This window comes from Dama dama, chromosome 29 (assembly GCF_033118175.1).
Source record: "Dama dama isolate Ldn47 chromosome 29, ASM3311817v1, whole genome shotgun sequence".
Classification (NCBI taxonomy): Eukaryota; Metazoa; Chordata; class Mammalia; order Artiodactyla; family Cervidae; genus Dama; species Dama dama.
In genome coordinates, this window is record NC_083709.1 from 66,950,638 (window position 1) to 67,094,816 (window position 144,179).

Consider the following 144,179-nt stretch of genomic DNA (forward strand, 5'->3'; position numbering starts at 1 on the left):
AACCAACAGGAAATTCTGTTCTTAAATGTTAGCCAGGGAAGCTATATATGATGTTCACAGAAACTAACTCTGCTTTTTACATATTTATGTATTGATATAGAAATAAATTACGTTCAACTATACAAACAGTAAAATATTTCTAATCATACTGTAGTGTATAAAGGCATGCAATGAAAAAATTGAGAGGTCTAGGGATATCAAAGGTAATGTTCCATTATCATTAGCCTGAAGCACACAGACCTGAGATACTTGGTAATAACCTGACTGCAAACATCCTTCAGAATTTTATCATGTGGTGCAAATCTGACCTTGTGATCTATTAAAAGTTAACTGTAGCCAGTGGTGTTTAACTGGTACACTTGAGGATTAGTATCATCAAAGTGTAGTTAGAATAAGACTAAACAGACTTAAGTCTTTTGAAAGGGGGGAATAAATTGGCAAAGACAAAATCCTGACAGAGTAGTCTAAGGGCCTCAGTTTACTGTTAACAGAAAGCCCATGGAGTCCAGTGGCTTTCTAGGACAGCTCTCTTCCAGGCAGTGACGCAGGACCCAGGGCTGCCATCACCACGGCAGGAGAGCGAGCGGCATGGCCTCCCCTTGTGGTCCCTTGGTCAGAACCAGCCGCGTGGGACTCGCTGCCTACAGTAGTAGGTAGGGAGGCGGGAGAGAATGCACAGGTACTGAATGAGCAGTAAATGACTCTCTAATGTAAGGCAGAACAAGTTTTGAGACATTCACAGTTCAAATGCAAACATTCTTTCAAGTATGGTGGGAAACAGGGACACAGTCAGGGACCCTGATTGGTCACTTTTCTGAATGTTTCTGTCACGGGAGTACTTAAGGCAAAGGGCTACTTCCTGCTAGGGGGAGAACTGAGTTCTATTACTTGGCCTTACTCAGTTTTTTTTGGCATTCTATTTCCACTTTCAGCATGTAATAATATACAAGCAGATGGCTTTCCTCTCCTCCTTTTTTAGTCAAAGGAAAGCAATTACACAAACATGTATGGAAAATGATGAGCTCCTCTTTCCACATTACGTGGACAAGTCAGACATAACGTACTATAGCTAATGTGAACAAATCTGCCCAACTATCTTTTGTATCTTATGGTTGACACAAATAGAAAGAACTCTAGATACCCACTCAATGTAACTTAACTGTTCAATGAAATTATACCATGCACACATGTGTCTACACTCAAGCTGTCTTCTTGGCCTTTTTAAAGATATAAATATGGACCACATGAGTTATAAAGCAAGTTGCTTTTGTGTTTCTAAGTTGTTCACACAGACACAGAAACAAAATCTGAATCACTGCCTCAAAGTCAAGTCTGGCTGCTCGGAGCTCAGGAGCTCTATCTTCCTGCTGGAAGTCCCCCACATCCCTCCCTCCAGACATGACGCCTACCCTTCCCTAACACAGTAACACCAAACACAACCCAATGTTTTAAGTGTACATCATACATTTATTACCAACAACCCTCTCAACTCCAAAATTGGGCACAGGGATTAAAAATAAAAATTCATTGCACTACTTAGTAAAGCATTACTAGTAACTTTCATAAAAAATGTACAAACTTTGTTAAAAATTTATCAAGCCTTCAAATGATTTGGTTACAGATATTTATAATACGTACATTTAAAACTATATGTTAACTGATACAATGGAGTATGATTTGAGGAAATGACTCAGCAAATGATTCCAAAATACACCCCTGTGAGCTTTCCATAATCTGAAACAAACAGCAAAATGAGGTAACCAAATGTACCAACAGGGGGAAAATAGCTTTCTAATAAAGGCCTAAAGATATCTGTGAAAAATATTCTCATGAATTGGTAGATCTCATTTAAAATATTATAAGAGGCCCAAATATAAGAATCTTAACAAATCACATTTCAGAGAGTGTATAAAATCTAAATAGGCTTTCACATTTTCTAGATTTTGCTCGAAAAAATTCAGGACAGAAAACCCTAATGAGATCTTGATACCTGGAGGCCTTGTTTTTCATTTTTTTCTTTTTGGGGAAGAGGGGGTGCTAAAAACAAACAAAGGTGGTATTTCATGCAAAGGAAAACAAAAAAACACAGCAGAGTTAAGGTGGTAAAGCCAATATTGTTTTAGGAGGAAAGGGGAAGAAGGCAAGAAACCATCTGCCTGCTATCTGGTGCATCACCTAAGGAGTCCACAGCTGGGTAAAAATCAACCGTTCTTTCTCTGCTGCTAGCCACATGGTTGCTAACTGTGGCTAGGCTGAGCTGGTTTGGAACACATGCATGTACGCTCCTAACACACACTAACTACTTAATAAGCAAATCTGCACACATCTCTAAGAGCCCCATGCGAAGAAGAGACATTCCCAAAGAGAGATCAGCCACAAGAGTGCAACAATTCTGGATTTTACCAAAATAGACCCTGCTGCCTCCTAAATTGCCAACGGCCTCTCAAAAATTTAATGGAAAAGGGGTAGTATGACAAGAATTCACCATCCCAGGGAGGGAAGAAAGAGCTACTTTTCCTAGTCATTAGTACAGTGTGCCTTGTTAATTAAGTATCTATATAAATTAGAAAAAGTGCTTTACTTGCATGCTTCAATAAAATGAATACTGAGTGTAGTAATGTTATGTTAGATCTGTACAGATATAAATTTTTTGCAGCTATATAAAAGAGTCTATGTATAAGATGGGCTTTTGCCATTTTAAACATGATTTTTTAATTAAAAAAAATAAAGATTAAACTATACGTGATTTGTAATGTAGTTGATTATTACGCCAATAATTTTGGTCTTTAACACACTTTATTCATTATGAACAGGTAGGGAATACTCTAATGATTTAAAAGTAACATGTGCATTTTACCACTGTTTAGATGTATTTCTGATGCACTGACAAATACAGGGGCAAACAAACTATGCAAAATCCTACTTGTAGGACGAGATAGAGGCAACAGTGTCTGGAAAAGGGCAAAATTGTGCTTCTGTGTGAATTGACTTTACTGAACTCTAAGCTGTGATGAGCTTATAGTCTTCAAGCGAAGGCAAGGAGCACGGCAGTAACAAGGAGTTAACACTGTCTGAGCAGAAAACGGACAGAGAGCCGACTGAACGCTGAGGCTGGCAGCAAGTCATCGCGGTCCTGACCGCAGACCTGCAGCTTGTGCTGCCGCAATGGAGCAAGGGGAGCAACGGCAGGAAGAGGCGGACAGCGGTGCAGACACTGGAGCAATGAGAGGGGGGTCCAAACACCGCTGGGAAAATGACTTTAAACCATCTGAACTACGCTCAAGGAACCTATCAAAAAGAAAGACCCACGCAGCTATGTATTCTTTTCAGAGCAACTAAATGCAGGTCAATTCCTGTTTGACAGCATTGTTTTTTACACAAAAATCAAATCTTCATTTATACTGCAAGTATTCTGGACACCTGTTATATTAATTTTTTTCTCATTCAACAAAAAAGAAAAGTGATAAAACATCAAAGCACACCAGGTCTAGGGAACTCGAGCCGTCACAGCACTTGATCCATCCTGGAAATGAGGATTTCGGTGAGAAGCACGTTTACTGAGGGGGGAAGAACTAGACAACTTTCAGAATTGGAGCTTGGCAGAACAGAAATATAGTCTTCTTCAAACAATTTAGTTGCCTATGGGAGTCTGAACAAATAACATATCAGAAGTCAAGCTGAGTTAACAGATTTTTTTCTGGTGGAAGCAGAGGAGGTGACACTTCATGGGACCAGTGGTATTCTTAGAAATATATTACTCAAATATCTTCAGAATAGACTACAAACCTAAACATTAAAAGAAAAAAAAAAAAAAAATCACAAGCACTTCCGGCTAAGAAGCTTACTGAAAATGTAAAGGAAAACCAAGAGAGTATCAACATTCAAATCACTGATTGAAATGCTAATATTGCTAACTGATGATATATGATATTGCACCTTCTTTTGGAAACAGCAAGTTGGAGATTTAAAAATTTCTTTTTCACGACAAAATCAAAATTTCAGGTTCATGGAGTGAGAATCTATTACACTTTTTCCTTAAGTGACCCAGTTGGGACCACCAACGAAGAGAAGGTGACAGCTGCCTGAAGCAAAGGAAGAAGGCTTTTCTCATTCCATTCACTGGGAGGGGAGGGGCTGGAGTATTCGATGCTTATAGTTGATGCACCTTAGCGATCAGTGTGCAACAGCAAACACAAGGGGAAAAACCAGTGTACAGTACTAGTGCTGTTTAAATAACACACCAGAGTATACATTGCAGCATAATTAAAACTACACACACATTCTTGGTACATGCTGGTATATAGGATCTCATACACACGTTAGCTACCATGCCCGCACACAAGTAGTTTCACACATTCTCTCTCTCACACGCACAGATACATTTACCATCAACAGTCACACGCTGCACTCATTTCCACTCACAGTTTCTGAAGGCTCTATATAAGGTAGATTGCTATATCATCTGGAGCTACCACTTTTTATGAAAGCACATGCTAAAAGATCACGTCCACTGTAATCTTGCAGCAACACTCGGAATGATCACACAAAAACCAGGGAATGTTAGTGCACACACAAAATTAAGCTAAAGAAAAAGTCTTTGGAGTTCCAATCACACGGTTAGTATAACAATCCCATAATTGTGAAGACTAATTGTAAGCTTTTATAGTTGATTAAGTCACACAGTGCAAAGAAAGGTCCATTGACCCTTTTGGTAAAGGGAGGCCGGGAGCCACACAGACTGAGTTCAATGGACAGTCCGTATATACATGTGATGAGGAACACCCAAACTGAATTTGTGCTCTTAGGCTGGTCATTCTGAATCCCGATGCACTTCTGAAGCATCAGCTCGGCAGATTGGGCAAGTACGATTTGCCTAAAACATAGAAAAGAGCACTTGTCTGAATTTTGACTTACATAGTGAAAAATATTAAAAGCAACAGAACTATTTTACTTTCCACATAGTTTTTACATTCTTTGTTCCGTTAACAAAGTACAATCATTTAATCTCTTAAAAATACTCCACAAATCTCTAAAACAATAATAGCCTATGAATAATTCTTTATTTGCTTTGTTTTAACACAGACAAGACTATCCATCACCACTTCAGACAAATGTAGTCACTGGCTTAAAATTAAAACTCCATCTCAACAAATGCCACTACCATTCGTTGTGCTGCTAAAGTCAGAAACAGAACCAACACCTGCTCTCTTACGTTCTACAAAGCATTTTTTATCAAATGCTCTCATTTCTACACCATGATAGCTCTCAAGTCAAGTACTCTTCTTTTCATCCAGCTTCTACTATTTGTTCTCCATCTGGCCCAGTACATCCTTATTTCATCAACCTCCTCTATTACCTTCTTCAAAGAGTGGCCGTGATCTTTCTAAAACATGCTTTCAGGATCCAGTCCAAACTCTTGCACACTTCACAGTGACTTCGCAAAAAGCTGACTCCTGGTTTTACCTCTGAATCCCCTTCTCTTGCTACTCTCCCCCACACTCTATCCATCAGCCACATGGAACCCATGTGTTTCTGGTCATCCTGTTCTCACATGTCAGGGCTATGCATATATAGTAAGTTCATTTTCGAAAAAGCTTAGACTCTTTACCTTTAGGATTCAGTTTGGACAAAACTGCGTACTCTTAATCTGTGCTCACATGGAAGACTGATTCTATTTTAACTCATGTGTCTTCCTCACCAACTGTCAAATTATCTAGGCCAGTATTATCATCTCCTACTCAGAATAATCTAAAACAAAGCAACCCTAAAGTTGACTTAAATTATTTTACTGTATCACATTTTTATCCTACTATTAAAAAAAAATTCTTTTGGCCACACCCGACGGCATGTGTGACTTTAGTTCTCCAACCAGGGACTGAACCTGCGCCCCCTGCATTGGAAGGCAGTCTTAACCCCAGACTGCCAGTGAAGTCCCTTTATCCTACTATTAAAAAAAGAAGAAGAAAAGAAGAAGTCCCTGAAATAATTTCACCGTGGCATACTATCAGAATTTGGGTCTTTGGAATTTACCCTCCCATATACACAAAGGAGAAAATGGTCAGAATTATGAAAGCTGTGTTTCAATTTAAGCACCCTCCACCAAACCATGGACGTACTCTACATGAAACTACGGTCAGTAAGAGAAAATTCAATGTCATTCTTTTCAGATGCCATCATTTTACCTTAAGCCATTTGTCGACACACTTGGCATGGAACTCATGGTTACAGGGTAAAACTCTAAGTAGCTGCCTTGACTCAAAATCACACATGCATACTACACACCTGAAATAAACCAGAAAGATTGTTTAACCATAAAACCAAGTAGTTTCTATTTTGTTACATCTATCGAAACCATAAAGCCACTTACTATCTCACATATCAAAATACCATCTAAATTTTAAGACTAAAATAATCTATCAAATACCTTAAGAAAAGCATGATGTTAAAACATTTAATAAGAGTGCTCTGTTTTGCTTAGTGAGAGATCATCAAGAAAATATCTGGTTTAACATCCAAGCTAGCCTTAATACTGAAGATACTATTATATTCAACAGTGTTGAAACAGCTGAATATTCATATGCAAAAGAATGCAGTTGGACTCCTACCTCACACAATATATGAAATTAACTAAAAAATGAAAAACCTAAATATAAGAGCTAAAAACTATTAAACTCTTAAAGAAAATACAAGTGTAGATCTTCACGACCTTGGAATAGGCAGTTCAGTTCAGTTCAGTCGCTCAGTCGTGTCCGACTCTCTGTGACCCCGTGGACTGCAGCACATCAGGTCCCCCTGTCCATCACCAACTCCTGGAGTTTACTCAAGCTTATGTCCATTGAGTCGGTGATGCCATCCAACTATCTCATCTTCTGTCGTCCCCATCTCCTCCTGCCTTCAATCTTTCCCAGTATCAGGGTCTTTTCAAATGAGTCAGTTCAGATCAGGTGGCCAAAGTATTGGAGTTTCAGCTTCAGCATCAGTTCTTCCAGTGAATATTCAGGACCGATCTCCTTTAGGATGGACTGGTTGGATCTCCTTGCAGTCCAAGGGACTCTCAAGAGTCTTCTCCAGCACCACAGTTCAAAAACATCAGTTCTTTGGCCCTCAGCTTTCTTTATGGTCCAACACTGACATCCGTACATGACTACTGGAAAAACCATAACCTTGACTAGACGGACCTTTGTTGGCAAAGTAATGTCTCTGCTTTTTAATAAGCTTTCTAGGTTGGTCATAACTTTCCTTCCAAGGAGCAAGCGTCTTTTAATTTCATGGCTGCAGTCACCATCTGCAGTGATTTTGGAGCCCCAAAAAATAAAGTCAGCCACTGTTTCCCCATCTACTTGCCATGGAGTGATGGGACCTGATGCCATGATCTTAGTTTGAGCTTTAAACCAACTTTTTCGCTCTCCTCTTTCATTTTCATCAAAAGGCTTTTTTTAGTTCCTCTTCACTTTCTGCCATAAGGGTGGTGTCATCTGCATATCTGAGGTGTCATCTGCAATCTTGATTCCGGCTTGTGCTTCATCCTGCCCAACATTTCTCATGGTGTACTCTGCATATAAGTTAAATAAGCAGGGTGACAATATACAGCCTTGATGTACTCCTCTCCCGATTTGGAATTGGTCTGTTGTTCCACGTCCAGTTCTAAGTGTTCCTTCCTGACCTGCACACAGATTTCTCAGGAGGCAGGTCAGGTGGTCTGGTATTCCCATCTCTTGAAGAATTTTCCACTTTGTTGTGATCCACACAGTCAAAGGCTTTCATGTAGTCAATAAAGCAGAAGTAAATGGTTTTCTGGAACTCTCTTGCTTTTTCAATGATCCTGAGGATGTTGGCAATTTGATCTCTGGTTCCTCTGCCTTTTCTAAATCCAGCTTGACCATCTGGAAGTTCACAGTTCATGTACTGTTGAAGCCTGGCTTGGAGAACTTTGAGCATTACTTTACTAGCGTGTGAGATGAGTGCAACTGTGAGGTAGTCTGAGCATTCTTTGGCATTGCCTTTCTTTGATATTGGAATGAAAATTGACCTTTTCCAGTCCTGTGGCCAATGCTGAGTTTTCCAAATTTGTTGGCATACTGAGTGCAGCACTTTCACAGTATGTTCTTTGAGGATTTGAAATAGCTCAGCTGGAATTCCATCACCTCCACTAGCTTTGTTCGTAGAGATGCTTCCTAAGACCCTCTTGACTTCACATTCCAAGATGTCTGGCTCTAGGCGAGTGATCACACCATTGTGATTATCTGGGTCGTGAAGATTGTTTTTGTATATTTTTCTGTGTATTCCTGCCACCTCTTCTTAATATCTTCTGCTTCTGGTAGGTCCCTACCATTTCTGTCCTTTATTGAGTCCATCTATGCATGAAATATTCCCTTGGTATCTCTAATTTTCTTGAAGAGATCTCTAGTCTTTCCCATTCTATTGTTTTCCTCTATTTCTTTACATTGGTCACTGAGGAAGGCTTTCTTATCTCTCCTTACTATTCTTTGGAACTCTGCATTTGAATAGGCAATGGTTTCTAAAACATGATATCAAAAGCGTTAAGAAACAACCACCAAAAAAGGCAGATAAATTACCTTTATCCTTTAAAATAAAGGGGGGTACTAAAGATGCTTTATAAATCTAAAGTGAAAAGACAACTAACTCACAGAATTAAAGATATTTTTGAAAATCATGTGTCTTACAAGGACCTATACATATAAAATATAAATAACTCCTACAACTCAATAAAGGCAATCCAATTAAAAAACAAAGAATGTGAATACACATTTCTCCAAAGAAGATACATAAACGGCCAGTAAGTATAGTAAGAGCTCAACATCACTAGCCCAGCTGGAAAATGAAAACCAAAACCTCAAGAGGTAACACTTCACTCCCACTAGGGCTGCTAGAATCAAAAGACAGACAATAACAAGCTTTGGTGAGGATGTGGAGAAAAGGAAACTTCTGTACGCTGCTGGTGGGAATGTAAAATGGTGTAGCCCATTAGGAATGAAATGATACAAGCTACAATATGGTGGTCCTTGAAAACATTATGCTAAATCAAAGAAGCCAGACCCAAAAGACCCCATGTTATATTGGTTCCATTTATATGAAATGTCCAGAACAGGCCAATCTATGGAGATAAAAGTAAATTAGTGGGGGGCTGAGTCAGGGCTTTAGAGGGTTGGGGAAAAATGGGGAGTGGCTATTAATTGATAAAGTATTTCTACTGGGGGTGATGAAAATGATATCAATTTGTGATGATGGTTGGAAAACTTATTAATATACTAAAAACCACTGGATTGTACACTTTAAATGTGAACTATATCTCAGTAGAGTTGCTATTAAGAAAGATGCTATAATAAGCAGAATCTTTAGGTAAACCTCTCAAATTTTACAGGTATGAGACTTTTCGATCTAATATAAAACATTCTAGAGTTAAAAACCGTGAAGATTTCTAGGCAACATAAAAGTCCAGAACAGCACTGTCTAGAACCTTCTCAGGTGATAGAAATGCCATACGCCTACATCGTCTGATACAGCGTCACTGGCGAGTACAACTAAAAATTTTAACTTTAACAGCTATCTTATTGGACAGCACAAGCCTAGACTATGAAAACTGTCCTTACTTACCTTCATCAAGTTATCTTTGACTTTCAAGCTTTTATTTCATGAAGGTGGAAAGGAAATTTAATACAGAAAGATGTCAGAAAAATGTACTTACAAAGTCTGTTCTGACTGGTGGTTGTTAGGATTGAACCGGTAAGAAGGAAGCTGTTCAATGTCTGCTTTAGTCAGTCCTCGAGGCTTGGCCTCTCCCAGTCGCTCTGCTAGGTTTAACAGGGCCTACAGAGGAAAAGAAAGACATATCTGCATATCCTTCTTTGAATTTTATATTCAGACACATTTATTTTTTTAAAACTAGCTTTATTATGGAAAAAATGTGAATATATACTGAAGTATAAAAATAGTATAAAGAAATTACTTCCATATGCCTATTACCCAGGATCAACAGGTCATGGCTAATTTTATTTCATTTTTCACTGTCCACTCCTACACCCACATTATTTTGAAAGAAATCTAAAACATGGTATTTCACCAGTAAGATAGTTCTGCTTTTATGTCTAAGGCAGTCCGTCAACCTCAGCATTTTGGACACTTGAGGCTTGGGTAAAGTTTTGTTGTGGGGGGTTGTCCTATGCACAGTCGGATGTTTAGCAGTGATCCAGGCCTCTACACTATCTGCAGTGGCTCAGCATTGAAGAATCTGCCTGCAATGCAGGAGCTGCAGCAGACCTGGGTTCGATCCCTGGGTCGGGAAGATCCCCTGGAGAAGGGAATGGCAACCCACTCCAGTATTCCTGCCTGGAGAACCCCATGGACAGAGGAGCCTGGTGGGGAGGATCGCCAAGAGTGAGATACGACTAAAGCAACTCAGCACACGTGCGCTGGTCTATACAAAAGGATCTCCAGACTTCGCTAAATATCTTTTTTTTTTTAAATTTGATTTAGTCTTTTTAATTTTTTTTCCCATTTATTTTAATTAGTTGGAGGCTAATTACTTTACAACATTGTGGTGGTTTTTGCCATACATTGACATGAATCAGCCATGGATTTACAATGTGTTCCCCATCCCGATCCCCCCTCCCGCCTCCCTCTCCATCCCATCCCTCTGGGTCTTCCCAGTGCACCAGCCCTGAGCACTTGTCTCATGCATCCAACCTGGGCTGGTGAAAAAATAGGGAACGCTTCACGAATTTGCATGTCATCCTTGCGCAGGGGCCATGCTAATCTTCTCTGTATCGTTCCAATTTTAGTATATGTGCTGCCGAAGCGAGCACTGGTAAATACCTTTTAAGGGATAAAATTGTCCCCAGGTTGAGAACCACCAGCACTTTAAAAACTAAAAGACTATTTAAAATATAACAACAGTAACATCATTATACTCTCCAAACTAGTAATTCCTTAATGTTAAGTATCTTTGATTGTTTCAATTATTTTCAGTACTCTTTGAAATAGTTTGTTCAAATTAGGATCCAAATAAACCTGTTACCATTGCCTGATGTCTCAAGTATGTATTTTTACTCTTATATTTGTTAAAGAAACCAGGTCAACGGCCTGTAGAAGTTCCCAGTCTGAGTTTTGCTGACTGAACCTCCCCACACCAATTCCTGTGGTTTAATACATTCCTTGTCCCCTCTACTTTCTATAATTTGGAAGGTTTTATTATTTCCATCCTACGGCTCAGCATGTCTTGTTTTTATGTTAGTTAGCACTGATGGAACACTGCCTAGGATCCATTAATTCATTAAAAATTGTAATATTCTATTACTCTTTCTTCATTTATTAGATAAAATGCTTCTTATATTGATCAACTGCCTCATATCAAACTATACTTAGTTGCATAATTTATATGAAATAGGAAGGATAAGACCAACGAATTTATTTTCTATTGTTTTTTTTTTGAAGAATCACTCATGAACTCATGGATTTTAACTCAGGTGGTAAGTTTCAACACATTATAACTATTATGTTAATTGATTTTACCCTAGTCTCTCCATTTTCCTGGTTTTCCATAGTTTTAACTGCTTCTTTGCTTTCTACAATCAGGCAGCCACGTACAGGTCGCTTGCCCCCCACCCCCTTTTTTAAGGCTACTACTGGCTAAGAGAATAGGTGACATGGTTAAGAGAACAGGTGACAAAGAAACAGTGATGGACAACGAGAGGAAGAAGTCTTAACTTTCCGCAGACTCAACAGTCAAAGCTGTGGCAACTGCTGCTCCTTCTGGTGCCACCTTGTTTGGAGAAGCGTGTCACCTACAGACCCTTTTCCCAGGCCCCACGCGTGCCCCTCAGTGTCCCTGAATGCTAAATAGATGGTAACTTGTTACATTTTATCGATGCTGACTACAATTAGCTATAAAATTTATGATACAGGTGATATATCTTTTATACCTCTATTTTATATTCTATAGGACACTTAGGTCAACTAATACAATTTATGACTACTACGTTAAGGCCTTATTGGATGGAGTAAAATGATACTGAGCCCTCAACAAATCTACATGATCAGAAGGCAAGACAACTGAAGGCAGGACATACTAATTATGCAAACTTTTATAACACCTATGAAGGCAAAAAGGAGAGAGAGACTCATACAGACCTGGGAATAGACCAGAAATGCCTTTCACAGAGGCAGCATTAGCTGGGTCTTGAAAGACAGTCATGTGCAAGGATCAGGCAAAGTTCTTAAGGAGAAGAATCAAGGGGAGTAAAGGCACTGAAGCAAGGATATAGAGGATAGACTCCAAACAATGAGTACTCGGGGACGGGGGGTGCGGGGGGAATGCACACCATCAAGTAAAGCCACAAACAGCAAGTACTTTCTTGACTGGGTTAAAGTACGACTTTGCAGAAGATTAAACACAGTCAAACCCAACTACAATTTAGAAAGAGACTCTAATGCCACACACAAAATATTTTTCTTTTACTGGGATGGTATCACTGTTTTTACCACTGATATGTACATGATCTGTTTTCTGTCTTGCTTTCAGCAATATGACTTATGATAATTTTAGTACAGAATGCCAAAAAGATAACCAACTCCTTTTCTTACTACTCTGTTCAAAACTAGCATGAACAGTGTAGAAACATAAAATTATTATAGCCCATTTCTCAAGAAATCTGAGAATGGAATCCAAATGACACTGCTGTGTGACTGTACATGCAGAAAATAACATAGCAGCATTTTAAAACGACAGAAGAATATAGCATTTGGCCTGACTTCTTCCACATGCACTAAAAAGGGGGGAGGGATGCTCTAAGACTATGTGTATGTGTCTTTCCTCTCTGTACCCAGATTCCATTTACCTAAAAACAAACAACAAAAAAATCTGTTCCAATACTCATATTGTATAGAGACTGAGTGAGGGTGGGGTAAGCAGCAGCTAGCCCACAGTACCAAAACAAAGTCACAGTCACTCACATTCAACATTTCCAAATCCAAATATGTCTTCCAACCCTTTTTGTCCATTCTACTCCAAACCTCAAATAATATAACAATGTCAACATCATCTAAATTAAGTGGTATTGTCTATCTGTCTTGGCATCGTGGAGTCAGCCCTCTTCACAAGCTATTGCAGTCCTTTTGGAGAGCATCTTCTCTTGCAACCCCCCCACTCACAATCCTGACACTACCATAAACCATTCAATGATCAAATCCTGTTGATTCTAGTGTTAAAATGTCTTTCGAAGTGTATTCTTTTCTACCTCAAGTTTTCAAAGTTCAGAACTTGCATGGTTTTATAATTTACTATCTGGTAAAAATTGGCCACCCCACCACCAACTCTGAACCACTTCATCTATTTTTTCATGCTACTAATTCTGACTCTTTAAGACAGCAATCTGATTGATAAACACCAAAATATTTAGTGTTTCCTTCCTCCCACAATATTCAAAATTATGTTCACTCTGTACAAGAGCAAGCACAGGGCACTCAAATACAACCAGTTGAGTTTTTCAATCAAATCTCCATTTTCTCCCCTCACTTTAGCTGGATATTATGTTCTTCCTCAAGAATATTCAGCATTTCCCTGCCTCAATCTTAGGCATGAAAAAGCTTTCCCATCCCTCAGGAACTGACTCTTCACACTTCTGCAGCTGCAAAATGTTTTCAGAACATCCAGTCATAATTCATCATTTTCTCACAGGAATTGTACGTAATTCTAATACAGAACACCAGTCTATCTTGTTATCGTAACTGTGTGGTACATGTTGAAATAATTTTTGACATATTTGTATCTTGAAATATACAATGGATTTACCTAGTGTTTAATTAGATGAATGAGCTGAGTAGTACAGTATTTTTATGCATAAAAACTCCCCAAATCAACTCACAGTTCAGCTACTAACCTCGTAATTTTCTACTTCTCCATCTTCCACATCCAATTCAAAGCTGAAAGTTGGGCCCACTGCAGGTGGCACTGGAAGCATTGATCTGCAGGGAAAATAATCAACACAAGCACTGATACATTAATGCTTTCTATCAATGGACAGGATGAGAAGAACAAGGCCAGTGCTACAGGGATAAAGAATGATCAGTGTTTATCAGTGACAACCCTTTAAAGAATCTGATTTTACTAGTAATAAACAATTGAAAACTTACATTAAAAGAATATCATTTGCAACAGAATAAAAAAAAACATGAAATATTACAGATGAATTTAACAAAACATGTGCAAGACCTATAAAATAAAAACTGTAAAAATACTGCTAGGATAAATTTGAAAAGGTAGTAAAGAGAGAAATATACCATATAAGTAGGTCAGAAGATTCAATAAAGATGTCAATTCTCTTCCAAAACTCATCTATAGATTTCACATAATCCCACCAAATTCCAGCTTTTTTAAAGTAGAAACTGATTTGCTGATTTTAAAATTTATATGGACATGCAAAAGACTTTAAATAAAATCAGTTTAAGAACAAAATTGGGAGATTTATAGTATTTGATTTTAAGATAATAAACCTACAATTTTCAAAACAGTATGATATAGGCACATGGCCCTCTGGTATAAAAACTACATTCCCTAGCCTTTCTAGAAGTACTTAGAGACGTGGGTCTAGATTCTAACCAACAGGATGTCGGCAGGAGTCATACATGCAACTTCTAGGAATTATTCTTGAGAGGAAGCAGGTAGGCAGAGAGATTCAGTTTCATTTTTGCTAGCTAGAATGTGGATCTGACGGCCAGAGCCTGAGAAGTCATCTTATATCATTCAGAGGAAGCCATAAAATTTTGAGGATGGTAGACCCATTCCTCAGAGTTACGGAGCTAACAAACCATGTCTGAATCACCTAATTCTAGACTTCACTGCACGAGAAAGATAAAAAGAACTATGATGCTTAACTCATGGGTGTTTCTGTTACAAACCCAGCCCTAGCAGAGTATTTCTAAGGCACAGATATAACCTCTCGTGCGTGTCCCTTGAGAGAAGTGGCAGCATCAGATGCTAGATAACCATGGAAAGGGCAGGTGATGCCTGCCGTGAAAGAGGTCAGCGACTTACACTTCTCTGCCTAACTTCTGCTGCACCCCGCCCACTGCTCCCCTGTCCTGCTCTTCTCTTTCAGCCTTAAATGGTCCCCCACCCCAACCTCTTAACATCAAATAAAAACAAGTATCTAACACGCATAAAATTGTTCATAAAGGGAAGAGTATCTCAAGGGTGTCAAAATGCAGAACTCATTAAAAAACAAGACAGAACTTACAACACATATGGTAGTAAGCTGGGATGGTAGGGGGGAGGTGGCATGGGCTGCTGGGACCGGTATCTGCTGCGTCCGGTGAGCCTCCGAGGCATAAATGGAGGGTAAGGCTGTAGGGAAAGGATGTTCAGACAATTTAAGGTCATTCCACACCCACAACTTTTTAAGGTGTTGAATAAAGTCTCTTCTTTTTTAAAAACCTAGAAAGTTATTTATTGCTCAAGGGTATTTAGTATTTCTTAAATGTTAACAAAGGTGCAACAACTAGTTTAAAACAAGAATACTCTTAGGTGTGCTTCTAAATACAATTTTCCAACTGACTGCAAGAATACATTTAAAATTCAAAACATGTAGAGTTACACTGAAGCAGAACTCAAGTTAGTTACCAAAGCAAGCAATAAATTAATAACAAATGAAAACTTACTACTCCATACGAAACCTCCTGATGCAAAGGATCATGTGTCAGGAACTGCAAAGGAGCCGATGGAGGTAATGTCGGGGGATGGGCAGATGGCGGGTAAGTAAAACCTCCCACAGGAAGATGTTCTCCTAAGAGTTCCACTTCGTTTTCTATCCTTTGCAGAGGCTGAAGGGCGGGGCGGGGGAAGCAAACTAATATAAGTGTTCAGATCGATAGACTGCGTCTTATAACAAAAATCAAAAAATGAAAATAAAAAAAGCCAAAGAATTCTTTCGGGTCATGCATTTTCTGATGTTCACATCAATCTAAATTCATACAAGTGGACATACAGCCTACAGTAAAATCTTACTGCCTTTAACTGAATTTCAATAAGAAAATCTCTCAAACATGTTGTTAAACATTTCCACTATTCACTAAAGGATACATTTCTTTCACTATTTGAACTTTCCCTTAAAAATGATACAGAGAAAGACAAAAAGTCACGTCATAAGCCAGTTACATGAAAGATGAAGTTACTGAAGTCATGGCAGAGTGAACGGCATCAACTGCAGACACAATCTTTAACAGACGAAACCCAAGACGGTGTATATACTGTGAATGAGAGCTCGGGCTAACCAGGACAGGACACTGCAGGCAGTTATTTTACAGCAGAAAGCTTACAGGCTTTGGCGTTAGACAAACTCAGGGCTGTAAATGATGAGCCCTGTGGCTATCATAGAAATTACTCGCTCTGAACCTCAATACGGTCACCTGCAGAGCTGACATGTTCACAGCCTATGTTGCCCCTCCACCCAATCTTTCTTTAAAAAATAGCCTGACATAAAATTCACATACTATAAAAGTCACCCTGCTAAGGGGTACAATTCAGTGGATTTCAGTATATTCACAAGAGGTGTACAATCATCACCACTATCTAATTTCCCTCAGTCCTTCCCAAGTTCTAGACAACTGCTAATGTACTTTATATTTCTATACATTTGCTTATTTTGGACATCTAATGTAAATATGGAATCACACAGGATGTGGCCCTTGTATCCGCTTCTTTCACTTAGCATGTTTTCAGGGTTCATCCATCTTGTAGTTTGTATATTAGTACTTTGTTCTTTTTAGAGTGGAATAATAATCTACTGGATAGATATACCATGCCTTGTTTATCCATTCATCAGTCAATGGACATCTGGAATGTTTCCACTTATGGCTATTAGGAATAATGTTGCTATGAACATCTGTGTACACATTTTGGGGCTGATGTTTTCAATCTGATCTCTTGGGAACATGTATTCTTAAATGTTAGTCTAACTTCTTCCCACAGTTAAGAGAACAGCAACACATTATTCAAATACAAGTAACTGCTAACAGTTACTCTGGAAGCTTATGTATGCTTGTATAATGGCTAAATTTAGTTTTAACCTTGAATTCTCAGGTACTGGAAGCTTCCTAAGGAACATCCTGGCATGAATCCTGTCCTGATTCTAATAAAAGATTTTCTTGTGGGAGTCGTTTCAACTTTTCAGATTAGCCAAACTTCTGTCATAATTGGCTTCTAGTTTTCAGGAAAGCAGCCACGTAAGCTCAAATCTCATCTCTTCCTGAGACCAAGCATGGTGTATAAATCCTGAGTAAAGCATGGTCAGGCTCTGTTAGGGTAAACCATCGAGCTCCATTCACAAGGCCGTTTCCACTCCAACCATTTCCATACGTTCTTTCCCTTATTCTCCTTTAATCATGGTTCAGATGTTCAACTTCGCCTGACTAGAAAACAATGGGGCCTTCTTCCAGTGTGTTTGCCCCCACTGATCCCTCCAGCCCCTGGAAATATTATGCCTCTCAGCTATATTCCAGCTCCAGGACAGAGTGAACTATGCTAACAGAGGATCTCATCTACTTTTCATCAGAACACAGTGTAAAACCAGCCTTTGGAAAAAAACAATTGAGGTTCAAAGGATTACTTACTTGCCTAAATGAATATAAATATTATTCTAACAAGTATAAACATTTTTATAGTATTTTCATTTTCCCATTTTAGAAATGTATCAAAGGAAAAACTAGAACTGTGGGTTTTTTTTTTTTTTCCAGATTCAATTTCCAAAGGATTGCAGATACAAAAGAATTTGATTAGACAAGTTTCATATAAAATAACTAGAAAAACTTAATAAACCAAGGTAACTGTAGGTACAATTATTGCTTATATATATTTCTATGTGTGGGGATTCTTAGTTCTTTTAAGAACCAGGAAAGTGTCAAAGTTACAATTTTTAAATGATAACAACTTAAACTTCTACTAAATTAATCTTTTAGTTCTAAATATTTTGTAAAAGTAACAGACATAAGAGAAGAGATACCTACCGATCGTGACTGCTGTGTTTGGAAAGGGACAAACTGGCTTGGAGGCGGCAAATGAGGAGGATGGTGAGGAGAAAGATGGGGAGGATGTAAGATAAACGGATCACTGGAAATAAGGGGTGGAAATGCAGCATACGGCACTGGTAAGTGCTGAACAGAACATGCCTGAAGCATCTGTAAGAGAAATCATTGTTTTTTGTTGAGAGTATCAGAATATATTAATTAAAAAAAAAAAACTATACAATCAGATTGAAATGTTACTGCCATAGTCCTCCCAGAATCATAAAAATGTCTTAATAACCTATAGTAACAATGAGATACGTGCACATTTTTGCATTTATTAGTAAAATAAATGGTAACTAGTAATTATTCTGGATTTTACATAGTTCTTATAAATCAGTCAAAACACCTATCTTTTACTTAAGCTTTTGTAACACATATGAAAATGAAGGGAAAGTGCCACAGAGAAGGAATCTCTTCCCGCTTGGCTTAAAATGTAGCAGACATTACTACTTTCCAAGAAGCTGTCCTTTTCAATCTTGTAGATTTTTTTATTTCTAAGAGCCCAATTCACAACTAAATGCTTTATGATCTCTCAATATTTTAGTTTGCTAATTTAGCACATTGGTTCTATAAGCTGTTAATGAGAAACCATGCATGGGTAAATTAATGTTAAATTGGTGTTAGTATTTGTACGTATGTGTTTGTTTTAATCTCAAATTCATACAGGATTATTAGGATTATATTAAGATTTAGCAAAGTGCTTTACTTTGAAGACTGTATTGACCTTAGACAAGTCATTTAAATTCTCTGGTTTTCAGCTACCCATTTTTCAAATAAGGGGGCTGAACTAGGGAGTGGTAAAGGATAAAGTATAAGCTTATAAGAGGCAGAAAGAAGTGAGTGTGAACTCCTGTTTTCTCATGCTAATTGCTTCTATTATATTAAGCAAACCATTTCCAATTTCATCATTTAGAAAATGAGGGTACTATTTTCATCACAGGCTTCCTATGGTATGGAGTAAGTAAGCCTAAGCAACTCAAAGTGCCTATTAAAAACCCAGCAAGTGCTGAGACTATTAATGTTGATCACCAAATTCTGAGACTTTATTACTAATCAGTTCAATATCCTATGTTAAAACCTGAAGGACAATCTTTATTAAGATTTAATTTTAAACAGTGCAGACATGTGAAGGAACATGATTTGACCTTCAAAGAATGTTAAAATATGTGTAAATTAATTAGTGTAAAAACATATCAAGTTTGAAAGCTAATTCTACTGAACTGTTACTGTACAGGTGCAACTGAGATTTCTGTTGCAATAAAACTGCATTTTTTACTCGAAGGTGAAAGCCCCCAGCCTCTCGGGTTTGGTTTAGAGCGTATTTAGCCGCTCCGCAGAAGACTGCGCACTCACGGGGGGAGGCACGCTGCAGACGGGGAGGTGCTGCCCGCTGAAGACCACGGAGCACCCCGGGACCTGCTGCGCGCTGCAGGCAGGGATGTGCTGGCCGGTGCAGAGCGGGATCCCGTGGGGCGCGACGGTCGTCACCGTGTAAGACACAGGGACGCTGCCCTGATGGAGCTGTCAGAAAAGAGACGGAACGCCAAGAAGGGAGGGTGAGTCTGGGTGAGCTCTTACAGTCGGGATAAAACATCAGTTATTAAAAATGAAAATCTGGGCATTTACTGATTCTACTCTTAGCTGCACAGACTGTTCACAATGTACTTCTGTGACAGTTTCAACCAAAATATTCTTGTTACTGTAGAGAAAAGCTGTTTCAGGAGCAGTATATGATATCCACTGAACTGGGCCTGACTCAAAAAAACTTGAAAAGTCCAGGAGAATAATAACTCTTCAAGCCTGCTCTATAGAGCAGAAAATTTTTCTAAGGAGGAAATCTGGAAAAAAGAAACATGTCTGCTAATAACCTGCTCACATTCAACAGGAGGGAAAAAACCATTTGTTTAATTGCAACTAGTGAAATATTAAGTATCATTTTTAAAAAGTTAAGTAATTCCCTTCTCCCCTGGTCAGTTTTATTCCCATCCTATCTATCTGGAAGCAAACAACGTTTAAAAATATGTCCTCCTGTATCATTCTCCACGAGCATATAAACATATGCATGAACTACTGTCAAGCTTGTTTTTGTTCTTAATAGAAACGAGATATTACCCTGCAACTTACTTTTTCCAATTAATATTGTAGATATCTCTTGAAGGAAATTAAAGCCAATTCATTCTTTTTGACACTAACAAGATATTTCAAATACACTCATCAGTTTAACACAATCCTATCATTCATATACTAAAGGACTTTAAGTTGTATTCACCTTTTTTACCAATACAAATAACAACCATAAAAAACATCACTGAACATATATCCTTACACATTAGTTTCATTTATTTCACAGGGATTACTGGGTGAATGTATTTTAAACTTTAGCAAGAGTCTGGATGGATTAAATCACAATCCCAACAGTAGTAACATGACTCTCAGCACCTACACTCAAGGCAGACGCACAATATTTGCATAACAAGCATGCTTGCTTGTTATACAAATACTACAATGGGGGAAGGGGGGAAACCAGTGTCTACCGGGCTTACTTTATTATTTTTTAAATATATTTATTTATTTGTTTTTCAGCTTGTCTATTTTATTTATTTTTTCACTTATTATTATTAGTTGGAGGCTAATTACTTTACAATATTGTATATTGTAGTGCTTTTTGCCATACATTGACATGAATCAGCCATGGATTTACATGTGTTCCCCATCCTGAAGCCCTCTCCCACCTCCCTCCCCATCCCATCCCTCTGGGTCATCCCAGTGCACCAGCCCCGAGCATTTGTCTCATGCATCCAACCTGGACTGGCGATCTGTTTCACACTTGATAATATGCATGTTTCAATGCTGTTCTCTCAGATCATCCCACCCTTGTCTTCTCCCAAGGAATCCAAAAGTCTGTTCTGTACATTTGTGTCTCTTTTTCTGTCTTGCATATAGGGTTATCGTTACCATCTTTCTAAATTCCATATATATGCTTTAGTATACTGTATTGGTGTTTATCTTTCTGGCTTACTTCACTCTGTATAATGGGCTCCAGTTTCATCCATCTCATTAGAACAGGTTCAAATGAATTCTTTTTAATGGCTGAGTAATATTCCATTGTGTATATGTACCACAGCTTCCTTATCCATTCGTCTGCTGATGGGCATCTAGGTTGCTTCCATGTCCTGGCTATTATAAACAGTGCTGCGATGAACCAGGCTTACTTTAAATTTGTATTTCTCAGATTAGAGAGGTTGAACATCTTTTAATATGTTTATTAATCATCTAGATTTCCTTTTATGTAAATAATCTATATCCTTTGTTCACTGCCCACTTTCTGTAAGGCTGTCCATTCATATTAACTTAGAGTTTGGCTTTTTACTTAGAGAGACATGTAATATTTTCTCAGTCTGTTATTTCTCTGTTGATAAATCTTTTATTTAATGGTAATTCAACATTCCCCTTTCCTCTAAACTGAACTACCTCTTTCTTTCTATTCAGTAACTCCCCAAACATACCTGGATCTATTTTGTGTCAAATTTGTATTGCCTCAATTATAGTCTCTTACTAGAAAAGTCAGTATCTAGTAAGACAAGTTCTTCTCATTACCATACTTTCTTCTCATTTTATTTTTGGGCCATTTTTATACATTTATTCTTACGTAAATAACCTCAAATAATTTTATTCAGTTTCAAAATCCACTGGAATCCTAATTTATATTAACTGTATTAAATGTTATTTTACAAAGAACAATTTTATATTAAGTCTTTTTGTTAGACTATCCTGTCACTACATGATCACTACTATAGTACTATACCTCCAAGAAATTAGGTTTCTTCATAAATAATTCCACTTACTAAATTTATTATTCAAAATTCTTTTGTGAAGTTTGGAGGCTTTGTTATATTGCTGATAGGTTATTTTTGTCTATTTCCATACCAAATGGTTAATTATTCTGGCAAAAATGCCTCATACAGCTTTATAATTAGTCCTAATAATTGGAAGAGCTATTCTCCCCAACTTGTTCTACTTCAGAATTATACACCAAAAGTTCTCTTAATTGGCTTAAAGCACATTGTTGGGTCCCACACCTGATAAGTCTGGTGTATAGTTTGAGAATCTGCATTTCTAATAAATGTCCAGGTCCTGCTGCTGCTGATCAGCTAATTCAAGACATATTTTGAGAACCACCTAGACTCAGAGACCCGAGACCAAAGTGCTAGTTGGCCAGCTATTTCATGGCGGGCCAGAAAAGTAAGTATTTTGAGTCTGTGGGCCACCCCGGCTCCTGCACAAAGCGCCCACAAGTGACAGATGAGCAGACAGCAAAGCTGTGTTCCGACAGAGCTCCACGGAAACAGTCGGCAGCAGTTTGCTTTTCCTGCTCCAGATAATCCCTGGCCCTTTAAAAGGCCGCAGAAATCATGGAATCAGTTTCTCAAGTAACACCAAAAACTTACTGGAAATTTACTTGGAATATACTAATTCTACGTATGTGAGTTCTGAAAGCAGACAGTTTTTACAAGTTTGGATCTTTCAAGCCAAATATCTATTTAGACAGTTTTGTAATAAAAAATGACTTGAACATCTTTTAAGACTCTTAACTTCCTTCATGCTATTCTGATTTCAGTTGTACTTTCTTATTTGCATATTTAATATAGAGAATTTCAAACATGCTCAATGTATATATAGTATAATGTACTATGCATATATACATATATACTATGCACATAGTATAATGTACAGTATAATGAACCCCTGTATCTATCACATAGCCTCCAAAACCACAAGACCACATATCCAATCCACTCCTATCAACTCCTCCCTTTGTATACTTTGTTCAATTCTATAAACCTATCGCTTCAAAAATATTTCAGTACTTATTTCTAAAAGACAACACTTAAAATAACCACCACAGCCAATATCAACATATCTTAACGAAAAGTTCCTTAAAAAAAAAAAGTCAGTGTTCAAAACTTCAATTGTATCATCAATGTTATAAATGATTTTTTTTAACTTTTTTTTTTCTGTTTCTCAATCAGTATCCAAGAATGGTTTACATACTGCAAACAAAAACAATGTCTTTTTAAATTTATAGTTGCCACTTTCATCTCTTCTCCTTTCCCTCAATGCCCCAGCTTCTATGTTGAAAAAACTGGGTTGTTTAGTATGTTTTTTTTTTAAATTATGCTGACTAGTATAAAGAAATACAACTGATTTGCTGTATTGTTGCTTTAATAATTTGGGATCTTCTACCTGTATGATGATCTCATCTGCATTACTTATGATGCTATTTGCTCTTCTCTTATTCTTACCCTCTTGTTCCTATCATCACTCCTGGCCTGTTGTTGTCTAGTCAGGTCTGACTCTTTCACAGCCCCATGGACTGTAGCCTGCCAGGCTCCTCTGACCATGGGATTTCCCAGGCAAGAGTACTGGGATGGGCTGCCATTCCCTTTCTCTAGGGGGTCTTCCTCACCCAGGGATCGAGCCCACGTCTCCTGCACTGCAGGCGGGTTCTTTACCACTGAGCCACCTGGGAAGCCCCCAGTCCTGGCTTAGCTCCCAGGACACTGAATAGATGCAGTGATAGTGATCACCCTGGCTTAGTCCAGGTATCAGCGAGAAAGCACTCAAGTTCTACCATTAATTATGTTGCTTGAAATGTTATGTGAACTCGCTGTGGGTCTATTCCTATTAGTTTTCATTTCTAGTCTTTCTTTCCTCGTGTATTTGGTAACTTTACTACTTACTGTCCTTGAAAATTTAGTTGAAATTCTTTGAAAACTAGAATGAAGATTTCATCCTCCAAAGAGAATATACATGTTTTCTAGGCCCTTGCAGCCCCAAATACTTTGACTAATTTTACAGTTGATGTGAATTTGACTGCAAATTACATTTGGTGCCAGTTATTCTTACTCTGCTGAAGCTTCAACACTTTGGCCACCTGATGTGAAGACCCAACCCACTGGAAAAGACCCTGATGCTGGGAAAGACTGAAGGCAGGAGAAGAAGGGGGTGACAGAGGATGAGATGGTTGGATGGCATCATCGACTCAATGGACATGAAACTGAGCAAACTCTGGGAGATGGTCCTCAATCAAGGGGAATGCTCTCAATAACCCTGACTGACAGCTCTAGAAAATAAAACTCCCTTTTTCCATTTTAAGATCTTTTACTGGATATGATGGCAAAATTTTATATTTTTGCATCTATTAACAAAATAAAACATTTTCCCTTTATACTGAAGATTTCCTAATGTCGAATTTACCCTGCACCATCAGGATAGACTATTTTACTATAACACTAGCTATCGTTTATTATTTAAAGCATCTGCATCTGTACTCAAGAGGGAAACTAGTTGAAAGGTTTCATTTGTTGTATTGTCTATGAGGTTTTATTATTAAGAAGCTTCATATAACATACTTGGAAAATTTCTATCTGTGGCTATGATCTAGGACAGTTTAAATTGGAACTTTCAGTTCTTTATAGAAATGAGAATTCAGATGTAGTCTATGAACAGGTTTTTAATTATGCCTTCAATTTCTTCCATAGCTGCTGGTCTGTTCAGGTTTTCTGTATCTTGCACTGTCCCAGTATTTACATATGCAATTGTTTCATTTCTCAATATGTAGACTCGGGCTTCCCGGGGGGCTCAGCATTCCATGTCTTGTTTGCATCAAGCTTTGTGGTACAGGTTATACACATGCGGGCTCAGACAGTGAAGAATCCACCTGCAATGCTGGAAACACAGGCTTGATCCCTGGGTCGAAGATCCCTTGGAGAATGGCATGGCAACCCACTCCAGTAGTCTTGTCAGGAAAATTCCATGGACAGAAAAGCCTGGTGGGCTATAGCCCACAGGGTCACAAAGAGCTGGACATGACTGACGCAACTGAACATATGTAGCCTCAAGTAATACAACATAAATGAGACACCTCTCCCGAAGACTTCACCTTTTCTTTGGTTCCACCTCTGCCTACCTTCTCTATCCCTACACTTTAGTAACCACCCCCCCACCCCCAAGCCTAGTGTATCTTTCTCCATATTTTTCCCTATGTTCAGAGTTCTATGTATACAAACATTTAATTGTCATGTTTTACAAAACTGAACATAACACTTAATTCAATTTTGCTTTTTCTTGCTCGGCAATAGTGTGTAGGTATTCCTGGCATAATTGTAAGTAATTCTTTCTAATAGTTACAGTCCATGGTATGAAGGTATCGTAGTTTATCCTATTATTCTACTAATGATAAGCAATCACTTCATTCTTTGTTTCTATGGATTTTCCTAGTTTAGACATTTCATATAAAAGAAATTATACAAACTGGGGCTTCCTGTGACCGGTTTCTTTTACACAGTATGTGTAAGATCATATTTTCTTTCAATTGTCACTATATGGTAGTTTCGTTGTTTTTTTATCTTCCAGTGCAGTAATTTCAAAAAAAAGAAAAACTGAATGCTAGTCTGAGTTTCTTTCCACTGTAATTTCTGTTGTCTATAAACTTGGAAGATTTTTTTTTTCCTAACCCTTAAAATCCAGGAACTTTGTAAGAATATGTCTAGATTTGTATCTCTGACCTCAGAAAATCATACAATTTTGGTCAATTCTTGGTCTGGCAAACCCTCTTCTCAGCTAGTTCCTCAGTTCCTGGCAGGAACAAAGGGAAAGAAAGCTCGGTACTTGTCATCTCAGTGGAGACCTAGGAAAACTTGTAAGCAAAGCTGCACCCAACTGTCCTGCCTACTGAACTACTCTAGAAGAAACTGGAAGGAAGCAGAAAACAGGAGTATATCCTCAAACCACCAGCTGACTGACTAACCTCACTATAAATCCTCTATCAGTCATTTCAAATCAACTATAACAATGAAGTCATTCTGAGCTTTTATAACCCTGATCTTAATTTTTTTAAAGTTCAACTTTCTTTTAAGGAAGCTGTGTAGAATTTAAACTTTAATCTTCAATGAAGAATGATGAATTTATCTAAAATGGATTCATTTTAGGTAAAACTGTTTTCTCTTAGGTAAAAGTAATCTACAACAAAAAACAATCAACCTAAATAAGCTGCTACCAACTTTGAGCATCTGTATTTCCTGGATATTCTGTTACTATACCTGATCATGTATGTCAACCATTACTGCATTCTGCTGGGGTGGATGAGCAGCAGGGTGTAACAGACGGGGAGATACATTCGGAGGGTGGAAGGCTCGAGGTTCTTCTATTGCTTGCTGCTGTGCATAAGGGAGATGGTGATAATTTTCATCTTGACTAATGGAATTATGTCGAGACTGACGATCCCGTCTTCCTCTCTGACGCCTGACAGGAGGACTGTAATACAGTAAAAATGTCAAAAAGGTTGTTATGATGTTTACTGCTGTGTTCCATCAGGGTTCTGTACTGTCTCTCTTTGTAATCCATTAGCAGTATAAGCTAACATAGGCTTGAGTATTAAAGAATTGTTGTGGTTCATCATCAGCTCTAAACACAAAATAGAATGCATGCTTTTTAAAAAAATAACGGAAGAGAGCAAAATCGATATTCGGCTCAGAGTATTTAGAAATCAATAGCCAATCACTGTCATTTTGGGGGTGGGGGTTTATTTGTATAAAATTGCCCTTTTTACAGACAAATATCAGTAAGTTCTTACGATTTAACTTACTATTCTGTCCCTTTTATTTTATAAACATTCTACAACAAATTTTAATCTGCATATATCTTGGCAGTGATCCTATTATGCCTAATGGGTATTTTATATTTGTCTGTCTGGCTAAGGCATATAGAAAATACATAGTTCCCACACACCCAAGATGACAATTTTAAAAAATGATTAATAACTAAAAAGCATTTAATCTATTTACAATTGCAAATAACTGAGTAACAATAAATACTGAGAATGAAAATGACTGTGAGATGGTGTCAGCATAAATACTCTAGCGATATACAGAATTTTTAGGTACAATTTGGCTACTGAAAGAAACCACTTTTACTCTCTATGCACTTGTCATCTACATAGTTAAACACAAATAACAGCTGTTATCCTAAGTAGACTTCTATTTTCCATGTCCCTTAACTCCACAATTCAGTTCCACTGCTTTTTACAAGGGCTCAGCATGGGTAACAATTCAAAACAACAGCAGGCCTCAATAAAAATGGACTCCACTTCAGGCACAAGAGGCAAACAGCCCCCTTGTGGACACAGCTGCACAAAGCCGCCTCAGCGGTCTTCACTGAGGACAGGTCACCTTTCCCTTCACTGTTGCACTCTGCACCTCTAAATCTGTTTCTTCTCTCAATTGCCCAGTCTTAAAAAGAACAAGGGACATTTTTTTGTGATATTAATTCCTCCATAGTGCTCTTAATACTAACCCGCAAGGCTCCTGCTCCATTCACTGCTTCCTCTATCTTTATGTTCAGCATAACTGTTTTGCATTTCTGCTTCAAAACCGACAAACTGTATTTCATTGATTTTCAGGTGCCATCTACCTTAGAACTTACTTTTATGTTTTATTTTGAGATACTTTTCGTACAGTCTTTGCATAACCCTTACCCAGCTCTCCCTCATGTTAGTATCTTCCATTAGAATACAAAAAATAATCAAAATTAAGAAATGAACCTTGGTATCATACTATTAGTTAAACAACACAATGTATTCCAATTTCACCCAGTTTTTCTACCAATGTTCCCTCACTGTTTCATAATCCAACACAAGGTCCCATTATTGCATAGTGGTCAAGCTTCCTTAGTCTTTGCCATTCCATGACAGCTCAGTCTTCCGTGACCTTGATCCCTCTGAAGACACACTTACTCGGCAGAATGAACCTTAACCCAGGTTTGTCTGACGCTTTCTCATGGTTTGCACGACGTTACATATTACTGGAAAGGATATCACGGAGTTGATAGGCCCTTTTCAGTGCACTGTATAAAGGGCCACGACACTGATATGCATCACTCACGCATATGTATGTATTACCAATCACTTGGCTAAACAGGTTTCTGCCAAGACCCTATTTTCTTACTGTCCATGGGGTTCTCCAGGAAAGAATATTGGAGTGGGTTGCCAGGAGAAATATCAACAACCTTAGATATGCAGATGATACCACTCTAATAGCAGAAAGTGAAGAGGAACTAAAGAGCCTCTTGATGAAGGTAAAAGAGGAAGAGTGAAATGGCTGGCTTGAACCTCAACAATAAAAAAACTAAGATCACGGCATCCAGTCCCATCACTTCACGGCAAACAAAGAGAAGGGGTAAATGGAAGCAGTGATAGATTTTGTTTTCTTGGGGAGATACACTGAATCATGCAAATATTCTGCTTTTGCTAAAAGTCTGCCAATAACTTTAGATTGCATGAATGGACCTTCAGCAATCACTCTATTCTGATATTCTAATGGTGATTTTCTACTCCCTTAGTATCCTCCATATATATCAACTGCAATTCTATAAAGAAGAGTTGCTCCTTCTCTCTCACTTGTTTAGTTATTTATGAGTAGGGGATAATGGATATTTATTTTATTCTTTAGGTGATAATCCACCACAGTCATTTTATTTTGTTGTTCAAATTATTTCAACTCTGTTCAATGGGAGCATTTTGGCTCCTGTGATCTTCTACTATTGTCCTTATCCTTTTGAGTACTTCCTTAATATAGGGACCACAATGTGCACTAGGCTCATCCAGTATTTTCCTACACAGACTCTGGAATTAACCAGTTCTCCAAAGGAGACTCCAGAGAGTCCTGCTTCCTTCAACTGCGGAATGGTATTTGAAAGCTAAGTGTGCTGACTGCTTCACTGTTTTGAGCCTAAGAGAAAAGAACAAGAAGATTTATCTATGTATATGCACATATCTGTATCTGTACAACTATTTTAAAGGACCATTTAATGTATCACTAAAAAGAGGGAGAAAGCTGCCAATCAGACTATGCTACAGGCGTCCCTGTGGCTCAGATGGTAAAGAATTTGCCTCCAATGTGGGAGACTTGGGTTCAGTCCTTGACTCAGGAAGATCCCCTGGAGAAGGGAATGGCAACCCACTCCAGTGTTCTTGCCTGGACAATTCCACAGACAGAGGAGTCTGGCGGGCCACCATCCACGGGGTTGAAAAGTCTTGGACACGACTGAGAGACTGACACTTCACTTTATACCATCAATATAGATATATTGTGATGTGAAAAAATGTGCACTTTAAAACCAAAATACAAAATATACACGCCCAGATCACGACCAGATCATCTCCCAAAAAACACTCATCCTGTTCACAAACCTAAGGGCCCCTTTTATTATTATTTGAATCCATTGTTGCTTCTTGCTCTTACTTCCCTAATCAAACATGATCTCAGAAACTCAAAACTCACACAAATTAAGACCCAAGTCCTCATGCTGAAATGCATATTCCTTGACAATTTTGATCCCTATCTTTCCTGAATTTCCTCTTATTAAATGTTATGTATATGACTTTGTGGTAGAACATTTAGAAAGCATAATTATTTGAAAAATCTAGAAATAAGAAACAGTGATAAAAGATGGACAAATATTTCTCAATTGACTTTTATATCAGTGATAGATACTACTTTATCACTTTGTTTTAGACATATAAATAGCACAAGGCTATTTCCCTCCTGGTTCACTTACGTACCTTTGTTGGATTGAGTTTTCTAGACTACTTGCTGTTTATCTGTTTCATTGTGTGGAAGCTATATATACCAGTTTTATTCTTCCAGTGACTACATTTAAGATTTTTAAACATATACTTACATTAAAAAAAAAAATCTGGATTGCACATTTTTATTTCTCTCTGCTCTGTCCTCATTTTATTTATGTTCAGATTTTTTAAAAAAAATTTTATCTTTTTTTAAAGAGACTTTTATTCAGACTTAGCAATGTCTTTTTTCCTTTCCTAACCAAATCGTATTAAATCCTCCTTTCTGCATTTATTCTTCTACTTCCTAGGTAGAATACAGTTTTTAATAATTCTTTCAAAAAGGTTTTGTGTTTTAATTAGAAGTATAGTTGCCATACAATATTATGTAAGTTAGAAATATACAACATAGTGACTCAGAATTTTTAAAAGCTACATTCCCTTTATAATCATTATAATATATTGGCTATGTTTCCCGGGTTGTATAATATATTCCTGGAGCTTATTTTATACTTAATAGTTTGTACCTCTTAATCCCCTATTCCTGTATTGGTCCTCACCTTTTTTCCCTCTCCCTATGAGTCTTTTTTTTTTTTTTTTGCTATATTCACTAGTTTGTTGTACCTTTTAGATTTCACACGTAAGTGATACCATACAGTATTTGTCTTTCTCTTGACTTATCTCACTTAGCATAATGCCAAGTCCATCCATTCTGCTGCAAATGGCAGAACTTCAGTCTTTTTCTGGCTGAGCAGTATTCTACTACATATTCTTTATCCATTCAATCTGTTGTTAGACACTTAGGCTGTTTCCATACCTCGGCAAGTGAAAACAGTGCTGCCATGAACACCGGAGTGTGTATCTTTCTGAGTTAGTTTTTTTCTTTTTTAGAAATATGTACCCAGGAGTGGAACTGCTGGATCATACGGTAGTTCTATTTTTCGTTTTGCTGAGAAACCTCTATACTATTTTCCACAGTGGGTGCGCGAATTTACACTCCCAGCAGCAGTGTGCAAGGGTTCTCTTTTTCCACAGCCTCTCTCACATTTGCTTTTCATGTTCTTTTTGATAATAGCTGTTCTAACAGGGCTGAGGGGATATCTCACTGTGGTTTTAACTTGCATTAACTTCATGATTAGTGATGCTGAGTATCTTTCCAGGCATCTGTTGGCCATCCACATTTCCTCTCTGGAAAAATGTCTATTCAGGTCTTCTGCCTATTTTTAAAATCAAATTGTTTTTCTGTTATGAGCTGTTTATATTCGTATGACAGTTAACTCCTTACCAGTTATATTATTTGCATATACCTTTTCCCATTCAGTATGCTGTCTTTTCATTTTGTTGTTGATGTCCTATGCTGTGCAAAAGCTTTTAAGGTCAACTAAGTCTCAATTGCTTATTTTTGCTTTTATTTTCTTTGCTTTAGGAGCCAGGTCCAAAAAAGTACTGTTTCAATTTATGTCAAAGAGTTTGCCCATGTTTTCCTCCATACTGAGTTTATTTCTTTACATGGTGTTAGGGAATGTTCTATTTTTTCCCATGTACCTGTCCAATTTTTCCAGCATCACTGAAGAGACTTTTTTCTGCACTGTATATTCTTGTCTCCTTTGTCATAAACTGACCGTAGTACGTGGGTGTATTTCTGGGTTTTCTATCCTGTCCCAGTATCTATGTTTCTCTTTTTATGCCAGTACCACGCTTTTCTGATGCTTGTAGCTTTGCAATATAGTCTGAAAGTTAGGGAGCAATTGATTCTTCCAGCCCTGTTGTTTCTTCTCAAGATTGTTTTGGCTATTTGGGTATTTTGTGTTTCCACAGAAATTTTAAAATTATTTGTTCTAGTTTTATTAAAAATGTCATTGGTATTTTTGATAGAGATCACACTGAATCTGTAGACTGCCTTGCACAGTTTGGTCCTTTTAACAATATTAATTCTTCCAGTCCAAGAACATGGTGTATCTTTCCATCTGTTTTTGTCACCTGCCATTGTTTCCAACAGTGTCTTTAGAGTTTTCCAGGTACAAGGTTTTCTGCCTCCTTAGGTAGCTTCATTCTTAGATATTTTATTGTTTTTGATGCAATGGTAAGTTAGATTATTTCCTGAATTTCTCTTTCTGATAGTTTGTTGCTCATGTGTAGAAATGCAACAGATTTCAGTATATTAAATCTGTATCCTGCAAGTTCACTGAACTCATTGATGAGCTCTAGTAGTTTTCTGGTGGCATCTTTAGGATTTTCTATGTATGGTATTATATCACCTGCAAACAGTGATGGTTTTATTTCTTCCTTTCCAATTTAGATCCTTTCTATTTCTTTTTTCCATCTAACTGCTTTGGATAGGATGTCTAAAACCATACTAAATAAAAGTGGCAAGAGTGGACATCTTTGTCTAATGCCTGATCTTGGAGGGAAGGCTTTCAGCTTTTCATTGTTGAGTGTGACGTTAGCTGTGGATTTGTCACATATGACCTTTATTATGTTGAGGGATGTTCCCTCTATGCCTACCTACTGAAAAGTTTTAAAATCATAAATGGTGTCAAATTTTATCAAAAGCTGTCTCTACATCTACTGAGGTGATTATATGGTTTTTATTCTTCAATTTGCTAATGTCGTGTATCACAGACTAAATTGCAAATATTGAACAAAAATCCTTGCAACCCTGGGATAAATCCCTCTTGATCAAGGTGTATGATTAAGGGAAGATCTCTTATTCCTCAACTTTCTCTCTGAATGTTTATGCACATTCTTGAATTTCACCAAGATCTTGCTCAACACCTGTTTTTTAATTCCTGAAAATGATTTTTATACTATTTCTATAAAAACTGTTCCCTTCTATTGTTTCCATCTGGAAATATGATTAGATGTATTTATAACTGATGACTCTGTCAATATTTAAATTTCTTGTCCCACACTTTCCATTTTTCCCTTTTCACATTACATTCTGGGAAAACTCTTTCACTTGATCTTCCAAGGACCAAGACGCTTTTTCTGCCCGTTCATTAATTTACCAACTAAGATTTCCAGTTGATTTTTAGGGATACAATCTCTTGTACTTCTCTCATGTTACACTTAATTGAAAACTATTCTTATTTCTTAACTGTTTTAGTTATTTTATTAACTGTTACTTCAAGTTCTTCCTTTGAGTTTCAGACACTCTTTCATGTTGTTGGCTTTCTTCAAACGTTTGGTAAATTCCCAGTGCGCTCATCTTTGCATCTGAAATTGTATCAGATTGTTGCTGAATGCTGCATCTGCTTATAAACCCTACTTCCAGCAGAAAAGCTGGCAGGTAAACTTACAGCTAGCCTGTAAGGACTAAGGAGAAGGACATGACAACCCGCTCCAGTATTCCTGCCTAGAGAGTCCTGTGGATGGAGGAGCCTGCTAGGCTGCTGTCCAAAGGGTAGCACAGAGTCGGACACGACTGAAGTGACTTAGCATGCATGCATGCATCGGAGAAGGAAATGGCAACCCACTCCAGTATTTTTGCCTGGAGAATCCCAGGGACGGAGGAGCCTGGTGGGCTGCCATCTATGGGGTCACACAGAGTCGGACACGACTGAAGCGACTTAGCAGCAGCAGCAGCAAAAGTATAGTACTCAAGTGAGAAGGAGGTAACAAATAACACACAGTGCTGGGCGTTAACAAATCTGTAGCTTGTTTTCTAGGGAAGTGCTCCCTATTTCTCCTTTGTGTTCGACGGACATGGAGACTGATGCTTCTTTTCAACCTGAACTGCCATCCAGCAACAGACACTGACATGCCCTTTCTGGTCCAAAACACATTTGATGACCTACAATTGTACTCCTAGGCTTTTATCTTAATGAAATGCTTACACATGCACACTAGGACTTGTGTACAGACAGGGTCCTAACAGAACTCTTTTTATTACCCAAACTGGGCATAACTATTACCCAACAGTAGGTGGGTACATAAATTATGGTACATTAATTCAATGGAAGATTATATCACAATAAATGATTGTGATATACTGCTACCCACATTAAAGAAGACTGTTTAGTAAACAATACACTTACATGAATTAAACAGAACGCAAAATTGTGTTTTCAGAGTGTATTTACAGGTATTAAAATGATGTACCAAGGGAGTTACGACAAATCACAGGAAAGGGTTTATCTTCCAGGAAGGAGGGATTCTGATGTTCTATCTTAACCTAAGTGTAGGGCACACTTGTGTGTTACCCTTCTTAAATGTACACTTGTTTTACAAGTTCTCCTGAATGTATGGCACATTTCACCATAAAACAATAGAAAATATTACAGCAGGTGCTCAGGCGTTATTTCCTCAAGTTATTATATTTAACAGCTATGAAATATTTTACCTGGTTGGCATAACATTATTTTACTTAAACATTCCCATATAATTGGGTAATAATGTATCAGATAATGTGAAAGTTTACTGGTCTCAACAGAATATACCTCAGGAACAGGTTTATCTTGTCTGATTTGGAACAACAAATGATGGGTTTTAAGATCCCTTCAGTATTAAGTTACCTGTGTGTTAGTCGCTCAGTTGTGTCCGACTCGTTCAACCCCACTGACTATAGCCCGTCAGACTCCTCTGTCCATGGAATTCTCCAGGCAAGAATATTGAAATGGGTAGCTATTCCCTACTCCAGGGGATCTTCACAATTTAGGGATCAAACCCAAGTCTCCTACATTACAGGCAGATTCTTTACCGTCTGAGCCAAAATTAAGTTCCCTAAAGGCTGCCCTAACAACATATCACAGACTGGCTTAAATAACAGAAATTTATTTTCTCAAGTTCTAGAGACTAAATGTCCAAGGTCAAGGTGCCAGCATGCTTGATTTCTGGTGAAAGCTCTCTCCCTGGAGTCTTGTAAGGACACTAATCCTCTTGGATCAGGGACCTGTCCTGATGATTTCATTTAGCCTTAATTACTTCCTTAGAGGCCCCATCTCCAAATTCATCCACACTGTGGGTTAAGGCATCAGCCTATGGAAACATATTCAGGAAACATATTCAGTCTGTAACACCTTACTACTTCGAGATCATCAATACTTCTTAGATTATCAACATCCTGGAAACATAAACAGTTATCTCACTTCAAGGATGCTCTATATCCTTGGAAAAGGAAAGGTATGACCTCAGGCCACTACTAAACAGGAAGCAGCTCAGGAAATGTATTCCCTGGAGAAAAAAAAGCAAGAGCCAAGTCCCACATAGAATAGAGGACTGAAAGTTGAACTAAACTTCAGTCACTCCTCATATCACAGGGTCCTCAATTTGAAAGGAAACTTAATTAAGCCACAGCTGCCTTAGAGAATACAGAAGGAATATTTGTGGAGAGAGGTTATTCATTTGTAAGAATGGGATGGATAATAATGGAGTGAAGAAGAGACTGCTCATTCCTAAGACTTCCACTGATGTTGTTCAGTTGCTCAAGTCGTGTCTGACTTTTTGTGACCCCATGAACTGCAGCGCACCAGGCTTCCCTATCCTTCAACATCTCCTGGAACTTGCTCAAACTCATGTCCATTGAGTCCGTGATGCCATCCAACCATCTCATTCTCTGTTGTCCCCTTCTCCTCCTGCCTTCTATATTTCCCAGCATCAGCGTCTTTTTCCAAAGCGTCGGCTCTTTGCATCAGGTGGTCAAAGTATTAGAGCTTCAGCATCTGTCCTTCCAATGAATATTCAGCACTCTTTTCCTTCAGGATTGACTGGTTTGGTCTCCTTGCAGTCCAAGGGTCTTACAATAGTCTTCTCCAGCAACACAGTTCAAAAGCATCAATTCTTCGGTGCTCAGCCTTCTTTATGGTCCAACTCTCACATCCATACATGACTACTGGAAAAACCACAGCCTTGACTAGACAGACTTGTTGACAAAATAATGTCTCTGCTTTTTACTACACTGTCTAGGTTTGTCATAGCTTTTCTTGCAAGGAGCAAGCATCTTTTAATTTCACGGCTGCAGTCATCATCTACAGGGATTTTAAAGTACCATTGTAAATTATAAAATGCATTTTTCGGTAATATGGATTGAAGGTTATTAGCCCACAAAAAGTCTTAAACCTTGAGGTAGTTGAATTCATATATAATGGTATGGATTGATTTTAAGTAAATCACTTGAGCCTCTTATACAATTTCTACATCTGTCAATCCCAAGCTAAACAAATTATCATGATGTAGTGTGGTAGTCTAAACAACTTGTAATGTTGTTTGTGTGTGAGTGTACAGAGATAAAGGTGTTGATATATTTATAAAATGCCTACAGAAAAAAATGGTTTCTGATGTTTAAAAACACTCTACCAGTGACCAAAGATTTAATAAGTAATAATAACCAACTAACCTCCTTCTGTTGCGTGCAGGCGTGTTGCATCGTTCCCCTGAGAAGTGATGCTGGCTTGGTCGAACTGAAGGGGGCTGCCTATTTGATGTCATCTCCCATGGTCGCATTGGTGGAGAGGGAGCTGGTGATGCTGACGTGTAATCGAAGACTGAGTGAGACAGGCGCTGTCTCTTGGGGCTCGGACTGTCTTCACTCTGCCAACAAAACCAACCAACAGGGTAAGACTCTGAAAGGGCTTTTGCATTACTATTTACATGCACAGATGTTTAAGTACGTTTACCTCCAAGCGTAAAGGAGGGAAAAGATACACTATCAACTCAAATTAATTATTTATAAAAGATGTGAGGGGTGGGGTAAGAAAGACAGATCAAATGCAAAGTTAACTCTTTCTTTAAAATCACCATAAAACTAATCAGGTAACAACATACATATATGATAGGGTAATAAGCAATTTGTATTGTACTTGACTGAGCATCCCAGGGGGCTCAGTGGTAAAGAATCCACCTGCCAACGCAGGAGATGCAGGTTCGTTTCCTGGGTTGAGAAGGTCCTCTGGAGAAGGAGATGGCAACTCACCCCAGTGTTCTTGCCTGGGAAATCCCACGGACAGAGGAACCTGGCGAGCCACAGTCCATGAGGTTGCAAAAGAGTTGGACAGAACTTAGTAACTAAACAACAAATGGCACCTGACCACCTCTTTGAAACTCCAATTTTAACTGAAATTCTACTATGCCTTCCCATAGTTACTAGTCACTCTTTTAGGCATTACTGTGCAGCTGAGAGATCCATTTAGGAGAGGGTATAATTTAAGTAGGCCTGTGATTTGATTCTAAACCACACTTGTCTACCTCTTTATTCCCATTGTTTTAAGGCAATTACATTTATTCTTTAAAGCAATTACGTGGACAAAGTAAGATTTACTTAAAACATTAAAAAACAGTCTATTTATTTCATCAGTTCTTAACTAAAATATCATCTAAAGATATCTTGGGGAAAGACATTTCAGGTAGATCATCAGAGTGGTGGATAATTCAAGCTTTCTTGCTCACTAGCTACAAAATTGGTACGGATAACTTATTTGAATTATTAACTCTCCAGGATTCCTCACACAAATCAATCTTCCAATTGAGTTTCACCAAAACTGTCAAAACTGTAAGTTAACAGTCTGATGAGGGCCATGTGTTTTCTAATAAGAGCCTCTCCTGTCTCCAGTTTACTCCTGCAAATTCTATTTGGGTATCAGAGCATTTTGGGGCAGGCAGCTGTGCCATGAGGATGTAGGATCGTAGTTCCCCGACCAGGGATCAAAACCACGCCTCCTGCATCAGACGCGAAGGGGCTTAACCAGGGACCACCAGGAAAGTCCCTAGAGCACTTCTGGTTGGCACCTGCTGTTAGAACAAAAATCATGTTAATATTAGCTAAAGAATACATGAGGCTACATACTACAACATTAGATTTTAAGATATAAAACATATAAAACAATTGACTAAACTGATAGGAATGAAGCAACTGCTTTGGATCATTCTAAATTATATTAAGGAACACTATAATTCAAATTTGCCATTATAGCAAAAATAGGAAGTAGTTTTCTGAACCATATACAAGTTTCTTGTAATTTTCCTCACCATACTAACTTTATTTATTCCTATAGTTTAGTGAAAGTGAAAGTCGCTCAGTCGTGTCCGACTCTTTGCGACCCCATGGACTATATGGAATTCTCCAGACCAGAATACTGGGTGGGTAGCCTTTCCCTTCTCCAAAGGATCTTCCCAATTCAGGGATAGAACCCAGGTGTCCCGCACTGCAGGCAGATTCTTTACCAGCTGAGACACAAACGAGCCTAAGAATACTGGAATGGGTAGCCTATCCCTTCTCCAGAGCATCTTCCCAACCCAGGAATCGAACCGGGGTCTCCTGCGTTCCAAGTGGATTCTTTACCAACTGAGCTATCAGGGAAACCCTATACTTAATGGTGCTATTAAAACTATACTTGTTACCCCTGATTTTAATAAGAAAATCAGCTATGTTTCGATAATCCTAAAAAAAGTGAAAAATAACCAACGAAATTTAGATATTCTGATTAAAACAAAACGACAGAACAACTAAGACTTCACAAACTCAAACATGAACTACACGTGTAAGTGATCGCCAAATTTCGTAAAACAGACTTCATTAATATTGACTTTTTAAAGTACAAAATACTAGTGATGCGTCATCACCAGCTTTCATATGTATAAAAGGTGAAAGCGTCAGCTGCTAAGTCGTGTCAAACTCTGTGTGACCCCATGGACTGTAGCCCCCGGGGCTCCTCTATCCGTGGAATTCTCCAGGCAAGAATACTGGAGTACGCTGCCACTCCCTTCTCCAGGAGATCTTCCCAACCCAGGGATTGAACCTGGGTCTTCTGCATTGCAGGCAGATTCTTTACCATCTGATCCTTCATATGTATAACCTGTACCTCAAAGCTTAATGCAAACCAAGACACGAAACTCTGAATTCTAAAAATCCACTGCCCAAATGGAGCAGAATGTTGTTCAGTTGCGTTCGACTCTTTGTGACCCTATGGACTGCTGCGTGTCAGGGTTCCCTATCCTTCACCATATCCTAGAACTCGCTCAAACTCATGTCCATTGAGTTGGTGATGCCATCCAACATCTCATCCTCTGTCATCCCCTTCTGCTCCTGCCTTCAATCTTTCCCAGCATCAGGGTTTTTCTCATGAGTTGGCTCTTTGCATCAGGTGGCCAGAGTACTGGAGTTTCAGCTTCAGCCATCAGTCCTTCCAATGAATATTCAGGACTGATCTCCTTTAGGATGGACTAGTTTGATCCCCTTGTTCTCCAAGGGACTCCTAAGAGTCTTCTCCAGCACCACAATTCAGTTCAGTTGCTGTTGTGTCCGACTCTTTGCGACCCCACGGACTGCAGCACACCAGGCCTCCCTGTCCATCACCAACTCCCGGAGTTTACTCAAACTCATGTCCATTGAGTCGGTGATGCCATCCAACCATCTCATCCTCTGTCGTCCCCTTCTCCTCCTGCCCTCAATCTTTCCCAGCATCAGGGTCTTTTCAAATGAGTCAGCTCCTCGCATCAGGTAGCCAAAGTATTGGAGTTTCAGCTTCAGCATCAGTCCTTCCAATGAACACCCAGGACTGATCTCCTTTAGGATGGACTGGTTGGATCTCCTTGCAGCCCAAGGGACTCTCAAGAGTCTTCTCCAACACCACAGTTCAAAAGCATCAATTCTTCACCACTCAGCTTTCTTTATAGTCCAACTCTCACATCCATACATGACTACTGGAAAAACCATAGCTCTGACTACATGGACCTCTGTTGGCAAAGTAATGTCTCTGCTTTTTAATATGGTGTCAGTTAGCATATTAGCAGTCAAGGTTAGTAATAGCTTTTCTTCCAAGGAGCAAAGGGTCTTTTAATTTCATGGCTGCAGTCACCATCTGCAGTGATTTTGGAGCCGATGACAACAAAGTTTCTTACTGTTTTCATTGTTTCTCTTATGTATTTACCATGAAGTGATGGGACTGGATGCCATGATCTTAGTTTTTTGAATGTTGAGTTTTAAGCCACCTTTTTCACTCTCCTCTTTCACTTCCATCAAGAGGCTCTTTAGTTCTTCTTTTTTTCCTGCCCTAAGGGTGGCGTCATCTGCATATCTGAGATTATTGATACTGAGGAGAATGGACAGATTCACAAAAATAACCTTAAAAACCTCAGGCTATCAGATTTTCAGTGATGTTCAGGTCGTGCATTAGCATATTCTTATTTTACAACAAAGCTATTACTTTTAAGAATGGAGATGACTGAGAAAATTTCCCATCCCTTCTCTTTCTGTTGTAAAAGGTTCTCAGGGTGTAAGAGACAAAGACTAGGCAATAACGTGGACGCGAGCGAGCTCATTCACTATGGTAATAAGCCTTGCTTTTCCAGTCAAAGTAATAGGAAACCACAAACTGATATTTAGGGACAGGGAATTATTAAAGAGTTTATTACATGCAATGTTGTTTCATATTCCTTATCAATTTGAGTACTCTATGAAACTCTAACTCAGTATTTAGCATCTAATAAAATGCGTAGAGGATTACATCTATCTAACCCCAAATCTCTATAACCAAACATTCTTATTAGAAGTAAAAAAACCCCATAAAAGTATTGCATGGTTTAAAAAAAAAAGCAAATCACAAATTGTTAAATGCTGAATGCCATGGGGGAAAAATACACACAAACACATGTGCATATGTACATATATAAACACACATAAAATATAAATATATATTTATATATCTCAACCAGGAAGTTTTGGAAGATAATGCAAACCTTCTGCAAAGCAGAACCAGGTTCCAAGTTCCAGATTTAAAATGGTGATTTAAATGGGCCTCCGACTTCAGCAACCACTAGTGAGCCCTGAGGACTTCCTTCTCAAAGGAACAAGGGGGCAACTAGAATCAAGAGGTAAAATTTCCAGAAACCTGGTCCCCTCTCCACCTGGACCTTATTTAGGACCACCACTCATCTCAGACTCACAAGTAAGTACAGAATGATTTATGAGTTTCCAGTCCTCTTTTAAACTTCCAGACTTTCTCTATTTGCCTTACATCTTTGACAAAAGACTAAATTTCTCATTCCACATGCAGTGCTAGTGTGAAGGACCCACCTGCCAATGCTTGAGACTCAAGAGACACGGGTTAGATCCCTGGGTGGGGAAGATCCCTGGGAGGAGGGCATGGCAACAACTCCAGTATTCCTGCCTAGAGAATCCCATGGACGGAGGAGACTGGCGGACTACTGTCCACGGGGTCACAAAGAGTCAGACAAGACTGAAGCGACTTGGCATGCAAGCATGCAGAGAAAACACTCAATGAATTCTATGAATTAAAAATAAAAGACATGACGACAGCCATCATTTAGAAGTCTATGAACAATAAATGCTGAAGAGGTTGTGGAGAAAGGGGAACCCTCTTGAACCGCTGGTGAGAATCTAAGTTGATACAGCCACTATGGAGTATACGGTATGGAGGTTCCTTAAAAAACTAAGAGACATGAAAGCGATCAGAAAACCGAAACGCTCACTCTACATAGAGCAACTGATAAAGAATAAACACAGACAGTTCCCTTTTTGTAAATAATAAGCAGGGGGAATGCTGGAAATTAACTTTATACTGGAACCACACAATGTAATTTACAAAATGATCTCTACACATTCTCTCACTTAATTCTCCACAAACAGAAGTCTTGACTTAAACTATATTCAAATTTATGTAAAAGGTGTTTCTATTAGTGAAGATGTACCAAAGACAATTCAGTGATATACTGCCTTTGAACTACACGAGGTATATACAGTCCTGTCTGACATAATTCACACAGAACTTTAATTTTCTAAAGTACAGCTTTGATAGTTCTCAGCTCAAAATGTTTCAGAACAAAATCGAACTTCATAACCACTCTAAAAGTACATCCTCCTGGAATGTTATTTTACTTAAAGATATGGGGGAGGGGGAGGCTTTTACTGTTCTGTTTTCAAAAGTTACTGCAGGAGACATTATAAAAAAAAAAAAAAAATCAAGACTTTGCTTTTGATATGGCCCAAGTTTGTGTGTTTTTTTTTCATAAAAGGCCAAAGAACAGAATGACAAAGAACAGAATGCAATGAGTGCTTACAAAGGGACTCTAGTGGTATAACTAATGCAGTCCCACCATAATGAAGAGGATAAATTACTGTGTGAAAATATTAAATTACTGTATCACTGGCATAACTACTAGGCCAGCAGTGGCTTCCTGAGTTTAGGGAGGCCTGTGTGGCTAACTTCTGAATAATTATTAACAACCTAAGTCCTAGATTTTTCTTAATTTTTAATTACACAAAACACCACTGGTTCACAAACTGATTTATCTTGATGCTGTAAATGTAGTGTGTTCGAATGCTGTATTTACTTCCACAGAAGCTATAAACAAGGATAAATAAAATAATCTGAGGCATAAATATGAAACCAACAAAAACAGAAAAGCTATTAAGAACAACCTGAAATCAAGGGATCTCTCTGAACTATGCACATGGAGTTGTGCAGACAACTGAAGCTCAAATTAGAAATGTTAATTCAGGAATTTTTGGTATACAGATGGATGGTATGTCAAAGAAGTTGCAGGCAGTGAGAAAATTGCTCAAAATATCAATGATTTATATAGTGAAAAAGAGGTCCAGTGCTAAATCCTAAGAAGCTCCAACATTTTTATGTTGAGTAGCTGATGAAAGGAGCATGGAGTGTGAAGGTGAAAGCCAATGGAATGGAGTTTCAAGGAGTCAACTATTAGGTTGATGCAAAAGTAATTGCAGTTTTGCAATGTTGCACTTTTCTGTTTGATATTGAGACACATTCTTAAATAAGTGTGGTTATGTTATACCTCATTTTAATGCATTATTTCTAATTTTTTTGCTAGTAACTTGTAACCTGCTGTTTATATTTATTTCAGACTAGGGAAATTATGTTAGACAAAAAGCAAATTGGAGCGATTTTCTTATTCAAGTTCAAAATGGGTCATAAAGCAGCAGAGACAATGCACAACATCAACACATTTGGCCCAGGAACTGCTAACAAACATCCAGTGCAGTGGTGGTTCAAGTTTTGCAAAGGAGATGCGAGACTTGACGATAACAAGCATAATGGAAGTTGGAAGTTGACAAGGACCAATTGAGAGGATCATTGAAGCTGATCCTCTCACAACTACATGAGAAGTTGCCAAAGAACTCAACATCGACCATTCTACAGTCGTTTGGCATTTGAAGCAAACTGGAAAGCTGAAAAGGCTTGGTAAGTGGGTGGTGCCCCAAGAGCTGATCGAAAAATCAAAAATATCATTTTGAATGCAACAACGAATCATTTCTCATCAGACTGTGATGTGTGACAGAAAGTGGATTTTATACGACCAGCTCAGTGGTTGGACCAAGAAGCTCCAAAGCACTTCCCAAAGCCAAACTTGCACCAAAAAAAGGTCATGGTCAATGTTTGGTGGTCTGCTGCCGCTCTGATCCACTACAGCTTTCTGAATCCTGGTGAAACTGTTACATTTGAGAAGTATGCTCGGCAAATCAGTGAGATGCACTGAAAACTGCAATGCCTACAGACAACACTGGTCAGCAGGACGGGCCCAACTCTTCTCCACAGCATCAGATCGTACATCTCACAAGTGATGCTGCGAAAGCTGAGTGAATCGGGCTGCGAAGCTTTGCCTCACCCACCATGTTCACCCGACTTCTCGGCAACTGACTGCCACTTCCTTCAACCATCTCAACATCTTCTTGCAGGGAAAATGCTTCCACAACCAGCAGGAGGCAGAAAATGCTTTCCAAGAGTCAGTCGAATCCCAAGGCACAAATTTTTATGCTATGGGAATAAACTAACTTATATCTCGTTGGCAAAAATCTGTTGATTGTAATGATTCCTATTTTCATCAATAAAGATGTGTTTGAGCCTAGTTACAATGGTTCAAAATTCATGGTCCGAAACCTCAATTATTTTTTCACCAACTTAATTGAGAGGTCATGTAGAAGGAGGGTTGAAAAACAGCCACTGGATTTAAACAACATGGAACTCAATAACATGGAACTATTTCTTTACAATATGATTTAGTATCATTGTGGCATATTTCCCTTTATGACAATTTTGGGAAAAGTTCCTGTGTTTCCTTTGTTAATTTTCCTTATGAATTTAAGGATAACTGTAAAGTTCTAAAATGAAATTTTTCCTTTATTTTTTGGCTGAAATTTTTATTATGTCTATGAACTTAAGAGAATACACATTTTTACAATAAGTAGTCTTCTCTTTCAGAAACAATGTATTTCTTTATTTGCATAAATTGACAAATTTCAATCACCTAACTGCAGTAAATGTATAGATTGAAGTTGCTATCTAGCTGTATTAAGATGCCTACCTGAGGAGGAAAGGGGACCTCTTACAATATTGGTGGGACTCAAAGTTGGTATAGCCACTATGGAAAACAGTATTGAGTTTCCTCTGAAAACTAAAATTACCATACAATCCAGCAATTCCACTCTGAAGCATACATATATCCAGACAAAATTCTTAATTCAAAATGATACATTCACCCCTATGTTCACAGGAACACTACAGACAATAGCCAAGACATGGAAACAATTTAAATGTCCACTGACAGATACATGAATCAGGAAGATGTGATTTATTTATATATATATATATAAAATTTATAAGTAAAATGGACTACTACTCAGATTAATGATAATAATGCCACTTGCAGTAACATGGGTGCAACTAGAGATTACCATAAAAAGTAAAGTCAGAGAAAGACAAATACCATATGATACCACTTATATGTGGAATCTAAAGTACGACACAAATGAACCTATCTATGAAACAGAAATAGACCCACAGGCATGGAGAACAGACCTGGGGTTGCCAGGGGGGAGCGGGCTGGAGGGTGAGATGGGAGGCTGGGGTTAGCTGATGCAAGCATTTATACACAGAATGGATAAACACGCTCCCACTGGAGAGCACAAAGAACTATATTCACTGTCCCATGATAAGCCGTAATGGAAAAGGATATTAAAAAGTATATGTATGTTAAACACACACACACACACACACACTCCTCAAATCAAGGGCTGTGCCACATCTGAAATTCAAGTTCTCCACAACGCAGCTGACTTTTGAATGAAAGCGTGCAGTCTCCACTCACAATCACCGAGCTGGCTGGGGGTACAGTGACTGCTCACTTCACGTCTGCTGGCTGGGACTGCTCTGCTACGCTGGAAGTGAGCCCGCTGTGTGTACACATACATCCCCTCCCTCTCGGACTTCCCTCCCACCCCCTTCCTCCCATCTCTCCAGGTCATCACAGAGCACAGAGTCGAGCTCCCTGTGCTATACGCAACTGCTAATTTTAAAACTGCAGGGGGCTGATGGCAAACAGATGTGACAGAATTTGGGGGGCGGGGGGGGGCGGTGTGCTACTGAAACTATCATATCTTGATCGTATCGGTTCCACATCTGTATGCTTCTGTCAAAACTCACAGAGCTGTACACAAAAAAGGTGAATTCCACTGTAATTATGCCTTAATTTTAAATTAAAAAATGATAAGCACCTTGATTCTAATTTTAAATACAGGCCTATTTTTACAGAGATGTAAATGTGCTTCTTAAACCTTTTTTGTAAAAAAAAATTCAAAGCAAGAAAAACAAAACCATCATTTTTATAGAAATGTTCAAAAATATTGGTAATAGTTGATTTCTTAAGCTACATGGTAGATTTTTGAATACATATATCTTCATACTTTACAACATGCATATGTGAAATATTTCATAATTTTAAAAATTAAAAAGCACACAAAATTTGAAATATTTTGACTAGAAAAATAAGCAAAAAAAGAGCAGAGTGAAAAAGCAATAAACAAGGATAGTGATGCAAACTCGGTTAAGTAGTGAAGACAAAAGGCAAAAAAGAGATCAAAAATAGGAGGAGCTTTTTGTTCAAAGACTGATGGTTAAAAACAAGGATCCAGGAGAGTGTCAACACTTGCCTTTATCTCTGTGACCATCCTACTTACTCGTCACATATCCAACTCCACGCTTGAAGCACGAAAAGCCAATCATTTCTTTACTCCTAGAGAAGGCTATAGGAGAAATGATGTCCTCACAAAAGAGAATAGTTTCAGCTAAAATATAAAGTACAGGGGGTGTTTTAGGGGAAAAAAATGGGAAGAGGTAAGGTGATTCTGTTTGGAATGGATGGAGTAAAAAGGGAAAGGAAAAGTAGAAAGAGTTGGGAGGGAAAGAACCTGGAGCAAAGCTGCGAGAAAACAATGCATCAAGGCAGTGACTTTCTGAGGAGCAGGATACGGCTGCCCGGGTTCTCCTTCTCATTTGGCAACTCAGTTTTATGATGATGAGAACCATAACTGGAACTAGGACATCATACTCAATTCTGGTATCAGAATTAGTTGAAAGTACCTGACAATATTTCAAAGGGGATGTGAGAAGGATTTACTTTGCTTCATGTGAACAGTGGTAGGGGTAGTAAGTGGACAAAGAAAATCTCCAGTCTCTCGTGGGAGCAAAGTACACTGAGGGCCTGATTTTTAAGTTAGAGCAAAGAAAGGTTTAAGTTAAATTAGGACTACAAAAAAAAAAAAACCTTTCACTTTTCTGCTAACACTCAAGTGGAACTGGCTAACTTTTTGGTTTTATTTTCAAAATATGGGTTTTAATCTACTGCATTTGGCAGCTACTCTTTGAGTTTAGTTAATGTTACCTTAATGCTTAAAGACTCAGAGGAAGTATAGAGAATATAGGAAGTGTCAAATAACTGCTTACTGGTGGCAGTAGTGAAGGTATGAAATCAATTTCTTCCTTAGTTACTACTAAAGATCAAGTTCTTGCAAGCTAATGCTGTATCCAAAACAGCAGTAAATATGTCATGCAATTCAATAAATGATGTCTTTTAACATGCAGTGAACTGTGTTTACAGAAATACCGGTAAGGTGGTATGACAGAGATAAGAAACAGCTGAAGTTGGATTTGAGTCTCTATTCTATCAATAACTAGATATGTAAATTGGGCATCTCAGTGAGATTCTCTGAGGCTATTTCTTCATCTAGAAAACCATCCAGATGAACTTTATTATGATGGCTAAAAACAAAAGGAGACAACACATGCCAAGCAGAGAACCTGACACACAGGATCCACAAGGAATAACAGACTGACAGCCCTGGATCACCTATACACGATCCTCCTCTACGTCAGCTTCTAAATCCTGCCTCTCCAACGCGGCATAAACATTCCCCTTTCAGAAGTGGTCTCAAGTCCCAGCCTACCACTCCCACATGAACAGAAGGCAAGCTGGCTCTATCCGAAAGTCCTAGCTTTGACTAGCAACTCTCACTACCTCAACATGTACAATTACATGTCTCGGCCCACAGCCCTAGTATCCAGAAGCAATTCTGTAACTTAGTCTCCTTTCTGGTAATGATGACTTCCATTACTAAATCTTGACTCTCGGGGAGTAATGGATTTTAAATACAGTAGTCAATGATTTCTGTGAGCACATCCTAGTAATCTTGTTAATAACCTAATGATAGTTTACATCCATTTATACCTTAATTTTTTTTCATTTCATATGTAATGAAATTTTAAATACATTTACCCATAGGTATCAAAAGTCATAGAAGGCAAGTTATCATATTTTCTCTCTGAAATGTGCATCACTATCAAACTCTGTAGTGTGCATTACTATCAAAGCAGTGATGGCTTTAAAAAATATCTTACATACTTCTATTTTTCTTTCTCTATACAATTTCACATATTCTGTAATATCTTCTACTTTTCTACAGAACTTGACCTATTAGGATGCGTGATTAAGACCAAAAGATTAAAAAACAAGAATATTAAGTGGTCAAATAGTAACAGCAGCTCAAGAGAAGACAAACATTCTTCAGAAAAGCTGGCTAATTAAGTTAAAGATGTCCTCTAAGAAGAATACTTATTCCCACAAACAATAGAAAACAAGAAGTAGGAAGATACTAAGAATGTTGGTTCAAGCCTTCCTAGAGACAACCTAGTATGTATCTTGTGACTTTCAGCCCTACGAAGGCAAAGGGTAAATATATAAGAACCTGGAAGAAAGCTTTGAAGTGAGCATCCTCTTGAACGGTAGTGTTCTGATCACTTGGGAGGAGAGGGAACAGGCTCTGAAGTCTCACCCTTTCACAAATCACCTTGTTAGGATGGCCAGGTAGAGGTGCTGAATTGGCCCCGGGAGATATCTGGGAAAAAGAGGGAGAAGAAAAGGATAGTTCATGGCTAGCTGCACCAATGTGGAGAATCATGCCTATGAAGGACAGTCTGGATTTTCTAGGTATTTGATGATTTTGTTAGCAGAGCAAAAGAAATAAAAAATTAATCTTAAACATCAAAACAAACATAAGGAAGACAAAGACTGCCTCTGGCAATGGATCTCTCTTATAAAAACTTTCTCTAAAGGCAAAACAGCACTGCTCAAAAACACAAAGTCCTTCCTATGCTTCCCATGTAGTACCTATCGATATCTTTCCTGCTGGCATTAATTCTGAAATCTTAAAAGACAGGTAAGATTTCATGTCAAGAAAACCAGAAGTAAAAAACACTTAAGTACAGAAAGATTAGTGTCTACCTGGCTATGATTAATTTTTCATTCTTTTTTTTTAGTTAAAACTTCCAAATTATCAGGCAAGGGAAGAGAGACTTTAGTTAACATCTATGGCCAAATTTCTATAGTGATCACAGGTATCAAAAACAAGATTTATATTGTGGAGACCTCAGCTCTATTCAACACAAGCCTAGAAACCTACTTAATGAATAAAGGACAAGATCATAAGCCTCAAAGTAAATGCCTGCATGTTTTAAATGCTTGACTAGACTGTGAGTTAATGCCCTAAACTCATATGTAAATATACTTAATCTGTAGCATTTCTGACCAGACATGATGAGTATCAATCACCATTCCACTGTGCTGTGGAGTGAACTGCCCTTTGGGATTGAGGGTTGTGGACCTGCTTGTCCCTAAAGACCATGTGCTTTAAGGCTGTCTTGTTTTTTCGTTTCATTGCTGCACTCATTCCCTTACATGTTAAGTGTCTATCCTGTAACACGCACTAAACAAAAACAGTCATGATTTTCTACCTTCAAGAAGTATATGCAATAAAAAGAAAAGCAGATCACCATACAGTATAGAAAAGCACCTTTCTGTGGTAATGGTCCATGCTGGTGCTATGGAGAGGTAATTGGTAAGAAACAGTGTTGTCAAGAAACTACAAAATGATCAGCATAACTGGTCAGTAAGGAAGTAGCCAGAGAGGAAGGAACAGACAGAGCATAAAGTGGCATGCTAATTACATGATTAATGCTGCTATAGTAAACTTCTTAGCCCCTCTAGAAATTTTTCTTTCTGGCTTTGCTATGAGCCTCATCAACAGATAACTAGGCCTGTTGCTAAGAAAGTAACTACTTCCAAAGACCTTCCTAGGACTGAAGGCAGTAATTTTAGAACTTATTAGTACTGCTCCACAAAAGGCTGTGGACATGAACTCAAGCTCACCTCTGTACTATAAACATGCATGTGTTAATGTCCTTTACCACTGTGATGAAGTAGGAATGAGTGAATCAAGGAATGTCTACTGACTGCCTCCTATAGGCAAAGAGTTACCTTAGAAAAGAAAACAAGATCCCATGCTCAAGGAGCTTATTCTTGTTAAAAAAAAAAAATAGAGGGAGGAGCCATGGCTTTATCTGAGGGCAGGAGGAAGAAAATAATTTCACAGGAAGAAGTATTTTTCACATTCCTGACTCCATTCAATCTAAGGAGTGTTTTTACCACTTTAAAGTAATTCTCAAAATGGCCTGTTCCTTTATGCAGGCTTCATGTTCTTTCTACAAGTTTATAATCTGCACAATAAGTACATCTGAAGAGTGTTTTAATAAGGTGACATACCATCAACTATCACACTTAAGCAGTCTTACACACCTGAAAAGTGTGAGCAGCACTCTTACAAACTGCTAGTACAAAAGCTGGCTGGGAAAAAATTTCAGTAATACATAAAAAACTGACAAACCCTGGTCCTTGCAGACATAGAGGGAGAGGGGTAAAGGGGACAGAAAAGGAGAGAGAAGGGAAGAGGGAATTCTAAGATGGCCTTCAAGATTCCCACCTCCGCTGTGTACCTCCACCCTGCGTGGTATGTGGGGAGCACTGTAAACATAGTCAATTTCATTCCCCTGATTGGGTTCAATCATGACCTAAGTTATACAAACCCATTCACAGACGTGAAAGGATTTTCAGATATAATTAAGATTTCCAGTGAATTTTAAGTTAATCAAAGGGGAGATTATCTTGGGTAGGCCTGATTTAATCAGAGAAAGCTCTAAAAAGAGAAGTTGAGCACTTCCTTAAGAGATTCTCCTGCCAACCGTACAGACGAAGTTGCTGTGTTCTGAGAAGGCACATGAATGGTAGGCCCCTGAGGGCAGCTAGAAGCTAAAAGCGGTCATCAGTTGATAGTTGATAGCTCGCGAAGATCAAGATCCCCTCAAAGAAAACGTGGGGCCTCAGTCCTATAATCACAAGAACCACATTATAACAACAACAATGAGCTTGGAAGAGGACATTAAGTCTCTAATAAAATCAGAGCCCAGCCAAATAAGACCTTGACAGAGGCTCTAGAGCTAACCCATACCAGGACTTTGATCCAGAAACTGTAAGGTAACAAGATTTGCTTTACGCTACTAAACTTGTGGTAATTTGTTACACAATAGAAAACTCGCACAACAAACATGTACCTAACAGAATAAAAATTGGGTACCATACTCAAGGAAAGTTTCTTCTCCAGAATTCTAGAGAAAAATTCTGTATTAATTTGATTATGAAAGACATAAAACTTTAAAAAAAAAAACCTAAGCAATACAGCAGTTTTTAAAACCTCAATTTGGTAATAGTAAATTTCATGCCAGGAATCAAACTGGCCTTTCTCATCTTTACATGCTACAAGTTAGGGTTAACCAGCTTGCTTGCTTAAAGTGAAACATAAATACCAGAGCCATAATTTGAAGCCAAGTGTATCTGGTTCTAAGATTCAGACTCAACCCACTAAACCACCTTTTAATTGCAGAATTTTAAAAGTAACATTCTTCTTTGTAATCTATCTAGTTGGATTAGTAACTAGCAACTATTCCACAATGCCTATTTACTTAAAACTATTTTAAGTACTTAAAAATAAATGTTTCCTTGGAAATTGTTTCTGACTTCTGCTACTTCCCTAACTCTCTCTCAGTTAAAATTAGTCAGGTTATACAGTATCTGAAAACCAATACAGCTCTATTTTCCCCTAACATACCAACTGCTGAGCATTACAAAGACATGGTACTTCTCTTGGGATGCAACTGTAGTTTAGAAGTCCTGCCATGAAACAACCCTGAGATGGGAGCCTGCAACTCCACACACTTCTCATTTTTAATGTTACATATAACAATATGACTAGTTCATCCAGCATAACTCTTTCCTGTTTATAAGACTGAAATTATAGAAAACACTTTAACCTTTTTAAGAAACAATACATTACTACTTTAAGGTCATCTCCTATTTAATGTGGCCTTTCCCCGGCCTGGTAGCCACACTACCAACAACTTAACCTCAGTGTTTGAGAGTGTGCTATTATTATCATCACTGTGGTAAACTGCAGTAGTTATTGTGTTAAAAATAACACAGGACTTAGGTCCACATAGTCCCAGAATCAGCTTCCTCCAAAATCACTAAAAAAAAAAGAAAAAAGAAAAAAAACACGCTACCATGGATGTTTATGTTGGTTGTGCTAGAAGCTTACTATGTATGACTCCTTTAAAACTAACAAAATCCTGTATGGCATTTTTTTAAAATTGGAGGATAACTGCTTTACAATATGTGTTGGCTTCTGCCCATACAACAATGTGAATCAGCCATAGGCAAAAATCACTTCCGATGACAGCTTCCTTCTTTGTTCATTTACATCTTTCTCATAAAAGTAGAGAATATACAAGTGTATGATAACCTCTAGGCCAGTATTAAATAATGTGTACCTTCCACAAAATAAATTGCTCAAAAGGCCAAACAGTCTTCTCCAAAATGGTAACAATACTCTCCAGGAAAGAAAAAAAAAAAAAAACTGTCCACTGTTACAAGTTGCATACCAACTGTTCTAAGGCAGTAAAATCACAGGCTAACAGGAAAAAGGAAAGAACAAAAGATGATGAGTTAGGTGCTTGGTTGTTGACTCCAACAAGTCCCTTACTCCCTTTGGTCAAAGTCTGGGTACCTAAAAAATGAAGAGGTCAGATCCAAATTATACAAAAATCCAAATATTCTCACTGCTTCCACGATGGCAAATGTTAATCTCCTGGAAAGTAATCAGGGAGATTTTATTAACAACAGTTCAAATCATTGATCTGTTATCTGATAAATTCTCAGGTTATATTTCAAAATACGAGAAAAGTCATGCATAAATATGTTCATCACATCAAAGCAACAATTTCAAAGGGAACTAGAAGTAACCTAAACATTTAACAAGTGTTTGTTAAGTCAGTTTATGGTATGTGTAATTATGCAGTTTTTAAACCATTTAAGAACTGGTACTACTTACCTGAGAAGGATCATTACTTTCCAGTACTGGGATACTTTAAAAAAAAAATAAATTATTATTCCCATTCATGAGTTAGAGCAACAACAAATTGGATCCATGTCTTTGGGGGAGCAGAGCAAAATCAGGGTTGGTGAAAATAGCTGAAAGGCTCCACCCTTTTCTCTCACCCCTTAGTCACACAAATTAATGGGGAGGGGTGACGAAGGTGCAACTAAGGGAGTCTCTAACCACTAAATGCACTGAACTGGTGAACATAAACGTTAGGAAAAATAAGAGTTACACATTCTACCGTTAAGTTTTTCTCTTGTTCACTTTCACAATCCAGGATCTGCCAGCATAAGGATTATTCTCTCCTTAAGGAAGTGCTTCTAAACCATTTTACTTAAGCTGCTAACCTCAAAGTTGTTGTTGCTTTGTAAATTGCTCTAAACCATCTCTTCAAGATTTATTTCTAAGAATTATATGGATTTGGAAAATACCTAAACCAGGAACACTCCCAATCAATAAAAAACTTACACACACAAACATTTGAAAAAATGAACTGTGACTGAGCTCTTCATAAATCTTACTAAATAAAAATAATAATTCAAATATTTATTGCCTATCTATCATATGCTAGATACTATGAAAACAAAAATAAATATTTCTTGCCCTCAAAGAGATTCAGTCTAGTGAGGGGCAAATTCAATAGAAATAAATGAGGGTAACAGGGTCCCCTAACTTAGAGAAGGAAAAGTGTTCAGATCCTTTAAAAAGGAACATGAAATGACATTAGAGCTGGAGGAAAGACAAGACTCTGTATATGGCCCCTCTGTCTACTTGCTCCAATTTCTTCCTTGTTTATCATTATAGAGTTCAAGCATTTGCCGGATCTCCAAATAGACAATATGATGTTAAGAATTTCACATTTGCTGAACAAATGAACTAGACTACAACTATAGAGTTCAAATGTGTGTTTACAATCCCTATACTCTGTCCAGAGAATAAATAAAGCAAGGTATGATTTAACCAAGACAACATGAAAATGGATGTCTGATATATGCGGTTAGTAGAAAAACAACTAGAAAACTAGTAAGTAGACCTAGACACTACACAACAATCACAGGCCTAATTAAGAGCTACCTTACCAGCAAAATGAATTACAAAATGGTGGTGGCTTAAACAAACCTGGGGCAGCATAGACAGAAAGAGATGGAACAGACTGGAAGTAGAAGGCAAAGATCAATCATCTTCCCATACTGATCAATGATATTTCAGAGACTTTTATCTGAGGATTTCTCACTCATACTTCTCACTCTCCTCCTCGCAGGGAAAAAGTAAAAAATGAGCACAAATAAAAACAGGCTAGTGATGTAACTAAAAGCCTCATCCAAAGCAGTTGGCAGAGACACAATAGGCCTACACTGCACATTATGATGCTAAGATATTCAAGTGTGTCTGACTCTGTCCATCCACTCTTCCTCAACAATCAGGTCACCTCAGTACAGAAAATCCTCAATGCTTATTCAAATTAATAACCTCCAACTTAGTTTAGCTATAAAAATAGGGTGAGTATATGAAATTCAAGAAGTATAGGAATTAATAACTTCCAACTTAGTTTAGCTATAAAAATAGGGTGAGTATATGAAATTCAACAAGTATAGGAACACACTACGTTTCAGAGTCACAGAAGGTATCAGAAGTGGAGGGACCACAGAGATCATTTAAATCCACCTCGTATTTTACAGATAAGAACCTGAGGCCCACACGGCTAATCTGCGGCAAAATTTATTCAGCTACAGCCTCTAAAGGCCACGAAGTCTTTCAGAAACAAGCCTTAAAGAAAACTATAGATATCAACTTAAAATTGAACCCCTATAATTAACAGATTCAAGGCTCAATAGGTCTTCAAAAAGTGAAATATATTACACGAATACTTTTAAGAGCGAGCAAGAGCTGGATACAATTTCTACTTAAAATTCCATTTAATCTTTTTATTACAAGTACATGCCTGCTGCAATGCAAATGATCTGATCCCTACATTTGGTCTTGTATTGTTACTTCTGTAGGAAGCCCCAAATTTCTTCCTAATGGAAGACAAAAACAATTTTAACTTGATCCCAACTGTCTCTAGATCGTCATTAAGTTTTGATTTCTTAAAAACTGAGGGAATGGATTAAAAAACAAAAGTTAAGCCTAGTTACCAAGGCTGGGAGCTATTTAAAGGAATTCTGCGGTAACTGTGTTAACAACAGTACCTGCAATCAAGGCCAAACAGGATCCAAAAAGTCTTGCAATTTTAAGGTAATAAACGATTGTGAATGAGTTGCATACACTTAAATCTTCGTGTGTTAAGTGCGCCTCGTAAGAAAACAGAAACGGCAATTAAAGATTACATTTTGTTTCTATTTACGGTGGAAGATTAACACACCCAACTTAATACATCATTTTCACAGCACAAATAAAAAAGCAAGGTCTTACAAGTCCTACACACGCAAATAAAAACTTTATTCTCTTTATCCATCAATAATTTGAAAAACTCTCGGCTCAAAACCAACCTCTTTCATTCTACAGCCCTGAATGGAAGACCTTCCATCCCCTAGAACAAAACACAGCCTGTTCAGAAACCCGCGGCTGCAGAAGGACGCGACGGAGGACCCTTCGGACCGGGTTCTGCGTTCTCCTGAGTGACATCATTTCACCTGCGCCTGGGCAAACAGGGAGGCAGCAAAAGAGCCAGGCCATCCACCAGACGGCGGCGGGCTGGCGCGCCCTCGGGCTGTGCCCGCACCTCCTCGTCGCGGCCGGGGGAACAAAGAGCGCCGGGCGGCCCGGCCGCGCCCCGCTGAACGCTAGGCAACCACATCTCTAGCGCGGCCCCTCAGGCTCCTAACCGCCCGCGGCTCGGTCCGTCCCGCCCTCTTGCGGGAACCAACGGCTGCGGCAGCCAGTACCTGCGAGGGGAGGCTCCGCCCTGCGGGGCTACTCCCGCAGCTCCTCGCTGGGCCGCCGCCTCCTATTGTGACCGCTCGCCCAGCCAGCGGCCAGCTCGCCAGATCTTCCGTTCCCGGGCCTTCTCAACCCTGGAACCCGAACTCCGACCCAGGCGCTGTCACGGCGCTTCCTTCCTCCCGGCACCATCACACGGGCCGCGCCACAAAACTACGGCTGCACGCCCAGACCTAACAGAGTCGGCTAACGCCTCGGGGGCTCCATCCTCTCCGCCCCCGCGCCCTAACCGCCCGGGCCGCCTCACGGCCCCGCACCGCTGCACGAGGGGCCCCGCCCCGCCGCGCCCCGCCCCGGTGCTCGAAGACAGGACTCGCCGCGCGCCGGCGCACTACGCTCCACTGCGCGCGCAGGCGACGCCCCCCGGCGCTAGGCCGCAAGATGCGCGAGCACGCGGCCCTCCCACTCTCGGCCCCGGGTCGCCCACCTGCCCACTCCGACCCCTCGCAGGAACGAACCTAGCGAGACCAGGGTGCAGGACCGCCAGACGCTCCGCCCCTCTCCCCCTCGGCTGGTCTCGGCGCGCGGAGACCCTTTTGTTTCCACCCGCGGGGAGGGGGCGGGGCGGGGCGGGCTGCGCGCGTCCCGGTGCGCGACTCGGACTAGTTCCGGCAACAGAGCCGTCGCGCAGCGCCCATGCGCAGCCCCGCCCCGTCCCGCCCCGTCCCGCCCTCCGCGCACAGAAAGGCCGCCGCCACGCGCGGCAGCGGGCGGGCCGAGCCTCCCAATTCGTACACATCTCTGCCAGTGTTGTTGCAAGTGCGTGCCTAGCGCCTCCAAAACTTAGCCATCAAACAGTACCTGACTTCATTCAGATTCCAAATACAGTATATGTATCCATGTGGCCTAAATGTTCAGAATTTTTATTGATGTAGAGGCAGGTGATTTGTCCGAGTGTCTTTGTCCAATGTATCTCTGGAGAGGTTGATTCAACCCTAATTTGTCCTACTGTAAGGCTCAATTAAACCTGACATTTATATTGTGCTGAGAACAGGAAACGAGACAGGTACGGAGACAGAAGCTGGCATGGTGGCTGTCCTGATAATCACATTCAAGAACTAAAAGAGGATGTAACATCTTCCATAAAGCGCAGTAAATACAAGGACAAAATAGTTTAAGTGATATCGAAGGAAAGAAGGAGGTCAAGGGGACATCATCCAAGAAGTAGGTTTTAAGTAGATAGGAATTATATGTCTTCAAGGATGGCGACCATATTTCAGGCCAATCATCAAAAAACCCAGGTTCTAGTTCTTTCGGCATTGCTCAAACCAGTCTCCAGCGTGCTCTTGGCCAAAGCTGCTTCCGATAGAAAATTAGGGAACCAGACTAAAATGATGTTCCAGGATCCTCTGAACCTCTATGTATGAATAACACAATATGGTAATTATTTGAATACATTTGTCTCCCGTGTCAAACTCAGAGATCAGACTGTTTTGACTATAACCCTAAAGTCCAAACCTACAGCGTGAAACACAACAGCAGGTGCTTAGCAACTGCTGAGTTCAAAGTTCCAGCAATCACATCACAGGCTTTTACAACTCCTAACAAAGAGAAGCTAAAATGAGATAACGGGCCCCCATGAACACGTCCCCTCCCCCAGCCCCACACCCCCATTATGTAGCCCTGTTATCTAGCCACTCCTCCCCCTCAAAGCCCTCTCTGCCAGTCTTCCAAAGCAAGCCAATTTGGAGATGATTACATCCAAACTTTTAAGGTCCCCGCCTCTCATTTCATTGTACAGACGCATAAATCCCAACCACACCTTTAGGTGCATCCAATGTAATCCACTTCTAACCTCTGTCTCCTGCTGTGGATTCACTTGGCATTACAGATCTTCCAATAGAATTTGTCATACAAGCTTCCTTGCACAATACAGACCACCCTGAAACAGCTTTTCTTGTTTAACTGTAAACAGGTATGTAATGAAGAGGGCCAAGTACAGAAAAAAAAAAAAAAAAAAAAGTGGGGGGGTGTGGGAAACAGGGAGGGAAATTACCATTTGGAAGTTATCCAATTGTAAGGTAAGAGTCAGGTTCCTCAAGTGTTGAATCTCAGTGGCAACAACCTATTACAGTCCTCTAGGGTTCCTAATCTTTAAACTTCTATGCATTTCCCCTGGCCTTCAGCCAACCCTTTATCAGGCAAACTCTTCAAAACCCTTCTTAAATGGTTAAGATCTTACTTAACTGGGTTGTGAGGACTTGACCTAAGAAGTCTGGCCACTGGTAAACAATGCTTCCACACCTCAAGGTTGAATAGTTTGAAATTTGTACTGCAATTATTTTTCTAACTGATTTTCTAAACCAGAAAATCTGGTACCCTGCTAACAAACACCCAATGAGTGGGTTAAGTTTTAAGGTGGGCCACTGACCACCTAGTGTGGTGGGGAGTAAATTATACTGGAGCAGTTGGTCATCCCTAGTCAACCTAAAACTTGACTTGGAGTCTGTACAAAAACGTCGGGAACCTTGCTGCAGAGGTGTCCAATGGATCTTTCTGCAATGATAGAAAAGTTCAACATCTCCAGCAGCATCCAAAAGGTAGCTATTATCTACATACACATGGCTACTGAGTGAGCACTTGAAATGGGGCTAGTGCAACTAATGAATTAACCAGGATTGTATAAACAGCCACACGTGGCTAGGGAACACTACAGCACTTGCGGGAAAAGTAGTTGCTTGTAGTAAGTGCTTTTTGAGAATTCTGACTCCAAGACTGCCCTTTAAAATTGGTTTTTAAAAAAATTAGTTTTCATGACAGAAGTGAAAACCTTAAATAACTACTAAAAACTTCTTCCTGGGGTATCTAGGTCATTTAAGTCCCCTCAACTTCTAAAATAAAAATATATCAATATATGTTGCTTACCAAAGAGGAAAATATTGCAGTTACTTCAAATGTGTGTGGTCATTGGCCTACTCTGGTGTCCTAACATTCTAGTACATGGAAATAACTGCTTAGATTTTTTTATTGGGCTTTCCCTTGTGGCTCAGCTAGTAAAGAATCCACCTGCCATGCAGAGATCGCTCTAGGTTAGGAAGATCCCCTGGAAAAGGGAAAGGCTACCCACTCCAGTATTCTGGCCTGGAGAATTCCATGGACTGTACAGTCCATGGGGTCACAAAGAGTAGGACACGACTGAGTGACTTTCACTTTCACGTTGATCTCGAGATGAATTAGGTGGTACTGATATCTTTATAATATTAAATCTTCAAACTGTAAGTAAGATGCATCATTTACTTAACTGAGCTGTTAATTTTTTCAATAATGCTTCACAGTTTTCTGAAGAGATCTTGCACAATTGTTCTTGGGTTTATTCTAAGTTTTATACATAATTATTAATTCTAATAGTTTTCTTAACTTTTTTGTGTTTCCTACACATATAATCCCATTGGCACAAAATAACCATTCAATTTCTATCTTTCCAATGTGTTTTCCTCTTATCTTGTCTTACTGCACTGGCTAGGACTCCAGGTAAAATGCTAAATAGATACAGTGAGAGCATGCATTTTTGTCTTATTTCAAAACTGGAAGGCTTCCAACATTTCACCTTTAAGTATGATGTTGGCGGTAGGTTTACTGTAGATCCCTCTAGCAAATCAAGGGAGTTTTGTTTTATTTTAAATTTGTTAAAAGTTTACCATAAAATGGATATTTAATTTTATCAAAATTTTCTGTATCTATTAGATAATCATAGAATTTCTGTTGCTGGGTGAATTACATTGCTTTTTGGAGGTTAAACCAATTTTACATTCCTATAAAACCATATCATATTGTGCTACTCTTTTTTCAAACATTGTTGGATTTGGTTTGCTAATATTTTGCTTACAGTCTTTACATCTGTGTTCTTAAGTGAGATTAGCTGTTACTTTCCGTCCTTGTAACATCCTTATCAAGTCTTGTCACAGATATTATGCTAGCCTCAGAAAATGAATCCTGGAGTATTCTTTTTCTGTTCTCTACAAGAGTTTCTGTAAGATTGGTGATGTGCCTTCTTTAAATGTTTGGAAGAATTTGCTCATTAGTCAATTGAACTTGGAAATTACGTTTCTTTAGTAATTATGAATTTCTCATCAGATTTTCTGCCTTTTTCTTAACTCTTTTGTCTTTTGGCCACCCTGCAGCATTCAGGATCTTAGTTCTTCAACCAGGGATCCAATCTGTGATTCCTGCATTGGAAGTGCAGAATCTTAACCACTGGACCACCAGGAAGTCCCTTTTCCTTATTCTAACAAAAGAAAACCACTATAATCTTAGAACATATATAAGGAAGATCTCATTCTGAAACTCATAGGCAACAAGAGAAAAAAATAGATAAATTTGGATTACTTCAAAATAAAAACATCAGTGCAACAGAGTGAAAAGGGAACCTATGGAATAGGAGAAAATATTTTCAGGTCATGTCTGATAAGAGATTAATATCCAGAATATATAAACAACTATAGGTGGTGCTAGTGGTAAAGAACCTGCTGCCAATGCAGGAGACATAACAGAAGTAGGTTTGATCCCTGGGTTGGGAAGATCCCCTGGAGGAGGGCATGGCAACCCACTCCAGAGTTCTCGCCTGGAGAATCCCATGGACAGAGGAGCCTGGCAGGCTTCAGTCCATAGGGTTGCAGAGTTGGACATGACTGAAGCAATTTAGCACACAAGCACGCACACATAAAGAACTACAACCAAGCAAAAGCCAAAACCTGATTATAAAATGGGCAGAGGACTGAAACAGACATTTCTCCAAAGATGTTCAAATGTCTGATAAGCACATGAAAATATGTTCAACATCACTAGTCAGGAGGAAAATGCAAATCAAAACCACAATGAGATACTACCTCACACTCATTAGGAGGCTACTATTAAACAAAAAAACAGAAACAGAAAAAAAAAGTGTTGACAAGGATGTGGACAAACTGGAATCCTTGTACACTCTTGGCGGGAATGTAAAATGGTGCAGTCACTTCAGGAAACACAATAGTGGTTGGCCAAAACATTAAAAATAGGGGGAAAAAAATTCAGCAATTCCACTTCTAGGCATATACCCAAAAGAGCTGAAAGCAGAGTCTAAAGGAGGCATCTGCAGACCTAGGGTCCTAGCAGCATTATTCACAACAGCCACAACGTGCAAGTAACCCGTGACCATCCATGGACGAATAAACAAAATGTGTCACACATACAGTGGGATGTTATGTAGCCTCTAAAAGGAAGGAAGTTCTGAAGCATGCTACAACATGGATGAATGTCGACAACACTATGCTAAGTCAGTCACAAAAAGACAACTATTACATGACTTCACTTATATTAGGGACACAGAGCACTCAAATGAAGAGACAAACTAGAAGAGGGATTGCCAGAGCTTGGGAGGAGAAGAGTAAGCTATTGTGTAATGAATATAGTTTTCGTTTTGCAACTTAAAAGAGTTCTAGAGACTGGCTGCACAATGTGAATGGACGTAATACTGCTGAGCTGTAAACCTAAATGAATGGTTAAGAAGGTATATTTTGTGTTGCAGATTTTACAATAATTTTAAAAAATTCTTATCACAGCAGCAAAAGGGATACTGTAAAAGAATATATAATGTCATTCCTTTGCTTAAAACCTTCCAAAGGCTTCCCATATAGACAGAATAAAATCTAAACTTCTTTCCCTGGCTTACCAAGATCCACTCAATTCCGTCTGTACCTTCCCCTTCGACCTGATCTCGTATCACCACTTCTGCCCTCATCCACCTTGCTGCAGCACATCAGCTCTCCTTCTGTTTGTTTCTATCAAGGCCTTTGCACTAGCTGTTTCCTCTCCCTAGAATGTTCTATGGCCCAGATTTTCTCGATTTGTTCTTTTCCATCAGTCAGATCTTAGCCTAAGTGTCACCTTCTTAAAGGCCTTCCCTAATACCTAACTAGAGTAGCCAACTGCTCAACTACTTGCACAGTATTTTAGAGTATCTGGTTATTTACTTGTTTACATATATGGTTCATTTTCTGCCCCTTCCACAAAGTAAGCACCCTACGAAGAAGGACCTTCTTTGTCGGTCTTTTCACTGTGGTAGTCTGTTGGCTCAGGTCTGCCTGGCAGAGAGGAGGCACTCACAAGTGTTTGCTAAGTGAATAGACAGAGTTCTCCAAAGAGAACGCACTGGTCACAGCACACACCCTCCTCCAACAACACAAGAGAAGGCTCTACACATGGACATCACCAGATGATCAACACCAAAATCAGACTGATTATATCCTTTGCAGCCAAAGATGGAGAAGCTCTATACAGTCAGCAAAAATAAGACCGGGAGCTGCCTGTGGCTCAGATCATGAACTCCCTATTGCCAAATTCAGACTTAAATTGAAGAAAGTGGGGAAAACCACTAGACCATTCAGGTATGAACCTAAATCAAATCCCTTATGACTATACAGTGGAAGTGACACATAGATTTAAGGAACTAGATTTGATAGAGTGCCTGATGAACTATGGACGGAGGTTCATGACATTGTACAGGAGACAGGAATCAAGACCATCCCCAAGAAAAAGAAATGCAAAAAAAGCAAAATGGCTGACTGAGGAGGCCTTACAAATAGCTGTGAAAAGGAGAGAAGGAAAGATATACCCATTTGAATGCAGAGTTCCAAAGAATAGCAAGGAGAGATAAGAAAGCCTTCCTCGGTGATCAATGCAAAGAAACAGAGGAAAACAATAGAATGGGAAAAACCAGAGAACTCTTCAAGAAAATTAGGGATACCAAGGGAACATTTCATGCAAAGATGGGCTCAATAAAGGACAGAAATGGTAGGGACCTAACAGAAGCAGAAGATATTAAGAAGAGGTGGCAAGAATACACAGAAGAACTGTACAAAAAAGATCTTCACGACCCAGATAATAACGAAGGTGTGATCACTCACACTCACCTAGAGCTGGACATCCTGGAATGTGAAGTCAGGTGGGCCTTAGGAAGAATCACTATGAACAAAGCTAGTGGAGGTGATGGAATTCCAGTTGAGCTATTTCAAATCCTGAAAGATGATGCTGTGAAAGTGCTGCACTTAATATATTAGCAAATTTGGAAAACTCAGCAATTGCCACAGGACTGGAAAAGGTCAGTTTTCATTCCAATCCCAAAGAAAGGCAATGCTAAAGAATGTTCAAACTACTGCACAATTGCACTCATCTCACACGCTAGTAAAGTAATGCTCAAAATTCTCCAAGTCAGGCTTCAGCAATACATGAACCACGAATTTCCAGATGTTCAAGCTGGTATTAGAAAAGGCAGAGGAACCAGAGATCAAATTGCCAACATCTGCTGGATCATTGAAAAAGCAAGAGAGTTCCAAAAGAACACCTATCTCTGCTTTATTGACTATGCCAAAGCCTTTGACTGTGTGGATCACAATAAACTTTGGGAAATTCTGAAAGAGATGGGAATACCAGACCACCTGACCTGCCTCCTGAGAAACCTATATGCAGATCAGGAAGCAAGAGTTAGAACTGGACATGGAACAACAGACTGCTTCCAAATAGGAAAAGGAGTATGTCAAGGCTGTATATTGTCACCCTGCTTATTTAACTTATATGCAGAGTACATCATGAGAAACGTTGGACTGGAGGAAGCACAAGCTGGAATCAAGATTGCCAGGAGAAATATCAATAACCTCAGATATGCAGATGACACCACCCTTACGGCAGAAAGTGAAGAAGAACTAAAGACCCTCTTGATGAAAGTGAAAGAGGAGGGTGAAAAAGTTGGCTTAAGGCTCAACATTCAGAAAACTAAGTTCATGGCATCCGGTCCCATCACTTCATGGCAAATAGATGGGGAAACAGTGGAAACAGTGGCTGACTTTATTTTTCTGGGCTCCAAAATCACTGCAGATGGTGACTGTAGCCATGAAATTAAAAGACGCTTGCTCCTTGGAAGAAAAGCTATGACCAACCTACTCAACATATTAAAAAGCAGAGACATTCCTTTGCCAACAAAGGTCTGTCTAGTCAAGGCTATGGTTTTTCCAGTGGTCATGTATGGGTGTGAGAGTTGGACTGTGAAGAAAGCTGAGCACCAAAGAACTGATGCTTTTGAACTGTGGTGTTGGAGAAGACCCTTGAGAGTCCTTTGGGCTGCAAGGAGATCCAACCAGTCCATCCTAAAGGAGATCAGTCCTGGGTGTTCATTGGAGGAACTGATGTTGAAGCTGAAACTCCAATACTTTGGCCACCTGATGCAGAGAGCTGACTCATCTGAAAAGACCCTGATGCTGGGAAAGATTGAGGGCAGGAAGAGACGGGGAGAAGAGAGGATGAGGTGGTTGGATGGCATCACCGACACAATGGACATGGGTTTGGGTGGACTCTGGGAGTTGGTGATGGACAGGGAGGCCTGTCATGCTGCAGTTCATGGGGTCGCAAAGAGTCAGACACGACTGAGCGACTGAATTGAACTGAAATGAATAAATGCACAATTAAAAAAAAATGACCTAAAGCTCCACAGTTAAAGACAAGTTAAATAAATCACCATGTATCCTTACAGTGCAACATTATGCAGCCAACTGATGTCTCATGTGTATATAATGTACAGATTACACTTCTCAAGAGGACGGTAAGTTCTCCCATCCTTCATTCTCTCATTATGTAGACATTCTTCCCCAGTGTTGGGATTGATGCTCCCTCCTTTTAAATTTGACTATGGTGGAAGTGAAGCTTTATGACTTCTGAAGTTAGGCATAAAGGGCCATAGAGCACCTGCCTGGTTCTCTTGGTCACTCTTAGAATCAAGCTGCCATCCTGTGAGGAAGCCCATGCTACCTACAGGTGCTCATGCTGAGGACCCCAGCTGAAGTCCCACCTAACAATCAGCATCAACCATCAGACATGTGAGTGAAGACATTGAGATGAATCCAGTCTTAGCCACCATCTGACAGCAAATGCATGAGAAATTCCAAGCAAGAGCCACCTAGCTGAGCACAGAAAACCTAAGAACCATGGAAGAAACTAAGATATGCTTTGCATCACTAAGTTTTAGGATAATTAATTACACAACCATAGATAATCAGCGCAGTTTCGTTTTAATGTAACCGTGCAAAGAATGCAGAGAAAAATTTAAAGGAAAAAAAAAAAGCACATTAAGAGTGTTATCTACTGCAAGATGGTGTATCTACTTATAACAATCTATTTCTATTTCCCTAATAAACATGTGTAACTATATAATACGGGGCACAGGGAGATTTGGTTTTGTTTTTCTCTCTTTTGTTTTAAAGCACAGGGGGCAGGAACAATAAAAAGACTTTTAACTGACATTTTTTAACTGACCAGAGAAGATTTAAGAATGGCCAATAAACATATAAAAAGATGCTCAGCATACTTAGTCACTAGAGAAATGAAAATTAAAACCACAGTGAGATGCTACTTCACACTCACTACAGTGGCTATAGTTTGAAGTATTGGCAAGTGTGTGGAGAAACTGCAACCCTGAGGCATTTGTTGGAATGCAAAATGGTACAGCCACTTTGGAAGAGTGTGACAGCTCCTCTAATGTTAAAATCATGTGAAAACAAAAACATACTTACAGGCAAATGTTCATAAAAGTGTTATTGATAATAACCAAAACATAGAAACAAATATTCACTAATTAGGGAACTGACAGACAAAACATGCTAGCTCCACACAATGGAATATTACTTACCCATAAAAAGGAATGAAGTACTGATTCATGCTACAACATAGACAAACCATGAAATCATCATGCTAAGTGAAAGAAGCCAGACACAAAAGGCCACATTTTTTTGTAATTCTATTTATATGAAATGTGCAGAACAGGCAAATCCACAGAGAGAGAAAGATCAGTGGTTGCCAGGAGCTGAGGGGAAGAAACAATGGGGAGAGGCTGCTAAAGGGTATGGGTTTCTTGGTGGGTAGTGATGATAAGTGTTCTAAAATTAGATGGTGGAGATAGAGGAACAACTCTTTGAATATACTAAAAAACCACTGTTTGCAAGATGAAAAATACCCTATACAAATATAACTTAAAAAATCCTGTTAATACTAAAATTCCAATGGCTGTTAACTTCTGGGGAGAGGGATTGAATGTAGTGCTGCATATTTTTTTTCTAATCACCATGAAATTAAAAAAAACAACTGAATATTTAAAAGATAAAAGGAAGTATACAATCATGGAAGAAAAACCAACAGCACATCTCCCACCTTTCTGAAAGTGGTGTGTGCAGGATGACCACACACAAATCGGACTGGTGCCTTCTTCCGTGACCAAAGGACTGAAGGCCAGCACAAGGAAATTCTGTCCAGAAAGGACTTCTGCTCTGACCAGCTATTTACATACATGCAGTTTAGAAATAACTCTCCCACTTCCTTCTCTCAGATGGCCAGCTTTCCCAGACATATTACCAGGCCACTCAGGAAAAGTGTTCCATTGAGGCTACAAACTCATCCCTCTCACCTGAAGTCTCCTCTTACCAGACTATTCCATGTTCTACCTCATCCTCAGGGTAGACCTACTCCCCCATGCCAGGCGTGTTCTCACTGTGAAGATGACTACTTAATTCCAAGGATCTCAAGTACATCAGCTGAGTTAGGTTAATTTCAGTACCTAAGTGAAACATGAATATGCTCTCACAATCACATATCTCCCCTATTCTTTACCCTTTTAAAGTCCTTTTACATAACCATCACATCTGATCAGCGCAATACAGAACACAGGACGTGAGGTTTCTTATATAGAAGCACAGGTTTTTGAGCATGAAGCAGGGCTTTCAGCTTAGAGAGGCCTGGAGTAACAGACGGTCATGAATCCTTTTGGATGTCGAAAGGCTGGACAAGAAAAAACCAACAGGCCAAAACTGCCTGCCGACTGACTTGGTTCACTGTGGTTCTCCAGGGCCTTCACTAGAAGACACGTTTTTCTCTGAGCCCGTCAGAGTTGAGTATATAAAGTGACATTAGGAACAGATTTCTTCAGCTGGTCAAATACAGACTCTGGAATTAAGGAGCTTGAGTTTGAATCCCTGTTTACTACTTACTAACTGAGTAATCTTGGGCAAATTACTTAATCTGTCTCACATTCCTCACCCTACAAATGGGAATAAAACAATCCCTATTTCAAAGGGTGTTTGGAAGGCAATCTTCTCCTAATACTCCTATATCCCTTACCTGATTTATTATTCTTCATAACACGAATGAACTAACAGTACCTTTAATTATGTTCTGCCATCTCCCTAACCATTTACAGAGAAAGCAAGCTCCTTAAGAGTAAGGATTCCTGTCTGTTTTGTTCACTATACTTGTCTCCAATGCCTGAAACAATGCTTAGTTTATAGTAGGTACTCAAATATATAATTGATGTTTGCTACTTGGAAATTATGGGGTATGACATTATAAATGAATATAAAAATATTCCTAGAGGGCTTTGTGTGAATTGCTGTGCCCAATATAAACTGAACATGGAAGTATGTAACTCACAGTATTCAACAGTAAACCTCAGAGCTGCAATCAGCTCCTTCCAGTACTGTCAAGCCGATGTACAGCAGCAGAGAAACTGTTGAGTTGGAAAACAATCTCAATCATGGAATTTGAGGGCTTGCCACTTGCAAGGCTACAGAAGGGATGTACAACAAATGGTCCCTTTACTCCTTGGTTTCACCTCCATCACACATGCATTAGTTAAAATTCAGACAACTTTTAAGAAACATCAACTTTTATTCCCAAATCTGAGAAATGAACCATGCCTGAAAGTTAAGTGAGGATAGTAAGTATCAATGTGTTTTGAAAATGTCTTCAGAAATAACCAGACAATTATTTTACGTGGCTTGTATCTGGGATAGAAGAACTGATCTAGCCCCAGCACTCCAGGGTGACTCCCTGGAATGGAGTCTTTTCTCTACTGGGATCACAGCTTCCAAGTTTATTTTAAAAACAGGGTTGAATTAGCTGTGCTCTGTAATCCTGTCAATTTTCAGGGAGAGAGAAAAGAACACGTAATCCAGGTGGCATGTACCAGGGAGCAGGTGTCCCTGCCGCTTTGCAAAACCAACACCCATTTATTATAGAAAGAAAGAAGTCAGAGGCTGCTACAAACATAGTGATCTGCTTCTTATCCTATCTACCACTCTCCTTCCCAGAATAATGTCTAATGATCCTATTCAAGGCTGCGATCTGTACCATCCAATTCCTGGTGGTCCTCATCCCACTTATTCTGCTGTACATTTTCTTCAATCCACGGTGCTTACTGTAACATACTGTACAACATATTATGTTTATGTTTATTGTCTGCCCCCCCATCAGACTGCACATTTAAGAAAAAACAGCAGTCTTTGTTTTGTCTCCTGATATATTCCCTAAGTGCCTAGAAACATAGCTGCCAATCAACAAATATTATTTGCTGACTGAATCAGTTGAATAAATTATAAATATATTCAAGAGACCCTAATCCATTCTCTCCATTTCCCTCTGGGAGACAATCATAAATATATGCATGGTAGGCAGGAGGGAGAGGACAGCAGAGCAGTTTCTGACAGCTCTTTGATAAAAAGGCTGACCAAGTGACAAAATCCCTCAAATTTCTCTTCCCTCTCCCCATGTGTTTCAGGAGAGACCCCATCGTAAAAGCACAAAATCAGTCATACAAAGGTTCAGACATTAGGAAGAAAATCATTTTAAAGTAGATAAAAAATATGTGGCAGAGGTGGACAGAAATCTCATCTCTAGACTCTAAACCTGGCTTCTCCACTGTAAGTGAACAATGGATAGAGGCATATTATACTGAGCAGGGGAAAGAAAATTTAACCCCCACACATCTTTACAATTATGTAACACAACGGCTCGTAGTATTACTGACCTAAAGTGATTTTGCCTTTTGTCTCTATCATTGGTCTTATTTTCAGATGCTAACTTCTAAAATCTGTGTTATACCACATTTTAGGGAGCTAACTATATAGTCTAGAAGTCTCTTTCAGTGGCTTGCTTCTGAAAGAAGTTAAAAGTTAAGCCCATGCCTCTGGATTACTATCATAAATAAGAGAGAATCTGGAATACTGTAAGTATACCACTCTCTCCATAAACAGACCAAAATCTGACTGAGCAAAGCTCATAGAGAGATCAACACACGGAACAAAGGCCATTTGGAAAATCCCAGTGTTCAACCAACTTCTTGATCAGGCTCCAACAGGATGAGGGAGGAGGATCTTGATTAAAACAGCAGAGAAAAACATCACTTGGATTGGTCTGCCTGGGGAAACTACCAGGGGAGTGATACATTCCTGTCCATAAGACACAGGAAGTGGGGGGGAAACCACTGGAAACTGATGACGGAAAAGGCTGAATTCAAGCCCGTCCAACATCAGCGGCCAGAGGTTCCAGACACCAAGCCCACGTGAGTATTCACTTCACGGCCTGGGCCATCACGGGTGCTCGTGAGTACTGAAGAGCCCCCAGAGATCAGTTTCTTTAGAGATAAAAGAACAGAAGCAAAATACCAAAAGTCTGGACCTGATTTAAAAAACAAAACAAGCCTAAAGCAGGGTTTTTTTTGGCATGAATCAGACAGGTTCCATTCTCAATCCTCAAAATTTAAATTGGTCTTTGGAAACGGAGTTTTTTAAAAAAAAAAATAAAAAGTAAATATAAGAAGAAGCCATAATATAGTCAACTACAAAACAGACCAAACTGGAATGTCGAAGATATTTCAAATTGGAAACACACACAAATTGCTGAGATAGTTACCAGTTTTGGAAACACCTGTTCGGATATGAAGATAATCCATCCAGGCTGTTCAGGAAAAAAGGAAGTGCAGTGACAGAGACAGGAATGGGGGTGAGGAAATGGAAGGGTTATCAGGAGCCCAGCCCACCTCCTGGAATTACCTGCAAGTTTTCTGGAGCAGTCTAACAACCCAGAAAGGCCCTCTGCATCTCAACACTGTGCCCCCCAAGTCACACACTCCTGCCTCTACATCCAGAGTTATGCAAGTGAATTCAGTGATACAGGGCAGCATGCATTTTCACCATCGTAGACATCAACACGGACCTCACCTTGTCACTGTCATCATGACAAATGTGGTCGTGATGGATGGACTGGCACTGAAAAGAAGCGCCAACACTACCTACAAGAGAAAGGGAGGAAAAGTTAAGATGCAGTAATTCCTCACATTTAACCTGCTTTACCAATTACACGTGCCTTTATATCCATCAGCCCATCTAATTCTCAACAATACTCGGAAATAGGCAGGACAGGGATTGTTATTCGTGTAGTTTGAGCAAAACAAAACGGAGACAGGCTGCCTTGCACAAAGGGGCAGTCAGTGAAGTAGCAGGTCTGAAACCAGAACCCCATGATTCAAACCCCTAATTTGCCGCTTTCCACGGCACTGAGTGGTTAAGTTTTCTGAGTAAGGCCACCTAAATAAGCACAACAGCCTTCAATAAGGCAAACTTCTGTTTAGAAAAAAAGAATACTGCTTTTTACACTACATATACTTGCTTTAAGGAAAAAAACTGACACTATAAATTCGCAGCATACAAGTAACACAATCTAATACACAATCACACGATTATAAGTAGGTTTATATTACTTTAAAAAATATACATTTTTAATATACCCAACCATTTGTTAATTTGAAGAACTACCTCCTAGTAACTGCTCTATGACAAGAGTGACATTTCTAACCAATAGGAAAACAAATGACCGTGCAATAAATGACTGGAACAAGGGACAAGCCATCTGTAAAAAGTTTCAGTTTCTACCTCACCATACAATGATGGCTCAAGATCTACGTAAAACCAATTTTAAAAGAAAATGCCGATTTAAAAAATAATCTTGGAGTAAGAAAAGCCTTCTGAAAGATGATACTGTATAAAATAAGAAGGCATAAGTGAGAAAATCAGCACGCATGACTGTGGACCAAAATGGGCAAAACCCCTTCTCCTTATACATAAGAATTTAACCTTGGGTTAATCCCTGTGAACCCGATTAAGACAGCATGCCACCTATGTTATCTGGCAACACTGTTTATGACAGAAACTACCAAATTAGTAAACTGCATCTGGACTGGAAGCAGACAGAGTGTAGGAAGCCATGTTCTTGAACTCCTCTGAGTGTGGTGATATGTAATTAATTAGGCATGTATGTCCCTGGCAAAAGACCCTGGAACCATGCCCATGGAGTTCCCCGCACCACCCATCGTGGGTCTTATCTCTCGGACCCTTGGCTGTGAGAAGAACACTTCAGGAAGAATGAACTGCTGCGAGGACTCCCACTGCCTTACAGTTTATCTAACAGAAAGTTAGTTTCTGTCCTACATCCTTCTGAATAAAGCGCTGCCAAGTGAGATCTGTGGTGGCTTTAGCAGTCTGAATGTGCAAGTGTTTAGTTGAACCTAAGAAGATATCCCACTGCCATTCCTGTGGATGTTACGCTGATAGGTACCATATTTTATAAAATTGACAATGTCATCATTTCAGATGTCCCAGTATTCCACCTCCTTGACAAAGAATGCTACCAACTAAACTCTGTCACATTTGCTTAATACTAAAAATTTTTATTTCACACTTACTGAAATAACTCTTTAGACCTTAAAGACAGATTTTTATCATATATTAGCCTTATATATTCATAAAAGAAAATGAGAATATAATTGTCAGTAACAGAGAAAATTATTAAAAGCCACAAAGGATAAAAAGTCTCCAGGGAATTCCCCCCCCCGCCCCGCCCCCCCCCCCGCCCCGTGGCACAGTGGTTAGCACTCAGCACTTTCACTGCCAGGGGCCCAGGCTCAATCCCTGGTCAGGGATCTAAGATCCCACAAGCGCAGTACGGCCAAAAGAGTCCTTACTAGATAAATGTAACATAATTTCTTCAAATGTACAGATTCAATAATCCCAGTGACAGTGACATTCCTAACTTCCTAATATAAACCATTGTCTCCCATTTTATATGATACTGATTATAAAATACAAAGAGGATTAAAATAAGAAAACAAATTAACCTCAAACACAAGGATAAAAATGCTAAACATAGTTAAGTATATATATTAGCGCACACTAACTGTATATGTGATACAGTATGTCACCATGATCTATTCATTTAAGAAAAGCCTGATTCCTTAACTAATTCAACAAAATTTATCAACAAAGTATTAGCATAAGAACCAATCTTTAAAAAGTTTGATCACATCAAAAGATGCTGAAAAAAACATTTGCAAATATTTATAATCAATTTCTATTTTTCAGAAATAAACTTACTGAGGGTACGAGGGAGCCTCAAGAGGGAGGGGATATTTATAGAGAGAGTTACGACTGATTTGCACTGTTGTACGGCAGACACCAACACAACAGTGTAAAGAAATTATCCTCCAATTAAAAAAAAAAAGAAAGAAAGAAACATTAATAAGCTTAGCAAGTTTTTGCCACTGGATGACAATTCTGGGAAGGATAAGGTGGGAGAAGGTGCAGTTGCCAAAAAGGTACAATTATGGATAAGAATAATATAAACCATAGAGTTCCCACGGGTACTAATAATAACAGTTAACGTCATTTAACATAGTCAACAACCATGATTTGGAAGGAAGAATATATATATACACAACAATATCCCCAAATACTAAAATCTCCTGGGAGAGTATAGAATGACAAATTTAGTCACAACAAACTATTCTGTCAAAGATTTGGTAGATGTGTCTCCAGAAGTTGGTAAAAATTATATTTTCTGTCTCCTATTAGTGTAATACCATGCAATACTAAAATTAGACTGGTGAAAAGAATTCTAAGAACTGATGAAATACAAGCATACATTAGATACCTTTCAATGAGGTACCAAAACAGACATTTATCTTATCCTTACACAAAAGCCTTGTATCTAAGGTCTGATGTTGTGTGTGTTTCTGCTGCACACACTCTAAGAAGAATGAGACTGCTGGCAACAGCTCACATACCACCATCTAACAACAGTGGGGGAGACCACCATTTGGGACCATCGTCAAAAAGCTGGACTCCACAAACCTGGAAAGATGAAGGCTGAGATACCTAATTTAGCAACTTAAAAACCTCTTCCAAAAGAGAGCATTAAAAATAAATGAACAGACATCCACATACCAAAGGGGGAAAAAAAAGAACCTAGACACTGACCATATTTTTCACAAAATGAATCACAGACCTAAATGTAAAATACAAAAGTGTAAGACTTCTAGAAGGTTAACAGCTGACCCTACTCTTTCGTGAAACCCTTTCTTCACTTGGCCTCAGGAAAGCTTCCTACATCACTGACTGTGTCCCCTTTGCTCGATTCTCATCTCCCCAATTTATAAAGTTTGGAATGTCCCAAGCGTAAATCCTCAGACTTCTCTTTTCTATCTATATTCACTCCTTTAGTGATCCCAATGAGTCCCATGGCTGATGACACCAAAATTTTAATTTCCAAGCCCCAGCTCTCCCACCTCCCACCCCAAGGAAATCCAGATTTCTATATCCTGCCACTTACTTGATATCACTTAGATATCTAAGCATCATCTCAAACATAACATGTCCAAAATTGAGCTCTTGACCTTGTCCTCTAAACCTACCTCCAGTTTCAGTAAACGGCATAACTATTCACCAGCATCTCTGGTCAAAACCCCTGGCATCTTCCTCAACTCCTCTCTTTAATTCACATCCCACATTCGATGATCTGGCAAATCCTGTTGGTCCTACTTCAAAAATATGCCTGAAATATAACTACTCGGCATCATTCACTGCTGCTACCTAAGCCAACACCTGGACTAATGTGACAGTTTCCTAATTAGTCTCCTTAGTTCTACTTTTCCCCATGAACTTTCCCTACCGCCTCCCAAGTCTGTTCTCCACGTTGTAGCATGAATGATGCTTTTCAAGGTTCAGATGGATCATGTCACTCCTCCCCTAAAACCCTTGGTTACTTCTCCCACTCAAAATAAAATCCAAAGTCCTTACTCCTTGGTCTACAGGTCTCACATGACCTGGGTATCCTAGACCTTTCTGATCATATCTCCTACCGGTTTTTCTTTCCTAAAAGGGAGCTAAAAACACAATAAATACACACCTGTAGCAAATTATCATGCTAGTATGTTATATACTTGAAACACTGTCATTCAACACCATTAAATACTTAAAACATTGTCAAATAAGACCATTAACAGTTCTTTATACGCAGTAATACTGTCTCCTAATGCCAGGCCCATCTAGAACTCACATCTCTTTCGCTGTCATGTAGCATGGTTTTCCAAATGTCATCTTCTCTCAAGGATAGTTGGAATGTAACTGAAACTCTTCAGCACATTGCTCTGAAGAGGAAATTGCTGTATTAAGTTTGTGAAACAAACATATAATCTTCTTAAATAAACATCAGCAGAAAAAACATTGAGATACATGCAAATTCCTTGAAATCTGAGTATAAAAAAGAAGAGGACTTAAACCACAAAACTGAACTGCAGAGACCTGGGCAAAATGTGCACAACTCACACAAATGTGCACAAATGGTTAGGGATCTTTAAGCTGTCACGAGAATGCTGCATTTTGAACACTGTTAGAATTATTCCTCAGTGCATTGTAATGGCGGTGTGTTAATCCAGCAGTATGAAGTGGGCCTCTCTTAAGCATTTCCTAGACTCAATAGCTAGCAGCTGTCACCTCATAAACAAAGATTTCTGTGTTTCTGTTTGCTTGCCACACTGCACAGCTTGCAGGATCTTGGTTCCCTGACTGGGGATTGAACCTCGGCCCTTGGTGGTAAGAGCGCAGAATCCTAACCACTGGATCACCAAGGAATTTCCAAAGATTTAGGGGTTGAAAAGTGAAGGTTTTGAGCTACAAAAGTGGACAACAGTGAGAGAAACAGCACCAACCAAGGCACCACCTGCTTTCTGAGACCTGCTCTACAGGAGCAAAAGCAGCGTTCCCACTGGCCGAAGTTTTACCAGTTTAAGCATTGAAAAAAAACCACAGAAATAAGAAAAGACTGTAACTAGCCAAAAGCACTTCATATTCATGAAAATCTAGGAGTTCCTTAATAGTAACTTTTTAAAAAGCATGCATTTATCCTACCGTTTAGAGTAAAATGAACAGCCCTAGTTCTATATTATAGAAGAGTGCCAACACAGAAAGAAGGAATTTCAGAATTAGAAAACATCATTTTGCACAAAACGGTTGATTCAGGCAAGGATCACCAAGGGCTAAAATCATTAGGTGAATGGCTGATGGGAGTTTGTAAGCTGCCAAAGAAACACTATCTGTCATTGCAGGGAGAACCTAAGGACACTGTAAAGAGATGAAATCCCATCATTGTAATCCAATTGCTCATCTTGGCATCATTAACAGTGGGCCAACCAGATGTGACTTCTGATGTGATACGCTGTGAAATTCAGCCATCACCTCTGCTTGGTAATCAAGCAAAAAATACTTTCCTCGGCTCCATCAAACTATTGGATGTGATTGCCAGTTTACAGGAAACATGGGGAATAGACATCACAGGAAGCAATCAGCTCATCCAAAAGTTGGTTCTGCAGGGGATCTCAGTAAGTCAGTGTTGTTATTATTCTAAAAGGGAAAGGAAAGATAGGCACTGTGCTAGATTAAAAGAAATTAAAGGAAATAGTCAGATACAATGTGCATACCAGACTGCATATTAGTTTAAACAAACCAGTTAAAAAGGTATTTGGGAGATAATTGGAAAAATCTGAATATGGTAAAATTAGATGAGATGAAAATTTATGGAAATAAAAATGTTTAAAAGAAGCAGAGTAAAGAAGAATATGAATAGTATAATTTCATGGTGGTTAAACAAACACATGCATACACAGATGTGTGAAGGAAACGTCCAGAAGAATATACACTCTGATAAAACAATGATAATCCTTGGGTGACAGGAAATTTTTTCTTATCTTTGTTTATCCATATTTTCTGATTTTCCATGATATCCATTAAAAAGGGGGGGCCTAGCTTCAAGTATCCCTAGGAATACTAGACCAAATAGAACAAGCAAACTCAAAAAAAAAAAAGACTCAAAAATAAAAAAAAAAAGACGGAATTCTCTGGCGGTCAGTGGTGAGGACTCTGCACTCCCACTTCAGGAGACACAGGCTGGATCCCCAGTCGGGGGGCTAAGCTCCCACAAGCCACACAGTCAGCCACACGGTGTGGGGGCTCCAACAGCACCCCCATGACCAAAGCAGGATTCTTGAGGTGAACGACCCTTGACCTTCTCTCTCCTCGGAGACCCTGTCTACAGAATGATCTCGGTGGCAACTGTTGCATCTCTGCTAAGATGCAACTGTCAGTCTATGTGGAGGCAGGCATATTTTTACTCTGCTCATTTTGTTATTAAGCTCTAGTCCAAATCCATAATGACTTCTGACAAAAGTACCTTGGAGAAAGCAGCTGAGACCAACCTATGAGCACCTGCCTGCCTCATTCATGAAACTCCTCAAAGGTGATGTCTCTCTAACATACCAAGAACTAGGAGTAGAGACACAGAATCACTGGCCTGGCCTGGCTTGAGGCCAACAATGGGCAGGTAAGGACTGAACCTCATGTTTCAGTGATCTAACCAGGCTTTTTACACACCTATTAAGTACACAAGGGCTTCCCTGGTGGCTCAGCTGGTAAAGAATCTGCCCGCAATGCGGGACACCTGGGTTCAACCTCTGGCTTGGGAAGGTCCTCTGGAGAAGGGAAAGGCTACCCACTCCAGTGTTCTGACCTGGAAAATTCCGTGGACTATACAGTCCATGGGGTCGCAGAAAGTCAGACACGATTGAGTGACTTTCACTTAGGTACACAAGGTGATGATCAAGGCTTGGAATAGTTATTTCCCATATGTCCCAAGGATGTCAAGTGATTAACTTGGGTCAGAAATGGGCTATGATGGAAGTCATGTCCTGACAGAATCTCCTTGATAATCCAAAGACAGGATAGCAAGGCAGAATTCATTCTTTGATTGTGGCAGATGGATTTGTAAGTTCTCACAAGGAGGCAGTAAAATTTAGATAAAAGATACTAGGTCTTACACAGCTTCTAGATTCTTCAGGACACTGGTACAGGCCCTTCACATAGTTGGTATTCTATACAACTTAATTACTCTGAAATTTGGTCCTGTTTTCTGAGGTATTAACAACCCTTCCAAATCAGTCTTTTGAAAACTTTAATTAGCCTACAACCACCACAATCCAAATAATTGGCATAGATACGAAAAAGCATTTGAACTCAATTAAAAAAAAAAAAAAAAACAAAAAAACCCTAAGCTACGTCTTGTTCACTCTACACTAAGAAAGACAGGTAGACTTTATTATAAAAGCCAGCCCCAGCACTTTGCCTGTACTTACTGTCACTGTAATTACTGTCTAAGATACTCTCAGCACTTGAGTCTGATTTTTTGGGTCTGCTCCCATATACTGTTTCTTTTAGGGCTCTTTTCCTTTCAACTCTGGCAGAAGAGTAAAAGTGACTGATTTTATAGTAGGACAGGAAAACATATTGAGCCTTATCCAATCCTTGGCCTGGAGACTGCTACACTCCAGAACATGATCTTGCTGGGTTTTAGTCATATCACTTGCAGTAGCCTTCACAACTGGTACCAGGAAACCAGAGTCTACAGCACAGCTGCAAAGAAAAGGGTCACAAAGGTCCCGGGATTTACCAACCAACTAGTAACTTCCAAAAGATATCTGCTCCAAAGATTTAGTATCACCCAGTTGTTAAGATCCAACTTTACTTACTCACATATCTATCCTTAATGTTTCAAGTTTTCTCCAAATGAACTTGCAGAACAGGCTGCACTGTTTTTAGAAAACTTATTTAAAACTTACTAGACAGGGCTTCTCCGGTGACTCAGCGGTAAAGAATTCACTTGCCAATGCAGGAGATCTGGGTTCAATCCCTGATCCGGGAAGATCCCACATGCCACAGAACAGCTAAGCCCCTGCACCACAGGTATCAAGCCTGTCCTCCAGCACCCAGGAGCCGCAGCTACTGAAGCCGGCGTGCCCCAGAGCCCACGCTCGACAGCGAGAGAAGCCGCTGCAGCGAGAAGCCCGTGCACTGAAACCAGGGAACAGCCCTCACTCACTGACGAGAGAATAAGCCTTAGCAGCAACAAGGACTCAGCACCGTCAAAAAGAAATACAAAAATAAGAAAGAACAAAAGACCACCAAAATAGAAAAAAAAAAACTTATTAGACAAACTCTATTAACTAATACACTTAAAGACATTATTAATGTAAATTGTGTGCTTGCTAAGTCATTTCAATCATGTTCGAGTCTTTGCGACCCTGTGGACTGTAGCCCGCCAGGCTCCTCTGTCCATGGGACTTTCCAGGCAAGAAAACTGGAGTGGGTTGCCATGCCTTCCTCCAGCGAATCTTCCCTACCTAGGGATGGAATCCACATCTCTTACATCTCCTGCATTGGCAGGCAGGTTCTTTACCACTAGCATCATCTGGGAAGCCCAGTAAAGTAAGGTAATTTTAATGTAAGGTAAATTTTGATAAATAACATGTGAGGAAGAAGACAGTCTTACTTTGTAAGTGACTCAGTTGCTTAATTACTTTTACAATGAGATCTTAATGATACTTCTAGCTACAAAGGGCAGAAAACTCAATTCCAGATTTCCAGGATATTTTGTTTTAAACATTTTGGTTGAGATATAATTCACATACCATACAATTAATCTATTTAAAGTGTAAAGTTAAAAGTTGGGTTTTTTTTTTTTTTTTCCTGTACCACATGACATGCAGGATCTTTTTTAAAAAAATACTTATTTGACTGTGTCAGATTTTAGTTGCAGCATGCAGGGTCTTTTGTTGTAGTGCATGAATTCTCTAGTTATGGCTTGAGGGTTTATTTGCTCCACTGCATGTGGGATCTTAGTTCTCTGACCAGGGTTTGAACCCACTTACCCTGCATTTCAAGGCAACTTCTTAACCACTGAACCATCAGGGAAGCCCCAGCAGGCAGGATCTTAGTTTCCAACCAGGGATCGAACCCCAGGCCCCTGCAGTGGAAGTCCCAAAGGTGGTTTTTTTTTTTAAAGTATAGTCACAAAGTTGTGCAACCATCATTACAATCAATTTTAGAACATTTTCATTACTCTAAAAAGAAACCTAAGGCCATTACACCTCATTTTTCCCTTCCAGAGCCCCTGACAATCACCAGTCTAACTTGTGTATGTGCCTATTCTGGATACTTCATAAAAATGAAATCATAAAATGTGGCTTTTGTACAATAACTGACTTCTTTCACTTAGCTTAATGTTCGTTTGCAAGGTTCACCCCTGTTATAACATGTATCAATTCATTTCCTTTTTATGACAAAATAATACTCCAGTGTGTGGATAGCCGTTCATCCACTGACGGGCACTTGGCCTGTTTCCACTTCAGTACTATTGTCAACAGTGCTGTTATGACATTCATTTCTGCATTGATGTTTGCTTTACTTCTCTTGAGTGAAACTGTTGGGTCATACGGACCTCTTCTCAGCCTTTTAAGGAACTGTTTTCCAAAGTGGTTACACCATTATACATTTCTATTTCTTTCTTGAATAGAATGAACTTTGGGGTCAGACCTAGATACAGTTCAGTCATCTACTGAATACGTGATCTAAGGCAAATCATTCAACATATTACATGCCTTCCTCAGCTCTAAAGTGGGAATAGTTATATCTACTTACATCTACTTCAGAGTTGTTCTGAGGATTATTATTAAGGTTAAATATATGAAAATGCTCACAGCACAGTGCCTGGCACATAGTAATTCAAGAAATGGTGCTATGAATAACACTTCTGTTCAAACCAAGGCTGCTGATTTGCCTGTGAAACATTGCCTAACTCCTTAATTTTTCACTAGAACTCTTCAATTGCACTGATCACACTGTCGTTTTTTGGTTACATGTCTCTCCAACCAGACCATAAGATCCTTAATTTATCTTTTCATATGTTAGCATGGAGCACAATTTCTGGCTCATGGCAGGAACTAGGCAGATGCAGAAACAAAGTTAGGTAGAAATGAGATAAAAGAGTGAAAGAGAGGGTGGTAGGAATAGATGGGGAGAGAGAGGAAAGGAAGCCTTCCTGAATCATCATCCTTTCTCCCACACAAGCTACTCAGGCCTCATAATACATTTTGTATATAACAGTTAAATGCAGAGAAATTCGATTTCCCTTCTGGATTATATTTTCTTTGGAGTCAAGAGACTGAGCCTTATTCATCTTTATAACCTCTGTGGAACCTAATGCAAAGTTTTGGTCATAGAAAGCCCTACAAAAAAGTTTACTGAATACACAAAGACTTTGCCCAATTGATTAGCTATGATTTTATGCCTAACAAAGGATCCACCAAGTGAGTGAACGAGTATGCTTCAACTGAACAGAGGCAGCAAGACACAAGCTGAGGGAAGTACCCTTATTTCTAGCCCTCAAGACTATAATTCTTGAATAATCCATTTTAAAGCGAGCCCTGAGCATCTGCTAAGTACCTGCTCTGTAGCAGACACCCATGTATAAGGCCCAGCAAAAAGCAAGCAAAAAGCTCCCTCGCTCTATGGAGTTTGCAGCTCAGTAGACAGCATTTGCCTTCTATCCTGAAGGTTCTAATCTCACTCATACTCCACATGTTTCTTTGCTGCAATTACTTTATTCATTTAATAAATATTTATCAAACCCCTACTGTGCCAGGTCTATCCTAGGCACTAGTGACATAGTGTATACAAGAAAAGGTCTCTCTCTGCCTTTCATTTACCTTATATTTTAATGAATTCTATAAAGATGCATTTCCCAGTCAATTCTGTGAAATGTCATCTTGTAAACGTAAGCTTAAGTCATGTGTTTCAGTTTAAAAAATAAAAAAGAATGAAGTGGTTTACGATGAAAATAGAACTCTACTACCACCCCCGCCCCAGTCTCTAGTCTCCCTTCCCAGAGGCAAGCATGATCAAGTCTTTTAGGCATTCCTTCCAGAACTGACCTCAATTTTCCTACATAATATGCATATGTGACTACTGCTTGGCTATCAAATTTCATGTTATTTATAGGGCTTCCTTGGTGGCTCGGACAGTAAAGAATACGCCTGCAATGTAGGAGTCCTGGGTTCAATCACTGCGTCAGGAAGATGCCCTGTAGAAGGAAATGGCAATCCACTCCAGTATTCTTGTCTGGACAGTTCCATGGACAGGGGGGCCTAGAGGGCTACAGTTCATGGGGTCATAAAGAGTTGGACACAACTGAGCGACTGACACTTTCACTATTCAATTTCGGTCATACTATCATCAGACAACTAAACTCTTCCATTCCTCCTGTTCCACTTCCTATCTCATCCAGTCCTCCAACACAATTATGTCATATTTTGTGTCTGGATCAAAATGATAAGTCATAGAAATTTCAGAAATAAGTAAGCTCTCCTAAGGAGAGTAGAGTTTTCTAGGCAACAAACATAACCTAGTTTCTTGCAATTCTGTGTTTTCCTATATACTAGGGCTTACAGGTTTTTAGTTCTTAAAAAATATCACCTGTTTCAGAAATAGACTCACAGACACAGACCTGCCAAGGTGGACAGGGGTGGGAAAGGGATGGGCTAGGAGTCTGGGGTTAGCAGAGGCGAACTTTAATGTAGAGAATGGACAAACAACAAGGTCCCACTGTTAAGCACAGAGAACTATGTCCAGTCTCCCAGGACAAACCATAATGGAAAAGAGTATACGAAAGAATGGACACATGCGTATAAATGAGTCACTCTGCTATACAGTAGAAATTAGCCCAACACTGTAAATCAATTAAAATTTTTAAAAGTTCTCTGAACTGCCTTTAAAAAAAAAACACCACCTGTTTCAGATCACAAAACAATTCCTTTAAATATTAAGCTTCCCATATAATGCTGTCAGCTCTTAATGCTAAAGACAGACTTCTGTGTGTATGTGCATAATTGTGTAATAATGTTTTATAGATGAATCTTCCACTAAAATTAAGCTTTTATTGCTCCCAAGTGGTAGCAGGGTGTTCTGTTTTGTTTTTATGAGGAAGGTACCAAAATGTGAAGAGTGAGTAAAAAAGTAAAAACCTGGGTTAAGTTCATTGTGAAGTATCTGGGGAGGCACCAAAGGATCTCCATGGGAAAGCTGACATTAAACTGGTAATCCAAATGAAAAGAGAGCTCAATTCAGTTTGGAAAGAGTGAAACTACTCAGCTCCTTTTCTAAAAGAAGACTGCCCATTATTAAAACAGTCATGATAGATAAAAAATCATCTTAGATTCATTTACATCCATTTTTTTCTTCCATAATGTGTGGGAAATATCCTAATTTACAGAAGCATAATCAATAGCAGGAAAAGACACAGTAAGATTAGCACTAAGGAATGAGAACATAAGAATAAATATAAAAATGAATAGCCATCCATCTTTCAGCCTTGCCATGGCAACCTGGGTCACTAATCTTTGAAGTTTGTTTCCTGACTTGCTAGTTCTGAGAGAAAGCAGTTTCTACCACCAGAGGAGCAAGTCAGGCCCTTCCTTTTCCCTTTTTGCTGCCCCTACACAGATGAACATTGAAGAAGCAAATAGCATAGGAGTGGCTACTTAAAAGGCCACTCAGGCTGCAGTGGCACGTGGCCAGCCCTTCCGTCTCTCTCCTGGCATTTCAGCTGAGGAAGGCAAGAAGAATGAGAGAATTCACCCGTCAATCTTACTATCCAAGACACCATTTCTCACCCAGCATCAGATGGGTCATGTATGTACCATCTGCTTTTCTTCTCAGCAAATCTGACAACTAAAATATCTTCATTTATATCAACTCTTGGTTATCTATGATGATGTTACTGAGACCAAATATACCAACTCGGAGGAAAATCTACCTAAGCTTGGGTCAGGTACTGTTGTTATCTTTCCTAAAATTATTCATACATCCTTGGTTGTAAAATGTTTATCCTCCATCTGGGTAACTAACCTTTCCCACTCAAATTCAAAGCTTTCTAAGGGCAACACTATTTCTAAAAAATAGTGTCCACTTATCATCTGATGAGTGATAAGCCAATTAATGCTACTCGCTGTCAGACTAAGCTTGGTGCTGGAAGGAGGGTAAAAGCAGCAAAAACATGGGTCCTATCTTCAGTCAGCTTTCAACCTACGAAGGGAAAACAGAGCCTAAAATAGCTTGTCAAGACGGTTAACTTCAGACCTTAAGTGCAAAGGCAATCCAGTGAGTGTTTTTTTTTTTTTAAAACAGATCTTCAAAGTAGTCCAGGATTCTCAATTAGATTCACTGCTCTAAATCAAGTAGTCAAGATTCCTCTCTCCATATTTCATCCCAATCCACTTACAAGCAGGAAGAGTTTCAAGACATTCAGTACAGTGCAGTACAGTACAAAGCTTTCATTCAGCGAGGGCAAAGGCCTGGAGGTAGGAAAGCACGCTCATTCTCGGATACATTTACTTCCACAAAGTCAAAGAGGCAGGGAGGTGGGGGAACTGTCAATGCCGTTCCTAACTGGAAGGAAAAAAGTTCTCTCCACTCAGCTGGCTAGGTATGAGGCCTGACATCTTCCCCTGCCTGGGGAGAGATGCCCTCTCTTGCTCTCTTAGTATGATAATTATTGGAACAACAGTAATTAGCAATGTTGAGCATCTCCAGGGAAGGGCAAAGCAATACACAAGGTAAAAAGTTTCACAATGCAGAAATCAGAAGCTTAAGAATTATCATTAGGGGCATGTGTCTTTTAGAATTTTTAAATTATAGTTTTGTCTGGATATGTGCTCAGGAGTGGAACTGCTGGATCACATGGTAATTCTATTTTTAGTTTTCTGAGGAACCTCCATACTGTTTTCCTGAGTGGCTGCACCAACTTACATTCCCACTAACAGGAGGGGGAAATGTCGGGTTCCCCTTTCTCCACACCCTCTCCAGCATTTGTTATTTATAGACTTTAATGATGGCCATTCTGACTGGTGTGAGGTGGCACCTCACTCTGACCATATAGTTGTCTTTTTTTTTTTAATTGAAGGATAAATGCTTTACAGAATTTTGCTGTTTCTGTCAAATCTCAACATGAATCAGCCATAGGTATAGTAAAGACCCTAATACTGGGAGAGATTGAGGGCAGGAGGAGAAGGGGTGACAGAGGATGAGATGGTTGGATGAAATCATCAACTCAATGGACATGAGTCCGAGCAAACTCCGGGTGACAGCGAAGGACACGGAAGCAAGGCGTGCTACAGTCCATGGGGTCGCAAAGAGTCAGACACGACTGAACGACTGAACAATAATTAGCGATGCTGAGCATCTTTTCATGTGCCTATCAGCCGTGTGTATTTCCTGTTTGGAGAAATGTCTACTTACGTCTTCTGCTCATCCCTTCATTCATAGCAGCACTATTCACAATAGCCAAGACATGGAAACAACTTTAATGTCCATCAACAGATGAATGGATAAAGAAGATATGGTACATATATACAATGAAATACTACTCAGCCATAATAAAAGAACAAAATAATGCCATCTGCAGCAGCATGGATGCAACCACAGTTTATCATACTAAGTGAAATAAGTCAGAAAGAGACAGACAAATACCCTATGATATCACTTACATGTGGAACCTAAACTATGACACAGATGAACCTATCCATGAAACAGAAATGGAATCACAGACATGGAGAAAAGACTAGTAGTTGCCAAGGAGGAGGGACTTGGGGAAGGGATGGAGTGAGAGGCTGAGGTTAGCAGATGTAAGCTCTTATATCTAGAAAGAATCAACAATAAAGTCCTACTGTATACTATAGGGAATATAGTTCATAAACCATAATGGAAGAGACTTTCAAAAAAAGAATGTATATATAACTGGATCACTTTGGTATACAGTAGTAATTAACATAGCATTGTAAATCAACTATACTTGAATTAAAAAAAAATTATTACTACACATTTCTCTCAGCCTTGAATACTGCTACACAGTATACTGTTACTGTCTAACCCACAAAATGAAAGAAACAGATATAATGAGTCACAAGGGCCACTTCATATTGCCATATTTCAAATCTACACAGAACAGAGCTATGCATGAAAAGCAACAGAGAGGAAAACTACAAACAGACAAGAAATGAATTTTAAATTAGAACACAAAAATTATATTCAAGCTAATTCTAATATCATCACAGGTGGAAACAAATTTTTTTTTTACTTGCTAATATAGTCTTAGAAATGAAAAGTGGAAAAGAAGCAAGGTTTTGTGATGGGACAGGCTTGGGTTTTAACCCCTGTTCTTCCATTCATAGACCATGAGACCTTGGCCAAGTGAGCTTTAATTTTTTTTTCCTTATGTGGAAAAGGGTGTAACACCTATGATATAGGTTATTGCAAAGTTTATATGATGTGTGTAGAAACCTTAGCATTGGTCTGAAACTAAAAAGTTAGTAAGTGGTTATTCTTAAAACATATCAAAGAAAAAGTTAAAGTGCCAACCTCCTTTCTCCAGACCTACAGAAACTGGCATAGCCTGTAACTGGGAAAATCTTACCAGTATTCATCAATATGAAAGTGGTTAAATAAATCATTGCTATTCCTTCCTATGATCTACTTGTTATACAAACCTCATAAAAGTTACTGACATAAAAAGACACAAATATACATAAAGTGAAAAAAAGCAAGGTGCAAAACAATAAACAAATACAAAAAGGTCCCATTTATCCAGGAATATATACAAACTGTTAACAGTAATTATTCATGAAAAGGATAGCGGGACTGGGGGTATTTACACATTTTATACTGACTGCATCTTCAAGTACTACTTGCATAATTAAAAACCAATAACAAAAGAGAAAAAAGTATTACCTGTATAATAATTAAAATAAAAATTACTCACACAAAGCACCCCAGATACTGATTTAACCTTTCTACCCAAAACACTGTCTTCCTAAAGTAGCTCATGGTCTGACAGTCCTGAAAATCCCACAAACGGACTTATTTTTGGTTCCATCTGCCAGCCAATCTAACACAGCCAAGGCAAAGCTGCGCATGGCCCCTGTAACCACAATAGTGGCTAGGAAGTGGGGGAATGGGGTGCTGGAGTGGGTAGAGGAGAAAGCGGCAGAAGAAATAACGAGAAACAAAAAATTCAGTGGAAAAGGGGCACCGTTCTCTATTTCACACTGTACTGTTGAGGTTACAAAGTGGTCTTTGCCCTCATTGGTAGGCACCTACTGTGACCTCAGCCATCTATACATGCCATACAGCCAACCTCTCCATGAACGTCAGCTGCTAAGTAAGGATGTAATTTATGTAATTTCATTCAGCAGGCTTTTTACCTGTTCAGGGTTACTCTGCCAAATCTTTCTTAATACTGAATTACATCACCTTGGACAGATTTCAAAACTATTTTTCTCATCTCATTTTATTTTGCCAGACACTACGAACAGTGCAACACACATTAATAAAAACATCCCTCAGTAAAAAAATAAAATAAAATTGTACACCTCCTTCAAAAAGGCTTGCTTTGGGAAGTTAATTCTAACACTAAAAGATGACTCCAAGTCCATCTAAATCAACCTGTGAAGCAGCCTTCTGTTCAAAGAAATCACAGCTACTTAAGGAACAACTATCTTCAAGAAAGATTATTTCCTAGTATATTAAATCATTTGTGCTTCCAAAATGATTTACAGTGAGCATTACGTGTTACCACCGAATGTTAGCCGGCTCTTAGATACTAATGATAATATATTCTTTTATGTATTATATTATATTGAAACATCAATTCAAAAAATTCTTTCCTAATGTGTCACTTTAGCATTATCATTCCCCTATATCAATTGCTTTCTGCTACTTATAAGGTTAAAAAGTCAAATTTCTCAATCAGGCATTCAAAGTCCTATACAATCTGCGCTGGCCAATCATCACTACCAACATCTTCCAAAGCCTTTTGCTCAAGCCAGCTATCAACTTCCCGTTCTTTGAACTCACCTTTATCTCCCTGCATTTTCTCAAGTCAACACACTTCCAAAATCCTACTCGGGGGCTTCCCTAAGAGCTCAGTAGTAAAGAATCTGCCTGCCAAAAAAAAAAAAAGGAAAAAAAAAAAAAAAAAGAATCTGCCTGCCAATACAGGAGACACGGGTTTGATCCCTGATCCAGGAAGATCCCACGTGCTGCGGGACGACCAAGCCCGTGCACCGCAACTGCGGAGCCCGTGTTCTAGAGCCCGGAGCCGCAGCCACTGAAGGCCCTCTGCTCCAGAGCCCGTGCTCCACGACGGGAGAAGCCCTCGCTCACTGCAACCAGAGAAGAGCCCTCACAGCAATGAAGACCCAGCACGGCCAAAAATAAACAAAATTATAAAACGACAACAAAATCCTACCTGAATTCTGCTATCTGTCAATACTCAACTCAAACCTCAGAAAAGCTAGAATCATGTTCCCTAAGAACATTTTAGCAATTGTTACCACAGTGGTTTAGCAGATCATTGAATAAAATCCCTTCCTCCCAGCTACCTATCCTACCCACTTCTGGAATAATTAAGAAATTAAGACAGGAAAGCCAAACAGATGGAGATCAAACTGTCAGTTTTATTACAGGTAAAGCCCATGTTTTAAAATGTAACTTAAAGGCACAGCAACAATGTCTTCCTAAAACTTCACTGCAGAATTGAACTAATTTACTGGCTCCGTCACAGTCATAGTCAGAAAACCACAGGTTTCCCCACAGGGAGGTCTGTTTATGGAAAAGTTAGAGGAACAGGCTACCAGCGGCTGGCTGTTCAGCAAAGGGGAAGGGAGAGGGAATAAGAGGTAGGCCCTGACTAGTCCCTTGCCCGTATTCTCTAATAAGATCAGCTACTCCTCCCCAGAAAAAGACACACCAAGGGAATTACATGGAGTGACATCCCTCTGCACAGAAACATGAGGCTAGTCTGAAAGAGACGTCAACCCTTCAAAAAACTGCTTATATAACTTTATCAGCAATTTATCAAATGAAGACCTATGCCACTTCTTCTGGAGATGCCTTAAAATGTTGTTTTTATGTAAGACGTTTACTGTTTTTACATACTATGTTTATTATCTCCAAGTAGATTTTAAGCTCCTAGAGGGCAGCGTGTTAAATGGATTGTCCTCAGGCACAGAGGCAGTAAGATTCAGACAGAGTGAGGAAAGCAACACCATGAACCAGATGACAAAATCCCGCATGAACTGAGGGGAGCGGGATGAGAGAAATGTCAGTGCCAGGAGTTTCAGTGGATGATCACAAAGAGGAGTAAAGGACGGTGCGGTATAAACTTCAAAGACAGGTTTTTACACGAAGGTGTTAGAGCAAAGGTATGAAATTTACAAGGGTAAGAAAAATGACAATGCTACTATATATATATATACATTAAAAAAGTAAAGGCAAAGCAACTTAATCTTTTATCATTTTTTATGCACAACAAAACATCCACCCAGTTGTTGGGACGTAGAACACTTGAATGGCAATTAGGAATCACTACAAGGTTTCAATTAATATATAGAACTGGAAAATTATTTCAAGCTATCAAACCTTATAGACCTGAAAACAACAAAAGTGATTAAAACGCAAAGAAGAAATGAACTCAAACACTGAGAAGCAGGCACAAACTGAACTGAACTACGGTTCCTTAAGACGGCAGACAGACTCGTCCCTGGCTCCTGCGGCTGAGGGCGGCAGAGGGGCTGGGGAGAGAAGACGAGATCTCAGATGCTGCAAGTGCAAGTGTGCAGAGACCAGGCAGTGAACCGATGAAGTACGTGCACTGCAAGGAGCCGCAGCCCCTGAAGCACACACACGCCCCTCCCAGGGATCGACGAACGCTGCCACAAGGGGATGGCCACCCAGTGCAGCCAGCTCATTCCCCTGATTAGAAGCTGCATTCAGATTCCTAATATAGAGTATTACCCTTTTATTATTGGCAACTACCATAAACATTTTCAGAACACTTTCAGGGCTAAACAAAACATGTCAGCAAACCAGATCTGAAACACAGATTGCCAGTCTGCCATTGCTGATTTGAGGCGTGAACCAAGAAAAAGCCACCAAAGCACCTAAAAGGGGAGCCTGACCGATCAGGACAGAACAGTTCACTGAAGCAAAGGCAGAGGGATTTCAACAGTGATGGAAGTTCAACTAAAAATCAAGGCTGGAAAGTATCCAAAGAATTCAATTCACTAGAAAGTTACTGACGAAATAAAGGCCTGGAAGAGACAATAAACTGGCAGCTACTTTGCGGCAAAATACATCAGCAAAATGTCATTTTTGAGAACTCACAGAATGGGTAGTTCAGAAAATCTTGCTAATCTAACAAACTTTTCTACATATCCCTGATTAAAAATCAAATAGACCTTGGCTTTACAAATACTAAAACTAAATAGTTAAGCTTTTCAGAAGAAAGAAAAGAGTAAAATCTGAATAAATAAAGGAACACTCTCCTTCCTTCTCGCAAAATGTGGTCACTGCTCCTTATTAATCTGAACACAGCATGACTTCATATTGTGGCAGAAAGAACTATCCTCCTTTTTTCTCACAGCCACCTCTGGAGATCACTTACCAATACGTTCTGGTTAGTGCAGTATCCCTTAGGCCTCAGCAGACTCTGCAGAGACCACAAAGGCTCAAATCTCCTAAGGTGCACTGGCTGACTCAGCATATACGGTGCCTCAGCAGGGTTCAGCGCCTGACACTAGGAGGGACCATCTCACTCCTTCTTACCATGGGCAGCGTGTTCTGACGATGCTCCCACCCTAGAATGACAGAGACCCACCAACGGTGTAACTTAGGGACACTCAAAGACCACCTAACAACAAGAATCATTCAATAGAAGCAAAGAACGACGATAAATTCCAGGTGGGAAGAAATTAATCGTGACATGCTCTTTCAGAAAATCTGAAAGTGACAGAGAAATTGAACACGGTCAGCAAAAAAGACAACGGACATATTAAGACAAAGTTGATTTCATGGCCGTGTCTCCAACTTTGAGAGAATATGATTTCATATAATTTTTGCTTTCTAGTAACTGATACTTGTTAATTGTATAACTAAATGAACTTAATCATCATTTGTTCCATTCTCTTTCATATTAATGGTTTTATAAATCAAGAAATCCTTTGTCAGCCACGTACACAATTTGAGATTGGATAACTGGCTGCCATATGTATCAAAGCAATGGAAGCTATAACACTGGTATAGAGACACTTACAATAAATTATGGAGTTGGGATGAGAGAAAGTGTAAGCAAACAGTTCATGCTAAGGCAGGAAGTCAAAGCATAGACCAGAAATACCTGGGGAGGGTGAGAGAGCCAGAACCAGGCTAGTGAGAGAGTCTCCTAAAGCACAGAGGCACATGGCTGTCTGAAAGCCAAGCAGCAACTCCTTAATCCAGGTTTTCAACTCCCCACTTCTGAGCATCAGCTGCACTCGAGGACTGTCACAAAACAACGAACACCAGCAGTGAGCATGTTCCTCTACAAAAACAACTCACAGCTCTAACACGTCTCCTGAAGAGACAGCCTAGGAAAAGATGTATTGAAATTCTCCCTTTCAACTCTCACCTGGGCTGGAAACACATCACCTTGAAGTGGCACACGAGAGCCAGTCCTACGTAGTGCATCGTTTACGACTTGCTTTGTCTGGTTCTCCTACACTCACTCTGCCTCTGGGCTAGTCCGTGTTTTTCTTCTTCCCCTCCCCACAAAGTTTTGGCTCTTGCATAGGAAAGTCTATGCTGCACCAGAAGCTCACACGCTGTTCTGTGTGGTCCACATGCACAACTGGACCTCACTCACATTGGGGAGTTTCTCAGAAAGCCAGCCCTGCAAAGCCCTAATTATGCTAACAGCCTCCAGGCAGGACTTCTGGCCCTTCAAGGCTCTGGCAATGTTATGCTGATTTTTATCACATGAAGTGTTATTTTCTTTTCCTGGAGTTTGAGGGCAAGGAGTTAATATAAAGGGCTCATAAACACAGTGAGATTTTCCCAGCAATTTCTCAAGAGCTGAGAACAATGTAAGTCCAATATAACAGCTTATATGAAATGCTTTTTTTCCCTTATGCTTCTTGTTAAGAAAATTTGGAACAAGGACATGGTTTGGAAACAACTGTATTTCTTTGCATTAAAATAAAAATGCAACCTAAAGACTATTAAGTTTAAATACATGTAAACTGATTAAGCTCTTGTGACTATGTGTGGTTAAAAATGTTGACTCTAGAGTCTCATCTCAGTGCCTGAACAGCATGATCTAGATACTCCTGTGCTTCACAGACCCCTGCACTTCACTCCACTTCACTAAGCTACTTCACTTTCACTTTTCATTTTCACGCATTGGAGAAGGAAATGGCAACCCACTCCAGTGTTCTTGCCTGGAGAATCCCAGGGACAGGGGAGCCTGGTGGGCAGCCGTCTATGGGGTCACACAGAGTCAGACACGACTGAAGCGACTTAGCAGCAGCAGCATGCCTGAGATTCAAAACAACTATTGTGTTAGGAACAGAAATGTCAACCCAGAAGGGAAATGGTCTTGCCAACTACCTTTTTTACTTTCTGTTTTCTTTCAAATCCAATAACCTAAGGACCTCCACCAAGAAGCAGCCTGAGATTTCAACATTCAAAAAATTTAATAACTGTATTGAACCCTAAACAAAAATTTATTCATGTTAACTTCAAAACTGGGTTTGTTTTCACTATGTGCATACTTACTGTCATGGGCAACCTAAAGTAGCTGCTTCCACCCTGTGAACTCTTTTTAACTAAAGGCGTGGAAAAGAGTGATTCTTCATTGCAATACTGAAGCCCACAGTCAGTTTAACGGCTCTGGATGGCACTGCTGAAAGGAGCCTTTAAAGCTCATCAAAACTAGGAAATTCCCTGGTGGTCCAGTGGCTAAGAATCTGCGCTTCCACTGCAAGGATCATGGGTTTAATCCCTGGTTGGGAAACTAAGATCCTGCAAGCTGCGTGATGTGACCAAAAAAAAAAAAAATCCTCCTCTACCAGTTCCACTGAGCATCACTTGGCTTGAGGCATAGAGAGAGCTGACGCCAGAGCAAGGGCAGAACAGGTCTTAAAGCCAAGTGAGGTCAGTGACTCACTATCCCAAAGCTTCTCTCCGCAGCTACTAAATGTGTGTTTATTGTGATACAGTGTATCAAAGTATTATGCAAATGCAAGCTGAAATGATCAAATATAGTAAAACCTCCCCAAGCAGACTTTTCAGAAAAACTGCATATTCTAGTTGTTTTAATTTTCTGGTTACCAAAAATTGGCTTTGATACCCGAACCTCTCAATTATCAGGAAAAAGAACACGAGAAAAGGGAAAAAGCAGAATGAATACTATCTTGCTCTTGACGCACTATAAAGTAGTGATGGTGAAGCACAAAGAGCCCGGCCCTACCACTGACTGGCTGGCCGTGAGGCAGTGTTCCAGCCAATCTCTCTGGAATTCATTTACACATCTCTAAAAACAGCATCTAGAACACTAAACATGTTTTCTTATCATCTGCGATGTTCTCCAGAAAGTGCCTACATCCGTATCTTCCTCCCATAAAAATTTTTAGTATATGATTATCTCAGGTTGAACTAGACCTGAACAGTAAACCGCTTAAAAACACCCAATACCGGATCTCCTCTACAAATACTTTTAACTCGAATGAATAATGGTTTGGGTTCATAAAGAACTATTCAGAGATCTGCCATGGTTTAAAACATTTTGGGCCATACAATGGGGTGGGACTGGGGGAAGTTGTTCAACTAGAGGGAATAAGCTTTCCAGACCCCTCGCTATATCCAAGGAGTTCGAATTTTGTGTGTTACTTATCATGGTTTTGCTGTTCAAATTCTGGAAGCTCACTAGTTTCTCCTCAAAAAGAAGACAGCATAACAAACACATATTCGTTCTTTTCACAAGAACCATACTATTGAATCCCTTTATGTATTTATATGCTATCAAATACAGTCATGAGGTTATCTCCCCCTTTTTTGTTTTTTCTGTATTATAGTGAAATATATATGATATAAAATTTGCCATTTTAATCATTTTTTAGTGTAGAATTCAGTGGCAGAAGTTATATTCACAGTATTGTGCAGCCATCACCACTATCTACTTCCAAAACTTTTTCACTACCACAAACAGAAATCCTATATAGTTCCTCATTCTCCTATCCTTTGTTTTTTATAATTATAACCCCAAAAGCCGTAATAACTTTCAAACTATGGTATGCTGCCACCAGGTGGCAAGAGAGTATCATGGCTGCCCAAGATGGGGAATTGTTTCAAAATAATCCAAGTCAGGTACAGGGGAAGTAAGCAGAAGTGTAGATGAAATAAAATTGTCAGCCTGCTAACTGTTGAAACCAGGTGATGGTTACACAGGGATTCGTTATACTAGTATCTCCAAATCTATACACGTTTGAAAGTTATTATAATAAATATAAAAAGTGTGCCTATTACAAATATAGTGATTTCATACCTTTTTTAACCCTTGAAAACAAAATATACCTGTTACATATATTTTTATACATATATATATTCCCCAGGTATTTTTAAAATCTGGGAAAATATTTTATACCTAAGTATTGATATGCATTAATATTAATTCTTATAATTAGACAGATTTCCAAGGTTACATCTTTATACTAGTTAACAAAAACTTTGTGTTATATCCAACTAAGCTTCATTGCTACAAATGTGAAAAATCAAATGTATTAGTATTCAACTTCCATGTATATGCAGAAATAAATTCATGAGAAACTGCAAATGCAATACTGGACTTTAATCTCAATTAAGAAGGTTTTGTTTCTTTAATAATAAGCACAAATATTATAAGGAGGCTCTTAATCATCTCCAGAGGAAGGAAGCTAGGAGGCAAATAAGTCGATTTAAACTTGCACTCATTTTCCTTAATTCTTGCTTTCTTTCCAAAATTGCCAGTTGACCAGATCACAGAAAAGTCAACCCAATAATTTTTAATTTTTCTAGCATCGGCATAGAGTAGAAGCTATACCTGGGTAAATTTTCTTGATATTCGGCTGATTTAAAATAATTTTTTTCAACCATATTTACTGATATTATTTCAAAATATAATCTGTATTCTTCTGCTCTGCAAAACAATAAAACTAATTTAAAAGTTGTCAGGATACATAAGCATCACTAACATCAATTTTCAACTTCTGATGTCTGCTGCTGTAGAATCAAAGGAGAATTAGACATTTCCTTTCCTGAATGCCAGGCTCTTGGGTTTTCTCTTCAATGACCTATCCTAAGCTCTGACTTGCAAGGGGAACTAACTGCCTTCCCTTCTGAGCTGAGGGTTTCTCCTGGCCTCTTCCAGCAATTCAGCTCCCTGCCTCCTGAACTTGGTCAATCTAACAAATGCCCATTGCTTCTGCTTCTGGCTAGCTCAAATGCCCCACACCTCCATGGGTCCAGAAGAGCTAAATCCACATTGTGCCAGGTGTGAAGACCAACAGACTGGGCTGTTTTGACCACTGTGTTGATCTATTTAATGATGGATGTATTTTAGTATTATAAGATAAGGAAATCTTAACAATAAAAGTTCAATCTTCCTGTTTTACAGATGAGTAAAGCCCAGGAAGATGGAGTGACCCAGCCAAGGTCACAGGATTATTTAGTGGCATAAAGATATTAAGTCAAAACTGCTGATTTTTAGCCCAAGTGCTTTCTGCACTACTTACATGAACATTCACATTCTCCAAGATTATCATGTGATAAGGTACAAGGTGATAAAACCATTGAGTGGGACAAATTTTACCCAAATTCTTTAAATTCAGAGACACTAGTCCTTCTAGGAATAAGACAACAAAATCCTAAAACCTGACTTCTGCTGGGGGAACTTGTATTAAGATAAGACCAGCTTGATTACAGGTATTTGCTTTCTCCCAGAACACGGAGACACTATATAAACCAAAAAGGAAGCTCCCCAGTGGCCTACTGGTTATGATTTGGCATTTTCACTGCCATGGCCCAAAAATAAAACCTCTTTGTCAAACATCGGGAATAGAATACTGTCCTCATTTGGTATTTTGAATACTTAGTATTATGAGAATAAATCTATTATCATGATTTTATTAAGTTGTGATCACAAACCCTCTTAAGAGTTTCCCAAGAATAAAGAATTATATTTAACACCTTGGATGCATATGAGAGAGGGAGGGAAGGAGGAAGGGAAGAGAATATGTGTGTGTATTAGAGAGTATGTATATATACTCCGTCACATACCGATCACATAAAACATTAACTCTAAATACTCTATGCTGCTTACACAGAAATCCTTTCCTTCCGCTACCACTAAGTAGAAATTGTTCACTTTAGAGGTTTGTGAATTTTTGAAATTTTCATTTTCATATTAATCTTCCACTACCATGTAAAACGCTAAGAATGAGTTTTAACTGATTTCAAAGTTCTTTCAGAAGAAAACAGAATTATTCAGCCAGGAAGTCTGTAAACACAAGATTCTCCAGCGATTGGTAACGTCAGCACAAGTTCTCTTTTATACCTATGTGTTTTTAGGCTACTGCTATCCAACACTTTAGAGGAAAAATTTTTATCTTCATGCAAAAAAATTTTTTTAAGCTTACAAGGCAGAGAAATTCCATTCATTCACTGAAATTGTGTCTCTTAATACATGAAAACTATATTAAGGGCCAAAACCAAAGCTTTCAATTAAAGATCACACATGTAATTAAAAAACCATTTTTCTTGTGGTTTCTTAAGGTCATCATCAACTGCTTACAAAATGACATTGAAAATTAAAAATTGTAATGATGGAGAAATACATTAGAAATATCAATTCTCCTGTGTATAGGCATAGCATAACTGTTTGATATAAGCACACACCATTAATAATCTGTACATCTTCTCCACAACTCCATACAGGTGTCTGACAAACACAGAAGGTAGTGGAGAGTATTAAACATAGGTTGTTCTTAGTGATTAGCAGAGGGGAAGGGGTGTGATGAAAGGTGAAATGGACAAAGGTATCAACTGTATGATGATGGATGGAAGCTAAATTTTTGGTGGTGAGCATGCTGTAGGATATACATTAGTAGAAATATAATGCTATACACATGAAACTTACATGACACTACAAACCAAAATACATAAGACATGACACCTCTAAATAAATAAATAAGGAGGGGAGAACGGAAGAATAGGTTGCACTAGTTGCAAACCTCACAGTTTACTTCTCCAGCGTAAGTGACCAGAAGTAGGAAGAAACTAACTTAACTCAAAGCTTAAGAAACCAAACAAAATTCAGAGGCAGGAGTAAAAAGAACTTTCTCCCACCTCCACTGGTTTAGTCAAGCTATTAAGTACACACACATACTGGAGTAAAATTAAATACAGCAGCAACAAAGTATGGGGGTCCAAGTGCCTGCCCCACACTACCCGCCACGACGAGAACTGGGTTGATTCAGACAGTGAAGGAAATTAAAATGCAGTGTGTGTGTGTGTGTGTGTTAGTTGCTTAGCCATGTCCGACTCTTTGCAACCCCGTAGACCGTAGCCCACCAGGCCCCTGCATCCATGGGATTCTCCAGGCAAGAACACTGGAGTGGGTTGCCATTTCCTTTTCCAAAATGCAGTGGTAAGAAATAGGTTTTTCCTAGGCCCAGAACACTTAATGGACTGGGAGAAAAACTAACTTAATCAGTGACATGAGCACATATAAAGAAACAAAAGGCCACCTGAAGGTGGCAATCAGCAATGAGAAACAGACTCTAAAACCACTCTTGTCATGTCCAGCTCTGCCCGGGAGAGACAGGGAGGAGAGGACACGGGCAAACATTCTGGATACCAGAGGCATTTACTGATAAAAGGAAGATTTTTCCATCAAGCCTCCTATCACTTAGATGAAATTTTCACAAAAGGAGCTACCTGGTTTTAATTCCGTTCTGTGCATATTCTATACAGAGCAGCTACTAAGTGCCAAGCACTATATAAGCGCTGGGTACATCATGATGGTGAAAACAGGAGGCAGAGGAACTCCTCATGCTGCTTGCAGCCTAGCAGGGAAGACAATTTCTAAAGGGGTTGGGGGGCAGGATAAGGGGACCTGATCCCCTTCATTCCTTCCATTTTTCCCAATGCCAAACTGGTGGTCAGAAGGAAGTACTCTGGGATAATATATCAAAGTTAAATCAGGAGAGATAGCCAAATAAGAGGGAGGTCTTGGTCTGTCCTATAAATGTTCATTTTTGAAGAACATGATGATCAAAGCCACCTTATCGGATGGATCCAGGAACAAGACAACCCAGGCTTGAACACCAGCTGTCAAAGATCTCCCACTCTTGGGGATGGGGGGGAAGGTTATAGAAAGGAAGATCAGAGAATGGGCTTCTGGGAACTCACCTAAGACAAAGTGAAAAATTATTTGCAGCTTCTTCGGAATGAAACTACAATCAAGACCAAACTCTTCTGCTAAAGTACAAACTCACCTCTCCCACCAGACTTAGAGGGACAAGTATCTGGGCCACATATGTAAACCCATGAACGAGTAATTGTAAATTGTGGTTAAGTGCTAGAAAAGAAAAAACAGTGTAACCAGAGAGGCGAGAAGAAGAACCTCGTTTGAACAGGGCAGCCAAGGAAGGCCTCGGAGGAAAGCTGAGTGCTGACAGGTGAGGAGGAACCTGGTCAGGGCAGAATGAGAAGTCGAGGCAGAGAAAACAGCTTGTGAGAGGGAAAGGAAAAACCGGGTAAGTTCAAATGCAACAGGAAGCCAGTGAATTGTTTTAAGTAACCGGGCGGCCTATTCTTTTAAAAGCTCTCCAGCTGCTGCGCAGAGAACATGGGAGGAAAGCCAGAGAAGTGTGAGGACCAAATGAAAGGTTAGAGGAGCAGCTCAAGGAAAAAGGCGAGATGGACTGGACGGAGAAAAATGGAAAGGTGCAAGATACATTTTGGAGGTGAGTTGAAAAGGACTCAGTGAAGGATGGGAGGGAGCAGGGGGAAATAAAGGTGCCTGAAATGACTCCGAGGTTCCCAGTTTAAGCAACTGGATGTCGTTATCTGAGAGGGAAAATGGGGGGTCAGGGGGAGATCAGTTCCTCTTCAGTTTTGGCTGGATAATAAGTTTAGATGTTGACATGTAAAATATGAGCTCCTTGTAAAATATAAATTTGGAAATTCTCAGCATATAAATGATATATAAAATCTTTGGGAACAAATGATATCATCAAGAGAGAACAGAAGAGATGAGGGTACAAAACCAAGCCTTAAGCAACTCAAACCTGCAGCGACTGAGGGGAAGGGGCTAACAAAAAGTACATACAGAAGTGAGAGGAAAACCATGGCTATCCAAGAAGTCAAGAGATGGTGATTCAAGAAAGAGGGACAATTCTATGGAGAATTCGGATAAGACACACAGTGAGAGGTGACCTGAATGTCCGCTGGTTTACCAACTCACTATCACTGATCTTGGCAAGAGCAGTTTCAGAAAGTAGGAAAAATAGTTAGATAGACAAGGGCTGACTTCCTAGCTATAACCAAGAAGCAGGCAAACCGCCTCACCTCCCGCTCAACCAAAACAGCCTCTTAACTGCTGTTCCTCCTTCCATCTTTACCCTCCCTACACTCCTCAGCACAGCAGCCGGAGACTCAGCTAAAAAGATCAGGTCGTTCATCATTCCTCTGCTCAGTGACCTCATCTCACTGAGAGCAAAAGTCAAAAAGAAAGTCTTTATAATGGCCTAGATCACCATCCTACTTCCTGTCACCCTTCTCTAGCCGCTCAGAATTCCCTTCTGCCCCTTGACAGCAAACCCTCCTCTGGCCTTCTTTGGCCAATGGATTTAAACAGCACTCACGCCTTTCCTTCTTTGCTCATCTTTCCTTACCCTACTCTATTTATCTTCTTAGAAGTTACCATCTCTATGACATATTATGTGTTCACCAATGTCTGTCTCACATCGTCAGAATGCAAGCTTCATCATGAGAGCAGAGGTTTTAACTGTTTCTGTTCACGACTGCACGCCCAGCAAGAAGGCCTGGCACACAGCAGAAACTCCTATTTATCTGCTGCACTGTAGCTCAGTCAGTAAAGAATCTGCCTGCAATGCAGGAAACCTGGGTTCGATTCCTGGGTTGGGAAGATCCCCTGGAGAAGGAAATGGCAAGCCACTCCAGGATTCTTGCCTGGAGAATCCCATGGACAGAGGAGCCTGACAGGCCATAGTCCATGAGGTTGCAAGCAGTCGGACACAACTTAGCAACTAAACCATCACCACCAAGCTGTTAAAAAGGCCCTTTCACTTTACAAATTAATAAACTGGTGCTTTCAGTCTGGATATAAGCCTTTTGTTACTTGGACAGTGTAAGTCTGATCACCTGGAGACATGCCGGAAAAAGCCTAGTTTCTGAGCCCATAAAATTGAATACTAGTCCCCATGCCTTGGAAAATTCACTGCAATATCATCCTGTGGGCCATCCCTTATAGACTCTTCAAGGAGTATTTCCATTTAGATTTGAATATGAACTGTTCTCAATAGAACTTCCGGCTAAGGCAAAATACACTGGATATAAACTATGTGTAATAACTCAGGAAAGGAGCCATCGAGGGAAGAATGGTACTGATGAATCACACAAATATGGAGATACATACATATTATATTTGTTTTTTTCCCCCAATTATTTTTATTAGTTGGAGGCTAATTACTTTACAATATTGCAGTGGTTATTATATTTGAACAAAGGCAAGTAGGTATGACACTCTGGGATTAGTTGATTCTTCCAAATAATGGAACCATGCTCTCCAGTCTGTCCATCTGGTTTCTCTATTCATCTTGCTGATAATGAACAAACAGACTATATCATTTTTCTCTGCAAATCCCCTATCTTAGGCTGTTCTCTCTGAAAGGGTAACTGACTAAAAATATTACCTTGAAACTCCTGATGAATTAAGAACAAACAAAAAGCTCTGGGTTACAACAATGAAATGCAAACCTTAAAGCAGAGACATTACTTTGCCAACAAAGGTCCATCTAGTCAAGGCTACGGTTTTTCCAGTAGTCATGTATGGATGTGAGAGTTGGACTATAAAGAAGGCTGAGTGCTGAAGAACGGATGCTTTTAAACTGTGGTGTTGGAGAAGACTCTTAAGAGTCCCTTGGACAGCAAGGAGATCCAACCAATCCATCCTAAAGGAAATCAGTACTGAATATTCATTGGAAGGACGGATGCTGAAGCTGAAACTCCAATACTTTGGCCATCCAATGGGAAGAGCTGACTCATTTGAAAAGACCCTGATGCTGGGAAAGATTGAAGGCGGGAGGAGAAGAGGACGACAGAGGATGAGATGGTTGGATGGCATCACCGACTCAGTGGGCATGAGTTTGGGTAAACTCCAGGAGTTGGTGATGGACAGAGAGGCCTGGCGTGCTGCAGTCCATGGGGTCGCAAAGAGTCAGACATGACTGAGCAACTGAACTGAACTGAACCATACCTTTAAAATGTTTGAATCAGTCATTAAGATCATCACTGCTTCAGAGACCACATTCCTGTCATGGGGAAGGGGCTTGTGTAACTCACTGAGGCTGTAAGCCATGCCATGCAGGGCCACCCAAGATGGAGAGGTCTCAGGGGAGAGTTCTGACAAAATGTGATCCACCGAAGGAGAGAAAGGCAAACCACTCCAGTCTTCTTGTCATGAGAACACCATGAAAACCACGGTCAGGCAAAAAGATACGACAGTGGAAGATGAGCCACCCCCAGATCAGAAGGTGGCCAATATGTTACTGGGGATGAGCAGAAGGCAGTTACTAACAGCTCCAGAGAGAATGAAGCAGCTGGGCCAAAGTGGAAACAACACCCAGCTGTGGATGTGTCTGGTGGCAAAAGTGAAGTCCGATAAAGAACAATATCGCATAGGAACCTGGAATGTTAGGTCCGTGAATGAAGGTAAATTAGATGTGGTCAAGTAGGAGATGGCTAGAGTGAACATCAACATCTTCGGAATCAGACGAAAATGGACTGGAATGGGGCAAATTTAATTCACATGACTCTTTATAGCTACTACTTGGGCAAGAATCCCTTAGAAGGAATGGAATAGCCCTTATAGTCAACAAAAGAGTTCGAAATGCAGTACTTGGATGCATTCTCAAAATGACTGAATTATCTGGTTGTTCCCAAGGCAAACCACTCAACATCACAGTAATCCAAGTCTATGCCCCAACCACTGATGCCAAAGAAGCTGAAGTTGAACGGTTCTATGAAGACCTATAAGACCTTCTAGAACTAACACCAAAAAAAGATGTCCTTTCCATCACAAGGGATTAGAATGCAAAATAGGAATTCAAGAGATACCTTGAACACGCAAGTAACAGGCAAGTGTGGCCCTGGAGTACAAAATGAAGCAGGGCAAAGGTTAACAGAGTTTTGCCAAGAGGACACACTGGTCATAGCAAACATCCTTTTCCATCAACACAAGAGACAACTCTACACACGGACATCACCAAATGGTCAACACCAAAATAAGACTGATTATAGTCTTTGCAGCCGAAGATGGAGAAGCTCTATACAGTCAGCAAAAACAAGACCTGGAGCTGACTGTGGCTCAGATCATCAGCTCCTTATTGCAAAATTCAGTCTTAAATCAAAGAAAATAGGGAAAACCACTAGGCCACTCAGGTATGACCTAAATCAAGTCCCTTATAATTGTTCAGTGGAGATGACAAATACATTCAAGGGATTAGAACTGGTAGACAGAGTGCCTGAAGAACTATGGACAGAGGCCTGTAACATTCTACAGGAGGCAGTGACCAAAACCATCACAAAGCAAAAGAAATGCAAGAAGGCAAAGCGGTCGCCTGAGGAGGCTTTACACGTAGCTGACGAAAGAAGACAGCAAAAAGCAAGGGAGAAAGAGAAAGATACATCCAACTGAATGCAGAGTTCCACAGAATAGCAAGGAGAGATAAGAGCCTTCTTCAATGAACAATGCAAAGAAGTAGAGGAAAACAACAGAATGGGAAGGACTAGAGATATCTTCAAGAAAATTGGAGATATCAGGGGAACATTTCATGCCAGGATGGGCACAATAAAGGACAGAAACAGCAAGAACCTAACAGAACCAGAAGAGATTAAAAAGGGGTGGCAAGAATACACAGAAGAACTACACACACAATAAAATCTTAATGACCCAGATAACCACGATGTTTGTGGTCACTCATGTAGAGCTTGACTAAAGTCAAGCTCTGAAGTCAAGTGGGCATTAGGAAGCATTACCACAACGACTAGTGGAGGCGATGGAATCCCAGCTGAGCTATTTCAAATACTAAAAGATAATGCAGTTAAAAGTGCTGCACTTCATATGTCAACAAATTTGGAAAACTCAGCAGTGGCCACAGGTCTGGAAAAGTTCAGTTTTTATTCTAGTCCCAAAGAAGGGCAGTGCCAAAGTATGTTCAAACTACCACACAACTACACTCATTTCACATGCTAATAAGGTTATGCTCAAAATCCTTCAAGCTAGGCTTCAGCAGTATGTGAACTGAGAACTTCCAGATGTACAAGCTGGGTTTTAGAAAACGCAGAGGAACCAGAGGTCAAGTTGCCCACATTCGTTGGATCTTAGAGAAAGAAAGGGAATTACAGAAAAACATCTACTTCTGCTTCATTGACGACGCCAAAGCCTTTGTCTGTGTGGATCACAACAAACTGTGAAAAATTCTTAAACAGATGGGAACACCAGACCATCTTACCTGTCTCCTGAGAAACCTGTATGCAGGTCAAGAAGCAACAGTTATGAAAAAAAAAAAAAAAAAAGAAGCAACAGTTACAACCTTACAAGGAACAACAGACTAGCTCAAAATTAGGAAAGGAGTATGACAAGGCTGTATATTGTGACCCTGTTTAATTAACTTATATGCACAGGACATCAAGTGAAATGCCGGGCTGGATGAATCACAAGGTAGAATCAAGACTGCCAGGAGAAATATCAACAACTTCAGATATGCAGATGATACAACTCTAATGGCAGAAAAGTGAAGAACTAAAGCGCCTCTTGATGAAAGTTAAACAGGAGAGTGAAAAAGCTGGCTTAAAACTCAACATTCAAAAAACTAAGATCATGGCATCTGGTCCCATCACTTCATGGCAAATAGATGGGGAAAAAAAGGGAAGCAGTGACAGATTTTATTTTCTTGGGCTCCAAAATCCCTGTGGACAGTGACTATAGCCACGAAATTAGAAGATGCTTGTTTCTTGGAAGGAAAGCTATGATCAAACCTAGACAGCATATTAAAAAGCAAAGACATCAGTTTGTTAAGTAAGCCAGAAAGATAAAGACCAATACAGTATACTAACACAGATATATGGAATTTAGAAAGATGGTAACGATAACCCTATATGCAAAACAGAAAAAGAAACACAGATGTACAGAACATAATTTTGGACTCTGTGGGAGAAGGCGAGGGTGGGATGTTTAGAGAGAACAGCATCGAAACATGTATATTATCTAGGGTGAAACAGATCACCAGCCCAGGCTGGATGCATGAGACAAATGCTCGGGCCTGGTGCACTGGGAAGACCCAGAGGAATCGGGAGGTGGGAGGGGGAATCGGGATGGGGAATACATGTAAATCCATGGCTGATTCATGTCAATGTATGACAAAAACCACTACAATATTGTAAAGTAATTAGCCTCCAACTAATAAAAATAAATGAAAAAAAAAAGATAGTATAGTCAAAGCTATGGTTCTTCTAGTAGCCATGTATGGATGTGAGAGTTGGACCATAAAGAAGATTAAGTGCCGAAGAATTGATGCCTTTGAATTGTGGTGCTGGAGAAGGCTCTTGAGAGTCCTTTGAACTGCAAGGAGATCAAACCACTCAATCCTAAAGGAAATCAGTCCTGACTATTCATTGGAAGGACTGATGTTGAAGCTGAAGTTCCAATTCTTCGGCCACCTGATGCAAAGAACTGACTCATTGGAAAAGACCCTGATGCTGGGAAAGACTGAAGGCAGGAGCAGAAGATGACAACAGAGGATGAGATGGTTGGATGGCATCACCGACTCGATGGGCATGAGTTTGAGCAAACTCCAGGAGATGGTGAAAGACAGGGAAGCCTGGCGTGCTGTAGTCCATGGGGTCACAAAGAGTTGGACACGACTTAAGAGACTGAACAACAACAAAGGTCATCAATTCATGTAATCCTATAAATAATCTATGAAAACATGGATCCTGGAATCTACAGTATTCATCCATCAATTGATTAACAGTTATTGTATAGCTAAGAAAGGAAAGCAACAGGAAAACAATTTAAAATTCTATTCTAAATCTGGCTATATAATTACACTGAAACATTTAAAACATCATTCTCAAAAGAAAATATGCAATATATACTAACAAAACTATAGATTATATCTATAAAGAAACAGTAAAGAGAGTAGAGAAGTAAAGATGTACTGAAATGCTTGTATAAAAATTATGAGGACACTAAAGATACTACTAGGCTCTGCCTCTGACAATTAGAAAAAATTTAAAAGCTTTTTCTAAAATCTACATGGACCAATAATGCATGAAAAGGTGCTCAATATTATTAACCACTAGGGAAATGCAAATCAAAACCACAATGAACTACCAATGCACCCCCAGTAGGATGATTATAATAAAAAAGACAGAACAAATTTTGATGAGAATATGAAGTCAGGACTCTCACACATTGCTGGCAAAATGAAATGGTACAACCACCTCGGAAAATAGTTTGCAATTCCTCAAAAGGTTAAACATAGTTATGGTCTGACCCAGTAATTTCACTCCTGGGGGGGGTGTGTGTGTGTGTCTGTGTGTCTGTGTGTCTGTGTGTCTGTGTACCTAAAAGAAATGTAAACCATGATGTCCACACAAAATCTAGTATGCAAATATTCTCAGCAGCATTACTCATTAACAGTCCAAAAATGAATGCAACCCAAATGTCCATTAATTGACAAATGGATAAATAACATGTAGTACATACATACAGTGACTATTATTTGGTCATGAAAAGGAATGAAGCATTGATATATATTACAATATGGATGAACCTGAAAACACTATGCTCAGTGAAAGCAGCCAGTCATAAAAGACTATAGATTGTATGATTTCACAATAAAAGGTCCAGAATAGGCAAATTTACAGAAAAAGAAGATAGCTGTTTCCTAAGCTTGAGGTGGGAGAAAATGAAGAGCAACTGCCAATGGGTACCTGGTTTCTTCCTCAGGGAATGAGAAGATTCTAGAATCAGACAATGGTGATGGCTGCACAATTATGAATATACCAAAATATTAGAAGCCATTGAATTGTACCATTAGTATGGGTGAACTGCATGATATATGAGTTATATTTCAACAAGCCTGTTAAATTTCATCAACAATGAGATAGGAAGCCCAATGGAAGGTGCCTGGGGGTCCCTGTAATAACATTATCTTATCATCTGACTATTGGTTACACAAGTGTATTCACACTGTGATGACTAAGTGGTGAGCTTACAAAATGTGCATGTTTTATGCACATTATCACACGTCAAATAAAGCTTTTAGCAAAGAATAACTAGATCTATAAATACTAACTTGGAAAGAAACCCAAGATATAAAGCAGAAACAAGTTTCAGAACAATATATATATAGGATGGCCACATTTTTTAATACATGTACACACATACACATATATGTATGTGCATAGTAAAACACACACAATGATTATATACAACCAGCCATTCTCATTAATCCCTGAAGAATTCAAATAAAGGGACTTTATTTTCTCTAATACATATTTCTGTGACATTTGAATTTTTTGCAATGTGCATGTTTATAATTAGAAGACAATACATGTATGGTGGTGGTTTAGTCTCTAAATTGTATCCGACTCCGAGACCCCATGGATTATAGCCCGCCAGGTTCCTCTATCCATGGGATTTTCCAGAATACTGGAGTGGTTGCTATTTCCTTCTCCAGGGGATCCTCTCCACCCTGGGATTGGACCCAGGTCTCCTGAACTACAGGCAGATTCTTTACTGATTCAGCCACCAAGGAAGCCCATACATTTAAAAAAATACTTTAAGGTATACAAAGAGAATTTAATAAAGAACAGAAATTCCTCAATCAGTATACAAAAATATAAAATAGATCCAAGACTAAAAGGTAGTTATTTTTTAAAAAAAATAACAGCAACCTTCATTTGATTGCTTAGTATATAGCTGGCACATACATCGGCCCATTTTCATTATACCTATATTACACCTATTTTACAGATGAGGAAATAGGTCAAGAGATTTTAATCTAATCAAAATAGAACAAAATGCTGCTGCTACGTCACTTCAGTCGTGTCTGACTCTGTGCGACCTCATAGACGGCAGCCCACCAGGGTCTGCCGTCCCTGGGATTCTCGGGGCAAGAACACTGGAGTGGGTTGCCATTTCCTTCTCCAATAGAACAAAATACAGCTCACAAAACCATTTACAGAGAAAATTTTAAAAAGTAAAAGAAAACAATGAATTCATTCATATATCTTTAAAGCTTGAAAAGAATTTCTTAAAAAAAAATTTTATCAAAATTGACTACCTCCCCACCACACATACAACAAAAACCGAGAACTAAATGAAATGAGCTAAAAAAACAAGATAAAAATGGTTACTGCCCCTCCTCCTAAAAGGCTGGCTGTCCATGCTACCAAACTCCTGGTATCAAGGATGGTACAAGGAAGGAAATTTACAAGCCTTTTCTTCCTTGAATATATACCAAAACCTTAAATATGAACAAGTCAATTGAGTACTGAGATCCATTACAGAAATTTATGGATAATTCCATACTAAAAATGGGTTAATATAATTCAGTACATAAATAGATAAAAAGAAGACATAACCTCTAAGGGTAGATAACAGGTTTGGCAGGCATCTGACAAACTTATAATAAATAAAAATACTACTTCTTTAACTTGCTAGGTTTCAGACCCACAGTCAACCCATAATGAACAGTGAAATACATCTGAGGCAGCCTCATTAGACAACAATCAAGTACATGACATTTTCTGGATGTTACAGTCTAGCCAGTTGAAATGACAAAGAAAAATAACAGAGGGAAGTATTGAAGAGGAGTCTAAATTAGCAAATTTGCCAATAACAGAGTTGTTCAACTGGAATGCCAAAAAAAACCTATGAAAATTATTAAAATGGCTAAAAGAGCTCAAGATATTGGCAAGTTTTTAAATAAACACAAAAAAGTTAACAGCTTTCCCTAACATCAGCAAATCTCAAAAAACATGATGAAAAACACCCCACTGTCAAAAGCAGGAAGAATGTAAAATACTATGGAAATGACATGTGAATTAAACTACAAAACTCCACTAAGCAACATACTATGGCATTTGACAAACTTATAATAAATAAAAATACTTTTTTAAAAGTTGTTGGAAACTTCCTTTCCAAACCCTCCCACAAAAAAGGGTGGGTCAGCATCACTGAGGTGGTGACCAGATAATACACTATCAACATTTGCAAGCACATCCCTGGAGTAAGTTTCAAGAAGCATGCCCCTCAGGCACTCAAAAGAAATCCGGCAACTTTCCATGAAGGAAATGGGAACCCCAAATGTGTGCATGGACACTAGGCTCAACAAAGCTGTTTGGGCCAAAGGAAAAAAGAACGTCCCCTACCTGATCCATGTGCAGTTGTCCAGAAAAATGTAATGAAGATGCACCAAACAAGTCTGCATGTCAGTACCTACGGGCCTGTTACCACTTTCAAAAATCTACAGACAATGCGGATGAGAACTAACTGCTGGTATAGTAAAGCTATAGAACCATCAAAAAAAAAAAAAAAAGTGGGGGTGGAAAATCATATTAATGGATGAAAAGGCACAAAAGTGTGACGAGATCAATTATTTCCAACTTAATAAATGTAATGCTTTTCCAATATGTACACCAGTGGAAATTTTGTCGTAACTCTGACAAAAACTTTTAAAAAATATACTGGATGAGGGAAAAGCAAGTAATGAAAGGCAAAAGTCTTTTTCCAAAATAAGAATACTACTAGGAGTTGCCCTACAAAGCCAATACCCATACAAAACCACAGTAAGTAAAACATGCAATACTGGTGCCAGAATACTGACAGATCAACAGAAGAGTGAGAAACAGATTTAAAGTATTAATGAAAATTCAGTATACAATTTAAAATGTCATGTTAAATACATAAGGAACTGATTACATTGTGGTTACGTCCATTATCAAGTATGATGGAGTATTGCACAGTTATTAAAAATGAGGTAGATTACACTGAGGTAGAAAGATAATCACACTATGGTATGATGTTAAAAAAAAAAAAACCCACCAATGTAAAGGACAGGACGTATAACATGATCCCTTGTGTTTTATTTACTCATTTGTTTGAGAGCCACGCTGTGTACAGAAAATATCTGGAAAGAAACACACATCCAGATCGCACTGATACTCTCTGGGATTATAGTAAGGAGAGGAATGACAAGGGGGAGTCCGTCCGTCATTACCCCAAAAGGGAAGAGACGGCAAACTCAAATCAGAATAATCTGAAGGGGGTTTGTTTATAAAAGGGATGATTACCAAGTTGGGAGGTCAGGCCTATAGAAACCACGGGGGAGGAACAGGGCCCTGAACTAGCAATAGAACAACTATTGCCCCGGCCCCCCAAAAAAGACAGGACACAGAGAATACCAGAACCCAGGCAATACAAGACCAACTATTCTGAGAGGAGAGAGAATAAACATTGTGACCCCATTCTTCTCCTCCTTTTCAATCACCTCTTGAGGCTAAACCCCACCAGAAACCAGAAGATCTGGGAACTCTCTCTGTGGCAGAGTCAGGTGGAAATGGGTGAAGGACAGGCCTGGAGAAGTAAATGCAAGGTATCTGACCCAGATTTATTTTACCTTTCTGTAAAATTAACTACATAAACAGAAGTACTATATCGTCATTAAAAAATGAAAACCTTACACAGAAAGTTAAAATCCCACCCTCCATTAATCCTGGATCCTTCTCCGAAAGTAATCATCTTTATTCTCATCATTTTGATGGAGTCTGTCACTGACTTTTTTCTAGACAGACACACACTCACCACAACAAAACATGCAGAACTGTTTTATGAAGCATTATTTGCTTAACATAAACTTAAACATAAACATAAGCTTAATTACTCTATTACTTTCTGCAACCTTTTTTCCTTCACCATTTTCGGTTCAGTTACAAAATAACACTCAAGAAACCAAGAGGAACAGTTTGAGTCTCCTCAGGGTTATTTATACTTGTCCTCAATGGCTCCCAAAATAACCACAAACCCCCTCCAACAGCTGCATTAGCATCACCTAGGAATTTGTTTAAAAGACCCTCCCTAGTTTCTGATTCCAGTGAATCAGGAAGTGGGGTCCAGTAATCTTCCTTTTGACCAGCCCTCCATATGACTACTGACCAGGCTAAAGTTTGAGTTCTAGTACTCCACCACCTCCCTTGCTAGGAATTGCTTTTTAACTAGATCCCAGGATGATGCGTAAGTAAATTAGTGTCCTGAGCCATAAACCTAACCCTCATCCATATTACCTGCACCTATCCGCACACAAGGTATCTATGAGTGGTTTCTAGGGATGGGAAGCAGAGGCCAGCAGAAAGAGCAGTGGTTTTTAACCACTGTGAATTTAAATCTACCACGCCTGTGGGAAAAACATCCACACAGCATGCCCCAGTGAGGTAGAACATGTTAGGAGTGTCACCTCTGGTGCGTGATGGATAGCACGTAACTACCATTAAACCACCCTGGAAATGTATTGCTCTTAAGAGTCAATATTATATGGTTAAGTTCTCGTTTTTCTTTTAAAATAAGTGAATGTCAATGTTAACCCCAGGCATAATAAAATTACATACGGCTAGCTAACCTTTGTTTGTATCACTGATACTATAGTGGGAGTCCATCGTTTTAAAACAAAGTGCAGGGTGTGGGGGATATACCTTTTCTGCTGTAACAAGGATAACTTCATCAATATTTACAAGTTTATCTACCCCCCATTCCACGCTGCAGCCTCCACCTCCACAGAGCTCATAGGGAGGGAAAATGTCCCCAGAATTCCACCTTTAATTTCCTGCTGCCACCCTCAAAGGTTCAGAAATTTTCATGCAAAACCTGCACCGTAGAGCCCCTATTTCACTCAGCTTCTTCTTTGCTCTTCTCTCATTTTCCTCCTTTGAGTCTCAGGTCTGTCCTGAGTCACAGGCAAACATGTTGACTCTCTCAGGAAATCTGCCAAAGTAACTACATATACATTTGTGCTTGAGAATCATTCTGTCTCACTGTTTGTGGCAGCCAAACTCGGGCTAACACAACGATCTGCTTTTTTAAGGCACTTCCAGTTTCACTTCTAGTTCCTACCAGGCTTATGCCCCGCCCCAACGTAGCACAATCCCCACCTCGCCAGACCTAGGAAGTCACACAATCAATTCTGCGGGGCTGAAACCCAATTTGACTTGCCTCTCCCTTCTTAAAGAAATCTCAGAATCAAAATTTCTCAAGCCCCTTTTCAATTTGATAACTCTTCTTCCATAGAAGGAAGTTTCTTGAATTGAATTTGGGCCTTGGGTTTTTAATTACACAGTATCAGGAAAAATAATATAACTATTCCATCAAACAATTCTATTTTGAAAGGAAACATGCTTACATCTCAAAAGTGCTATAAAAAGATTTTGGTATGGTAAAACTAGTTTGATTTCTACCCCCACCTCACACAGATATTGTCGATACCATTTATGTCAACTGAGAGAGAATTCATTTTTTTTTAAAGACTGTTCTACCAAAAGCTAGACTCAAAGTATGCACAATATTCTAGAGTCAAATTCGTACTTTAGTTTTAATTTCACAGACATTACTAACTTCATGAATTCCACACAGATTCACTTTAAGAAGGCATATCTTTTGACTTGTTGCCTTTGTTAGTTTTGGGTTTATTTGTTGTTGTTAGTTGTTGTTAAGCACACAATGGTAGCTTTTATTTAAAGTTAAAACTCAAACATATCATGGACTAGTAATTTCTGTTTTCAACAATATATGCAGTTTTTAAAAGAAACATTGGATGATCAGATCACAAGATTTCATGACTCATACTCTTCATATATAGCAGACAGTGAACAATGTCTTTCATTAGAACCCCAAACATACTGTAACTATGTTCTCATATGTTCTGATAAGTTCTAATGCTAAGTTTCTTAAAGAAATGCAAACCAGAAGGTGGGTGGAAATTCCTCAATTATCTGGATTTAATCAGCTTTTATTCTGCCTTAAAATGGCAGAATTCCATGGACAGAGGAGCCTGGTGGGCTACAGTCCATGGGGTCACAAAGAGTCAGTCAGACACGACTAAGTGACTTTCAACAATAGAAACACTATCTTCCTCCTATGAATTTTCATATTGCTTAGTAATTTGAAAGGAGAATTCATCTTCCTTTCCAGGTATCCATAAACGAAGTAGAAGAAAAAGATGGAGTTGGCAGTGCTCAACTCAAAAACATGCCATGTTCCAAAAATCTGTAACTATCCTACCTGGTTATGACCTCAGAATCCCACCTTCCCACGGAACATTTTCTAAATGGATGGCTCACCAGTGCCTATTAAGCCCACAACCCAGATGAAATAATATTAGAAACACTGTAACTGCTTGGAAAAATTTAATCTCAGATTCTAACTGTAAATTTTTTTAACAATTTTTAACAAGAATACCAACTAAGTTAAGTAGTTCATTTGGGAACCACTATCCTACAATAGGGCTTCCCTCATAGCTCAGTAGGTAAAGAATCTGCCCACGGTGCAGGAGACCAGGGTTCTATTCCTGGGTCGGGAAGATCCTGTGGAGGAGGAAACGGCAACCCACTCCAGTATTCTTGCCTGGAGAATCCCATGGACAGAGGAGCCTGGCAGGCTACAGTCCCTGGGGTTGCAAAAGTCGGATAGGACTTAGTGACTAAACCACACCAAGCCATCCTACATTATCTTCCCCAAATAATCTACTATGTCAGACAGCATCAACATAGCACCAGGCTCTCCAGCTGACGCCTGAAATATTCATATTCTATACCATTGAATAAAGGGACATGTTTATGCTTTAGCTTGTGACAAGTCAAAGTTTATTATGGAAATTAAGAAGGCTAAAAAGAAGTCTAACATCCATTCTTGTACTAATTTCAGAGAGGGAAATCCCACAAAAAGGTGGGATTCTGGGTAGGGCCAAATTTCTCCATGAGAAGTTTTGTATCTCCTTAAGGGACCAAACAAGCACCAAGTTAAAACCAGTGTTCAGAATCACAGAACATGGGAGATTTCCTAAGAAGCAATTTAAACATGCCTGATCCGAATGAACCCACTCCAATGCGGGTACTCCTACTCCACGTTATGTGGGAAAGTAATAAATGACTAAAAAGGAAGTTAATTATAATAAACAATCCCAACAGAAAAATTTAGAACTTAAAAAAGGGGGGAGGAGCATATTTCTCAGGAGGAGCAAAGGTAAAACTGGACTGCAAATTCCCTTTAGTGGCCAAAACAGTAATCATCTTTGCTTATATTCAATCTTGCTTCTTCATCTGCACAACAAGGATAATAAAAGCATCAATCTTAGAGGACTGTAGTGAAAATTAAATGAATTAATCCAGCTAAACCACTTAGAACAGCCTCGCACACAGTAAATGACCACTAGATATTAAAAAACTAGTATGATTTGGAAAAACTGGAGGAAGATAGGCATTCCAAGCTGAAGTAACAAAGGAACAGAGGTGAAAAAGTGATACACAAATATATGGACAACAGGGTATTATATTTCCCTGTAGAATACCCATGAAGAACAGTAGCAACTGGAATAATCAAGACCCAATTATACTGGCCTCAAATGCCAAACCAAAAAATATTTCTTTTTCTTATAAGGCAGTCACTTAAGTTTATTATGATCTGATTAGATCTGTGCTTTAGCAATATTAATTATCATGACTATATCATATCACTATTATTAATGCAATTTTGATGTTCTCTGCCCTCATTAGGGGTTAGCAGATTCAAAAAATTTGTTTGGTCAGCTAACACACAGTCAGAGTCTATTGCTAAACTGCTGCATATCTGAATCAAATCTGAAATCCTCACTGTGTCTGGTATATAGTAGGCATTCAATAAATGTTTTATCATTACTTTTTTTTTAATCATTACTTTTCCTGGCCACCAGAGAGCGGTGAAGTAAACCATCAGAGGCTACATGTATATATACTGTAAGAAATACGTATTATCAATGAAGCAAACGAAGTGACTGAGTAACCGTGGTAAAATATAAGTCACTGCTCAGCAATACACGTGCCTAAAACAGGCGGGGCAGGGGGTTTGGAGGAAATCAACCTTACATTTCATTAAAAGCAGATAAAATGGAACCCTGTGTATTTTCAAATCTCACAAAATTTAGCTGTTAAATGGGTACAGTCTTTTTAAGGATTTTTTGGGTAACCTCTTTGCACGGACTACCCAGTATTCTTCAGTTCAGTTCAATCGCTCAGTCGTGTCCGACTCTGCGAACCCCTGAATCACAGCAAACCAGTATTCTTAAGTGATGACAAATTTAAGGCAGATTTCCTCAAGACGTCTGTACTCCCATGTTCATCGCAGCATTATTCACAATAGCTAAGATAAAGACCCCAAGTGTCTGATGAATCAATGAAAGGATGAAGAAGTTGGGTAAATGGATACAATGGAATATTATTCAGCCATGAAGAAAGAAGGAAACCCTGCCATTTGCAAAAACATAGATATAAGTGGAGGAAACAATGTAAAATGAAATAAGCCAAACAGAGAAAGACAAATACTGTAAGATTTCACTTCTATGCAGAATAAAAAAAATTTTGTTTTAAATTTAAAAAGCCGAACTGATAGAAACAAAGAATAGATTGGTGGTTACCGGGGCCTCAGGAGTGGAGGAAATGACATGCTGGTTGAAGGGCACAAGCCTTTCGTTATTAAGACAGGTAAGTTCTGAGGCTCTCACGTACACGGCATGGTGACTACAGTTAATAGTACTATACTGTATGCCTGAAATTTTGCTAAGAGAATAGATCTTAAGCATTCTCACCAAAAAAAAAAAAAGGTAGCTATGTGAGGTAATGAATGGGTTAATTAACCTGATCATTGTAATCATTTCACCGTGTAGACAAATATCAAACCATCATGTTGCACAGTTTAAATATGCACAATTTTATTTGTCAATAAAAATGGGGAAGGAGAAGAGAAAGAGAGGGAAGGAGGGAGGAGGAGAAAGAAAGAAGTTTAAGAAACTAGTTTAAATAATACACTAATAGCTAACATCAGGGTTCTCTAGAAGACTGATTGCCAACAGAGCTCAGAAGCGTATCATGGCAGGATGCTTGATATAAGAGGTTACTAAGCACATTTTGTTGTTTAGTCGCTAAGTTGTGTCAGACTCTTTTGTGACCCCATGGACTGTAGCCCACCAGGCCCTCTGTCTGTGAAATTTCCAAGGCAAGAATACTGGAGTGGGTTGCCATCTCCTCCTCCAGGGGATCTTCCCAACCCAGAGATCGGACCCAGATCTCCTGCACTAGCAGGTAATTCTTTACCACTAAACCACAAAGGAAGACCTACTAAGCATATATCCCTATATTAATTGATTTTTTTTTTTCTGGTGGTGGTAGGGTAAAATCAGCTTCCCAAAATGTCAGTCAGTGCTAACTTTTAGAAACTTAAAAACAAACAGATTAGCAAGAGTCCCCCTGGATAGTAAGTAAGTTATCTATTTGGCTTTCCTGGGCAATCAATCATTCTGGCAACACAAACATAAAGCAAAGTAGGCCTGGATTTCTACATACCTTCTTCTAAAGTACTTTTCAGTTACAATTTTAGACTAGGGGAAAAAAAGTTCTGGCTGTCTTGTGCTTTTTAAAGCTTCAAGTATCTTGAAAGTATTAGAATTTAAAACCCTGAAAAGTATTCACTTAAACACATTCCCATCAGCATTACCAACAACACTCCATTATCCATCATTTTGGTACTGTCTCCAGATGATTTTTAATCCCCTCCTGACTTCTCCCTACCAACAAGTACTTGGATACCATCTTTACCCTGCATGCCCCCATTACTTGGTTGTGCTTAGGGAATTATAATTACAGTGATCCTGCCTTTAAAACATCCTCCAAGCACAAAGCCTTTTTGTATGATTAGGGGTGAGGGGGGCACCTTCCAGGCTCCACAACAAAGGGTGGGTGGTGGCAACATAAGCAGCAACTAAAGAAGAGGAGCTGGAGCCATTCTGGTGGCCCGTGGGTCTGGTTCAATATTGTTTGAGGGGTTTTATTCATGGGTGTCCAGCCTAAAGGTTCTGCAAAGCCTCTGTACCCCTCCCATGAGGACAGTAAAGGACAAGGCCTGTCCTGACAGACAGACAGATCACCACCAAGCCCAGAAGGAAGCATGAAAAGCAGGAGAAAAGAAAGCTGTGGCTGAAATATCCTCCTTTGGGCTGTTCTCAGTACTTCAGGTAATGAAGTCTCTGGCAGTGACGCCATCATCCCGTGAATCACTGGCGACCACCCAATAAGTGCTCATTCAAACATGTATTCAGGCATCAACAGGAAGACAAATCTATCAAAATGAAAAAAAAAAAAAAAAAAACAGATAGCCCAAAAGCCAAACAAAGATATTTTTGTTAATTATGAGTCCTATCTCCTAATTGCAAAAGTGATTATGAAATGATGCCCACCCTACTACTTCAGCCTAAGTCTTCAAAACCATTCACTTTACAGCTCTGCAACAATAAAACAGACTTCAACTGAAGATCAGTGAGCACCATCTGCAAACACTGAAATAAAAGGTGCTGAGGCAGAACAGATACTGACAGGTAACTTTCGGCTCAAGAAACATCCCAGAAGCACTACAAAATATTCTACCAACTTGACTGCTTGCAGCTCTCTTCCATGTATGTGTTTCTTCCTCTTTATTACTTCTTCCCTTCTATCAACAGGGTCAAATGGTCATATCAAAACTTACACTCTCTCCCTCATTTCTATGCATATTTTATCACCAAAGCAGACAATGCAGTGATAGCTTTCCATATCAAGACTGGAAGGAGCTGCTGCTAAAGGCTAACACAATAATCCCACCATTCTCCTCTATCTGCCCAACATCACTCTGGTTAACTGCCAGAGCAGTCCCTAGAATAGCACTAATAACCATTTAAAATAAAAACAGGGAAAAAAAAAAAAACCAACCTGAAACTGCTTCGGGTAAGAATTGTTTATTCTCCTTGTATGGACAGAAGACTACTTTGGTAAACATTTTCAGTTTTATTTGCATACATTTTTTTTTTTTAATTTCTTTAAGACAGCAGCAAAAGCACAATGGTACCCTCTATCCATTACCCTCAATCACGTTTAAAAGTAATAATAAAAACAGCAACAGAAACCATTTCAAATTGTATCTCTCGAGCCCGCAGAACAGCACTCTTCCATGACAACTGCTCTGAAAAACACACTGCCATTATTTGCAGAAGCAGTAGGAAGTCCAGTCTTGTCCTTGGTTCAGCACTCCCCCTTCCTCTCTCTCCAAGAAAAAATGAAACAGCAGGAAACGTAAACAACCACTTAATGGAAAATACAAATGGGTAAATATTTTCCAAACTGGCTAAAAAGCCTCAGGTCCTAAGAAATTCAGGAATGCTAGTGTAGAGAGAAATAGGAAGAGAAAAAAATAGCATCGAATTTCCCCCTCAAAATGAGCACTATATGAATGCAAGAGCAAATGTGGCACACAGCTACTTTCTCTCCTTCGCTTACCAGATGCTTCTGTCTTTTCAATGATTTCTTTCTCATTGTCTTTCCATAAATAATGGTATTTTTCAAATTGTTTATTCTGTACACATCTCTCTACACCCATAACAAATTTTACAATTTTGAGCTGAACTCTCTGGTTCAACTGAGCTTGGTAATGAAGAGGCAGAGCTAAGTCCCTTCCCATGAGAAGTTCACAAGGAGAAAACTCTTGCAGAGTGCCAGGACCAACAATGACCAGCCCTATCCGCAGAGCCTGGGATGAGTATGGACGGGTAACAGCTGGAACAATAGTTCCAAAGCCGCAGGGCCATGCTAGTTCAGAGAGCACCTTTAGAGGATTAGAAAAGGGTGTCCAACTAAGGGGACACAGTTCTACACAAGGTGTGCATCTTGGTAAGTGGAGCACAAAATGGGTTTGTACTCCCACTTGAAAAACAAAACAGGTGCCCTGGGCTGAGCATAAGTTATACAACCCTGTATCAGCAGCCCTACAAAAGTGTACCTGGGGCAAAACCGCACCTCCAAAATAGGTTTCCAGAAAGAACCTCACCAATGGCAAACAGGCATTTCACATATTTCATCACTAGAAATCCCCACACGTTAATATAAATTCATTCATAAACATATTAGGACTAGAGAAAAAGGGTCTAGAAAGAAGGAAAAGTAGCAAATTTGGGAGGAAGGAAACTCTTCTGTCCAGGGTAATAATGAGTTGTTCCTAAAGCCCCTAATCTTTGACTACAGCTTCAAATAACTGAACTTCAAATGCATGTGCTAAGTTAAAACACTCAACCACGATCATCTACAGAGAAAGGCAAGGTCACATACATTTACCTCTGGGGGTTTACTTTCTCCAATTTGCTAGTTTTCCTTCTCAGTCAGACACTATTTTGCCTCTACACTAACTATAAAACTATATATAGCGATACATGTGGTTAAAGTTGTAAAACCCGATAAAGAGCCCTAGTAGGTGGTGGGCCTCTTGGATACCTGCATGAAAGTAAGAGGAATAGACAACCCAGATTATGAAGGGTTTAACATCCAATGGCTTCCAACCCTATCATTCTTTCATGCCCTGCAAAAGAGCTAAATATCTCATGGGTCCAAATAAGTCCCAGTCATGCAGGAGCAGCAAGATAAGTCCTGGGGACAGGCTGGGCAAAGCTGAGAAGGACCACAGCCCAGAGTCAGAAGAAACCTAAGGCAGTGGTCTCAAACTCCAGTGCACACCAGAATCTACAAGGGAACATGTTCAGAACCAGATTTCTGGGTCCCTTCCTACATCTGATGGATGAAAATGTCCTGGCGCACTCATATTTTGACAAAGCTCAAAAACTGCTGACCTAGGTCTACCAGAAAGTTTAGAAAGACTGGGAAATCCTCCACGTGCCTTATCAGCTGTTCCAAAATAAAAGTCATCCATCACAAAACTAGGCTTTGCAGGTCAAAAAGGGGTGAGAAAAAGATCACCAGCCAGCATGCCTAACCGGCTGTGCAGGGCTGGAGCCTGCAGCCAGACTTTCATTATTACAGCACAAAACCCCTGTGCTATGTAAACAAGAAACTGCTTTGCATGTGAGAAATATTTCAAACATCTGAAAAATATTTAAAATAATATAATGAATACCCCTGTATCCTACATTAAAGATAAGCAAATCTTAATTTGCAATTGTCTGATTCAGATTTAATAATACTAGATATAATTAAAGCCCTCTGTGTGTCCCTCCGTGTACCCCTGACCAATTCCACTCCTCATCCCCTCTTAACGAGATAACCACTTCTCTGAATTTGGTGTTGCTACCATAAATGTTTTTATACTATTACTACATATGTACACACATACAAGGGGCTTCCCAGGCGGCTCAGTGATAAAGAATCCGCTTGCCAACGCAAAAGACACGGGTTTGATTCTTGGGTCGGGAAGAGGCCCTGGAGGAGGACATGGCAACTCACTCCAGTATTCCTCCCATGGACAGAGCAGCCCGGCAGGCTGCAGTCCATGGGGTCGCAGAGTTGGACACGACTGAGCACACACAAACACAGAAAATATTATTGTGCATGTCTTCAGATTTTATGCAAGTGAAAACATTCTCTAATAACTCTTCTGTGACTTGCTCGCCCACCCCATATTATGTTAAGATTCAACCATCTTAATGCATGCTACAGTTTAATGCAGGCTACAGTTTATTTTTCACAGTGCTATAATACTCAATTGTGTGGGACTATCTAACAATTTATGTATTTCCCTGTTGGTGGACATTTAAGCAGCAATGAACATTCTTGTACTTATTTTCTTGGACAAGTGTGCAAAGATTTCTTAAAGTATATACCCAGAAATGGGCATTTTAGGTAAATAGGTTTGTCTGCCCTCCTTCAACCGACATCATGTTACTCTCCATGATGGCTGTATCCATTTACATTCCCACTAGCAGTATATAGATGATTTCCTCATAACCTCATTAATACTTGATTATCACAGCATTTAATTTTTGCCAATCTGATAAGTGTGAAATGGCATCTCAATGATGTTTCGATTTGCATTTCCCTGATTTTAAGTTTTTGACAAGTAAATTTTCATGCTTTCATGTGTATCTGTCAAATAGGTTTTTCTGTTTTCTAAAAAATGTAACCACCTTATCTGAACCAGGGGAGCTGTTCCCAAAGAACCTTGCCAACAGCCACAACTGGAAAGCTGAAGTGCAGGAGGGCAGCAAGGAAACAGCTGACTTAAACAAGGAACCATCCTGGACAAAGGGCCCTAATTAATGCATTTGCTAATTAGTCTTTCCCTTCCCTCTTTTGTCAAGCCTTACTTCCAAGACAATACTATGGGCCTGCCTTAGAAGCCGACAGAGAATGGGGGTGGGGAGAAGAACAGCTAAAACATTTATGTAAAAGTACTTACAACAGTCTTTACTCAAAAGAAAATGAAGTGATTGCCGACCAATACCTATTACTCAACCCTGTAAGACACCATCCTCCTCTAATAGACTCCTTTCAAGCTCTATACCTTTGGCTCCCTCTCTGAAACAGTCCAATCTTTTCCTCTACACTAGACACCGTCTCCCCTCCCTTCAGCAACCCTTTCATCTCCCTTCCCCCACAATGACAAAATACCCTCTCCTTTCCCCCCCCCCCCTCCAATGCTTCTATTTTCTCGCTCCACGGGACCCTCCTCTATCTTTGTCACCTCTAGAACCCCAAGTTCCTTTCCAAGATGTATCTACAATAAAAACAACCCACTCGAAAGAAAAACGGGAACCCCAAGGGGTGCATGGCCCTCTTCCATAGCAGGCAGGCGGGTGTGACCAGTCCCGATCCTCTCACTCCTTCCCCCTTCCATGCCCAAGACAGCTGTTCTTTCTTTGAGGGTTACCCAAGTGTGCCAAGTCCAGATCACCAGGGAAAACCTCACTTGGTTTTCTGTAGCAGAAACGCCTTTACGAGGGTCATATATACACTTGTTTGGGGCATGAACGAAACTCGGGCCATTTCGTGGAAAAGACACCTTACGAGCGTCTCCACAAAAGCAAGCAGGCCTCCCTCCTATTAATTCCAGCTGGATTGGTTTAATCCGTGCAGCGGTGGGGAAGGTGGCCTGGCAGAGACCAAATGGTCCCCGCGATTAGAAGTTTCGGAAGCTCTGACCCCCTCACTTAAGAAAGCCCTCTTCCCCGAGAGGACAACCTCACAGGAGTCTCTCCTTCTGCGGATCCCCAAATCGACTCCCCAGCACACCAGCAAGCCCCCCAACCCGCCGCCGCTCCGCCGTCCCAGCCCGCAACAGATGCTTCCTCCTAAACCAGCCCCAAAGCGCCGGGTGGGCGTGCCTGGGGACGGGCCTAGCGCCCCCTCCTCCGCGATCAATCTCAGTTCTTCGGGGCTGGGGGCTCTTCCTCCTTCCAGCGCCCCCTACTAGGGGCCCGGGCCAGCCCAGAGTGGCCCTGGGTCCCAGCCAGGCTACGACTCTCGCCGGCTATGTGACCTTGGGCAAGTCACTTCCCCCAGTAAGCCTCAGTTTCCTCCTCCGCCCAGCGGAGACCTGGAGAGGTCCTGCCCTGCCCACTCTTGGGGGCGGGGAGGTGGGGGCGGTTAGCAACCCGGTGGAAAAACGCTCTGTGAGCCGCTCGGCACAGCGAGGACGCAGGACTCCCAGGGGCTCCGGGGCCGGACGAACCCGACCCGGACAACGCTCCACCCCCTCCGCGGGGCCGGGCGGCTGGACCGCACGCCTCTGCCCACCCCCATCCCCGGGATCAACCCACGCCCCTCCCCGCCTGGCCCGCTCCTGGACCCCGTACCTGCTCCCGGCGCTCGGCCGCAGGCGCCGCCGCCCTGGGCGCCCGGCCGGAGAGGCCCGTGGCCCGGAGGACTGAGGCGGCCGGCGGCGGGGGGCTCGAGCCGGGGCGGCGGGGCGCGCAGGCGGCGCGGGGGCCCGAGCTCGGCGGGGCCCGGCCTGGGAGACGACGACTGAGGCTGGAAGTGTGCGGCGGCCGCGGCTGCTGAGGCGGCGGCGGCGGCGACCGCGGCGGCGGCGCTTCCGCTCATGGCGGGGCCGCGGGCAGCGGCTCCGGCTGCGACTCGACGCCGGCGCGGCGGGCACTGGCTGGGCCCCGGCCGGCAGCGGCAGTGGCGGCGGCGGCGACAGAGGCGGCTCCCGGAGGGGGAGGAGGAGGAGCCGGGAAGCGGCAGCGGCGGCGGAGGGGGCGGGGACGCGGAGGGGGCGGGGACGCAGCGCCGCGGCCGCCAATGGGCGGCGGGCTCCTCCGCAGACAGAGCTCCGGGGCTGGGCGGGCGGCGCCGTGGGGCATCCTCCGCCGCTGCCGCTCGCTGAGGCTGGGAGGCTGAGGGCCGCCTGCCGGGAGAGCCCAGCTTCGGGGGCTGCTCCGCCCCCGGTCCGCCTCCGGGGCGCGGCCGCGGGCCTCCGGGGCCAGGCCTCTAGCTACCCAGGCCCGGGTGCACCTGGGCTCCGTCGCGGCTGCCTCTGGCGCCGGCGTTGGCTCCTGCGAGTTCGCCCGGGGCTTGGCCCGGGTAGCTGCTGCCCGCCAGCGCGCCCGCCCGCAGGCTCCCATTCCATGGGCTGTGCCGCCTTGGCCTCCTTCCTCCACCTCTTCCCACACTAGAGCGCAGCCTCCTCTCCTCTCCCTCTCTTGGCTGTTTTCTCAAAGTTTTTCCTTTTCAGACACTTACGACAGAAACTCTCCCTTCCCTTCTTGGGCTGTATCTCAGTGATGAATCAATCCCTGCGGACCCAGAGAGAGTAGCAGAAGCAGAAACGAAACGGATGGAGGTGTGCTGCCTTCTTTGAATCTAGAGACCCATCTTGAATTATGAGCAGAAGCCAAAAATCTGGCTCAGCGCTGGCCCCTCGCCCCTTTTCTGACTTTCTCCTCCTCTTTCCTACTTTAAACGCCCTTGTTGTTAAAAGACTTGCAGGAAGCCATCCAACTCGGCTGGGCCTAGTCTCAAAAGAAGGAGAGGCTGTGGGGTGCAGAAAGGCTTTTGAGTTGTGCTGAGAGCTTTTTTTATTAGAGAAGAATTCCGCAGATTCATGCCCCCCTTGCTCCTTCCTCTTCTGGGATGTGATGTTAGTTACTGAACCCACTTTCCTTTCATGTTTCCCTGACTCTCATATCAAAGCCATAGGGGAGCAAAATAATCTCAGTCATGTACTGGGAGTGCCTCTAAGTACAGCCATGAGGGTGAGGGTGCAGCTAAACTGCTGAATAGATAATTTCCGTATTGTCCTCAGCCTTTCCTCTCATGGAGCCACCAACTGGGGACTGAGCTGGGAGAGGGAGAGCTGCAGGTCGACAAGGCACAGTGCTACATTGGCGGCTGGCTGGGTGGGAGAAGCGCAGGTGAATCTTTGGCCACAGACATTTCTAATTCCACCCTAACACTTAATAAAGTGCATGATCTTTTCATTTATACAGTCATGACCAATGCTAGACTCTAAAGACATAAAGATAAAGATACAGTCCAGGCCTTTAAAGAGTTTACAGTCTCCTTGGAGGTTGGTGAGACACATTCTTAGAAGTAAAGGGGGTTAAGGATGAGTAGGAGTTTACCAGGTGGAGCAGATTGGAGGAAAGTGGCCTGGGAAGACGGTAAAGTTACAATTAGCTAAAAGACCTGGTGTTGTCTGAATCCCACCCTTAACTTTCTGGTCATAGAGGAGGCAGGTAACATATTACTAGCTGGGTTTGGTCCCAGTGTCTGCTGTAGAATGCCCGTAAGCTAATAGCATTCTTACCTCTCTCTCTCTCTTTTTTTTTTAATGTTAATTTATTTGGCTGCATCGGGTCTTAGTTACCCACGTGGGGTCTTTGGATCTTGCGTTGTGCCACTTGGACTCTCTAGTTGTGACGTGGGGGCTCAGTGGTTGTGGCACCTGGGCTTAGTTGTTCCAAGGCACGTGGGATCTTAGTTTCCCGGTCGGGGAGCTGATTCTTAGCCAATGGACCTCCAGGGAAGTCCCTCTTATCACCTTTGATAGATCTCACAGCCTTGCATGAAATCAGGCCTATTTCCACTCCAAAGCCCAAGCTCCGGTTTCAACTCTTACAACTTCAGTTTGGTCCAATGTCTTGTACACTATCCCTAGAAGAAAAAAGGCAGGAAAGCAGTTTAACCCAGTAATCAAAGGCTCCCATTGAGGCTTCATTGCAGGCCGGGAAGAAACAAGGGAGAGGGCCAGGCTAGGCCCTGGGCCACCTCATCTTACCAGTTAAGGGATGCGAAAGAAAGAATGGATGACATCCCTGTGTTCTGTGACCTTTATCTCTGAAAATTTCTGTCCTCCAGCAAGGATCGGGAAAGGAGATAAGTATGATGTATTCAGGAAACCACAAGTTTAATAGGGCTGGAACACAGCCTGGTTAGAGGGTTGAGAGAGAGATCTGGCAAGAGAATTAACGGGAGATCAGAAGACCATAAAAAATCTTGAGTGCATCTGAACTTAACCCAAGTAACTAAAGAGCGCTACTGAAGGGTTTAGTGAGAGTGACATGGTCATATTCAATACTCTGGCTGCTGTGTAGAAAATAGGTTGGAAGGGAATAAGAAGAGAGGTGATAAGACCAACTAAAAAATTATCATATCAGGCAAAAGATGAAAGTGACCCAAACTGAGGCAGAGATGATAGGAATAGAGAGACAGTAAGGTGGTAAATTCACCAAGACATAGATAACTTGAAAAAGGTGAGAGAGACTCAAAGATGACAGAGATTTTTGGCTTGGTCAACGGTGAGAGTGGTGCCATTCCTGAAGGTGGGGAATCCTGGATGGGGAACAGAGAACTATAATCTTGGTTAAATCAGTTTATTTCTCTAACCCTCACTCTCCTATTCATATAAGGCGGAAGGGCTGAGGAAATTATCTAGACTCACTACTATACTATTACTCAAGTCCTTCTAAGATTGGTACCCAGAGATTTACAAAGAGAGGCAAGATAGCAGAATTGCCCTTTTCACTTTTTATTTCCATTTTGTTTTATTGTGGTTAATATATATATATATATATATATATATATAAAACTTTATCATTTTAATAATTTTCAGGTGTACAGTTCAGTGGCATTAGCTACTATTAATATCTTAGTTTGAGCTGCCATTACAAAATACCACAGGCTCAGGGCTTCCGTGGTGGTCCAGTGGTTAAGAATCCACCTTGGAATACGAGGGACACCAGTTCCATCCCTGGTCCAGGATCCCACATGCCTCAGAGCAACTAAGTCCCTGAGCCGAAAGTACTGGAGTCGGTGCGCCTAGAGCTCATGCTCTGCAACAAGAGAAGCCACCACGATGAGAAGCCCAAGCACCGCAACGAAGAGGAGCCCTGCTCTCCGCAACTGGAGAAAGCCTGGATGCAGCAACGAAGACCCACCATGGCCAAGAACTAACTAAATAAAGCTTCTAAAAATCCTTTAAAAATACCACAGGCTGGTGGTATAAACAACAGAAACTTATTTTCTCACAATTCTGGAGGCTAAACATCCAAGATCAACATGCCATTATGGTCGGTTTCTGGTGAGAGCTCCCTTCGTACGTAGCGTGTAGATGGCTGACTTCCCCCTGTGTCCTTACATGGTGGGGAGAGAAAGAGAGCAAACTCCCTGTTGTCCCTTCTTCTTGTTGTTATTGGTTAGTCACTCAGTCATGTCCAACTGTTTGCAACGCCATGGACTGTAGCCCTCCAGGTCCCTCTGTCCATGGGATTTCCCAGACAAGAATACTGGAGTGGGTTGCCATTTCCTCCTCCAGAGCATCTTCCCAACCTAGGGATTGAACCTGCACCTCCTGCATTGGCAGGTGGATTCTTTTTTTTTTTTCTCAAATGTTTATTGGTGGAGTCTTTTGGCCTTTCTACTTAAGTTTCTAAATATAGTATCCATCTTGTCTTGTCTTGTCTTGAAGTCGCTCAGTCGTGTCCAACTCTTTGCGACCCCGTGGACTGTAGCCTACCAGGCTGCTCCATCCATGGGATTCTCCAGACAAGAATACTGGAGTGGGTTGCCATTTCCTTCTCCTGGATTCTTATATTATTATTATTTTAATTGAGGGATAATTGCTTTACAGAATTTTGCTGTTTTCTGTCAAACATCAACATGAATCAGCCAAAGGTATACATATGTCCCCTCCCTCTTGAACCTCCTCCCATCTCCCTCCCCATCCCACCCCTCTAGGTTGATGAGCCCCTGTTAGAGTTCCGAGTCACAAAGCAAATTCCCATTAGCTATCTCTTTTACATATGGTAATATAAGCTTCCATGTTACTCTGTCCATACATCTCACCCTCTCCTCCCCACCCCTCCTCCTCACCGCCCAGCCCTGTGTCCGTGCGTCTGTTCTCTATGTCTGTTTCTCCATTGCTGACAGGCAGATTCTTTACCGCTGAGCCACAAGGGAAGCCCCTGTATCCCTTTTTATAAGGGCATTAATCTCATCTTGAGGGTCCTACCCTCAAGACCTCAAAACCTAAAATCTCCCCAAGGCACCATCTACAACTGTTATCACATGGGGAGGTTAGTACTTCAATATATGAATGGGGGGGGGGGGGGTGCATAATTCAGTTCACAGCAACTACATTCACGATATTTTTCAACCATCACCACCATCCATTTCCAGAACTTCTCCATCATCCCAAACAGGATCTCTGCATCTATTAAACAGTAACTCTCCAACTCTCCCTTCCCCTAGTCCCTGATACCTCTATTTCACTTTCTGTCTCTATGAATTTACCTGTTCTAAGTACCTCATACAATATTTGTCCTTTTGGGTCTGGCTTATTTCACTTAGTGTAATGTTTCACAGTTCAACCCTGCTATAGGATGTATCAGAATTTCATTTCTTTTTAAAGCTGAGTAATACTACATTGTATGTAGACATCACATTTTCTTTATCCATTCATCCATCAGTGGATATTTATGTTGCTTTCGCCTTTGGCTATTGTGAATAATATTGCTATGAACATTGATGTACAAGTATTTGTTTGAGTCCCTGCTTTCCATTCTGTTGAATTCCACCTTAGAGTGGAATTGCTGCATCATACGGTAATTCTATATTTAACTCTTTGAGGAACCACCAACCTGTTTTCTACAGTGGCTACACCATTTTACATTCCCATCAGCAATGCACAAAGTTTCCAATTTCTGTACATCCTCATCGACACTTGTTATTTTCCATTTTTTCTTTCTTATATTAGCCTAGCCATCCTAATGGATGTGAAGTGGTATCTCATTGTGGTTTTGATTTGAATTTCCCATTTCACTTTCAAGGCCAGCATGTCTATTACTTGTATTTGTTTTCCAACTTGGTTTGCAAAAGTTTGGGGTGGGGATAGCAACAGAGGAAGGAAGATGGTAAGAAAAGAATGAAAGAGTTATTTCCTGGAAACAACGATAGACTTCTAATAGTAAGTAAAACAAAGAGAAGAGCAAGACAGTCTTGGCTACACTGCAGAATAACACTCTGCAGCCTTAGCAGCTGAAGGATTCCAGATGAGTGACAGGGAGAGTCATAACCATATCCAGTAAAGGCAGTGGAAATAGCAACACCAAGTGGAAGGGGCTGGAGCATGAGATGATGAATTTAAATACGAATACCACGTGACTATACTTGTTCACAGGCACAGGACAAACACCTGTGAAACACCTCTGAGGTTGCCCAGAAGCACCTGGGGATGTGTATTGCAAGGTATGGGCCGAGGGCACAAGAATACATGTCGAGTATTTTTCTCACTGTTATAACACTAATATGCATTAGTTTCTATTTCCTTAGGCTAGATTTCTAAAAGTAAAATTGCTAGGTCAATGTTTTTAAAATTTTACTTTCCAGAATGATTGTAGTGGCCATTTGTTTATATAGTCTTTTATTTATTTTTACTTAAATGAAGGGGGTTGACTCAATCCTATTCCTCACTTGCAAAGCCTCTCACATTGCTTTATTTAGTTATTCTTTATTCTCTTTTTTCCATATTTTCCAATCTCATCCCCCTTTCTCACCATAGGAAATCGTTCCAGTCTGTTTAGTGTACATCCTTTTGTCTGAAGATGTTTATTTGTGATATGTATCGTTGTTTTAGACACGTATGTTTTTTCCTTATATAAGTAATAGTATAATTTTTTTCTTTTTTTTCTTCCCTGCAGCAACATGTTTTTATGATCTAGTCCACTGCTTATAATTACTGCATTATACTTCATCCACCACATTTTGCCCATAATTTCAGTTATGGACATGCAAATTGTCTCCCAACTCCCCACAACCAGAAACAATACTGCTGTGAATATCTTCATATTTTCCTTCTGTGCGTGCTTAGTCATGTCTGACTGTTTGTGACCCCATGGACTGTAGTCCACCAGGCTCCTCTGTCCATGGGATTCTCCAGGCAAGAATAATGGACTGGTTTGCCATTTCCTCCTCCAGGGGATCTTCCCCACCCAGGATTTGAACCCACATCTCCTGCGTCTCCTGTGTCCACTGCACTGGCAGACTGATTCTTTACCACTGAGCCACCTGATACCTATATGAATATCTTTATATGCCATTATTGAGACCTGTGAGAATTTGGGAGGTGTTATATATTCAGTAGCAGAATTGAATATTTTATAGTTTTTTTTTCTCCTTTATATAACTTGGATTTTCATTTTTTGATTACTAATAAGGATAAATTGTGCATGTGTGTGTGTATTTTTAACCACTGTGTGTTCTTCCAGGAGTTTTCTTACCACATCGTTAGCCCTATCCTCCATTGCTTCTTTGAAGGCTAATTTACTTTGTAATTGATTGTAACACATTGAATAAATGTGATACATGAGTCCACACATGAATCCATAATGATAAAGAGAGAAAGAGAGACAGGAGAAAAAAACTCATTTGCCACCAATGGAAATACTGTAACACCAACTCCTTTGTCAGGAAATTGATAATTAAAGAGAAAGAATGAAGCATTTAATCTGCCATTTTTGGAAGAAATTAGGCTCAGTCCCAATTGATGAGAGAAAACTCTTCTTTATAGAACAATGTCAACTAATAAATGTAGGACTGATAAAATTAGAAAATCACCATTTTGCAATCTCCAATAAGATAATTGATTCAGGCAGGGATCATCAGTGAATGTAAAACTATTAGAAAAAGGAAAAAAGAAAAAAAACCCATCTACCTTTGTATCAATTTCCTTCCACTCACTTGCCCTAGAACACTTCCGATTTGGCTGCTGCTCCCACCGTTCTGTTGAAACTGAAATGTTGGAAAGACAATGGTGACTTCTCAATTGCTAACCACAATGGTCTTTTCTCATCCTCCATGATCTCTTTATGGTATTTGACATTAGAAGCCACCTTTTTCTTGTAACTCTCTCCTTTCATCCACAAAAGCCTGGTTATCTGTTGCTATATAACAAACCCACTTTGTATTAAATGGTTAAAATAGTAAGTTATTATTTCTCATGGTTCTGTGGGTGGACTGGGTTCAGTTGGGTGTTTTTCCCTCAGAATCTCTTTTAAGGTTGCAGTCAGATTCTAGTTAGGGCTAGAGTCATCTGACAAAGTTCAACTAGGATAGATATCCAAGATGGCTTCCTTACTCATCTGGTCCCTAATCTGATGGCTGAAACAGCTGGGGCTTAGCAGGGTATCTCTCTTTCTCTCAGTGTGGCTAGCCTGGGCTTCCTAATAGCTAGATGGTCTCAGGGTAGATAGGCTTCTTACATAGTGCCTGGCTCCCCCTAGAGTTAATATTCCAAGTGTCCCAGGTCAAAACTGCAAGACTTCTTATGAGACAATTAATGATTTCTTTCTCATCCAGTATGTATCATCCATTATGTCCAGCAATGGGCCCTTTAGAGGGAAAAAGAACTAAAGACCCTTCCAAAGTGGAGTGTAAAACTCATCCTTATTTTTATTGTTTCATTTTTAACTATGTGTGTATCTATATCTAACCCCAAAGCAATTTTGAAATACTCACTTTATATCAAGTCTTTCAAAAGCATTTTATAAATTAGTTTTCATACAACCAGGAAGCCTTTCCTTTAGCATTGTGCTTCTGCAGTTACTTAATAGTTAATTAAATAACATAGTTTCAGTAATAAATACAGCTAACATAAATGGTTTGGGGAACAAAGTACCAGAATAGTCTATTGACTCTTTGTGTTCAATATACAAGGGCATAAATCAGTATTTTACGGAGGGAATGAGTAACATTGGTTAGTCTGGTCAATCAGTTAAAAGGGTTCCTAATTTGTCTTTTACTGAACTTTTTGAATTGGAAGTAACAGACACCACATTTAAGAAACATGTAGAATTTACTGGCTTGAGTTGGGGGCTCAAATGGTGTCACCAGCTCCCGATATTTCTCCATCTCTCAGCTGTGCTTGCCACCACGTTAAGTTCAGTCAGTTCGGTCACACAGTCGTGTCTGAGTGTTTGAGACCCCGTGGACTACAGCACACCAGGCTTCCCTGTCCATTACCAACTTCTGGAGCTTGCGCAGGCTCATGTCCCTCGAGTTGGTGATGCCATCCAACTATCTCATCCTCTGTCGAGAGCCACCGGTTGGCTTCATGCAAGATTCCATGTGGGGGCAAGATGGTAATGGCGGCTCCTAGTACAGAAGAGAAAACATGCATTCCTCTCAGCAATCCCACCAACACTCACTACTCGTCACTGGCGAGTAGTTTTGGGTGTGCCCACCCCTGAACCAATCTGTGGCCGGGGCAATGTATTAACCTGATTGCTTAGTTTCCCTTGAAACCCAACCTAACCCCATGGAATAAGAAAAATTGCCTTCAAATGTTCCATCATGCAACTATAGAAGTCCATCCCTGCAGGAATGATTGAAGGAAGGACGATGTGCTGCTTGAGGGCAAGTATAACTTCTTGTTCCTCCCTGTATTCCCTCCCCAACTAACCAGCACCTTGCCTGTTTTCCTGAATACAGCAGTCCTTACTTATGGTGGACTAAAAATCACATTCATCTTTCTCTTCATTTACTGTGCATCTTAAGGCAGTTTACAGAAAACTTGCCCTTGGTGTGCAAAATGCCAGTCCCCATTTGCCTGAATTTTGTTATCTTTTGATCTCTCATGCTGTCAAAAGGTCTCAAGCGTAGGTTTGAATGGAGTTTGGATTGAAAGGCCCACAGAACTGAGCTCCTTATTGAATGCTCTGAGTAAAGTCTTTCCTCTCCAGCTCAGGTCTTGCCTGTTGCTCTATAATGCTGGTGAGGCAGTTTTAATTTCACCTTCTGGGTTTATACCAGAGCCACTTTTAAGGACTCTCCTTGGGTCTTTCTGGTAGTCCTCCTCTCTCCCTTCCCCCTTCTCTTGGTCCCTCCCTTCCCTGCAGCCACAGCTGCCTGGCTCCAGGGCACTCAGACGGCACTGTTGCCTAGGCAACGCAGGAGGGGGCTTCAGTCTCCTGTCTCCCCAGAGGGGCTGGGCTGGCCCTGAGCCAGAAAGAAGCAGGGGGCAGGGGACCCAACTGGCCCTGCACAGAGTGTGTTGGGAAGTAAACAGACCATTGGTGTGCTGCTACCAGAAGAGATGGGGAATGTCATGGGTGTGATTGCGTTATACAAGCACTCTGCGGAGGATGCTACGGCTGACCGGGAGAATAGGAATGGGGCAGGAAAAAAGAAGGCCTGACACATCTTGGCCTGATGCAGTATCAGGGGGTAAAATGGCTGAGGCTTGCAATAGTTTACTGGAGCTGTGGTAAAAAGTATTACAAACCACTTCTGTATTACAAACAGAATGGTATTGTCTCACTGTTCTGGAGGATAGAAGTCCCAACTCAAGGTATTAGGTGGACCACTCTCCCTGCAAAACGTGTAAAGGCTCCCTTCCTTGCATTTTCCTGGTTCCTAATGTATGAGTGCACGCTAAGTTGCTTCAGTTGTGTCTGATCCTTTGCAACCCTATGGACTGTAACCTGCCAGGCTCCTCTGTCCATGGGATTCTCCAGAGTACTAGAGTGGGTTGCCATGCATTCCTCCAGGGGATTTTGCCAACCTAGACATCAAACCTGAATCTCTTGTGTCTCCTGCATTGGCAGGCAGGTTCTTTACATCTAGCACCACCTTTCCTGGCAATCTTGGCATTCCTTGGCTTGCAGCTCAATAACTCCAACCTCTGCCTTCGTGGTCACATGGCATTCTCCCTGACTGTCTCTTCATGTGGCCATCTTCTCATAGGGACATCAGTTATATTAGACTAGGAGTCCATTCTACTTCTCTATGACTTATAGCAACGAATCACATCTGCAGTAATGCTATTCCCAAAGTCACATTCTGAGGTTTGGGGGGTTAGGACTTCAACACACATTTTCTTAGGGGACACAATTTAACCCCTCATGACTTCCACAGACAGGTATGAATGATGGGCTTAGAAGTGAAGTGAAGTCATTCAGTCGTGTCCGACTCTTTGCAACCCCATGGACTATGGCCTACCAGGTTCCTCTGTCCATGGGATTTTCCAGGCAAGAGTACTGGAGTGGGTTGCCATTTCCTTCTCCAGGGGATCTTCCCGACCCAGGGACCGAACCCAGGTCTCCCACATTGCAGGCAGACGCTTTACCATCTGAGCCACCGGGGAAGCTGGGCTTGGAAGTTCCTGTCTTATAAAACAAAGGCCTAGAAAGGTTATTTGAGCTAAGGAAGAGATGGAGCGCCAGGCTGAGGAACTTGGCCTTTATTTAGCAGAGAGGAGTCACAAAGGGTTTTGGAGCAAGTAGCAGTGAAACCACCTGTGTGACTACCTATGAGACTCGAGATTTTGAGTCCTGAGTTGCTTTTTATTTTTTAGTACCAGAGGAATGAGCCCCTTCTTTCTTCAGTGCATAGTCATGTTCCCTAACTGTCTAAGTCTCAACCTAATTACGTAGTTGAAGCACGGATAAGCCTCCAAAGTGAACAGCACAGAGTTTGAGACATGCGCACTTTTGGTCTTCTTCCCTGGCGGCTCAGCCTGCAATGCAGGAGATCGGGGTTCGATCCCCGGGTCGGGAAGATCCCCTGGAGAAGGGTAAGGCTACCCACTCCAGTATTCTGGCCTGGAGAATTCCGTGGACTATGCAGTCCATGGGGTTACAAAGGGTCGGACACGACTGAGTGATTCTCACTTGGCACAGTTCAGAAATAAGAGTGCCATCTGCCAACCATGTCAGCCCCGATTGCCTGATAGTCAAATGAAGATGATGAGAGTGTCTACCTCATAATATATATCATGCGTGCGTGCATGCTAAGTTGCTTCATTCATGTCTGACTCTCTTCGACCTTATGGACTGTAGCCTGCTAAGATCCTCTGTCCATGGGATTTTCCAGGCAAGGGTACGGGAGTGGGTTGCCGTGCCCTGCTACAAGGGATTTCCCGGCCCAGGGATCAAATCTGAGTTTCCTGTGTCTCCTGCATTGTAGGTGGATTCTTTACCCAGCAAGCCACCTGCAAAGCACAATGTACATATTTACATATATTTGTAATCATATCTTAGAAGAATGCCTGGCAAAGTAAGAACTCAATAAATGTTCACAATTATGCAAAAATGGACAGTTCATTTGGTGAAGAAAGGCAGGAAAACAATTATTATTAGTGCTGGTTGTAGACTTTAGATCCTGGAACTACCATTCCTTCTCTGTTCCAGGAATAACAGTCTTCCATGTCTACACAGCACTTTTCAGTTTTCAAAGTACTCTGCATTCATTCTCCTCCTGTGTAATCTTTGTGACAATCTTGTGAGACGATCAGGGCTTTCATTGTTGTGTCCATTGTGCAGATGAGAAACTGAGACCAAGATGGAGTAAATCAACTGCTTTTAATTTTTTTTCTTCTGGGACATTTTGAGAGATGATGCTTTCAGTTGCACACAGTTCCCACTGTAATTCTTGCTGTATCTTTATCCCTTTCTCGCCTATTGTAAAGTATTTTATGTTACACAGCCTTAAAAGAAGGGTAATAAGAACTATATGCAATTCATGTGGAACTATATCTTTGATACATTATTGATGAAAAAATCAGTTTGCAAATGTACTACCTATTGTAATATTCTATGTATGTTTACACATGTATCAAGTTATCAGTGAGTCCATATAGGAGAGAGTTCACAGTGGTTAACTCTGTAACTAAGGAGTAAAATGTGGGCAGAGTGGATGGAGGGAGCATTCACATTTACTTTATATAATTTTTAAATAATTATGTATTATTTTTATAATGAAAACCTAAATTCATTTTGAAAATAAAGTATTCAGTATGCAAAGCAACGTTATTATATGCATACCTTGAAACTGCTCTAATTTTCTTCAAGGAAATCATTCATGAATATTCATAGACTGTCTCTGGAAGGGTATTTAAAAAACTGATGACAGTAGTTGCCTCTCAAGAGGAGGAATGGGGGACCAGTGTTCGGACTCAGGGATGAGAGGAAAATGGACTTTTCACTGTATACTTTTCTATAAGATTTAATTTGTTTTTTAACCAAATGCATGTGTTATGAATTCAAATGAATTAAGAGAAAATTACTAAAAGCTTCAGTGACTTATAATTACCAATGAATAATTTGTAACTCACCTCAGGACCAATTACCACACTCCAGTGCTTCCTCCTGGGTTAGATACTGAGCAGAGTATTAAGATCCAAACTCAGGGCTCCTGACACCAAGTCTGTGACTGTTTGTATACCAGGAGGAGAAGGGGATGACAGAGGATGAGATGGTTGGATGACATCACGGACTTGATAGACATGAGTTTGAGCAGTCTCCAAGAGCTGGTGATGGACAGGGAAGCCTGGTGTGCTACAGTCCATGGGTTGCAAAGAATCGGACACGACTAAGCAGCTAAACTGAACTGATCGCTTTAAGGGCTGCACCCTGCCATTCCTCAAACCCCTAAGGCCCAACCCCCAGGCTCCAGAAACCAGGCAGTAACATCACAATTATCATGGCAGAAGAGTCAGGCCTGTGAAGTTAACTCCCCAACTAGTCTTTAACCAATCACACTTCTATATTGTTTCTTTTTTTCACGATGAGAAATAACTCACATGGGATAAAATGTGCACATATTAAATGTTCATCTCAGTGAATTGTTAAATATGTTCAACTGTGTACCATCCCAGTTCAAAATAAACACCATACCACCTTTCTAGAAGGCGCCTCCTGCTCATACCGCCTCCTAAATGTAACCCCTATTCTGGCTCCTAGCCACCATAGATTAGTTGTGCCTGTTTTTGAACTTCACATAAATGGACTCATGAAACTTCTACTCTTTGGTGTCTAGCTTCTTTTGCTTAACACAGTTTTGTGAGACCTATCCACGCGGTAGGTAGCAGCTGTTTGTTCATTCCAGGAATGAAAGTGTTGAACCACAGGGTCTACACACACCTGACTTTATATATACTGACAAATGGCTGTTCGGTGGTGGTGTACAGTTTATACTCCTACCCGTAACATGAGAATGTTTTAGGTGTTCCACATCCTCCCCGACACTTGATATCGGCAGTTCTTTTAATATGAGCTATTTTGATGGGGGTCACTGACTCTATCTCGATCTCCCCTCACCCTCCCAGCCTCGGTTCTCTGGTTCCCTTTCTGCTCAGTCACCTGGTCTAACCGCACCTCAGTGGCCTTTTCTGACTCCTGATCAATGTGACCAGGCCTTCTTTCCCGGAAGAGAGCCGTCTTCTGCTATAACCTCCGCTATGGGTTGAATCATAGTGGTTACCACAAACAGATCTGATCTCTGCTACAGGCTAAGACCCAATTCTGGAACACTGAGGCCTAATGCTGATCACGGACAGGTCTCTCCCCTAGTCACAGACTATACACATGGCCCACCACAGACTGAGCCCTAATCACAGCTACACGGTGAATCCTGATACCAATCACAGTCTGAGCCATGACCCCAGTAGCAGACCAACCTCTAATGTCAGATGTAGCCTGAGCCCTGAGCCTACTCAGACCAACCTGATCCAAACTCAGAGTGATAAATAAAAATAGATCAAGCACAGCGTTAGAAATTACGGTTGACATTTGAGCAACACAGGTTTGAGCTGCACAGACCTTATGGCATATATTTTCTCGAATACTGTAGGATCCACTGTTTGTTGAACGCATGGTTAGTTGAATCAGATTCACTGTTTGTTGAATGAGTGGTTAGTTGAATCAGTTGTGGAACCGCAGATATGAAGTAACTGGGAGTATGAAGGAGGCCCTGGTATGAAGGAACCCCAGGTCAGGAGCACTGACTATCAGTTATAGAGGGATTTTCAGTTGTGTGGTGGGTGGGCACTCCTAACTCCCGTGTTGTTCCCGGGTCAACTGTATTAGAGAAAGTGAAATTATAAGAAAAAAATGCATTGTGAAATGGGTTACAACCTCTATGGTCTCTTCTTGGTTCACTTCAAATTTTAACTGTAACTAAATTTTGCTAAGTTAGGGAAAAAGACTATAACCAACCTCACCCTGATGTGTTGTAAGGAACAGGCTGGAGGCGGGGGAGTGTGGCTCAAGGAAGCCTAAAGCTGAGCGAGCCCTGCAGATGGTGGTGGAAAGACGGGCAACCTTCTTCCTGTCCTCACAAGATGGCAGGTTTATTTTAAGGCTGTTTCTAACAGCTTAAAAAAACGGATTCAAAGAACACTGGGGGAAGCCTCTGATTTTTGGGCTTCTGCCATGGTACTGTTTTTTGTTTTTTTTTTTAACAATGGTATTTGACTCCTAGTGAGATTTGTTCCTGCATTGCATTCTGATCATTTTGCTTTTCACATTCCCCTCCCTGCAGTGACTGTTGGGAGGGAAAAAGGAACCAGAACTTTCAAGAATGAATGCTTAGAGGTTCTGTTTGCTGTTTGTCTGCTAAGAACAACAAGCTAAGAACATAAGCAGCAAGGTAAGAACATAATTTTCACTTCTCATACCCTTGAGAAAAGTTTTGATTTCCCCCTTAACACTAGGCGAAGTACCCTTAATGGACTGTGTTCTGTAAAGGATGGGTGGTAAGTCTGCAAAGTGGACTTTCACAGTGTTTTTTCTGCTGGACGAAAATCCTACTTGGTTTGAGATTTATGATTTTTTACACATAAAGTGGATAAGGAGCCTTGTGGTACTACGGACAGGCGCAGGGCTGGGAGTCAGGAAACCTAAGTGGTTCTGCCACCATTTGTGATGTGGTGCAAATCCCTTTCTCTCCCTAAGCTTCCTCTCGCCGTCGATAATAATAAAGTTTAAATGTAGCTGTTTGTAATAGCTTTTATATACTTCATCGATTTAATCCTTATGGCAATCTTATAGATTGATAATCTTATAGAGATGAGGAGTATTATTATTCTCATTTTACAAATGAGGTAGCAGGGGTTTAATGGAAATTAAGACTTGCCCAATATAACACAGAATTCAAGTAGTTTTATTATTTAGTCAAGCAGTTTGTTGTTATTTATCATTAATTTGCTCATTGACAAACATCTATTAAGCACCTTTATGTGCCAGATACCGTTTTCAACTCAAGGAAAAGGGACATTTTCAGACCTAATCTGAACTTGTTGGGTTTTCTATAAGGGTTAGTATGTTAGCTAAAGGGGGGTATGAATAGAGAATTTACTTTCTCCTTCTCTTAGGACCAATCTGGGCTAACTTTATAGTTCTGTTCCCCTGGAAATGTAATAAAGGTGAAATGTCAGCTATAGCATTAGGCAGCATTGGTTATGGTAACAATAACCCCTGGTTGGTAAAATGCATCTGGGCCAGGATATGTAAGTACCTGATGCGAAGCCAAGGCTTTGGGCCTCGCTAAGCACAGTGACTCTTGTAAGTAGGTTCATCTCCTCCAGAGAACCTGAAAGTTATGCCTGTGGGACACACGATATTGATTCCTATTTGGGACAGGGTATTTCTTTTTTTTAAAAAAAAAGATAGATTATTTATTTATTTATTATTTTTGACTGCACCGGGTCTTTTCGCTGCGGCCGGGCTTTCTCTAGTTGTGGCGAGCAGGGGGCAAGCAGGGGCTACTCTTCTTGTGTGTGGGTTTCCTGTTGCGGTGGCCCTCTTGTTGCAGAGCACAGGCTCGAGGGCACGTGGGCATCAGTTCTTGTGTCACGTGACCTTAGCAGTTCCGTCTCTCTGGCTCTGGAGCACAGTCTCAGTAATTGTGACGCATGGGTTTAGTTGCCCGAGGAATGTGGAATCTTCCCAGAGCAGGGATTGAACCTGTGTCCCCTGCAATGGCAGGCAGACTCTTAACCACCGGATCACCAGGGAAGTCCAGGGGCAAGGGCATTTCTAAGCTGAAGTTGTCACAACATATTCACTGATACGATTTTTGTCTCCTTTGGCCCGGGGAGCTGGATTACTGGATTACTACAAGAACTCTTGATGAAGAAAAGTACCAGGTGCTGTCTTGCCAGCATGCTGTGTCTTATCCAGGCCCCTTGTAAATTAATCTGATGCCAAGTGAGTGTAACTGAGTGAAGCTAAATTTCCAGTCGAGCCCAAAGAGCATCTGATGATGGGATATTTCAGGAAAAAAACCAGGTCATGGAGACAGGAGTCCAGTCTTATTTTTTTTTTTTCTGACTCTAGAGCCATGGTTCTCAATCTTGACCACATTCTAGACTCAGAAAAAAAATTATTTTTTTACTGATTTATTTTTGGCTGTGCTGGATCTTTGTTGCTGTGTGGGCTTTTTTCTAGCTGTGGTGAGTGGGGGCTACTCTCGAGTGTGGGCTTCTGATTGAGGTGGCTTCTCCTGTTGCAGAGCGTGGGCTCTAGGGCAAGCAGACTTTAGTAGCTGAGGCTCCTGGGCTCTAGAGCACGGGCTCAGCAGTCGTGGCACACAGCCTTAGTTGCTCCACAGCATGTGGGACCTTCCTGGATCGGGGATCAAACCCGTGTCTCCCGAATTGACAGGTGGATTCTTTACTACTGAGCCACCAGGGAAGCCCTAGACTCAAATTGAAATCTTTGAATCACTTGCCACAGTGGGCACAGCAATGGAAAAGAGCAAAATGCTGTTACACACGACACAGATGAATCTCCCTGACATAATGGTGAAGGAGAAAAGCACCTACAGGCTAATCCCACTGATCTGAAGTTCAAAAGCTAGCAAAACTACCCAGAATGGTGCCAGTTGTTGAGGAGTGGGTATTGGTTAGAAGGAAGCACAAAGGAGCATATTTGTGCTCAGTTGTGTCCAATTCTTTGTGTTCCTTACTTCTGTCTGTGGGATTTCTCAGCAAGAACACTGGAATGGGTTTTCATTTCCTCTTCCAGGGGGTATTCCCCACCCAGGGATCAAACCCTCATCTCCTATGTCTCCTGCATTTTTGCCAGTGGATTCCCTACTACTGAGCCACCCGGCAAGCCCACAGAGGAAACTTCTAGGGAGTAATAAATATTCTACGTCTTGGTCTGTGGTGGTTACATGAGTGAGTGTATATATTCATAAAATATGTGAAAGCAAAGCTAACACAGGAACTCAGAAGCAGAATAATAAGTTGGACTCAAGGCTGGGTGGGATGTTTAATGGGAGATCAGGCAAATTTGAGGCCTTGGGTTAGAGGCTGTATCTTCTAGGAAAGCTCCCACTGATTCTGCAGGGTAGAGAATGCAAGCCCCATGGTACAGTGTGTGAATAGTGTTTTGATCAGAGAGACCCAAGGCTTTGAAGAGAGGAGAAATAGGGGTACATGACCTGGATGACCAACTCCCAAAGGAAACAGGAAAGCAGCATCTGGGGCTGGAACCAAAAGGCAAACTTCCACCATGCCAGGCCCTATTTGTAGAAAACACAGGGAGATAATAGCTTATGAATATCAAGTAACAGCTTTTGGGATGGTGTTTTACTTTTCATGTGTCTCTCTTTTGCCCCCATCTGTTTTGTAAGAGTTTTAATTGCAAGGAATTTTAATAGCATAATTTATAAGGCTTCATGTCAGTCAGTTCGGAGCCCAGACAGTACCTGAAATTAAGTCCTGCCCATGGTTGTAATGGATTCATTCATTCCTGGCTTCAGGCTGGGACAAAAGTTCCATAAAACCAAACTGAGGGACTTGCATAGTGGTCCACTTGGTAAGACTGAGCTCCCAATGCAGGGACCCAGGTTCAATCCCTGATCAGGTCACAACTAAAGATCCCTCACGCTGCAACAAAGAAACCATGTACCACACACAAGGAAGACCTAGAGCAGCCAAAAACAAACAAACAAAAATTCAAACAAAACAAAAAAATGTAAAGAGTTGCTAAAAATTATTTTAAAAAAAATTAAAAGGGAGAATCCAGGAGTCATGTCTTATGAGAAATGGTCCTGGCAAAGTAAAGATATGGGGGAAGAGGACAGAACATGAGAAGTGTCTCCAGATATCTAAATGCTTGCCATGAAAGGAAAAGGTCAACCTGCTCAGGATGACTCAGAGAGGAACCAGGACAAGTGAGTGGAAATTCTGAGAAATAGAGTGCAGTGAGGAGAACCTTCCGTGAAGAATTAGAGGCCTCATAATTTTCTCCAAATGAAATTTATTCATGCACATTTTCATTTACTGTGCTAGGCTCTGAGAACAGGGAACATGACCCCCAAGGTCCCTTATGGAGTTTACTAACTGTGTCAGAGACTGAAGATTGCCTATCTAATATTTCCTCTCCTCTTCTGCCTTACTGACAAAATTCTAATTTTGTTATGGGCTTTAATATGTCCATCCAAAATATTACATTGTCCAATCTCTCTTGTAGCCAGGGATGACCAGTGAGATGTGAATGGAAGTGGCAGGTGAACTTCTAGGATATCACCTTAAAAGAGGCTCACTTAGATAACAGGGTGATAACATTATCACCCTCTTCTTTTTTTTCTGCATAGAAAATGACTGAAGTTTGAACTGCCATCTTGGGTCCTGAGTTCCCCCTTCAAAATTGAATCCACTAAGGACAGTGGAAGAGAAAGAAATAAAGATCTTGGGTTTCTGATGACTGTGAACTCTCCATATCAGCTCTGTATTGACTGTCTCTGGACTTGGCTTACAAACTTCTACCTTGTCTTTAAGTTATTTATTTAGGTTTTCTGTTGTATGCAGCCAGTTCTACTGATACAGTAAGAAAAACTTTTTTTCAAAACCGAAATTGTATAAAAGGACAACTGAGATCCCTTCTAGCTCAAACAGCTGTATATTATGACTTTTATTCTCTGAGGTCCCAAAGTGGTGTCACCTTTCTATATGAAACTTTTCCAGATCCTTTGAGAAGGTTAAATCTCTCCCTCTTTGGTTCTCCTGCAGCGCTTTGGTTACTCTGCAAGGATAACACTTACCTAATTGAGTCTTATAGCAGGTCCCTGACACACACCTTTATATTCCTGCTCATTATTAGCTGTATACGGCAGAGTATGAGGAGAATGTTTAAATGGGGAGGGCATTTGTGTTGCTGTCCAAGGTGCTGAAACTTCAAGCACGCTAGGACATGGTTGTTTTTTCCAGTCTCTGAGACACTAAGTCTCTTTGACCAACTCACTAACCAATTCTGATGAAGCAAGAAAGAAGCAACAACAAGAAAAAAAAAAAAAAAAAAAAAAAAAACAGTAAGGGCCGAAAGAGAAAGAAAGAAATGGACAGAGAACAGAGGTTGCTCAGAACATTGCTGATGAAAGAAGGCCAGAGAGCAAGCAAAAACAGAAAAAAAAAATTTTTTCTTTTGACAATTTCAAAGAATGTCATCAGAGTTTACAAATATTGATAGTTAAGAAGAGTTATAAATATGTGTTCTAAGTGATGCAGAGTTGTGCTAGTATTGATATGAGCAACTATATTTATGCAGGAAGGGAAGCAGAACTTCCCCTAGATGGAGACGGCAGGAGCAATGATCTTCACTATATTTACACCAGGGTGCTCATACTTCTTCTTTTCAACCTTGATGAATACTTTGTGGTTTTTAAAAATAGTGCCACACAAGAAATTGGACCATGACTTATGTTTTACAGTTCCTATGATCGATTAATATTTTTTCATGATCTACCATATTTTTATTGGTTATTAGCAATGTTATCTCTCACCCAAACTTGGAGAATGGGGCATTCTGCGCAGATTCCCTCCTCCTTGCAACTCATCCCAGTTACTTACCCTCTGATTGGCTTGGCTAGCCAAGTGAGTCCCTCTTATACAATATTTTTACAGTGCTCTTGATTTAAATTCATCCTAGGTGTTTAAAAATGCATTATCTCAGTTAATCCTTTCAACAGCCCATAATATCAGAATAATTATTCTCAATACAATTAGATTCATGTCATGGATCTTTGAGGCTGTTTGTGAATTGAATAGCTGAAACAAAGAATAGTAAATCACAAGTGTCAAGGGTCTGTTCTAATTTACCTATCTCCCAAAATAGCCTGTGAAACCTTTAAAGTTGTGAACCATTTCTTATTCATCATCATATTTTCAACAATATCTAGCATGGTTTCTGACACATAGTAGGGGTTCAAAAATATTTCTGTAATAGGTGAAAGAATTAGTGGAAATATTTAAGTGTTAGCATTGCATTTAAATCATTTAAATAGGATGCATTTATGAATAATAGGTCAAAGATACATTAAGGAAAAGAAAGGTGCATAAGGGAAATCTCAAAATAGTTTTAACTACGGTGAAGTATTAGAAAAACATCCTACATGATATTTCCACTATATGAAACAATGCATCATTGAAAATTAAAACAGGAAACAGGAATAGTGAAAAAAATTCCCTTCACATCTAGGTGTCACTCCCATATTGAACCAAAATGATTTAGAGAAATAAATCTGAGAAATAAAAGGGTATTCTGAGACTGCCTCTTCTCAGAATATTCTGAGTAAGGGTATTTCTGTTATTCTGAGAAATAAAAGGGTAAACCCTTCGGTCCCATCTCCTTGCTTTCCCTTGAATTTCTTCCCCATCTCCTTTCCCTTCTGTTCCCATATTCAAACATTTACTGAGATCCTGCCACATTAATGTACTGTGAGGATTCCAATGCTTCCCTTCAAAGAGTTTACTCTCTAGTCAAGAGGGGGAAACGCTCACAAACAGCAACCATGGTGATAGTATCTGATTCTGAACAATAATGTCAAATCTACAGTTTTGCCTGGAGCTGCCCTCTTGCCCAACATGAAGCCTATCTTGGAAGATTTACCGGATTTACCTCCAGAGCAAAGGACAAAGAAAATTCTCTTCCTCGGTATCTGTTAATAAATACTCATTTGTATCTGATTGGATTACAATAATAGCAAGGCTTTCCTTTGGGATTAAAAGCCGCAGAATGATATCCAGAATGACTAGAACTACTCAAAAAAAGGATCATAGTGACTAAACAAGGATTTTATAGCTCTTCCAATTCAACCACCTTATTTTTTAGATCTGGAAGATGGAGTCCAGAGAGGGGGGAGGATTGTCCACAGTCACACGGCAAATCAGTGGCAGTGTGCAGGGGGAGCACAGGTTCACAGGTTCCCACCAAACTCTGCATTTTCCGCTATTTTTAAGGTTCCCAAGGTTTTCTCAGGGTTAATGAGTACAGCCGCAGGCTGTGCCCTGAACAGCTCTGACGTGACCGTGATGCAAATGGCAACAGCCCTGGTTTCACCAATGTGCTCCTGAGATCATTTGAAGTAGTTCAAGACAAATATTTAAAGATACTAATAGTTATGCCTTTATTTAAATGTTTAGGAAACATAAAAAGCACTTCGATTTTATGGATAGGGATATTATATAGTAATCTAGAGCTTCCTTTAAAATTTAAGTTGAAGAATTTCCCTGGTGTTCCAGTGGCTAAGATTGTGGCTCCCAGTGCAGGCAGCTCAGGTTTGATCCCTGGTCGGGGAACTAGACCCCAGAGGCCACAGCTAAGAATTCTCATGCCACAGCGAAGATTGAGGATCTCGTATGCCGCAACTAAGAACTGGCACAGCCAAATAAATAAAATTAAAAAAATATATAAACAAACAAATATTAACAAAAAATTTAAGTTTAAAGGTGGATGAATTAAAATATTTTTTAAAAGATGTGCAACTGGTATAAGCATGTGATAAAAATCATGAAAGAAGTGTACAAATTACTAAAGTTTAGGAAACACTGTGTTTATTATGTCATGCTACATCCCTCCAAGATAAAACAAAGTACTTCTACAAATCTACCTCCTCAGGACACTGTCAGAAGGTGACTTTTTGATGTGAAAGTGATGATGGAAAGTTTGGACATATGTACCTTTAGTAGAAACAGGTTAAAAGCAGTTAGGAGAAGATATTCTATTCAAGGGCAACTAGAGGGCAACTAGAAAGGAGAGTTAAGTCTGAGTTTTGGTGTGTTATGGAAACGATTATATTTTCAAATATAACGGATTAGCAAAGGGTTAGGTAGAAACCTTGTGACTTATTTCCTATAACTGAATATGAATATTTATCAGAGGAGATAGGTTCAAATCCGACTTCTGTGACTTCTGAGCTTGTTCCCCTTGCTTAACCCCTCTGAGTTTATTTTTTTAAAAAAAGGCTGTGTTGTGAGGAATAACCATGATAATATAAAAATGCCTTGAAAGGAAGATTGAGAGAAAGACTGAAAGAGACACGAAGAAAAAGTAAATGCTGTAAGAGAGGAAGCCAGGTTGGATGGACTGTCAGAAGAATGGGAGCTGGTGAGATTATCTCAGACTTTATGTGCTGAAATAGTCATTCTTGTCACAAGCTGCTAAATTTTTTTTCTTATGAAAACATTTCTAAGGTGGCAGATGAATATATTTTTAAATTTTTTTCTTGAAACATAACACTCCAACAGGATGTGTTAGAGAAATGCCAAGAAAAGAAGACAGAAGGAGGTAAAGTCCTTGGATGAGAGGAAGATAAAATAATTTATGCATGGACCTATGGAGGCAGAAGTCTTACCTCTTCCTTGAGCCTTCCTGACCTCCTGGGTGGAGTTATTTCCTCCTGGACTCCCACTAGACTTGCACACTTTCTACTAGGGTTGGTACAATGGTTTAGGAGGTTCTCTGTCTGTCATTCCCATTAGATAATAGAGGCATGGCTTATTTTATTGCACTTCACTTTATTGTGCTTTGCAGATACTGAGGTTTTCTTTTTTTTTTTTTTTTTTTTACAAATTGAAGGCTTGTGGCAACTGTACATTGAGCAAATCTATTGGGGCCATTTTTCCAACAGCTCAGTTAGTATCTGTTTTGGTAATTCTTATAATACTTCGAAATTTTTCATTATTATTATACTCATTATGCCGACTTGTGATCAGTGATCTGTGATGTTACTGATGTAAATTTTCAGGGATGCTGCGAACTGGGTCCGTATTTAAGCCACTTGAGTACTGGGACTACATCTTACTCACCTTTCGTATTCTAAATTACTCTTACTTTTAAGTCACTCTTCTGTATTCTAAGTTACACTTCCATGGTGGCTCAGAGGTAAAGAATCAGCCTGTCAATGCAAGAGGTACTAGATTGGTCCCTGTTGTGAGGATCCCCTGGAGAAGGAAATGGCAACCCACGCCAGTTTTCTTGACTGGGAAATCCCATGCATATAGATATTGGTGGGCTACGGCGCACGCAGTCTCAGAGTCTGGACACGACTTAGTGACTCAGCAATAGCAACAACCTACAGAATCTGGCACATGTGTATTGCCTGACTAATGTTTGTTGAATAAATAAGCCTGGGTCAAGGGACTTGATACCATGTCTGTTGAAAGATGAATGATAGCCCAGAGGATAGTTAACCT

At 40.2% G+C, this 144,179-nt stretch overlaps 1 protein-coding gene, 1 long non-coding RNA gene and 1 other non-coding gene across 9 annotated transcripts; 1 reads left to right on the forward strand and 2 right to left on the reverse strand.

The window, feature by feature from the left end:
* Window positions 1-1,444: 1,444 nt before the first annotated feature.
* On the reverse strand, window positions 1,445-120,326 carry RNF38 (ring finger protein 38). 7 transcript variants are annotated; one of them, XM_061132591.1, is made up of 12 exons: window positions 120,277-120,326; window positions 69,221-69,291; window positions 36,033-36,226; window positions 26,178-26,391; window positions 19,429-19,596; window positions 18,016-18,186; window positions 15,673-15,834; window positions 15,252-15,358; window positions 13,896-13,980; window positions 9,707-9,828; window positions 6,183-6,282; window positions 1,445-4,873 (listed from the first exon to the last, which is right to left on the reverse strand). In XM_061132591.1, exons 3-12 carry the CDS (start codon window positions 36,137-36,139, stop codon window positions 4,811-4,813), a joined length of 1,299 nt encoding a protein of 432 aa, XP_060988574.1. In that variant the 5' UTR covers window positions 36,140-36,226; window positions 69,221-69,291; window positions 120,277-120,326; the 3' UTR covers window positions 1,445-4,810. The 7 variants fall into 7 exon arrangements, with proteins under 7 accessions (XP_060988574.1, XP_060988573.1, XP_060988570.1 ...); XM_061132590.1 differs by lacking the exon at window positions 120,277-120,326 and adding an exon at window positions 47,694-47,843 and having other exon boundaries at window positions 69,221-69,272; XM_061132587.1 differs by lacking the exons at window positions 69,221-69,291; window positions 120,277-120,326 and adding exons at window positions 47,694-47,843; window positions 55,670-55,772.
* Window positions 10,717-10,823, reverse strand: LOC133049033 (U6 spliceosomal RNA). The gene has a single exon (XR_009691192.1). It is a non-coding gene; the product is annotated as a U6 spliceosomal RNA (small nuclear RNA).
* On the forward strand, window positions 36,114-44,862 carry LOC133048804 (uncharacterized). The gene is made up of 3 exons (XR_009691119.1): window positions 36,114-36,250; window positions 40,346-40,578; window positions 42,521-44,862. It is a non-coding gene; the product is annotated as an uncharacterized LOC133048804 (long non-coding RNA).
* Window positions 120,327-144,179: the final 23,853 nt, after the last annotated feature.

Bases quoted from the DNA above. Each gene is read 5' to 3' on its own strand.
- RNF38 (XM_061132591.1), bottom strand. From the start codon at position 36,139: ATGCGACCATGGGAGATGACATCAAATAGGCAGCCCCCTTCAGTTCGA. The intron at 26,392-36,032 runs GTTAGTTGGTTA...ACTGTATTACAG, and splicing joins CCTGCACGCAACAGAAGGAG to TCCTCCTGTCAGGCGTCAGA. The intron at 15,359-15,672 runs GTAAGTTTTCAT...CTTTCCCTACAG, and splicing joins AGGAGGTTTCGTATGGAGTA to CCTTACCCTCCATTTATGCC.